The sequence below is a fragment of the Xenopus tropicalis genome, chromosome 2 (assembly GCF_000004195.4).
Source record: "Xenopus tropicalis strain Nigerian chromosome 2, UCB_Xtro_10.0, whole genome shotgun sequence".
In the NCBI taxonomy this organism is placed as follows: domain Eukaryota; kingdom Metazoa; phylum Chordata; class Amphibia; order Anura; family Pipidae; genus Xenopus; species Xenopus tropicalis.
Window position 1 is genome coordinate 111528265 of NC_030678.2, and position 121896 is coordinate 111650160.

Below are 121896 nucleotides of genomic sequence, written 5' to 3' on the forward strand. Positions count from 1 at the left end.
GATGAATCAGAGAAAAGGAACTCTAATTATTGTTATATACAAAATTTAGATTTAGATCTTAGATTTTTTATACCTGTTATAAAAGGAATTAAGTTTGCAATAGTGCAGCAACCCATAGCAACTAATATGATGTTTGTGACCATTACATGCTCTCTGCTGGTTGGTTGCATTAAATGTTCCCTGCTTGTTGATTGTTATGGGATATCCTAAAGGTAAACTTCCCCTTTGGATCTGATTTACCATCATGGGCGCAAAACTGCACAAGTGCCAGTAGAGATTTGTTGCTATTCATGAAAAAGGATAGACAGACAGACAGACAGACAGACAGATAGATAGATAGATAGATAGTTCGATAGATAGATAGATAAGAAAAAATATACAAAATCCATGAATACCCTCTATATCCTTTTAAACGGTGGCCTCGTACTTTTATATTGAATTGGAACACCTTGCTTACTTCTAATAATATTTTGCAGTAGGGGGAACACTATTCACTATATTATACACAAGAGCCATGAATATCCTGTAAATGATGTCCTTATAAACAGTGCTTAGTGATGTCATCAGTTATAATTGGTACTTAGTGATGTCATTTCTGTCACATGACTCACTGAAACTTGTTTTATTATAAAAAATAATGAAATACCTTTTTGCCTGGCAGCAGAGTGTCTGTATAATATCTGCTCATAAACAATTCTGAGTGTGCTGCTTTCACTACCGGCCAACGTGTATTTAAATGAGTGAAAAAATAAAATTATGACAACCTCATATAAACTTGTTTATTCCAAAAACCTTTGTTCTCTTCCCATTAAGCTTGAGTTATAATTTCACAGCAATAAAATGTTGTGGCAGCATAATGCTTGATGAACCCCATTAGTGATGTGTTTTGCTTGATGACACGTACGCCATCAGTGGGGGCCAAGTTTTATTTGTTTTGGCACTGCTTGCGTGGTTCTGGGAAAGGCACATGCAATAAATTGCCAAGTGGCCTGCCATGGCTCCTCCCCAGTTTAGGGACCTACATAAGTTCTATACTAAATTAAATATGCGACAAACCAGAAATTTTACAGTCAATGCCAAAAAAAGTGTACTGTGTGATACCTTTCTTTCAAAAATGGAACAAATTATAAATGCTCTATTTGGCATTGAATTGCAGTTATGTTCATTGGAAAAACAGTATATTTAGCAATGTGCAGAATGTCTAACACTGGTCATTTGCTGTAATTGCTAGGCATGGAACAATACCTAGTTTGGAACACATTTTTTTCAATGCAGTGGCATCAGTTCTAAAAAAAGAAGTGCCATTTAACATAAAAGCTCAATTTATCAAACAACTTTTTATTCACAAATGCTCCACTGGCCTTATGTTCAGAAAATTCAAGATTATCTAACCTGTGGCTACCCAGCTATTCATACACTCCCCCCATCCCTGCAGCCAGCCAGTGGTTTACTTTGGGTAATATTAATAAAAAAAAAAAAGATGTAATTTATGCTAGACCACTGCAGTCCTTTGTTAATGTTATTAAAGTGGTTACATTTAAAAACAACCAAAATGAATATAATTGTGCATGGCTAGAAGCTCTACACTTGCTCTTCTGCCAACCCACAGTGTCCCCACACCAAAGCCAGCATACAGCCCAGCCAATAGGATGTGTTTAGATCACCCCTAACACTGTGAGTTGCATGCACAGAAGCTATGTCTTCTCCTAATGAGATGCAGAGGAGCATTTTATTCACACCACATAAGAAAGAAAGCAAACAATGTAGGGTGGTGTTGGTTTATTTTATGATTTAGTAGTGACAGGAAATTAAAAAAGTATATATAGTATTACAGGAGGCCATTAGCTATGTTAGAGTTTTAAGTAGTGATCCCTATGTTTACATATTTCCAGACCCCACTGTTGATACATGGTGTCAGCGTAAGACCCCAGAACTGTCTGCTTAACCCACTCACTTGCTAGAGGGAAAAGAAGTCGAAAGGCTCCAGCAAAGTTTAGTTTACTAAGCCTGAACTAACTAATGTCAAGTGGTAAGGGGGGGGGGGCTCTACTATGTACTAACTAAACAGATATATAGTCTAAATAAGTACTAAATTAAATGGGTTGAAATCCATTTTGAAGTTCAAAGATCTGCACACATGGGCACTAAGAAAGGGAAAATTGCAAAGTGCAAATAACATGGCAAAATCTTCTACACATACCAGATTTTGCAGCTCTATACTGTCAGATCCAGTGCTGAGTGTATGATTTGTTGTATAATCATTTAAAAAAAAAATGTCAGAGCTCTTCACATTTCCAACAAATCACAGGCAAAGCAAATGGTTATCTTAGCATTCAAGCTATTGCAGAAATGCACCACGAATGTTGTGTGCGGCAGTTCTGTAGAAGCTGGAGATCTGTAGCTTAACCATTTTGTAAATATCATAATATATGTATAACAGTTTCACTTTAAATTTAACCATTCCAGCTTGCGCAAAGATAAATGCATCTTTTTTTATCTACATTATAGCACTTTATAGCAATAAAGGTTAAAAAGCTACTCCCAGCTTCGCATCAAAGTAAATACTAACCTGCTTGGCTCACCTGCAACACTCTGGAGCGATACTTCAAAAAAACTGCCATAACCAGGGGAGAACATGCTATGAACCTTGGGTGCTAATTAGATGCGCTTGAAACTGGGATGCACCCTATGGTATGGCTGTGATACTGTTAGCACATGACAGATAATACTAGGAAGTGCTAATAGCAGTTTAAGCAAATCTGCAAATCCCAAATTAATTTTATTTTATTAACAGTAAGGATATATATCTGTAAGCAGTCCTGACTGCCTTAAACAAATTACACATATACATTCACCATCATATATATAAGTTACCCAGAGCTTTACAATAAAACATAGGCTACAGCATTAAAACAAGAACAGAGGGTTCTGATCACAAGAGCTTACAGTTGGATTCATATAACAAAAATCCTGGCACATTGCAGGAATAAATATAGACTTCTTTTCTCTCTCTCTCTCAATAATAGTTATTGCCAGAACTGGGTAGCACAGGTCCACAATATATGTAATAGATGGAAACAACAGCAACAGGTTACATGGGATAGAAATACTGAATATATCTTATATTCTATGTAACATACCACAGCATCAAAGGGTGCAGGGCAACCCAGCCCTTACCAATTGCCATAGGAAAGATGATAAGGACAGGGCATGATTGTGGCCTACATCCTCTGTCTGTACATAACTTACATATAAAAACAGCATGTAAGGGTATGGTTAGGGGGCAGTAGGGATGCACTACATGCCACCCCCCTTCCAAACCTCATGTATGTTACTGAAAACCCCGGACTGGCAATCTGTGGGTTTCGGAAAATGCCAGAGGGGCTGCTGTAAGATACCATATACAGTCACTCTTTAGTGGGTCTGAGGGGGGCTGTTGGGCCTCTGTGAACTTAAAATGTCAGCACCTATTTTGAATCCCAGACCAGGCCTGGTTAGCACAATATTTATCAGGGCAGATGCAGGTCTTTGCATTCTGAAAGAGTGCAGAGACCTGTGGCAGTTCAGCGATAAAAGAATACAGTGTTTGTATTTGCACACTGTCTCATGGGTCAAAAATGGCCACTATCCTAAGGTCTAGTTCGATAAAGTAATTGGTCAGGGTCACCCTTAACTGATAACAAAGTTTCAGATATATAGTTCCAAGAGTATCAAAGGCAAATAAGCATTTACCCCAAATGTAACCCAACTGAACCTCCATTTGGGCTTCCAGAAGTATGTATTGGAGGACCAGGGCAGTTGTCCATAGCAATTAGTGGAATGACCTCTGATTTGTAATTTAACATAATAAACTGTAAAATGTATCCTAACTGGTCTTTAGGCAAAGCCCTCCCCAGCCACAAATCCAGCCCAATGGAGGACATTCCAATAGTTTTTGCATAGATCCTGTTGCACTTTTACATCACTTTCAAGGATTGTCCTGAGGCCCAATCCAATTACTATGGATCATAATTTAAATGAACACATTATGAATTAGCAAATTATCTAATTGTTACTAACACGCCAGCTACACCTTTCACCCAACCAGATATATGTCTAACTTGACTGCAAAACTCACCTCCAACAACTTTTACATGTGTACATCAATCCATCTGTGTAATGTTTGGGAATCGTGTACTATTTCTTGAGTTCCTTGCCAAATATTAGGCATCGGAGTACTTGCTGGAACTTCTTTTACACCTCCCCCAAGGCACCCTCCCCTCTTACTACAAAGGTTTCAGTACCATAATATAGAATGTTTGCCATTAGACCTGTCAGACACTATACTTTACCGCTGTTAGATGCCATTATATATAAGCATTTCGCTGAATTTAGCTGAAAATGCCTTTGACAATTTATTGCCAAATGACGAATTAGCCATAGTGAAATTTTCTTATTCCACGACGCATCATAAAGTCTATTTACTATGACTTCTTCTGCTGATTTTGTGAAAGAGATTGTCAGAACATTAAGCTATGGCCAAAAGGGAAGATGACAGAAAGCCAATCAAAAGAAGGGCAGATGTTTAAAATGCTTTTTGCTACTCGAGATTGTGATCCAACAAAAGCAATTATGTTTCTGCGTTCTCAATTTGAAAGCATTAGCGAAGAGCTTTGAGGTTTTCAGTGCTCGTGTCCTATCTGCATTCAGTTAACTGAACAGAAGGTACCATAAAAGTAAACATAGCCAAAGGCAAATGATTTCCAAAGTAAGTACATCATTTGGAAAAGCTGAAGAGTTAAAGGGAATCATAACCATACAGGTGAAATGCAAACAATTGAAGATTTCGTAAGGAAGATGAAATGCAACACTACTTCAATTTTTGATGTAAGAATAATAATCATAAAATCTAAAACCTTTGGAACATCAACGTGAAAATAATGATTTCAAAGCTTTTTAAGCATGCTAGGTAATTGGAACCATGATTATAAGTGGCTTATTTTAATGGTAATCAAAGCCTTTGTTTTTAGTTTGCACATTGTATTTCATCTACTGTTTTTTAATTTCCATCTGAGATGATATGATCTGTCAGGTCCAAAATCAAATAAATCAAAATGTTCCAAATCAATTTTTTGTAAATACATTTTTCCAGCACTAATAGAACCATCCCCCATCCCTCAGTGTGTTAGGATTTCAGCTCTTTACTGAACAGGTTTATGAAAGCGATAATGTCATGGGCTGAAAATAATTTCTAAGCAACTTCATAGTGAAGCAGAGCCATTGATTAGAATGGGGTTCCCTTTGCAGCCCCACAGTGTCTCCCAGACACCTGCAGCTATGGGGGACAAAATAACTCATGCAATGAGCACCTTAAACACTCCTATAGGGCTGAAGTACTAGCTGGCCAGCTCAATTCCAGTCCCCTACATTCACAAAATATTCTTATATGATATACAGGTATGAGGCATTTTATCCAGAATACATCAGGCCTGGGGTTTTCCAGATAAAGGATCTTTCCGTAATCTGGATCTCCATTTAAGTCTACTGCAACTAAACATTAAATAAAACCAACAGGATTGTTTTGCCACCAATAAAGATTAATTATATCTTAGTTAGGATCAAGTACAAGGTACTGTTTTACTATTACAGAGAAAAAAAATATTTTTATAAAAAATGAGAATTATTTATTTATTTATATACGATAAATAAGTACCGATTCATCAAAGTCATTCGTTGATCCGCATATCGCCTGTGCAGAAAAAGCATCATCGCAAAGCATTATTTCTAACGCATTGCGTTAATTACGAATAGAAATAGTACTAACGCATGATTCACAAAAGCATATGAAGTGGTAAACGCACAAAATATTGCGTTAATCTGTGCGAATATTAACACCTACTTGGGGCAGTGGGATTTTTTCAAGTATGTGTTGGCGCTAGAGTGATGCATCCTCCAGTTTTCAGGGAAATGGTGATTTTCTTAACAGTAGTTTTCTGAAAGTAATGGTTATGTGCGTAATATCTTGTGCTAAATATTGCACGTGCCGAAATATATTGCGCACAGCGCGAAATAACACACGCGGCGGGAAATAGCTACAAAATCGCTCATCGCGAGTTAATTAACGCAAAGAATATCGCTTCTTAATTATGACACGTGTCCTTTTAGTGAACTGAGAGTTAAGTCACAAAAATAAGAAGTGATAACATTTTTAACACATGCTATAAATAGCGCTTGTTTTATCGACCTTGAATCGGCCCCAAAAAGTTAGCTTCAATCTAAACTACTCTTTAAAATAAAAAAACACGCAAATTACAATTTAGTAAGTATTAATATATTTTCCATTGGATAACCCCAATTCATAAATCAAATTTTAGAATTTTGATAGACAGCAAAAAGAATACAAGTGAGGAAGATAAAAATATTTTCTTATTAAATTGGGTGTAGTAAACACTGTATCAGTATGCCACAAATACAAACAGTGAATAATCAGTGTGTACCAATACAGCAACAGTTTCAATATGACTTCATGTTCGATTACCACATATTGCATGTAATTGTCTGTGAAAAGTAACATCATTTTGCTACATTTATCTTGAGACAGGCGTCTGATAATCAGGAAGGAGAACATTAAAAACAATATTTAACGCATTGATTCTGTTGTGTAAATAGGCATGCACAAAGATATATTAAAGATAAAGCTTTCCATACAGATACATACACAGCCGCAAGTGAGGTTCCAATAAATTAATGCGCATGCTGAGCGTATTGATGCCAATTATTAAGGCTAATGCCAGACGAGGCACAGGGCGGATATTTTCAGCAAGCGGAAAAGCGCTTGCCGAAAATACCGCCCTACACCTCCTGCACCCGAATTAATGGAATACGCTCGGGCGCAGGCACATGTAGCCGAAATACGCATAAAAATGCAAGACTTTCAAACTCTCGCGTTTTTATGCATATTTCCGCTACATGTGCCTGCACCCGAGCTTATTCTTTTCATTTGGGTGCAGGCACAAGTAGGAGGCGTAGCGTGGAATTTTTGGCAAGCATTTTTCCGTTTGCCGAAAATATCTGCCCTACGCCTCGTCTGACATCAGCCTAAAGGAATATGCTCCTTGCACTTCAGTATAGTTGTGCTATTGTGTCACTCCTGTCTGCTCTAATGAATTGTGTGCAAGTGAATTATTGACACTGGGGACCCCTGGAACTATTGGCAGGCCCAGATTGACAATCTGTAGATTCTGGCAATTGCCAGAGTGGCTGCTGTAAGATACCATTGTCGGTCACTATTTAGTAGCATATGAAGGGCTGTTTATGACATTTACGCTAGAGAGATGGGATAAATATATATATCTATATTGTATCCCCCCATTGTAAAATATAAGCATATTAGAAGCTACCAAGAAGTTCCATGAACATCTAAAGTCACAAGAGCTTTGCTCAGACATACACACAGAGCCTATCATATTCTAATTATATATGTTTGTGTTCTATATATGTATTTGTTTTATATTTATATATATTTATATATATTTATATATAACAGCCCACATTATGAGATCTATGAAGAAAGCTGCACACAGTAGGAAACACACCATCAATCTGGGCTAAATGTTTTCCCATTTTTCATTTTGCTCTGCCCATCACTTAGGAACATGCTAAGCATCAGCCCATACTATTTACCTGTTTATGATTAAATTGCAAAATGATCTCCCAGAAACTGGTCTAAATTAAATGTCATAGCATTTATCTCTCATAAAATGGGACAGCAAGGACACTAATTTCCTAGGTGTTCAATCACTGCCCTGCGCTGCCTGAGAGGCATCTTGGGAATGAGCCTGTCCACAGTTCACAAGCGCGCAGACAACAGAGAGATGAAATCATAAAAGTCAATTAATCATTAAAGGCTGTTACAAGCACATATCGAGCCGGTCTGGTGCGAAATGTTAATCAGTCTTAAATCAATATATAAATTCCCGCAAATTGGAGGGATCAATAGCTTTAAAGCCTAATGAATCAATGGGAGGGCACAAGGCTTTTCCTTTGGGTCTCGGTGATATGCCTGCACAACCACTGCTACCTTTCTGGGCATCCTGCCAATAGAGGTCACCTATCCCAGCAGGCTGCTCACTTCAACGCCAGTTACCACGGTGACAGCATGTCACCATTGCCCCGGTGTCCTTCCTGGGAAGGTGGTAGCCAATGCATCACTGCCTTTGATGGATTTGTCAATAACAGTTAGCAGGGGAGGGAAACTGCTCACATAATGCTGGCTGCTCGGCTGTCCCTCGGCACGCTGGGGTGATTGAATTGCTAGGAAGGATGTGTGAGGCTGCATATATGAAAGGGCTAAGCAGGGGGACCACAGAAAGCATGGGAAGGAAGGTGGCTAAAAGGAAGTTGGATTGAAGACAGAGAAAATGAATGGTTTATTTCTGGTGTTGCATTAACCAAAGAGCTGTGAAAAAGGAAACAACTTTGGATCCTACATTTAGGAATCATTTACCCTGCAATCCTAATATGTTACTTATAAATGGATTTTTTTTCCTTTCCCATTAGTTCTTAAGGCTAACCTCAGCTGATCTAAACAGAAACACCTTACTCTCCTGTCAGCCACAAATCAGTTCAACATTGCTTTTTATTGTTTTTCCCCCAAAATATCAATACAAGTAGGTAATAAAGTGCCCAATTAATCCATGTAGCCAAGAGATGAAATGCCTAATTACATACAGACATGTAGCATGGACAGAGACAGGTTTATTTACTTTTATATTTATTTAGTCAGGAAATAGTCTAAATTGTAATTACAAGGCCATTGTATCAGCCTGGAACTCCTTTGCTATTGGCAAAAATAAGAACAATTATATATTTATAAAGCAATACCACCTTTATTACACTTGTGTAGATATATATAGTGGTGCCATTTGCTTAACTCAGAAGGCTCATTTCTTGTAGTTTGCTATGCAGCCATGGACACTGAATAGTCATTCTGCATTTACCATAAGCTTTGCTCCCCATTGCCTGTCAGACACTTACACTACTTTTTTAAAAATTACACCAATAAACAGCACTGTGGGATATGTGTATGGTGCTGTAACAGGGATTATTTGCAGGTGGCAGCATCAATCTGTGTCCAAATTGGATGTCACCGCTTATGCCCCTGTACCACCAAAGAAATATACCTGCTCCATTTCTAACAGGGAAGCCATTAAAATAGATTATACTGTTGTATCCGTGGGGGACCCTGATGTTTAGCTGGCTGTTTGCTATTTTATAAATAAGGAAAATGTAGGGAACATTTAGGAAATAAGGATGTCATACACAAAAGCAATGAGAACCCTGTAAAAAGATCCCATGATGCTAAATGATGTCATCAGTTATATACAGTGCACAGTGATGTCACACAACTCAAAAAAATGTGTCTCATAAAAAAAAAAAATGTGCATCCAGTTACATAGAAAGTAATTTAGTAGTCTGGTTAAAGTTATATGACCTGTATAAAAGCACTCAGTATGAGGTGGTTGGGAGGTGGTTGGTGGGTGGCTGTCCCCTGGAGGTGCAGAGTGCAACCACTGGACTAGACAAAAGTGATCTATGGGTACTAATGGGCACTATGGTGTGCCATTTTTATTCTTTTGCACAGGCACCCGGGGCAATAATATATCAGACCCTCATTCAAAAATGCTCTATATTTGTACCTAAATCACCTATGACTTTTCAGGAAGCAAATAAGATATTTTCACAGGCAACATTGGCCTTTTTTAATTGCTATATTCCCTGATCGGCATGCCATTTTCTACTGCACAAAGCAACTGTCTGAGAAAAGTGATTAATGAGCAATAGTATACAGACTAGAACACAGAGAAGTGACCTTAGGTGCACCAACTGTTGCAGAACTATACCTTGTCAGGGAGTTGATCTTAGAGAACCGCAATAGCTTGGGGAGTTGAAAGTAGCCTACTAGTTGCCGATAGAGGTTAAGCTCCAAAACTTTGAGTATATCATATACATTACAGCAGATTCAGTGCTATTGGATGGAAGTGAATAACTAAATTAATCAGTGTTTAGAAATCAAAGGTTTAAAACGGTATTTTCCTTTATTAAACTGAATTGTTTTTTAACTTATCTTTTATTAACCAATTTTACCAGTAATGCCACAGATTAACACTAAGGGGCACATTTACTAACCCACGAATGGGCCGAATGCGTCCGATTGCGTTTTTTTCATAATGATCGGTATTTTGCGATTTTTTCGGATAAATGTCGCGACTTTTTCGTTACTAATACGATTTGTGCGAAAAAACGCGAGTTTTTCGTAGCCATTCCGAAAGTTGCGCAAAATCTGGCGATTTTTCGTAGCGTTAAAACTTGCGCGAAACGTCGCACCTTTTAAGTTTTAACGCTACGAAAAAGGCGCAACTTTTCGTGCAAGTTTTAACGCTACGAAAAAATCGGCAGATTTTGCGCAACTTTCGGAATGGCTACGAAAAACTCGCGTTTTTTTGCGCAAATCGTATTGGTAACGAAAAAGTCGTAAAGACGCCGAAAAAAACGCAAAAAATACGAAAAAGTCGCAAAATGTTCGTTTTCAAATCGGAATTTTTCCAATTCGGTTCAGATTCGTGTCTTAGTAAATGTGCCCCTAAAAGTATATTTATGTTTTTTTAAGCAAAGGGCTAATTCTTTGGAAAATGGGAGGAATTGGCCAGAAAAGACCACCTCCTATCCCCCAAATGTACTTTGCTGTCAGTTTAGTAATAGCCCTCCATTTCAAGAACAAAAACAACCGGCAAAACAGATTTTCAGTGTTATAATTGTGCCCTGGATTGAATGACAAGTCAAGCAGCAGAATTCTAGTTTTGATCAATATATATATATATACAGAAGGAGGTCTTGTATAAGTCAGGGCAGTGGTAGGAGAAAGAGATAGCCAGACCTGTGGCAGAACAAAATACAAGGAAATACACATGAATAGTAAGTCATGGTGAGCACAATACAGTGAAAGTTTGCCAGCACTAAAAGGCAAAACAAATATGCAGCAATTGACTGTCTGTTTACTGCACAAAACTGTAGTGATAACTGAAAATTAAGAAAATTAAACCCATAATATTTTCATTATAAGGGGATGGCACATGTGGCAGTTTAATCACTGCAATAGTGGATTGTATCCAAGTGTCAACTTAGGAACCCTCAGGGAACAAAGCAATACCAATATAGCTCCTAAATTCCAATCTCCAGGGCCGTTTTGGCACTGGGTGCCACCCTGGGGTGGCTTAGGTGGTTGCCCCCTCTCACCCAGTTTATTTGTGTCATTGCTAACGCTAGAAGATCTGAAATTTGGATTTAAAAATTTTAATTTCAGCTCTTAAAGTTTTTTCCACCCTGGTAACTTTAGGGGCATGGTCACCTGAGGCGCGCTCATGGAAGCCGCACCCCCGGTTAAGCTCACCCATCCGGGCTTTCAGAACACCCATTTAAAGTACAGCCAGAGGAGTCATTGATCATATATTAACTATAGACTGGTTTCACACAAACATGCCCCTATGACTTTAAATGCTACAACTTCCTAGTCTATGCTGTTACTGGGCAAAGACCCATGTATCAGTTTATAGTTTGCATATGTGCCTTATTGGTTAACAGGCAGACCACTCCCTGGGCACTCTGAAATAGTGTTTAGCAGGAGGGTGGGTCTTCCTCTTTGGCTGCATCTGCTGACCCAGGTGGAAGTTACACTGAGCCTGGGATCAACAGGGCCCCAGTAAAGTGAGTACCCTAGAGACTAACTCTAGTGAAGTCAGGGAAACAGGAACCCGTGAATGAGGAATAGTAAGTGTCAGGATAATTTATAAGAGCAATTTCTAGGAAAGTGAGATAATGAGAAAGAGCAGTTTCAGCTCCAACCAGGAGAAATTAGCTGGAAGTATTCTTCCCTACAGGCATTGTTGCCTTAGAGCAGGACACGGTTAAGACGCAGGTATCAGGTCAGTTTCTATCCCTGATCCATAGTCGGCTGTGAGGGACACCCCGAAAATAGAGATACTTGGCCAGGCTACTCTCCACAGGGAGGCCGTGCTGGTTGGTGGTCCTTACCTTCCCCACCCTCGGCTGAGGTGGGCTATACGGGTGGACACCATATTTTTCTACCTTCTGTGCAATTACCTGATATCTCCCCTGTGTGAGTATGTTGCAATAACCCTGCACATTGATTGTCTCTGACAGTAAACCAATTCTATTGTTCAACTGCAAGAACCTTCTGGCGCCCATTTGTTATTCTGCACTGCACACAGCTATAGTGCACTACACCATTTCCTTATAGCGAAGGCCCATCCTTCCATATAGTGAAGGCCCATCCTGAAGGATTTAGAGCATGTACCCCATACAGAAATACATAATTTTACATACTCTTACAAATACCACCAAGTACTTAACTTTATGCTAGCCCTGCAGTATTAATGGCAGCTTTGAAAATATGTCTCCTTCCACAATTTGTCAAAAATATACACAGAACATACGTTGTAAATAATGGTAAAACAAATATTCTTAAGTCAACGTTACAGAAAAATATGGCACTGGGAATGGATTTTCTTCACAGCTATTCTCCATAATATTGAATTTACAGTACAGTATAGCATACAAGCACAACATGGTGTAAAGGGTAACTATATTAAGGAAATACATATCATTTCTTTATCCAAAGGCCTTTCAACAGTCATGTAATTTCTGCCGGCTGTGCTAATAGCATAGCAAGTAATTACTCATATAAAGGCTTTGCGGCTATACATTCTCAAGCACTTTTTCTGGAAATATACTATTTCTCTGAAGCGGGACATTCACCCTATATTTAAAATGAAACCCTGGCTGTTTATGTTTTGAATGCGATTTGACAGCTATATCTCCCCTCCTATATAAAGGCATTAAGGAATTAAACACCACATGGGAAATCTTAGGATAAAGAATATCACAGAACAGAAATCACAAAGTACATTTTGTGCAGTTGCAATGAAGCTGACAGCGTGACAGATGGACAACCTGTTGAGTGTTATAAATGAATTCACGCTACGTGGGATTCGTTTACATTTACATTATTGCCATCAATATGGTTTTTGCGGTTTAAAAAACTGAACAAAATATATTTTTCTTAATCAATTAAAGTAGTAGAAAGAGATTTTTTTCTACCCTATTTGATTCAATGGATCCTGAGTTAATGGGTCTTTAACATGCATAGAGCACTTGTGGTAAAATTCTTGTACAAACTGTGGATTAAAACATGAAGGATTTAATGCAAAAGTTGTACCAACCCTGTAGTTTTGTATTTTGGGTGTTCTTGGCCACTCCCCTTTCCACCCTGACCGTGACCTGTTCCATCCTTAGTCTGATCAAGACCAATGTCTGTCTGTTTCTGAGGTATATTGGGATATATTTGGGTGCATTTTTTTTTGTGGAGAATGTTAACAACAATTTGAGTGCAAATCAGTGGGATGGGAGCAGAAGGGTGGATTGTTACTGCACGTGGCTGGGTGAGGGGGAATAGGGTGATTCTGGAAGAGCCTGTGTGATTTAACATGTCTGAAATAAGCCCTTGTATAGATGGAGTAGAAGTATGTAGCCTGACTAGTTTTGGGGAAAGTAAAAATAATATGGAACCTGTGCTGTTGATTTGTATTACAGGTCACACATACAATGAGAACTTATATTTCATTCATTTCTAGATTTTTCCATGCACTTCAGTTGAGTTTTCAATAGTGAAATACTTTTTGCTCGTGGAATTTAATCTTGTTATTACAGAAAGCATGCAAAAAAACACTAATAGATGTAGACAGAGTTTCACAATACATACAATGTCAAATACTTCTGTGTCCATGGCAGCCAACCAGGAAAACCCCTCTACACAATGCCTTTTAGTAGGTTTTTATCTAGGACTAGGCTAGAACCTAGACACTAGTTGTCTACTTGTTGGCTGCAACATTCCATTCTCTGTCTGGCACTACGTTACATAGCTCTTTAAAATACTTGAGCTTTAATTCCAAAATAAATATTATGGGCTTGTTAGCAGTAGACATTGATACAGATACTTTCTGCAGCTACCCCACTGTCCTTCCTTCAGCTAGGCCTGTAGTATAACTGGCCAAGGAATAGCCTCCTGGTTTCCTATTGATTGTGCTTATTTGTTATTTGGTACATAATCACTCAGGGACCCAGTCTTGTGTATGGCTGAGCCAATAGTATAATAATAGCACTATTTAAAGGAAAATAAAAGAAACACAGTATAGTCTTTAATGTGTGTGTTTTTTTAAAAAAAAATCTGTTTTATAATTTGTTACTGAAAGTGTGGAAAAAAGAACAAATACGGCAAGCCATAAATTATTAAGAACTGAAGCTCAGTTGTGTTGCCTGTAGCCACACAATACCCTATTGCTAAAGAGTTACATAGAGCCTTAGGAGCTGACAGCTTACTGGCTAATTAGAAACAGCCCTCCTGCTACTAAAAATGTACAGAAACACTTCTTTGTAGCACTATTCTTTTCAACGTTGAAAGGAGATCATATGCACAAATAAAATTTGGAGGGTTTTTTGTTTTGTTTTTTTAAATATACTGCCAAAGCAAAAATATCCTGTACATCTGGGCAGCACCTGTCATACTCTGTGAATATGTCCTAACCCCAATGTCATGTGTAGAGTCTCTGAAATGTGTCTATGTCTGGTATGAGGAATAAAATCCATTGGAGGGTACGTCACTTATCCACTGGAGAGTATGTCACCCCTATTAGCCCTGATATATCAAAGGCATGGGCCTTCACCCAAAATGTTCTTGTATGTTTGGATCTGTCAAAGGCCACATGTGAGTAAATACACAATAAATTATACCACAAAATATGATTTGCAGAAAATGTGCAAAACATCTGCTGTGTTAAAAAGTAAAAGAAAACTATAGGTCATGTTTAATTTATCCTGAAGCAATTACCTGATGGAGACTAATAAAATGTATTTATTTTCCATCGGTATTATTCTATAACTAAAGGAATTCCCAAATATGATTGTAGTAGTATTATGTGCTCTAAAATATATTTGACCATAATTATGTGTTTCTTTTGTTTACTATTGGATGGATTTGCACAGAAGTAAACAAATCTGGGCTCCCTGGCTGTGGCAGAACTACAACTTCCAGCATGCTCTGCCAGCCCTGTTTCCTGCTGATGTCTATGTCTGGAGCAGATTGAGAGCATATCCCAGAAACAGCTTGCTGATCAAGTTCAGAGACAAGCATGGTCACAGTTTATTTTCTTTCCTTATTGTTTAGAATGACTCCAGTGAAAGAGTATGCATGATTAAAAACTCCATTTTAGATGAATCAGTCCTTCCTTTTGCTGTTGCAGCACTTTTTTTCATTGAAACGGTTAACGCATATAAAAATAATGGGTAGACAAATGCAGATTGTTTCAGAGCTGCCATTTGCTGACGATGACGCTCCTTTTCATTAATGCTTTTTGTAGCATTTTGTGCCACCATTATATGTATGTAGGGTAAAGGATTTCTTATTGAATTTGAGCCCACAGCCTACACGTTCCATTGATTTGGTTTCTTCTCTCCATAAAACTGGTTTAAAACCAGCTGATATGCCATACCCAAGTTAATGGTTGTGTCAGGACAGTTTTTAGGGTAGGATAGTGTGGATATTTATTCTTTAACCCCCAACCTGAGAGGGCACCTTTGAACAGAATATCATCCTCATCATATATTTATATTGAACCAGCTAGTTACACAGTGCATTAAATGAGTTTATAATAATGTATAGTATATAACAATAAAAAAGTCCTTCTCATAAAAGCTCACAATATAAAGAGATAGAGAACATTTGAAACCTAAGGATGATGAAAACAACTGATGATTCTTTGTGATTTTCTAATTTACTTCTCAATTAGGATGCATTTAATTTCTCTCTCTAAATAGGTGGGACTTTAGGGAGTGGTTGAAGTTTGAATGGAAGGGGAGAGTATGATAGGTCATGGCAGTGAGTCCCAGAGACAGAATTAAATAAATTGATAAGAAGGGAAGCGTGGTGAAAGTCAGATGCAGGGTTTAGGTAGCATAAAGGAGTGTATTTTAAAATGAGAGCGAGAGAAATAGAAAGGGGTAAGGGTTTCACGGTTAAGGGCCTTAAATATTATATATTATTATTATATATATTATAAATAATTTGAACTTGATTCAAGAGGAAATTGGGAGCCTGTGAAGGGATTTGCATAGGGGCACAGCTTGCATAGTCTAGCAGCAGTGTTTAGAACAGATTGAACTCATGAAAGAAAAAATATTGGAACAGGAGTAAATTGCAGTAGTCGGGTTTTACTAGCTGAGTGTGATGAATGGTGGAAGGAGTGTGACATTAAAGAGCACCTGTATGTAGGAACAGCAAACATATCATTGTTTGGTGGGTTGTAAAGGATTTAGTGAGAGAGGGTAAGAGAGCAATGAAGATTAGGTTTGTATATCAGGCTAGTGTGATGGAACATTGAGGCCCAAACTAATTTTGGCAAGACCTTTTTTACCATGGTCAATAAAAGCTACCACCTTGGCCCCTACAGACGGAGACAGAAGCTTATTGGTCTGAGTATGGGGCCCTCCTAATGACCTACCCAACCAATATCTGTCTGGAAAACAACCAGATATCTATTGGACGGGTTAGAAAATCCCAAAGGTCGATGATCATATTAGCATGTTGATGCATTTCTCTCTTGATAGGTCTCCCTAGGTCCCTATTATTATTGAATTTCTTACCCTGGTGCCAGTCAATCAGATCATCCTAATTAGGCCCAGCACATCAATGGTCAAATCTGCCTAAAATCTGATTATTTAGTGACCTCACCAGATGAGCAGAATTTACAATGTACAGCCACCTTAAGACAGTAGCTAAAGGAACTGGTTGGAAGAGTTTTAAACTACGTTGTTTAGCCATTAGTTCATGTGTATGTGTTAGTAAACTTTCCAGGCAACAGTGAATTCTAATCACAAGCAAAATGATGAATCTCACACTTATGCTACACTGTTTATGTGACATTTAAAGTAGATCTACGATTATGTATTTAATCTGCTGCTCTGCAAATTGCCCTCATGATAGAGATATAAAATCATTGTAGCACAAGAATAAAGTGTACCATGATCATCTGGAAACATCGTCTTGATTGCAAAGGCAAACTAGAACATTTAACAGTAATCACCTCAGCACTTCTAATTCAGCACAAGAAAACACTACAGGGTGTTCAACTTCAATCCTCAAACAGCTCAGCGGAGCACTGAAAGGAAAAAAGAATAAGCTCTTAATAGGTTTACAATGGGTGCTATTCAAGTTTAATTATAGTGTAAATAACTTTTGTAAAAAAAAAAAAAAATGAAAAAAGGGAAGGAATAAACATGACCATAACTATATAGATATCAAAGCATGTAAGTCTATAGTTTATATCTCTGTAACTAATTATTAAAAAAGGAAAATACTTTAAATAATATCTTTTTATATATCTGTTAACAAACAGCGATGTATGAGGCCATAGCTTACTGTAGAAGGAAAAAACACAATGTGTATTTCTGTTAATTAGGTTTTAAGGAGCGGCCATATTGCTAACCTCAACTGAGGTATCATTATATAGAATAACCCCATTAAAATGCCTTAATGGTACCCTTCATCAGCTGTGAATGCTTAAAACTGTGGCAGGAAATACAGAAGCTGCTATTTATATTCTTTGCTCTTATACTTCACAATATATAGAATATGAATAATTTCTATGCAAATCCTGGAACACATTATCCTTGGATGCAACATCTGTGGAGTGCGACTGTGTATTGGTTCTTGTGCACTGCCAATCAAAACAGTATTCATTTAACATGGACTGCATTTTCACTTTAAGTGATAGGAATGGTAGAGACATAAATTAACATACTTTAGTGAAGCCTATCTGAAACGTTTAAGCAAGGGTTTATTCCTCTTCATGACTGATGGTTTAGGAAACACTGATTAAAAAAATAACCAACAAGATCTTCTACTTTAGCATAATATCCCAGTGTGGATAAAAACATGGTTAATTTGTTAATTAATTGGGTATGTTTTAAAAATCTTGCAAGTTAAGGTGGCCACACATGTTCAAATTTTAGTCTTATTCCGAAGAATGTTTGGGTATCGGTCGTACATTTAAATACAACCATCTGAAACTGACATTCAGACTGAAATTGTAGTACAGGTATAGGACCTGTTATCCAGAATCCTCAGGACCAAGGGTATTCCAGATAAGGGGTCTTTCCATAATTTGGATCTCTTAAGTCTACTAAAAAATGAATAAAACATTAATTAAACCAAAAAGGATTGTTTTGCATCCAATAAGGATTTATTATATCTTAGTTGGCATCAAGTACAAGGTCCTGTTTTATTACTACAGAGAAAAAGGTTTTAAAATTCTGAATTATTTGATTAAAATGGAGTCTATGGGAGACAGGCTTTCCGTAAGTAGGAGCTTTCTGGATAACGGGTTTCCGTTAAAGCCCTTAGTGTACAAATTGGAGCATGTTCTGAACATAAAATAGTTGGCAGACACCAATCGTACAAAAGTGACTTCCATTGTAGGTCCCCCAAATATATAGTCCGATACACAATCCATGCACAGATTTATCGTCATCCACCCAAAATGTTCTAATCTGGCCAATCGACTGAATGACCGATTATCGGGATGACAATTCAGAGCCCACACAGGGTTCGAAAAATCATATGAAAATAGGTTTTATACAATTTTATTGGTACGTGTATGCTTTAGTTTCAGTAGGTAAAGACTATGGGACTTTCTCTTAGGTCATTTTATGATGCACCAGCAGCCATGTTATTTGGTTGCTAAGCATGCCACTAGCAGGGGTCTGTAGGAGCTCACAACACTTCCCTCTGTATCATACATGCAACATTTGTGCTGTAAACACACAGGCAAGTTAGCTGGCTTCTGATAACACTGACCCTAGTGTGTGCATGTGATCGTGACCCACATATGCAACTTTTAAAATCCACATTCATGCTTGCCAATTTATTGTGTCAGCCAAAGAATTCAGGGTCCCATTTGGACTGGTATAATAACTGCTATAACTGGCAAATGGGTGTAGAACATAGGCCTGTGGGCGACCCAAATAATTCTGTAAGATTACAGGTATCTACATGGATATGTTAGGCTACACATGCTGGGTAGTGCAAATTACAACTACAGGATGTGAATGCACGGGTCTGGCAACTTAGCTCTATATTTTTATTTCTGAGGCAGGAAATTTAATTATTAAATAAGCTGGCAGTAAACTGTAGCTAATAAAGTAAACAATTTAATTAAGCAAGAAAGGAGCCCCAATGAGCCTCTCATGTTTTATTACTGCTACTAGTAAAGCACATTTGGCTACAGATGTTACAGAATTATGTCTAGCATATTTCGTTAGTTTCCCTTTACTTGGGAATACTTGGCAGAGTATTATCTGTTAATGAATCTTGCACATTCCTTGACAAATCTGTTTTACAGTAGCAATAGACAACTTCTCACAACATTAATTGTATGTTTTTCCTGACCTCGCTGGACCTTCATTTATAGTAACAACAAACAAGAAAAGCCTTCCCACAGAAGAGACATTATTTGTTTCTGATGTGTGAAGGGGTGAAAGGGCATAATGACTGGGACACAGGGGTCAGCCTCGGTAATTATGGCTAGGAGTTAGGAAATGTTGTTGCATTGCTGCTGTGTTTTTGCAGGAAAAATTTAATTATTTTGAGACAGATGATTGGAACAGCTTCTCTTTGGCAATAATGTTATATTTTATATTATAAATGCAAAATTCCCTGACTAACCAGCTCACTGTTTCCAATCAAAGTCCTTTATTTATGTTTTTTATGCTGATGGCAACTCGAGGCGGCTATACCCAGGCTAAACCCATATGGTATCTGATAGCTATACATGGGAAAAGACCAGCAGGCCGAGTGATTTAGCGGGAAATGAAGAGGAGCTGAAGTTTCTCTTCACTCCCTCATCTGACAATGCACCAGTACCAAGCAATACCAGCATACACCAACAACCAACAATATAAAACATACAGTAGGTTTCACCAGTGATATAACTATGCACCCATAATGCCAATTACATTACTAAGCACCTTTTATATGGACAGATATTTGAAAAGGCTCTTGTGTATTATATGGATATAAAAGGTCCCTAGATGTCCCAAGACTGTAAAGGCATGAGGTTACGTTTAGGTTCACAAAACTCCAAGGATACTTCTAATACTTTATCTTTCACTTCTAAGTGTTTACTATCTCTCATAATTTATAGGTGGTAGAAAGGCATATTTACATTGTCTTTTCTCCTCATTTAACGCCACCATTTAACTTCACCAAAGTAAACATGTCAGGTGCATTTTCAGGGCAACATTGCACATTTACTTAAAGAAGAAAAGGTAAAATCATTGTGGGGTGTCAAATTTTAGACACCCCCAATAATTATAATCATTTACCTGATACCCTGAGCTGGTGCTCCTGTTAGCAGAAAACTGCAACAGCCCTGGGAACATTTGTATAAGCACCATGAAACACTCTTCTTCTTCTTTATTCTTCTTAAAAAATCCTGCTTTTTGCTTAAAGTCCAGCATTCCACTCTACTGCGCATGTAAACCCGACACGAAGAAGGTAAAAGCAGGGAAAAGATTGCTCCAGGCCAGTGCAGTTTACTGCTAACAAGGTATCAGGTAATTGATTATAACCACCATGGGGTTCCTAATAAATAAAAATATGATATAGTGGCTACTGTATCTTTATAAATGTAATTTGCCAGCCTGGACCTGGAGCTTGTATAGATAGGCATATTTTCAAAATTTTACAATGGCGAAATAATCCCTGGCAAAAGAACGCAAATGTTTGTCAATGCAGAGTTAATATTCCAATATTTGTTGTACGTTTTAATAAATTGTGGATGTTTGTGTTATGATTTTTTGTTTTTGCAAAAACATTTTCAAACTTGACAGTTCGCACTTTGGTAATGCGCTTAAAAGTGTCTATTAATGTCTAGTCCATCAATGGTGTGTATGGCAGTAGTAGCCATATCATGCACATTAGTCATTGGCTGGCGTGTGATAAAGAACAGACTTAAAGCATTTTCCATCAATTGATAGTAAATAAGAGGGACCCAACCTACAGGCTTTTAATGCTTTGGGAGATCACGTAGAATTTTAACCTTTATGTGGAAGGCTATTATAATCAATTACCACTCCCGAATGCAGGTTAGGCACCAGGAAAAAGAAAAATTATTGTGAAAGGCTCAGTCCATGCTGAATAATGCACAGCACTATCATAAACATTTTACCTTCTCTATCAAACCACCTTAGCACACATTCATTGGTATTTCTGGAACAGAAAACATCATTCTTGGTTGACACCAATATGCCATAAAAGCTTCTGTTCAAATATATAAAATTGTGTTTTGCCCTTTATATCCAAATCATCTCATGCTCCTATCAATGTAACCCCTTGCTATATGACCCCCTGCTTTGGTGGCAGCCAGAAATATGGTATTTCATGAAGCTCTGGTAGTAAATTTGCTATATCCCAAGATGAAACAAGTGAACATCACTTTACAAGGTGACAGATTTCCCACCCAGTCCTCTTATGAAGTATTGAATTACAGGCTGACCTAGAGCACTTTAGTGTGACCCTCAAGGTGTCCCAAGGAGCAGTAGGAACAAGAGTGATTTTCTTTTCAATGTTCATTTCCACTGTTTCCTCTGTGGTTTGATGTGCTATGAGAGAAAGAGTTAAAAAGACACATGTAACCCTGCAGCCTGGATTAATCATCTTCTTCAGTTTGCTTAACTCCTTAACTGCCAACAGTAGCAGCAGTGCCACATAAACGCACTTAAAGGGGAAATTACGTTTCCACTGCAGTGCTGAACCACCTAACTGTTGCTCACCTACAATTCCTAAAATATGGCAACATATTTATATGATAGGGTTTATATAGCTGGTAGCTGAGAGCTGGTCCAGTAAAACCAGAGACAGTTTTTTCATGTAGTAATATCACTTGCAAGTACCTGGTCCCTGTAATCACCAGTGGTCTACTTCATATTGTAGCCTGACATGGGGTAGAATTAAGCTGCTTTCCATTATTTATTTCTGAAATGTGGGATATAAACTCTGCCTTTAGCAACAACTATTTTATCCATGTATATTGTTTTACAGTGATACCCAAAAATAAAAATATTGAAAGCGGTATACAAATATTCTGTCAAACGAAACACCTATACACTACAGAAATGTTAGAAATATTTAATTCTTTTTTTTTTTATGGCGTTTTATCTCAAAATAAGTGATTGACGACATTAAGGTACCATAAAACGAAATATATGGTGACTTTAAACAGATTCAAAAGTGAATAATTAGGTAATGTCTTTTTAAACTGCTAATCATAAAATTGCAGTTACCATATGATGAGCCCACATCATGTGCAAAGGATTTCACTGGGGAATAAGCCTTGAATGTTTATCAGGAGCTGGTCAGGAAGCTCGCCCTCAGCAGCTGAGCACCCACGTTCTTGAATTTCTAGGGATCAAAGACCATGGTTTGTTTGGTGTGCTCCATGCATATCATTACTGGTAATTTCAAGAAGGGCATATTCCTTCAGGCAAATTCTGGCACATTTAATTGCGTCTTTCTCAGAAAAGCCAGCAATTGTTAAAATACCTCCAGGGCAAAGAAAAATAAAGTGGTATTTTATTTTGTATGAATTCATTTCTAGGTCTCAAATAAATACACGGGAAATCAGATTTGCTACAAAATTAAAGGGGAAATATTGTAAATGTGGAAGGTCAGAAGAAAACTAGAAAGGTCAAGGGGAAGCTGCCGTCTCTGCCACTTACAAGGTGTTATGTTTTGCAAACTTGAAATTGTCCCCTGTAGACAGATAAAGGATTGCAAATGTTTTAGTTACCAGCATGAATAGAATTCCCATTTTTAGACTTACATAGCCCAACATGGGCACAGAGTGGTAAAACCTTTAAAAATTAAAAAATATACACAATATTCTCACTATAAATTTTGGCACAACTGCAGTCTGACTGTCTTTAAATTAAATTGGATGAGAGTGTATGGGTCAGTACAGTTCCACTTGCTCCAACTGACTTCTTATACAGGTATGATTTCCTTTTTCTTTGTACTAACAGTACCTTGCACTTGATCCTAAGATATATTTTATTCTTATTGGAGGCAAACCAATCCTATTGGGTTTATTCAATTTTTAAATAATTTTTTGTAGACTTAAGATATGGTGATCCAAATTACAGAAAGACCCCTTATCCGGAAAACCTCAGGTCCCAAGCACTCTGGATAACAAGTCCCATACCTGTAGTTGAGTGTAAGCCCAGAGTATGCAATGAAGAGCAAAGTGATAGTATGGCAAATTATTTCTTGCAACCATTGCTTTCTTTGGAGATTTAAAAGGGCTTCAAAAGTGTGTAATTCAAGAGTCCTAAGTTTACAACTCAACACAATTTCTAGGACTAAAGTTGTAGCAACCATAAGTGGTTCTGAAACTAAGTAGTGTTTATAAATTAGAATTCTAAGCAAGCTTCCCCCTTCCTGGACTTGGACTTGGATTTGGTTTGGCATTCAGACAAATCCTTTGTAACCAATTCCATATTTGAAATCCCAAAAAAGTGAATTTGGTACATCCCTATATGTAATATTTGGGAAGAGATTCTAGAAGGTATACTAGCCCATAGGGGATTAAAGGAAGGATATGCAAAGAAGATAAATTAAGAATCCTTTTGCGTCTACCAGGGCATTTCTCAAGATCTCTGTGCTTTCCTAAATACCATTCCCATTCCCTATGATATCTCTTTACTGGAAATCATTCCAATTTTCCCTTTTAGGTGATATGTTTATTATAATGTTATATTGTTGCATTATAAAGAAAAATAGGTACATGGACTTATTCAGAGAAAATTGTTAAACAGCTTATAAGCAGCTAATTATCTGGGTTTCTAAGTGGATTGGTAATTACTTTCATCAGCAGTCTTAGTCCTCCCCCCCACACATGCACAAACCCCCTCCCACAATGCTTTGCTTTTATTTTATTAGGAGCAAGTTTAAGGCAGCAGGGGGCAGACCTGGGCCAGCGGGCCAGGTAAGTGTAGGCTGATAATACGCCTCTAGACCCGGAAGCAATAATTATGCCTGGGTGCAGGCACACTCAGCCAATATCTCCAACAAATGTGAGGCTTGGCATTTGTTGGAAGATATCGGCTGCATGTGCCTGAACTTGGGCTGATTCAATGTTTCCGGGTTCAGGCACAACTTTAGGTGTAGGGGCAGATCGCCAGCCTGCACTTATCCAAAGAAACATTAGATATTTGTTGAATAAACAATAGGCAAAAAGTATGTTTAGCACATACCTTATTCATTCAGCTGTTAAAAATGGGTGTATGCTGTATGTCACTGTTTAAATCAATACTGATCTTATTTATATCTGCTATAAATAGGGGCTTCTTTGCATTAAGCTTTAGTGTAAACCCGTCTGCACACCCTGTAGTCTTTTCAGCACAAAGCTGTTTATGTTAGCTTTCAGTTATCTTATATCCACAATGCAAAAGGCATCCACATTAACAGGTTCACTTTATTATTCAACATTATTATGCTGCAATATCTGCTCCCATGATTTGAGCACAGAGAATAATGACAGTAGGATAAATGGGAATAAAATGATTCTGTGTACAACTGAAAGAATGTCTAATCATGTTAATAATTGTTTTATCATTAAATGACTACAAAATCTGAGCCTGGAAACCGAACGTAACATTTTAATAACGTACTAAATCACATTCCTTTCTGCTTTTATTTTTCACAAAATCATACATTTCCACTGCACAAAAATGATGAGGCAAAAAGAAATGGAGGCTGAGAATAATCATTTAGGGAAAAAAATATCTGAACAAAGAGTGTGCTAAAAATGTATTTTAATATATTTATATTTTTGCAAATATTTTCTATTTCAAATACCCATTATCCACAAAGCTCCCAATTACAGAAGGGCCATCTCCCATAGACTCCATTTTAAGAAAATATTTCAGATTTTTAAATACTATTTCCTTTTCTCTGTATAATAATACGGTAACCTGTACTTGATCCCAACTAAGGTATAATTACATTAATCCTTACTGAAGGCAAAACAATGCTATTGTGTGTAATTAATATTTAAATAATTTTTTAGTAGACTTAAAGCACGGAGATCCAAATTACGACAAGATTCCTTGTCCGGCAAACCCCAGGTCCCAAGCATTCTGGATCACAGGTCCTATATCTGTAGTTAAAGAATAGTCTTTTACTAATCCTCTGCACAGCTCCAAATATTGAATAATAATTGCTTTATATCCTCACCCGCTAAACACCATTATTTTGTATATTAGTCCTGCACACCTTAATATATGATTGACCTCTCACAGCCTGTGTGGAATGTAATTAGAACCCTGTCATGGCACTACATTTCTAGTTATATTGTACTACTTGACAACTGTACATACAGATATTAAATGTATTTCCATCTGTAGATTCCAAGTTTAAAAGAAAATATTGCAGTGAAGTGTTCTGGCACTTCTAAGATATAAACATTAGCCCAGATATAAATTCTTCCTATATAAAGAGAGAGGCTCACATCATATCCAAATAAGCTCATCCAGACTAATTATGAAATCCAATATTTCCCACTGGTAAAGCTTCCCCTAAAGAAAATGCTATGAAAACAGCCGACTGATTGCTGTGCGGTTGGAGCAGGGCATCTGGAGTAATGCTGGAAAGGATTATGTAATAAGGAAGTGAAAATTTGCATCCAATTTTAAATTCAAATTTCTGTTTGATAAAAAGCTAGAAGAAAAAAATGATACATTAAAATATCGGAGGCCAGGGACTCCCTGCAGATGCTGATACTCAAATCAGGGATTCTCCTGAACAAACTGCTTGGACAGATACTAATATTCCAGAGCTGTCAACCTGACAGCTATGTTATGCTGGGGGTAGGTGCCGCATCAGCACCTTGCCGAAATTTTTCGCCGAATACCGGAAAGTGACATCCCATGTGCCACACAACTTCCGAAGTGACATCACATGCATGCAATTTGTGAAATTTTAGAAATCGTGAGAATGCTGCTGAGGGACAGGAGAGAGCCACTGAATTTGGGTAACTTAATGGGGGGGAGCCAGGAACTCTAAAGATGTTGATACCTAGGTCATGGGCAGCTGTTTCATGAGCCACTATATCTTTGTAGATATTAATATGTATTAGTGGTCTAGGGACTTTGTGTGTTGATTAGCAACTATCTGCTAAAGTTGCTATCGGTTACTGGTAGCATGGGTATCCAGGACATGTGATGAAGTAGGCCTTTAGTGTTGGAAGCAGACATCTTGCACAAGGATGCAATGAACCAAGGCAAACTTGTATTCAGCAACCTCAAAACATGGGGTATGGCAAGTACAGTATAGTAATACAGGTATGGGATCCCTTATCCGGAAACCCGTTATCCAGAAAGCTCCGAATTACGGAAAGCCTGTCTCCCATAGACTCCATTTTAATCAAATAATTCTGAATTTTAAAACTGATTTCCTTTTTCTCTGTAGAAAAAAAACAGTACCTTGTAATTGATCCCAACTAAGATATAAATAATCCTTAATGGATGCAAAACAATCCTCTTGGTTTTAATTAATGTTTTATTGATTTTTGAATAGACTTAAGGTGTGGAAATCCAAATTACGGAAAGACCCCTTATACGGAATACCCTTGGTCCCGAGCATTTTGGATAAGGGGTCCTATACCTGTATCACAAAAGATCACAACACTTCTCAATTTACTGTCACACAATTTACAGTGTTCTCTCTTATCCTTCTCCTTTACTGTTCCCTTCTCCTTTTGTCTGTCGTATCCACATACAGTGTACAAGCTTCAACCAGCTGTCTCACTACAGCCTGTAGGTCCTCCATTAACTTCCCCCCTAAATGCTGGCGCACTATTGCCCAGAGTCCTAACCCTAATCTCCACCTCCTTGTTGGGGTCATAGTCTGCCCTTGCTACCTAAGCAGCCACCTAATCACCCCTGGGATGATTCTAGTCCTAGCTAAGCACAGCCCCCTTTCCTTTGCCGTACTGCCATCAGATTTTTTTAAGACTAAAAGTGCCAGGTTGGTTGGTATCACTAAACAAGTTATAGCCTAACTAGTTACACATAAAAAAATCTTTATTTAACCTCATTACATGCAGATGTTGATAACTGAAGGAAATCTGTGTCAATATTGATACCTGCACTATAGAATTTGTAGATAAGCAGGTGAGGGACTCTGCATTTGTTTTATGAGTTAGAATCTCTTAGAAGAGTCTAATATTCAGACCAAGGACTCTCTATATGTCTTGATGAGTCTCTGCAGATACTAATACCTGATCCAGGAACTAATTGCATTTGTGGATACATAGGCAAAGGATCCTTTACTGATGTCAATACCTGGGCTTTATGGACATGTAGAAATCGAAATCTAATTTCAGTGACTTCTTTCCTTGGGCAAATAACACTTTTTTTTATGCATTACAAAATAGCCTTGGACACACTGGTCTTGCACAAAAGTATTTACTGTAACCATTAATGAAGTGAGTTATGCCATGATGGCACTGAACCATCATAAAAAATGTTCACTTGCAAGACAAGTGTTTCTTTAGTGAATTTTGTGCTTAATGACAACCACCACCTTGGAATCACCTGCAAGATAGATAGTGCAGTACAGACTAATCTAATAGCTTGAATAACTAACTATTATCTAATAGTTGTATTGCAGATCAGTTTGCTAGTTAATCTTTTAACCAATGTCATACTTTTACAATCTGTGAAAATAATCCAAAGGGATGTTCTGCTATGTAAATCCTAAATTACCAAGAGACTGCATTTTTCTTATGAATTGTGCACCTACTGCCAGCTCCAGTAGAGCTAATGAAGCATTTGTAGATTATTTGTAAGGTTTATTTTATTATTTTTATGTACAACAGAAGCCTCTCGCAAATGGTTGTAGAGAGACATTGCTGGAAAGCTGTTTCATAACCGTCATAAAGAATCCATCAAGTGATTACACAAGTATTAAAATGCCTGGAAGGGATAAATGATATAATGTGATTTCAATTCTGCTACAGCACTTCAAGAAGTAATATTATTATTGCCTCCCATTTGTGTTAATGTTAGACCCAGATTAGAAACTAAGACTACTTGTACAGAATGCCACTTCATAAAAATACATTCTTGCCTGACAGAGCGGGTGTGGGCATGAATAGCCGGCAGATCTTTTTTACACCTATGCCTGCAGTAGCCTACATTAGAAAAAGATATATTGAAGTAGCTGTATGGTGTCATGCTTCCAATCCATGTAAGGTCGTAATAGGAACGTACATTAAGCTTCTGTAATTCATCTTGCCACTTCCATATAGTGTGAAACAAGCAGGGAACTTCCTACATCAAAATGTACGGGAGGGCAATATTTACTATATTTCTTTCTTTATCTTATTGCTAACTATCGCTGATTCTGCATTGTACGTTTTCTTTTTCTTTAGTTTATTTAAACATTTTAGAAATCTATTTATTCTCCATTACAAGTAGCAAAGTATGTATTGCAGATTTTTCCCCCCCAGAATTCCAGTGTTGTAGCCGTTGCAAAACAATGTCTGACGCAATTGCAGATGATGCATCAGAATTGGTGTAATTGTGCTTGCACTTTGCTGAATATTTTTGAAAGCTGGTTGATGTAATGGGTTTGCAAGTGATGGATGTGTCCTATTCTTTAGGCTCAAGTGCGCTGCACCCATTGATACTGGGTGTTGGGCGAACCCTGGGACCACCTCCTGGGTTCCTCTTTGTCGGTAGGTAAAACTGCACTCAATTTAGGACGGGAAGCAGGAAGGACTGAGTTGCACTGAGCACAACCATTCAGAAGGGCAAGGAGCACATTTTGAAACAAACATGGGACTGCAGCTTGACCCCTTTTGTATTACGGTAATAGGTTTTTATTAGTATAGTAATCTATAGTCTCAATATTATTAATATGTATTATTATCATTATTTTCAAATGCCAACATATTCCACAGCACAGTACAATAAATGGGTGCATACATCAAACATACAGATTTACATATGTAGCAACCAATATGTACATAGACAAAGCAACCAATAACTGATACAAGAGGTACAGAGGTTTCTGCCTAAAAGAGCTTGCAAAGTATTATATTATTATACTTGTTCAAAAATAATAACCGTTAAAAAAACACTAGTGGTATTCAAAGATTTAGAATGCTGCTTTTATTTAAGCATTTCTGTTATATAAACAATTTTCCTACTAATGTCACACACGGCAACCAATGGAACTAAAGTGTAACTCCTTCCTATGGAGTATAGCACATGAGTGTGCATCAGCCATGACATTTGCCTGTTAAAGCAACTGATCTTTATAATTCTTGTGTCAGCTGTGAGCTTCATCCATTACATTGTGCCTTGTAGGCTTGAGCTCACAAACCACATTGGCCAACAAATTAGTTACTTGTTCACTTACTGCCTCAGAACTGATGCGCTGTAGTGTTTCATCGGCAGACTTTTGGCCCTCTGGCACTAGACAAAAACTCAATGAAAATATTGCTCTTGTCTTAAATGAATGTTTTAGATAATTAAAACATGCTTCCTCTGTGAGGTCTCTACATATTACAGTTAGATACATAAACAGCTAAGTAGAGATGGCAACAGTTTTCAAATTGTTCAGGTGGGGTTACTGCATTGAAATTATCATTGTTACCCATGTAATTTTACCATAAATTCTGTATGAATCCATAAATATTTATTAATACTGATATTAACAAAAAAAAAAGGCTAGTAAGAAATGTATATATTTTTTATCAGGAGAACACTCAGGGCCCACAACGTAGCAGGTTCATTCCCTATGCAGAAGGCTCTTCAGTCAGAAGCCCCCTACACAGTGAGCCCTCCCTGCCAGCACTACCAGTTCACTGATCTGGATTTTGGAATGATTAGGAAGTGTGCCCAACCGCTGTGCTGTTTTTTTTTTTTACACTAATGTGACAGATACACAGCTCAGCTGGCCATGCACATGTCTATATTGTTTTGTATAATTTTCGGACTGTGTGTGGGCTCCGAATTATTGTCCTGACAATTTACCATGTACCATGGCAATTACTCGTTTAGTCGATCAGGCAGGTTAGAAAATTCTGGTCGGATAACGATAACATCTGTGCTTGTGTTGTGTATCTGATGATATCCCTGGGTGACTTTCAACATTACTTTCATACAATTGTTGTCTGGCAATTAATGGTCAGAACTTCATCCAATTTGTTATGTTTAGGACTTTATCCTACAATTTAAATCGGAATGTTAAGTTTAGATTGCATTAAAAAGTACAATTGATATCCAAACATTCACCGTAAGACAACTAAACTCTAAACATGTATGGCTAGCATTTCTGATAGGACTACTGTACAGGAATTTGGTAAAATTAGAAGTTTAAGCATATTTTAGTTTTACCAGCCTTTACATCTCCTTTAATTTTTTCTTCTGTCCTTAAAAGCTTACATAAAGAGTGCCTGTAAGTATCATTTAGTGTATAAATGGAGATAGACTGAGCAACAGAGGGGACAGATAGATGAATGATAGATGGTGCCTAAAGGATATACTATACAAAGGAGACAGTAAGAAGGCAGTTACATTCTTGTGGCAGAGCTGCTGGATGAAATGAAGAGGTAAATGGACACAAAGCTGTCATTGATTACTACAGTCGTATAGCTATTGGCCTGGTTCCTAAAAGATGTGGTTATTTTTAACTGTACATATTATTTATTGTCTGAAAGCTTACATAGCAAAAGTCTGAATATAAAAACAAAGCAACATTGAAATTAGCTCTAAATGTTTTCATTGCTTGTCAAGCGCATCCTACATAACATTAGTTACCCTGGATCCTGGATGGCTCAGCATTATGTGATATATCTTCATTGTTTACAGAAATGACAGCTCTTAATGGACCATATTAGCTTTAACACAAACTATTAAATCTCCTTCATTAAATTGTTCTGTGTTCCATTACAGGACCTTGTTAGCTGTGGGAAGAAGGTGCAAACTCCTCAGGAAACGTGAACACACATTGAGACTATTACAGATAATGCTTATTAAACAAGCCTCTGAGGAAGTTTTTCTTGGGCTGCTCTCAAACATTTTGAAGGAATCATGTTCCATATTTGAGGTCCCATGTTTCTTCCTCTTAAACTATGAGCAGCTGTAGCACATGACCTACTTCTGTAGAGTCCTATAATGATTTCCTTCCTTCAATGGCTTCAAGAGCCCCTCCTCTGCCCTGTGAAAAGAGGGACAAATATGTTTAATACGAGCTCAAAGGTAAAGTGGATTTTGTTGGTTTCAGGGTAGAAACTCAATACAGCCTCACTTCTGAGTGTTGGCCTCAAATTGGAACCATCTGTTTTAAGAGGCTCTGTAAGATCTTTGGGGAAGGTATGGATATTCTTGCCTGAGGCATCAACATATACACCTGCAGAATGGGACAGACATATTGGCAGACAAGCTGGGTCAATGAAGGAAAGCAGGCTCTCTCACTCTGGCCAAGTGCATGCCTACCATGGAGAGTCATGCATCACATCTAACTAGGAGAGACATGCTAAGGGCAAACATAGACTGAAAAATGTAAAGCGCTTATACATTCTTTGATTTACATTTAATAAAAACATGAATTATTCTTTTAAATGCTAATCATGGCTGCATGTCAAGTGCAAAATATGTTGACCCAATCGTCAGTTCTGTTTATTTAGGAATGTTTAAATGTGAACGTGTCTTTTTTTCCTTCTTTTCCCTACATCTCTCTTTAATAAATACCTGATGAGATAATGTGAGTTCAATGGCAATGCTCTGAGAGGAAGAGAATGACGCGGCTGAGATTCCTTACACAGAGGCTGCTGCAAATAGCAATTCTCGAGATAGATCTGCCTGCTGAGGCTCCTAACACTTATCTCAGCCTTGTACTAATGAGGCTGGAAACTCTAAAATAGAAGAAGTGCAAATTGCCTGTAGTGTAAAATTCTGTCTCGGAACACTGAAGTCAAAAGTATGTGCTGCAAATTTAAAACAAGGATAATTAAAGTAGAAATGCAGGTTTAATTGATTTAGTTGTCCAACTACTAGGAAGAAAGGCAGGGTTTTTATTGGGGAAATCCCTATCCACTTTTCATCAAACACCATCACGGTGTAGCCTCAGTATCTTATATGCTTATATACTGAGAGTGTAAGCTCTATGGGACAGGGACCTTCATCTTCATGTCTCTTTAACACTCAGTACTATTGTTCTGTATAATGTCTGTACAGTGCTGCATATATAAGTAGCACTATATATAAATAACTTTATACATACGTAAGCACAGTGAACAACTTTAAAATCAACTTTAAAATCATATAAAGGCACAAAGATACAGCGCCTTTTTTGTGCAACATATGTACTGCACTTTCATCAAAACACACACATGTTTTGTTTAAAGAATATCCAGCCTGGGACTCTGCAGCTGTGGCTGAACGGAACTTCCCAGTGTATCTCGCTCTCACCTTCCTTGCCCCATGGATCAGGAGCACACACAAGCTTTTGGCAGCATTAATTTAAATATGTATGTGCAGAATTCTATCGTTAGTCTCATCAATTTCAATGGTTTTTTGGGGGGCGCTTTTCCCAAATTGTACACCTTGTTTTCCCATGAATTATTATATAGAAAAATAGCTTAAATATGCTAAAAAATTACTATTGCCATCCTCAAAAGGCCTCCTGCTTTTATAGTTTATGTAAACTATGTTATAGTTTACACAATATTGCTTAAGCTTTATCAGCAATACATTTAAGATTATCCATTTCCTTTTTAAGTTCCACTGAAAATAACATGGGGGTTCTACTGCAAATGAATATTATCTTTAATAGCCACAGAACAACCAGCAAAGAATTCCCCTATTTAGTATTGCAAATGAAACAGCTACCCGCGCCATCTACTGATTGAGGGTGATATTGCAAAAGGTGTGATCTCACGGCTGCTGGGCTGTAAAAGGAGATTCCGGGTGAAGGGATTTAGCCACTAAACCACTATTTCAGTTGGTTGTTTGATAAAACAAAGAACATTTTACATTATTGTATGTTGGTTTTAAACACAGTATCCAGAAGCATACACAGTAATTATGAAAGTTATTTATTTGTGAAGAAATAGAAAATGTCGTACCATCTTCAAAGGGCTCTTCTTCCACAAGAGTAAAAATCTTTTATAGACAGGAAAAACATTTTACAATTCCTGACAGGTTCTCTTTAAAAAAAGGGTATAATTTTATGTGAAACCCTAAATATAGGTATTTCCTAAATTATATAGGCAAAGCAGTATATAACCACCACAATACATTCTAAGAATATGAGAAGTCACAGAGGAGTCTGAGGCTGTATCGAAGTATGAGACTGCTGGCTGCCTTTATACAGGTCACAGAATTCCAAGGTTAAAGCTAATGTGTCAATTTTACAAAAAACAATGAAATCCAAAACTGGAAACGATAGCCTTCCCAACTGAACTTCAGTAGTGAGACTATTAGAAAAATACACTGGCAATAAAATCACAGGCCAGAGTCAACACAGTATGGGGGAAACAGATTGGGCGACATACATTTAGTAGAATTGTGGATATTATGTAAGTGGATGAAGACATTTTTTAAACTAAAATTGGAAATAGGCAGAAAAATAGATGAGGCATGGATATCAGAGGATATTTTATTATAAAAGGTACACAACATGCCCAGGTTGTCAGTTGGATCTTTAACGGAATTGAAACATATGGATACCGATTAAAAGTCAATTATACCACCAATTCATTTTTAAGTTAATCATAAATGTAATTTCAACAGGAAGCAGTACTTGTTTTTCCCCTTTCTGCACTTCTTTATCTAAATCCCAAGCCTACTCACTTCCAGCCAGACTACAGTTCCCACAGTGCATAGCATGCCGTTTTACAGATCTGGTCATCAGCTGGATTCTATTACATTGAGACAGAACAGTCAGTACAGAGAATAGAACAAGACAAAAAATTAATAGTAATTACATTTGCAAATAACTTTGTCATTGAAATTTGTGGGTTAATATATTCTGAAAGGTTGCTTAGAGTTTGTTTTCTTACAAATTTTTGTAATAGTTCCCTATTAAGATTTCTCTTAGTCCAGTTAGAGCATGGTTATTCAGCACCTTCAATCCTTGCTTCAGCCCATATACAGTGGAGGAAATAATTATTTGACCCCTCACTGATTTTGTAAGTTTGTCCAATGACAAAGAAATGAAAAGTCTCAGAACAGTATCATTTCAACGGTAGGTTTATTTTAACAGTGATAGATAGCACATCAAAAGGAAAATCGAAAAAATAACTTTAAATAAAAGATAGCAACTGATTTGCATTTCATTGAGTGAAATAAGTTTTTGAACCCCTACCAACCATTAAGAGTTCTGGCTCCCACAGAGTGGTTAGACACTTCTACTCAATTAGTCAACCTCATTAAGGACACTTGTCTTAACTAGTCACCTGTATAAAAGACACCTGTCCACAGAATCAATCAATCAAGCAGACTCCAAACTCTCCAACATGGGAAAGACCAAGGAGCTGTCCAAGGATGTCAGAGACAAAATTGTAGACCTGCACAAGGCTGGAATGGGCTACAAAACCATTAGCAAGAAGCTGGGAGAGAAGGTGACAACTGTTGGTGCGATTGTTCGAAAATGGAAGGAGCACAAAATGACCATCAATCGACCTCGCTCTGGGGCTCCACGCAAGATCTCACCTCGTGGGGTGTCAATGATTCTGAGAAAGGTGAAAAAGCATCCTAGAACTACACGGGAGGAGTTAGTTAATGACCTCAAATTAGCAGGGACCACAGTCACCAAGAAAACCATTGGAAACACATTACACCGCAATGGATTAAAATCCTGCAGGGCTCGCAAGGTCCCCCTGCTCAAGAAGGCACATGTGCAGGCCCGTCTGAAGTTTGCCAATGAACACCTGAATGATTCTGTGAGTGACTGGGAGAAGGTGCTGTGGTCTGATGAGACCAAAATAGAGCTCTTTGGCATTAACTCAACTCGCTGTGTTTGGAGGAAGAAAAATGCTGCCTATGACCCCCAAAACACCGTCCCCACCGTCAAGCATGGGGGTGGAAACATTTTGCTTTGGGGGTGTTTTTCTGCTAAGGGCACAGGACAACTTATTCGCATTAACGGGAAAATGGACGGAGCCATGTATCATGAAATCTGTAACGACAACCTCCTTCCCTCTGCCAGGAAACTGAAAATGGGTCGTGGATGGGTGTTCCAGCACGACAATGACCCAAAACATACAGCAAAGGCAACAAAGGAGTGGCTCAAGAAGAAGCACATTAAGGTCATGGAGTGGCCTAGTCAGTCTCCGGACCTTAATCCAATAGAAAACCTATGGAGGGAGCTCAAGCTCAGAGTTGCACAGAGACAGCCTCGAAACCTTAGGGATTTAGAGATGATCTGCAAAGAGGAGTGGACCAATATTCCTCCTAAAATGTGCGCAAACTTGGTCATCAATTACAAGAAACGTTTGACCTCTGTGCTTGCAAACAAGGGTTTTTCCACTAAGTATTAAGTCTTTTTTTGTTAGAGGGTTCAAAAACTTATTTCACTCAATGAAATGCAAATCAGTTGCTATCTTTTATTTAAAGTTATTTTTTCGATTTTCCTTTTGATGTGCTATCTGCCACTGTTAAAATAAACCTACCATTGAAATGATACTGTTCTGAGACTTTTCATTTCTTTGTCATTGGACAAACTTACAAAATCAGTGAGGGGTCAAATAATTATTTCCTCCACTGTATATCTTGCCTAAAATGGGCTCAGAGTAGGATCATGCAGAGAATAACCCTACTATGGGGCCCTGGATGGTAAATCCTCATGTACATATTTTATTTCCAGATTTTTATGGACACAAATAGCCCTTAACAAAACAGGATTCTACAGTAAGTGACACAAAGGCATAATATTAATGTTTGGGCCCAACCCAAGTGGCAAAAGTGGTAAAGTTAAGCGAAATACCATTGACCCCTTAGATGAGGCAAGTACAAGGAAGGTAAAATTGTTCTCATAGCTTCAAGGAGACCTTACCTTGTCTCTTAGTCTGCTAGAATAGCCACCTAACCAGGCTGCATTATATAGAGTTCAGCAGGTTTTACTTAATAGAAGGAATAGTTTCCAATATTACTTGGAATATTAATGGGGGATAAATGGGTAGTAGTTTGATGGGGTTGTGTGTAGATATTGGGGAAGGGATTGCACTCTTGACCCTGCACCCATAATGGTACTCCTGGGTGACTTCTAATATCCTTATATTTTTCAATTGCGGGTACATTATTCCCTGTTAATTACTACTTTGCCCTCTAAAGGTTTTTTTATACAGATATAGGATCTATTACCTGGAATGCTTATAACCTAATCGCATAAACATTAAATAAACCCAATAGGATTGTATTGCCATCAATAAGGACTTATTCATCCCAAGTTACAAGTACATGCTACTACTGTTTTATTACTACAGAAAAAAAAAATAATTTTTTAAAATTCAGAATTATTTGCTTAAAATGGGTGATGGCCTTCCTGTAATTTGGTGTTTTCTGGATAATGGGTTTTTGGATAGGGTACCCCATACCTGTACTTCCAAAGTGGATGCTATGCTTTGCAAGTTCAGTTTAACTTATTAAAAAGTGAATCTCCAGTCTTTGCTGAGGGGACTCCGTATCCTTGCTATAATTGCCGGAATTATGTTGTTTTAAAGCTGTTATTCATGGTTTATATACCATTTTAATGCACTCTGCCTTGTGGCCTAGGTTTATATACTATTTTAATGTTGTCTGGCTTATTAAGCACTGTATTTGGCAAAGCAGAATTAAGTACTGGAAATTTAGAGACATTTTACAATAAATGTAATTATGTTTCAAAGCTTTTTTCTCTTTATTATTCTGAATATGCTGACTGGTTTTACAGCCTTGTGTAGGGGTTGTGGAATTCTCATTCCTAATGTGCTTTTTAATCCACTCCACTATGACAAAGTTTTAAGCAAGGTTTAGGCACTGAAACACCAACTCAGTCACATGTCAAGCAAAGAAGCAACATCTTACCAATAAGTATGTTATCATGTTAGTTATCAGTCAATTAACATATATTTGGCTCTATAATGATGCTCTGTGCGACAGTACTGATGTGATGGTGCATTACAGCATTTGAAGCTGCTTGCTGTAACAAATGCTAGCTGATATCCTACTCTAACCTCAAAAAGGCTGCACTAGCCTTTTGGAAACAGTCTTCAGAATTAACAGACATTGGCAGCAACAGGCACACTCTCTATAGTGGGCACACAGAGGTACCAGAAAGACTAGGAGAGCTGTAGTTTCTACATCAGAGGAACAGACTGGCAGTATGATTTTGGGCTGCTAATGCAACTGTCCGTGAGCCCTCCACTGACACCTAGGAACCCAATTCATCCTGCAAACTGCACACTGCATGCTAAGTGCATTTCACTAACAGATCCCTGTACCTAAAGACAGTTCTCACTTGCTGTAAAGAAGGCCTGTGTGGATGCCATGTAATCAGCATCTACACCCACTTATAATGAAGTGGCCTTCAGTATTTTTATAAACAACAATTTTAATTTGAGTTTTTCCATGATCTGTTCCAGTTAACTTAATTCCATTACATAACATTCAGAAATACTTTTTGGCTGATTCATGCTTGTTATTTGCAGTGGGTCTATTTTTCTATTTATGTTTTGAAGCAGAGTTGACGATGCAGCAGATGGTGCCACTATGGCATAGTTGTTGAGTAGAACACAGGGCTTAAATCTGGGTGGGTAACAACTGCTTCTGTCTGTATGCAAGCTGCGGCAAACAGATAGGTAAATGCACCAGAGCCTGCTATAATGGATTAGCTTGTGATGGAGAATGATCTTGATGTGCAATAAGGAATTTCCTATTTGATACAGATAATGAAGCACCAACCCTGTATTTATTTTATTCTATATTTTTGGGAAAGTAAATACATTTTTCATAGACAGCAGTGTTTGAAGCAAGTTCCGGTTGAATGAGAAGGCCAGTGAGACAATGCAAGAGAATGTTTGTTTTTACATGTGTGTTGCGCCTGACCAATAATTACTTAAATATAAACAGGACAGTGTTTTGAAAAAAAATAGATTTGTTTTGACAAAGAGGCTGTCTGATATTTAAAGAATAATTTATTATGAATAAATTCCAAATCATCTATTGACTTTGTCAACTATGAACATGAAACATATGTGGGTTTAACCATCTAATCATGTGAATTAATTCCTCTGGCTCTTACAAATCATCATTTTTAGTATTTCTTACGTGGTTGGGACTGTTATAGTTACCAGTTTCAGCTGAATTGAGTCCATTTTGAAGGAAAGAAGGTATAGCCCTAAACATTTAGTTTACTAAATCAAAGTTGCATCTATTTGGCCATTTGTTGGGGTTGTCCAGATGGTGCTCTATTATAGTTTATTTATTATTACAATGAGTTAGGGACAACACATTCAGAAACATAATAATGATAAAATTAGTTGGTATCATTCAGACGCACAAGATAGGGAGAGACAGGAGGCACAGCCTGCATCAGGGCCCTCTCCTATGGACAGTGCAGGCAGCACTTCCCAACACGGATTTGATCTGGCACTAGTTGCAGAGAGCAGCAGACGCTGGGGTACTGGTGTTCCTTAAATGAGCATGAAGCTGTTGCCCTGGGGTGTTGACACCTAAAATCTACTCAATACCTCCCTGTTAGTCTCTTAACAGTGACAGGGTATGCAGTGACAGGTAGATGCCACTGCTGTCACAGATAAGAAACAACAGAAATTAAACCATTTTTAAACAAATATCACAACATTGTTTTTTTGCATTTTCTTTATAATATCCTGTAAAAGCTCTATGACAGGGTCCTTATATTTATGCTGCAGTAGGCCATTGGTATTAGAAATTCACAGGATAAGATGTAACAGTCAGGTTGGCAAAACTGTCAGGTTTAGAAACTTCATATAACCCATTCTTTACTATACTAGTTCAAAGTTGACATTGTAATGCCAGTTACTACTGCACATGCCCAATGCTTCCTCAGTCATTTGCATTGTATTTATAGCCAATATATTATGCAAATGAATGAGGATGGGACAGGGCACACATAGTAGCACATGAAGCCTTGCTGCCCCATCTGAGGATTCAAATATAATAAAAAATAGTAATTTATTCGGAAAAAATATTTATTTAGGCACATATTAGTCAGTTATTTTATTCACATTCACAATTGCTTTATTACTTTGCAATCCTCAAACATATGGATTTTTAGTTCCATATTGATATATTAACTCCACTGCTTTCCACTGCCTCTATCATCCCCGATGCTAACACTGAAGACAATGGACCACAATTCCCATCCACCAGGAAATACAACACTTTGCTATGTCTCTGCTCTTTATTTTTAATAAGTAAAATATTGCTTTTTTTAACTACCCATTCCCCACACACACCTCACCATCTGGAAGTATTGGAGTTCACATTTAAGGTGTATGGGTGTATGTATGTATATATAAATATATAATATCACTTTCAGGTAGCACACCACTTTAATGCTTGACCCAGGTGCAAAAATAGTAAAAAAGTAAGCAGTGTTGTACTTTTATAAAAAAAATGCATCAGTTCAGCCAGAGAAGTGTTGAAAATAACAATGAAACAATATTCACACATATACACATTATTAGCACAGAGAATGGCTAAAATGAATGACACATTTTAGCAGTTATAACAAATATTTGGATTTCAAGCAGGTGATTCTCCTTAAAGTTCTCCTGTGACAAGCAAAGAAGCAGCACACCTTCAGTCTGAAAAGTCTGTGTGCACCATATTGAACAAAAAGAAAGAAAACTGAACTATTTGACTAGAAGAAACCATTCACCAATCTCAGTACAGGTATAGGACCCGTTATCCAGAATGCTCGGGACCAAGGGTATTCCGGATATGGGGTCTTTTTGTAATTTGGATCTTCATACCTTAAGTCTACTAAAAATCAATAAAACATGAATTAAACCCAATAGGATTATTTTGCATCCAATAAGGATTAATTATTTCTTAGTTGGGATCAAGTACAAGGTACTGTTTTATTTTTACAGAGAAAAAGGAAATCAATTTTAAAAATCTGAATTATTTGATTAAAATGGAGTCTATGGGAGACAGGCTTTCCGTAATTCAGAGCTTTCTGGATATCGGGTTTCCGGATGACGGATCCCATACCTGTACTACCAGTACATCATACACATTGTTGAAGTCTGATGGTCATGGTACTGTAGCCAATCTCCCTGGATGCAGACACGAAAGAAAAATTGCCCAAAGTCTGCAAAAAAGGAATGTTTGAATAGTGGTGAAAGAAGTTTGATAAACTGCTAGATAGATTTAAGGTGACCTGCATACACAATATACAATAGTTACAACTGACACCATCTGTCACCAATTCAATGAAAGATGGCACTATGGTAGAAGACCCAGGAAGACCTCACTGCTGACCAAGAAACCTATGCCTGACTGAAGTTTGCCAATATACTTCTTAGAGAATGTCCTGTGGAAAAATGAGAGAAAATTAAAGGTTTTTGGTAAAGCACTACATCTCCTTGATATTCCTACAAACATGGAGGAGGTTTGCTCTTGTTGCCCTTGGCCCCTGGAACTGGGTATTTAACAAGCTCTTTAGAAAATCTATTAGGAAAGCCCCTGGTCCCAATTATTATGGTTAATGAATCCATTTCAAGTACTGTGCTTTAGTTACAGTAGTATCCAGAAAAGCAAAGCAGCATGAACCACAAATCTTGGCCTCAAACACACTAAAGCTCTTCCCCAGGGAAAAACTCTGCAAGGTGAGAACATTTAGCCTAACCATAGCATGTGAAGGAATACTTATTTAAACATTTGCAATATTACTTGTACAATTTGCAGCATCCTCTTTCTTCTTTTTCCCTTCTTACTGAACCAAAGATAGCTAGCATATCACTGCTATGATGCAATAACCTCTGTTCTGCATAAATAGCACCTATAACTGCTTTTCAGCCAAGTCACAGCAATAACATCTCTGGCACACAAAATACATGCAAAAGTTTTTATTAGAATATCATTAAAGGAAAACTTATTATAAAGCACATTAAAACGCAAATTTTGGTGATTCTCTGTTGTTTTTCCTCTCTTTACACACAACGTCACAAGCCCTAGGTTTTTTTTTTAACATGTTTTTATGCCATTTTTTATTGTAACAGTTTCAAAAATGGGCAGAGGGGCAGTGGGCAAGAAAAAATAGACACATCTACTACCTATGATCGCTATAAATCATTTCAATAGTGATGCTAAAAGAGGTAAATTCATGTGTATGAGAGGAGTTCCAAGAATACAGCATCAATACTTTATTTAGCATCATTACTTATGTGCTTATTTACCAATTTTCGAATTTGTGAATTTGAGGGTTGTTTTCGAAATCGCTTAAACTCGGGTATCAAATGCTCACTTATTTATTAATGTGGCAAACTGCGAATAAAAAAAAAACTGAATGCTCAAATTTTTGAGTTTTAAACTTGTATAAAACTCGTAAAGTTGAATTCAACATATGGCTTGACTTTGCTAAGACAACTTCAAATGACTTTTATAGAAACTCACAAGTTTTTAGATATTTGAGGTTTCAATCCATAACTTGAACTCAAGTTTTTTAAGCACAAAAGACTCGAATCAGGAGCAAAAATCAAACTCAACCATTGATAAATCACCCCCTTAAAAATGAGGGTAAAATAACTGGAGACAAGGAAATGCACCGCAGAAGGCTGTGTATTACTCCTAAATCACTGAATTGTGTTGTGTCAGATTAAACCTAGTTTCTAAAAAGTGGTGTTTCTTTGTATCATAATGTAAAATTACCACTAGGTTAATGATGGTCTAGGAGTGATACACTAGACCCTGTTTCCTTCTGATCTTATTGCAAAGTGTGTTTAATTTAGAACAATCAAACCACAAACATTCATAACAGCGGTTTTTTTTTGGTTACAACAGAAATCATTTGTCTATTTGTGAATCTGTCTTCATGTACAAGGCTATAGAACCAACTAGAGACTAGTTTGCACTTAATCTGTTGGATTCTTGTAAACATATGTCTTAAAGATTTTTTTCCAGTCGTGCGGAACTATATTTGTACTTCCACTTTTGAGAGAAACAGTTTTTCTCCATGTTAATGGATATTTATTTGTTTTAGATAAAAAGTGTCTTTGAAGGGATGTTTTTTTTAATGTATTGCTTACTAATAAATCTTAACAAGGGAAGAACATTCCCCAGGCTGTTTAGGTGTTATTGCGATGTTATAATAGCATTATGGCACATCTAAGGGCTCTGGCACACGGGGAGATTAGTCGCCCGCGAACAGGGAGTTTTGCCGCAGGCGACTAATCTCCCCGTGTGCCAGAGCCCTAAGGAGCTCACAAAATCCCCCTAAAATCATTCACATGCAGAGGACCACTTGACATCACTTCATGGGCCTGTTAAGGAGCAAGGTTTGTGGCTCAATGTAAAACAGCTTAAACCTTATTCAACATATGCCAGATAGACTCCTAGGGACACATTTACTAATCCACGAATCCGAATGGGAAAAAATCGGATTGGAAATGAAAATTTTGCGACTTTTTCGTCGCCGTTGCGTTTTTTTTCGTATTTTGCGCGATGTTTTCATCGCCGTCACGACTTTATTGTATTTTGCGCAACTTTTTCGTCGTTGGCGCAATTTTTTCATATTGAGCAATTGTAAACGGCAGAAAAACCAATCCGATTTTTTCACGACGGCATCGAAAAAGTCGTGATGGCGACGAAAAAGTCGCGACAATTCGCGAAAAAGTCGCGATGGCGACGAAAAAATCGCGAAAATACCAATTACGGAAATCCATTACGGAAAAAAAAGGCATTCTGGCGCTTTTCGGATGTTCGTGGATTAGTAAATGTGCCCCCTAGTCATAAAGGTTAATGCAGGCAAGGAATCTATGTACCTGAAATCCATTAACCAGAAAACTCGGCAACACAGGAATGTCATTTTTCCTTTTTTTTTTTGGCAAAACAATCACATTAGATTGGATTTTATAAAGGTTAAATTGATACTGACACATTTCTATAACAGACAGGTACATGTCAGTATTACTAGGTCTTTTCTATGAAAGGGCCCTTAACCCACCCTCAGCTCAGACCACATGACTTTTGCATTTTATCTCTTAATACACAGTCACTGATGTATTTACTTATAAATACAAATACCTCTGCAGTCTATTGTCTCTACTGAGTACATGAGCAGCTTTCAGCAACATTTTTACTTTATTTTCAGTCATATGTGGCATACCATCTTCTTTTCTCCATCTACATTTTAAAGGCAAGTGAAGAGAAGGAGATCCGCTCCTGTGTGGAGCTCCACTAACAGGCACAGTGTTGGCCTGAGTGCAACTACAAGAAGCAGAGATTGGCTTTAAAATACAGGCTTTCCTGTTTTTTCCTTTTTTCCCTGTGTGACTGCAATGTGCCTGTCTGTGCAGCTACATGGAGCTATGAATGAGAGCGGATTTTCTTCTTTCCACCTGCTTGCAAAGTGTCTATCAGTTCATTCTAATGTCGGGCCATGGAGCAGTAGATTTCATTTTTACATTGTACAAGTATATATTCTGGATAAATGGGTTTCCAGATAACAGATCCCATACCTGTACTTCAAGAGCTGTGATATTCTGGTGGACTGCACTCTCCTGAATTTGTTTTTATACACCCCATAAATCCATTTGTATCTCCCACACTGATTTCACATTTGCTCCTCATTCTCATTCTAATATACAACAAGGCTTTATCCTTCAAACTGTTTTATCTTCCATCTCTACAAATGGCCTGGTATCCAAGTCATTTGTGGTAACGTGTCATTAGTATGCTGCCTTAACTCTGTCTAGCAATTCTCTCTTCTATATTGTTGCTCTGTACTGACTCACTCAACTATCTTTATGAATTTTTCCAACATAGTGCTCAGGGGCTGATTTATTATTCTTTGTGCATCAGGACAGGGTAGTAAGATGTAAAAAAGTGAGTTTTTTAGTTTACATTTTAGTTTGCATTTAGTTTAATTCGCTTGCATTTTTTAAATTGATTTTTATTTTCTCATTGGGATTTTTCCCACAATCATGTTTTTAAAATAGTTTGCCACTGAAAACCTGTTCTGTACTTGATGAGCAATTTCCGTATGACATGCACTGAGAAAAAACTGCAGATTCTTTTAGGTATACCAAGGACTGGTCTATATGTGGGCCAAATAATAATATTTACAAATAGAGACAGAATGGTGTTTGAATGTAATAGGCACCTTAGCATGTCAGCTTCATTGTGCAAGAAACTGCCTGTTAATAATGAACATCCTTTATTAAAGTGCTGTGTATAAATTAATTAAAGGGTCATATTAATTGTTATAAATGTCATGGCATGGTCTGGATTTTGAATTGAGCTTTCACCTGAGTTTGAAGAACAGTTTGTCTAAGCATATTTTAGCCTGCTTGAAAGAGTGTGCAGCGTTCAGTTTTACCTTTACTTTTTAACTCTTTCTTGTAATTATTAGCTGTGTATGTTCCCTGTATGCAAAACCATACACTGTGCTTTCTGTTGCCCCAGCTGTTGTTCCAGAGCTGGGTCAATGACGCCTGAAGTTATCCTTCACCCCCAGTCTGCTAATTTGCTGCCACCTGCTACCAGACCTGCGCCCCCCCCCCCCCCCCCCTGTAGTTTACCAATGCTCCTTGTGCTCAGTACTCCGCACAGAGAGGACACGGAGGGTGTGGTGGGAACTATTTACATTTTTCCCACAGTGAATCCTACCCCCTCATGTTGTGCCCTAGGCACCTGCCTACCCTTAGTTCTGTTCAATGAATGTTTCTGCTACAAACTGTACCTTCCTGCTCACCAATCCTGACCATTAAGTGTATGCCTGTCTTATCTGCCAAATCTACTAGCAGCACAGGGCTCCTCTTACTGACTGTTACACTAAATGAAGTTATATTATTTATAAATCTCTGTCTTGTAAAAAGTTAGAAGTGTGGTATTTCTGCCTTCGTGCTGTGCGAGGATACATCCATTTAAGTTCTCATCTCATAGTACTTACATGGCTTGTGATTGCTGTAATCTATCAAAACTGGTTGACCTTTCCAGCATCAGCCTTTTTTTTTTTTTTTTTTTTTGAATGGGGGAACATTCAATATAACACTTTATTTGACTTGATTCAAAAGTCTTTTTGTAAAACAAACCTTTGGCTGAAATTTAAAAATACAGAAACCTTTAAAATACATTTATAACAAGGGTAAGGGAAGTGCAGAGATATAACTGTAGCAGTGGAATCCCTGCTGAATACTGCCCTCTTCATAGCCCCCTCCTTATGAAACAGGTAAGGTAGATCACCACAGCACTGCCTAATCTTTTAATCAGAAAGGTGCCTTTTACTTTGGCCCTCCTAATCACAGGTCTGTAATGCAGTTCTGTTGTTTACACACCATGGATACGCAAGCTACAGTCCCTCCCTGCAAACTGCATGCCATACAGATAATTACTTAGAATTCCTTCACCCATTTTTATTTTTGTAACTTGTCATTAGTGCACAAGTTGATAAAAGTGGCTGCAATACAGAACCTTGCAGAACCCCACTAAGAACCCTACTCCAAGCAAAGAACATACCATTGACAACCACCCATTGTAAACGATCCTGGATCACGTATGCAGTTTCCTATCCATGTACAAAAAATATTAACAAGGCCAAGAGACCTTAGTTCATGAAGCAGTCATTTACATGGCACTGTACCAAACGTTTTGGCAAAATCCAAACATATCAAATCTAAAGCTACCCCACTGTCCACTCTATCAACAAGGCAATTACTGTAAAGCTTACCTGCCCACAGCATTAACATAATTATTACCTTTGTATATAAATACTTTGCTAAAATGTCTCTCTTGATTGTGGGTTTCGGAGGAAAAATGTATATCATCCCTGTCTTTTTTTGGTCATGCTTTGTCTGTTGATGATCCCTAAGAAATCAGTAAAACAAAATGTGCCAAACTGGGCATGTGCATGATGCTTGTGGGTGAAAGATAAGCAAAAGCAGCCCTGTAGGGTATGTAATGGCACAAGCTGTTATACAGTGCCCTATCTAAAGGGTCATGAAAAAATCCCTGCTTTCTTAACTAAATAAAAGATTAGATTATGTCTACTTCTACCAATTTCTGTTGGCCAATTCATTGTATTCCCTACATAATTTATGTTATTTCTAGTCAATTCAAAATGAATCAGCTTCAAAAGGACAGATATTTATTTATTTGGATGATCCTTTCATCAGTTGTATGGTTACCCCAGCTTTTTGTGCAAATCACACAAAGGAGTCTCTTAATGTGAGTTGTAGTTCAAGGATCTTGGAATGTATTTGTCAGCAGATCCTACCAATAACTCAGCAAAAGACATATATTATGAAAATGCAGCAGCACTGAAGCAGCAGAGAGCACCTAGCATTCAGCATTTATGTTGTCCCTCAGTTTATTAAAAACGGATGGGAGCACTTGACAGAAAAATCAAACTTCTGGTCATGGCTCATTAATCTCTGTTGTATCTGTCAGATGTGTGTGTCTGGAGTTTTAACAAGGCTGTAGGATTTAGATCACTGGTGTGCCCTGAAATAGTATCCAATTTGTGTGTTTGATGGAAAAAGAGCAATGTATGTAGAAAAGAGCTGGTTTAGGCTGCTTCTTTGTCTTTCAATAGTATTGTTCTATAAAAATACAAATAAAACTCACTTTATTTCTAATTAGTTTCCAATCTGCTATTCCACGTAAGAATGAACAAGGATAATTATGTTTCTACCTTTTAAATTAAGAAAGAATGTGCACCTTTAGCTATTAATACCATTTCTAAAAATAGGCTCCAAAGTTCTTCTTCAAAAATAAATAATTGCGCAGATATTCAAGTTATTCTGCCATGAACACAGATACCAATTTATAAACCATTTTAGTAGATCTTCTCTAAACCGTATTACTGCACACACCGATCTTTAGTGTCCAGAAAACACATGAAGAACCTGAAGCACCTATGCTACCAGTCACTGACATGAACATCAACCATGTACAGTAGGTTTTCTACAACAGTAGTATTTTCAATTTTACTTTTTTTTGTTTTTGAATTGTTTAGTTTTTTTTTTTTGTTATCTAGTTGCTTGGACTTAACAATAACAGTGTTTCTGTATGAATAAACTTGTAACATTTGAAATGCACTTCAGCTATCAGTCTGCTTTAAGGTATAACTGGCACGAAATGGCTACGATACCAAAAAAAGCAACATTTTAAAGAATAGGAATACCTTTGTCTGCTCTCAATATTAGACTCAACAGAAACCAAAGGCATGTTGAAAATATTTTCCATGTTTGCTATTAAAAGTTCTCATTTCTGGGCAATCGTTTATATTATTGCCCAGAAAGTGTATTTCATGAATGTCACTATTTTTTATTTAACAAATGTCTGGGTAAGGAACTGGAAAATAGATACCAAAAGTCATCATGAAAATGTCAATGTTCATCACCACAATTACATAGCATCTCAGTGACATCATCATGTAGCACCCTAGTAATACTGTCAAAGCACCATCACTGCAGCAAACATTGTAGTGTGCTGCAATGACCTTAAAGGGTACCTGTTCCCCTAAAATTGTTTCCCTTCCAGAGGTGCAGGCTAATACAGCCCACACACTAGTTGGGGGAAACAATAGGTTTTTTTTCTCTGTAAAAGCTAGGCTGGCAGTACGGGAAGGGAGCTCTCAATGTGGGCAGTCATATTTAATCGTGCACATAATAAACACTTCCCGCCAGGGCACTTGTTATGCACATGCACGTGACATCACAAGCAAAAGCTCCCTCCCTGTGTGGGAGGGGGCAATTTACAGAAAAAAAAATGTTTTTCCCAACCAGAATGCAGGTTCCATTAGCCTGCGGAGGAAACAATTCTAGGGTGACAGTGACAGTGACATCATCAGTCGGGACAGTTACATCATATTCCAGATTAGTTTGTCATCTGCATTATACATTACAAAGATAAAATATTTTTAAGAACAATGCCATTGTTAACAATAGGGGAAGATTTATCAACAGTCAAATTAAGGGGCACATTTACTAATCCACGAACGGACTGAATGCGTCCGAATGCGTTTTTTTCGTAATGATCGGTATTTTCGTAAATTGTTGCGACTTTTTCGTAGCCGTTACGACTTTTTTGTAAATTGTTGCAACTTTTTCGTAGCCATTACGATTTGCGCGAATTGTCGCAACTTTTTCGTAGCCGTCGCGCGGCTTCCAAAATCATGCAAAGTCTGAAAGGTTTGCCCACCGTTTACGAGCGCTCAATACGAAAAAGTCGCGACAATATACGAGCAAATCGTAACAGCTACGAAAAAGTCGCGACAATTTACAAAAAAGTCGTAACGGCGACGAAAAAGTCGCAAAATGTTCGTTTCCAATCCGAATTTTTCCCATTCGGATTCGTGGATTAGTAAATGTGCCCCTATATGTTTTGACTTTTTATTGGCAAATTTTGCAGATTCAAAGTTACACAAATTAAATTTTCAAGATTTATTAAGTGCAAAAAATTAAAAACTGGAATTAAAAAACTGATATTTTTAATTTCAGTTTTTAAGATTAAGACAAAATATTTGCTCCATTAAAAATGAAGCTTAGACTATGATTTCACTGTATTCACATTGCTTTTTTATGTTTTTACATGAGTAAGCTATAAAGATTTTTTTCTTTTAATAAAAAAGCGCACATTCAATCTTTTCCACTTAGTTTTGAGTATTTTCGAATTCAAATTTCCTATTTACATTTGGGGGAAAGATTCGAAAAACTCGAATAAACTCATTTTCACAAATGTCTGACATTTACTAAAAAGTCTGAACTGAAAAAGTCAGTGTGGGAGAAAGTCACAGAAAAGTTGCGTCACAAATCTGAAAACCTCTTAGGTTTTGAAGCAAAGAAGGATCTGCCAGGGAAGCGAAAAACTCTGAATCGGGAAAGAAAAAAGATTTGAGCATTAGTAAATGGCCCCCTATGAGTCTTTTTTTTTTTTTTTAAATACTACTTTGTGTGGTAACATGGTCTTTCTGGCTAACACACACATTTCATTTGAGTAGTACTTGTTGAATAATTAATTTGTTCAGACCTGTTAGAATTAATAGCCAGTGCTGAATAATCTTGTCTTTTTTAATTGTCTGGAATCACAAATCCTTCAAACTAAAAACTGATTGTTAGGCATACTCTGAAAGCCAGAAATTGTAATTTCATTTAAAAAATTAAACTTTTATTATACAATCAATTTACAGAACAAAATAGAATTATTTATTATTTATCAATAAGAAAGGAATTGTCATTTAAACAGTGTATTACAGAAGTCACCTGTGGTAAGGTCAGGTACTGATTTCAGTTTATGCAGAAATGTTTTATTGAGGGTTTTTCATGTTTCAAGTTCTCCATACATCGACTCACTACATGGGGCATATTTCTTGAGAGGTGAAAATAGAACTCACCAACGAGAACTTTCACAGCTCTCTATTCACATGTATAGGATATTTATGGGCATATTTATCAAAGAGTAAAAATAGACTAAATTGATAGCTGTGAAATTTCCCTGTGGCAAATTCATGAAATCTATTTTCACAATTTGATAAATATGCCCCATAGTATGTAGCTTTGAGCACAAGCTTACCTTACAAAATAAGTTGTACAAATGGGTTAGTTACTTTAGTTTGGAAAAAAAGATGAGTTGGCTTTTGAAATGATCTGCTATAGAAAGTAATGGGGTAAATAACACTTTCATTAAGGTCATTTGCACAAATATTTCCTAAGATGTTGATCTAAGTATATGTTCAGCAACATGGTCTGTCACAAAACTCCTCTAGAGGAGATCTAATGGTGGCCATAAACGTAGCGATTTTCGATCTTTCATGAGACCATTGGTCGCACAAAAGTTCGTTCCCACCCCCCACTGACATTTAGGGCTGAATTGTCAGATATGGAGGTAGAAACAACAGAATTTCTACCGCCACCTGGCGATTCAGCCCTGAACGTAGATTTTGCTTGGGCACCTTCAATGGCGCCCAAGCATAATCTTTTAGCGTGGCCGATTGACGAGTCGACCGATATCGGTCGCCTCGTCGAGCCGCCATACACGCAACGAATATCGTACAAAACAAGGTTTTGTACAATATCATCGGTGTGTGTATGGCCAGCTTTAGTAAGCAATCTACCACAATACAATTTATTATTTAGCTTCTTTTCCCCCTTTAAAAAGGGGTCAGTAGTATTGAAATATTAAATTAAGAGGTATTCCACAGAAACACCTTAATATCTCTGATACCTTTATTACTTCCTAACTCACTTACCAAAAAAACTTCTGAGGACCTCCTATTAAAAATAAATTTAATGTCACCTTTCAAAGCCAGAATTTTCCCTGCTGTCTCCTCATGGAGAGTACTGTTATGTAAAGAATGGTACACAGAAATGTATTTTAAATGAATTAACTGTTACCACTAAATATTATTAATTATACTAAATCATTCATTTAATAATACTTTGATAAACTGGTAATAACTACTTTAATAATACAACTGATTGATAATTCTTAATAACATGTGTGTTGTCATTTGCATTTGTTTAATCTGTTTGGACTTGCCAAAATGAACACTTCCATTAAATATTATGTTTACCTAAAGGAGAAGGAAAGGCATTTTGGCATTTTATTGCCAATAGAATAGACACAATAGCGCAAGCTAGAATGTTATATTTATTCTGCAGAAAGCTTTACCCTACCTGAGTAACCACCATCAACTCCCTCTGTTTGTTTAAGATAGCAGCTGCCATTTTAGCTTGGCGTGACTTCACTTCTGTGCCTGCACACTGCTCCTGTAACACCTCTAAACTCAGATTACACAGCAGAGATAGGAGGGGGAGACTCATGTGGTGCCCTAAAGGATTTTTCTGAGAGCAGGAAATTTGACAAAAAAAGATTTAAAGATATGCATATGTGTTTCTTTTCACTGAGGACTCAGAGCAGAAGTTCTGTAAGTGCTTATGGCTGTATTTACATAGACCTATCTGATAAAGCTTACTTTTCCTTCTACATCTTTGAAACACAATTTCAGTTCAGTTGTTTTCAAATAGTACACCAGCAAATTTTGTCACTTTATTTTTCTAATATCGAGGTTTCATTTGTCACCCATCCATGTCTCCCTGGAGCAGTTGTGGAAGGGGCTCTTTAAACTGTTCTAATTTGATACATTAGTTGATACATTTCTTATCTTGGCCCTGAGGAGCATAAGGCAAGGGCATACATTGGGTATAAAACCCTTCTCTCCGCCTGTGGTTTTTAATAAGGCAAAGAGAAGTGAATCTGATGGAATCAGCAGTGTCCTGTAGCTGCAAACACAGGCACAGCTTCAGCCTGAGTGCAGCTACATGTAGCGGAGATTGGCCTTCCGTTTTTCAGGGTGATCTCGGCTTTGTGCAGTTGCACTCAGGCCAAAGCTGTGTCTGTCATTGCAGTGACAGGAAGCTGCTAACATCTGATCTCCTCTCTGTCTGATTTAAAAATGCAGGTGTAGAGAAGCGTTTGATGTGCAATGTATGTCCTAATGTTATGTATGTTATAATTCATAGAATAGTTACTAACATTCCACAGATGCTGCTGAGAAATGTATCAACTAATGAAGCAAATTGTAACAGTTTAGAATCTGTGCCTGGATTACTTAACTTACCAAAGAAACAGGACATAAAAGTTTCACGTTTAGAAGAACAGTAAAAAAAAAACCCAGAAACAAATTGGTGTACTAGCCGAAAGCAATTGAAGTGAGAACGTTTTTGAGAAAGCAAACAACCTATTTAACACCATTATTACAAATAAATTATGGTCATCACACTTCAGTAAACTTAGGTGCCATGATAATTTTGGCACTAGAAAATCTTAGAACATTTTAAATGAGCCCCACAGTCAAGGTCACATGGGGGCTAATTTACTATAGCAAGTTATTTAACTCGCTTGTGTTTTTTTTTTTTTTACATTGTATCACCCAAACCTGATCTACAAATGCCCCAATAATAAGCGTTATTTCTGATTCCAATTTCCTATCACCTTAAAATACAGAAATGTATCTTTATTTGTAAAAGGTGCCAAAATACATATTAGAAGCATGACACTTTCTGTTGTCAACAAACTGTGGTGGTGTTAAAGACAGGCCTGCATGAATACACAGAAATTTCATGACTAGAGAGGCCCCTAGTGGTAAGAAAGTTGTGATGCTGCTCTAAATCACTAAAAAAAAATCCCTTTTTTCTCTATTAACCCATTGCTAAATTTCTAAATCGTGTTTTCTGAGGGTTATGTTTATGTTTGCTGCCAATGTCTTCTTTGTCTTTTTTCTTTTTTCACTCTATATAAATAATAAGAGATGTCTTAAGGAGCTTAGTACAAACTGTGTTTCCATTTCCCTATTTACAAAAATACTGGAGACATAATGGGTAGGAGATGTTACTTTTTCAGTATCTCAGGAATGTCTCAAAATAATAAGGAGAACTGTAAGCAAAAAAATCAAGTTTATTGAGTATAAAATTCTCTTTCATAACACCCACAGGTCTATATGAATATCCTTGGAGGCTTTGTAACTATGTGTGTAAAAAGCCCATGAATTCAAATATCTGAGCAGTGGGTCATTGTGAAGAATCAGAATTTTCGCAGAATATAAAAAGCAGCATAGGAGTTCTTAAGCGTCTTTAAACATAATAACCACTTGTTAACTCTTCTACATTAAGCATAAAAAATGCAAATTAGAGTTAGTTGCTCCTGTGATCAGACAGGGGAAGAGATATCAACATGTAAGATTAGAGCTCACAACAGAAAACTTCCCCCACTTTCTATTCATTACTATATCAGATTTTTAGAAGTTTATCAATTGGTAAAAGTTTTGCTATATGATAAATATATATGCTATATGCTTCTTAAAATCGCATAGGAATGAATAGAAAGTGGGTAAATTTTTCTGTGGTGTGACACTTTACCACCCATATTTTTATGGTATATAGATAACTGATTTACCTTGGAGACCAATGATGACACAACATTACTTTAACATCATCCTGCACTAGTTTGGCTTAGATATAAGATGCAATAAAATGTCTCTTTTGGTTCACTTACTGTTACTGTAGAATAGACTACAAATATGTTTAGTAATTTAGGCCAGGAGCCAGTCATACAGTTTAAAGCTAATGAAGCATATCTGGAATAAAAATGTCCAAAACAGTTTAGACCTGTGAAATAAATATTTTTAGAAGATATTGGGTCAAATAATAAAAAGACCCTTTATTATTTTTAACTATGCAAAACACACAATGGAAATTAATCTGGCCCATTGTGTGTGGAAATCATGTAGGGTGCAATCATAAGTAGATTTATTACAGAGCTAAGCCTAGTGCTACATAATATACAGCAGTGATTATGTAAGACTTCAGTCATTCTGCTCTCAAGCCTGTTTTAGTCCTTCTAAAGAATATGACCATTTGGCCATTTGGGAGCCTGTTGTCACATAATGATGCAAGGTTTATTATTGTACAGCGCTGCAGAATATGTTGGCGCTTTATAAATACAGTAGAACCCCCATTTTACGTTTTTCAGGGGACCATGAAAAAAAGATGTAAAAATGTAAAATCAGGGAAATGTGTTAAGGACACATAAATGTCAATGATTTAAAAGAAATAAGTACAGGAATAATTTTTTATTTGCAACACAGTTCCTTTACTGAGTTATTTCACAGGTTTTAGCAGAAGTACTGAAACAACTTTTTACAGTACTGTAAAACATTTTGCATTTAATGCATGTGTTTGCTAAAAGTTTGAATATCACTATAAATTAATAAGATGCAGAAAAGAATACTGTACAGCACTGAAACAAATATCTGTATTCTTTTAAAAATCTGCACCTTGTACAGCTGTTCCCCATACTTGTGCAACTCTCGCGGTATTTTGTACGCTCCGGGATAGGTACGCATACGCAGTATGAAATACTGGCGATAGTGGTGACGCTGACCTTCCTAAGATGGCGTCTGTGATCGCAAGACATGGGGGAAACTTTAATTCCTAAAGTAAGCTGTATTTTTACCTTAAAACTAAGCGATTTGCTAGGGAGAGGCATGATAAAAACAGTGTAAAATGCGGGAAATTCATATGTAAAATCCGGGAATAGAGCCCATAGGATTGCATTAAAATTGGTGGGACCACAAAAAAACGGTGAAAAAAGCAGGAAAACTTAAAATCCGGGGATGTAAATTGGGGGTTCTACTGTAAATGTTAATAATAAAGGTTCAAAATCACGTTATCTACGACAAATCAGAAGCCATAAAGTTAAAACAGACCCATACCTCTGACTGGACACACAACTTTCCCTTCAAAAAAGCTCAACATCATATCACATATTAAATTCACGAACCACCACACCGACACTTACAAACTGAATATAACTCAAGCCATCCTAGATTTCCAGCGCAAACTAAATAAATGGAAGACAACAAACTTAACCTTTCTAGGCAGAGCCTATCTTATAAAAATTATATATTTCCCTGCATTACTATACAAGATCCAGATGTTACCCTACTACCTTAAGCAAAAAGACCTCAAACTAGCAAACAAAATATTTCGAGAATTCATATGGACAGGCAAAAGACCTAGAATTGCTATGCACAAACTCCAACAAAAAAAAACCAACGGAGGCATTAACTTCCCAAATCTACATAGTTACAATGCAGCCGCCCTTTAACGTCACGTCGGAGACTGGATATACAACACCAACACATATAGTAACCTAGAAATTGAAAATAGCCTGATGGAAACAACAAACCTCAATTCTCTCCTTCATTTACCCCTAAACGAAATAACAACCAATCAAAAAAACAACCCGCTATTTATTCATACATACAAAGCCTGGCATACAACCCGACATAAACATAAAACTACCCAAAATCTCTCTCTATATCTACCCTGGACAGGAAACAAGAATTTCCCCAGTGGCCTAATGACTAACATTTTTGCAAAATGGAAACAAGAGGGACTTCACTGCATCAGAGACACACTCAACAGAAAACTCACCCCTATGACATTCTCAGAAGCAACCGCTAAATTCCCTTTTCTCCGAACCCAACACTTCTATTTTACACAAGCTACTCACTATGCGAGAGAAACTTTGCAGCAACTAACAGAGCAAGACCTCTCCTGCCCCTAAACCATATATGGAAAGGAGTCAACACCCATCACTCCACAGCATCTATTCATAGACTCATCAGACTAGATCTAGACCATACGCACAAAGACATGTTTTTGAGGAAATGGACAGACATTATTCCAAACACTGACGGATAATATATCCTCAAACTTTACTCATATGCTATGAGACTCACTCCCTCCAGCCAATACCAAATCATGGCTTTACAATTACTACACCAATCCTACCTCACCCCCTCACGGAGATTCAAAATGGGGCTACTTGATGACCCTAAATGCCTAAGGTGCAAAAAAGACGAAGGCACCCTATCCCACTGCATTTGGCCAATCATCCAACCCCTATGGACACAGGTGTATGACTATTGGCATCAACTGACAAAACAAAACTTTACACCAGACATCGAATGGGCCCTCTTTAGCAAAATAAAAGGGGGACAACAGATAACCAAAAATAATAGAACATTAGCAGGAAAACTAGCGGCAGCAACCAGAAAAGCCATACTCCAAGAATGGCTATCAACCACACCGCCATCCATGAACCTTATCAAAAGTAAAATACACTTTCTTTTCCACATGGATTGGCTTGAGGCCTCAATCAACAAAACTGGCCAAACGCATAGATTCTTTGACACATGGTGAACCTATATCCTGAATCTCCCCCCAGACATCAGACAACTGACAGTAGACACATTCAAACACACAATTTGGTACGACCAAGAGAGTCTAAGGGCTCTGGCACACGGGGAGATTAGTCGCCCGCGGCAAAACTCCCTGTTCGCGGGCGACTAATCTAAGTTGCCTTCCCCTGCCATCCCATCGGCAACAATGTAAGTCGCCGGTGGGATGGCAGGGGAAGGCAACTCGGGGAGATTAGTCGCCCGCGAACAGGGAGTTTCGCCGCGGGCGACTAATCTCCCCTTGTGCCAGAGCCCTTAGACTCTTTTTTTGCCTTGAAAAGCCCAAATCCGGAATGGAACTACAAGGTGTGTGTACATTTTCTTTGCATGCCCTGGCAATAGCTCATCAAGACACATAACCAGTAGGTCATATATATACTCACGTATACTGTCAGGGGACAACAACTTGCCACCGACTGGTTCTGAATATTTAAATACAGTTATCGAATTCCTGGCTTTCTAAGATTCATACCCTCTGCCCAACTTCACACATCATACTTAAATGTAAGCTCTGCCCCACTGGGACTCACTGTGCTCCTAACTATGTATGTGTACACCACTGGTTATATTGGGGATGCACCAGGGTCCAACTTATCCTAGCAGTGGTTTGAATGAGAGGCTAGAAGATGAATAGTAGTGGGCCTGAACAGTGAAAGCAACACTAACAATAAAACTGCAGCCTCAGAGAGCAATTGTTTTTTTATTTGGTCTCCATGCTTAGTGACGCTCAACAGCCACATAACCTTTTAGTGTGTAAGCTGGAAAGAGGCAGAAGATGAAGATATATAATTCAAAAACTGTAAGAAATAAAAAAAAAAGACCGGAAGGCCCTTTTATCATTCTGGTTTTAGTCATCTTTGAAACCACAACAAACTCATTTTCACTAAAACCATAAATGCCAATGAATGTATTAAAACAGCCTATTATAAAAACAGAAAAAAACAAAAAAAAGAATCCGAACCCAAAAACCTAGAAATCCTCTTTTTCATAAGACTTTTCATGCAGTTACAAATGAAAAAAATCACAAAAACGTTAAAAACTACTAGCTGAATAAATATTGTTACAATTTGCCTAAGATAGCTCCTAGGATAACTTCTACATGATCTCACCAGCTTTTAGATAGCATAGTTTTGTATCAGTGTTCTTCTTGGTTTTTACACTTGATAAATACCAGAAAATTTTGGTTTTGAGTATTTAGTATAATATACGATTTTTAGCACTAAACAGTATGATTCCGGAAACTAAAAAAAAAAAAAGAACACAAACATTATTAAATCTGGCCCTAAATTCAAGGATTCAGCAGAATAATAAACCAAAGCTGAGATTCAGTGAATTACGACTAGCAGTGCTGTATAAAAATTCACTAAACTGTAGTCAATATTTAGTGACTCACTGTGATTTTCTTTTTTGATGCAGGAATGAGACAGTTATTTGTAATGCACTAGTATCAAACAGCATGAATAAGTTGTTCGCTGTAAGAAAAAAGCATTGAGGAAGCAACTAAAAAATGCTTTATATCTCAAAAACTACATGAATAAAAAAAACTTACAAAACAAAAATCAATTATTAAGCATTCATTACAGCTTAGTGACAGTTCTCCTTTATTCGTTTTTGTATCACAACATTAAAATGCTATATAACCCCAGTATTTCTAATACACATTAACTAATCGCATCAATAATCAAATGCAAAACCTAACAATTTGAGTCTCAAATTCTGTGTGATACACTACAAGAAAAAAAAACATACTTTAAAAATAAGTGTTGATAAGCAGGTCTGTTTTTGTTTGTATACAGTCTTGATTTTATTTCTGCAGCAGCCCCAAGATGTAACTGTATGAATACTTTGATCACAATTAACCATTTTGTTAGACATTTGATCTTCTGGGTGTGTTGTGCACAAACCCATATGGAAATGTTGTTGTAAAGGGAGGTCTTTTTTCAATGCACACTACAAGAAATAATCTGTAATTTTCTTCTTCTTTATCATTGATTAAAAAATACATAAATATATACATTAATGATAAATACTAGTAATAATATTATTGGGTTGGTCTGTTATACAGGAACCAACCATGGAAAGCATTATGTTACCATACAGTAAAATGGCTTAAAAGGAAATGCCACCCAAACACAACTTAAACTTTTTGAAAAGTAAACAATTTTAAGCAACTTTGCAATATACATCTATTAAATATTATGCAGCCTTTTCATGACTTTTAATATAATAATATGGACTGGAACAGTTCCGTAAGCCTAGCCCCCTGTTCTCCTGCTGATTAGGCTGACTACTTTAAGACTCAAATAAAATATAAGATTAGTCCACTGTCCTCAGCCCGCATCCTCCAAATCCCACAATCCCCTGCACACATAATGTCAATAAGGAAAGGAACATCACAGTGCAATGCATTATGGGTTACGCTCCTGCATGCTGTCTGTAAGCTGTGGAGAAGTTGTTATAATTTGTACCAACAATGTTTTAGCCCCTCCTCCCCTGCTAGGATTTCAAATGATGCAGAAAGAGAAGAACTGTTTGGCAACTGGATTTCAGCATATAAAATTATATTTATTCATCCTTTTTGATGGAACAGATTACGGTGATAGGTATATTAGGGGTTTCTGTGTTGCGTGGGTCTCTTGAACAAATGTTGGTTCGGAAGCTTGAGTTCCTCTTTAATGTGGTGGTTAAAGTTTCAGCTGTTTCAGTAAACAATATTTGTTCTAAACACTGTATGTATTTAATTACTAGTCAGTTGGCCAATTGTAGGATTAGGGTTCTTTTCCCTATTCCTAACATTAGTACTAGATATACTGTAATTTCTAATCCCAAGTGGACCTGTCACCCAGACATAAAAAGCTGTATAATAAAAGTCCTTTTCAAATAAAACACGAAACCCAAATTCATTTTTATATTAACACATCCAACCCCATTATAAAGGCATTTAAAAATCCCAGCTGTCAATCATATATTGCTTGCCCCACCTCTTTGCCTTAGGCATAGAGGCAGGGCAGACAATAACTTTAGCTTTCCATTCAGCACTACCTAGATGTCACTGCACATCTCCCTTTTCCCCTCCCTCCTCATCAACTAATTGTGTAGCCAGTGCATGGACATGGGTATCAGGTCCCCCATTCTGGCACATACACAAGATTTTGGCATGATACAAAGTTTGCCTTAATAACAGTGCCCACAAAATGGTGCCTGCCTGCTTGCTTTGATTGAGTAATTCCACGACGGAATGAAACAAGATTTATATTATTTATATAAGTGAACTTTATTTTGCTCAACTAACAATATAGAAAATAATTTGGAGTTATTTCTTAGGGTGACAGGTCCCATTTAATTTGTAAAATAAGGAACATATGATCATTATAGCAGTTTCCAAACTTAAGGTGCCCATACACGCCAAGTGAGCAGAATAAAGATCCACCTACGGGTGGGCGATATCGGGAAGCATGTAGGCTTTTCAGGCCAGATATCGGTCGGGCAGGCCTGTCGGTAGTCCCCATACGCGGGCCGATTAGCTGCCGAATCAGTCTAAGGAACCTACTTAACTACTAACTTAACTGCTTAACACAAATTTTCCATTTTCAAGTAAACGCTTTACATACACAATTGTATTCTTCAGGAAACAGTATTCAGGAATCAGCTGGGTTTATAAAAAGTGGGCAAATGAGCAAAAAAGTGGGCAAATATGCACTTTGACAGTAACCTATAGCAAGCTATCAGTAAGTCATCTTTTTTTATCCAGCTGCAGGTTCAGCAATGAAAGCAAATATCCAATTGTTTGCAATGATTTACAGCCAAGGGGCAAATTTGCGCAGTCTTTATAAATGACTTGGACACGGAGATAAACGCAACCCAAGCGCTACGCATGACATGGGAGCAAGAAAGTGGCTGCACTGCAGCTTTACCAATAGCTTTCCACGTTTTACAACAAACTAGTAAATACCCTACTTCTTTGTCTCTCTCTCTTGCAGACAAGCTCATACTGGTCACCGCAATGTGAACAATAATAACGCGACGTTGTTATCAGCAGCCCTAAGCAATAGGTAAAGGTTTTTTCCCGCACGCAACAACAATATAGACGGGTTTCGTATTCTAACACGACTTCCGCCGCGGAACTGTGATTTAACCGGAAGTCGCCTTACTCTAAAGCTCTGAATATTCTATGCCGGGCTCTGAAACTCCGCCCCTTCGTTTCCTATGTCCGGTTTGTTACCCTTCCCCTGTCACCCTTCAGCATGGCTGTAGTGTGCCGTGGTCTAGGGTTTGCAGCTGTATTACGGGCAGCCGGTACCTGTAGTAGGAAATCGACATTGACTGCTGGAGCCTGTGGCGAGGTGAGGACTTAGCGTGGTGCACTGCTCACATGAATATATACAAAACTAATGTGGGACGAACAGTAGTTACCTGGAAAACTGGAAAAACTGTTTAATGTCACCTGGATGTTTCAGATCTTCTGAATTAATTTGCCATCAGTATGCAAGTTAGAAATCATAAACAGGGATGTCAGCTAACATGATATCATGTGAGTGATAAAGATATTGTATTTTTTTTTTTTTTATAAATGACTCCTTTTTTTTTTTATAAATGCCACCCTTATAACATGCTCTTAGTTGACATCTCTTTACTGACTATCAAAGGGGGCATAGAGTGTCAAGAACAGTTGTTTGCCATTGTTTTATATCCTTCTAAAAATTAAAGTATTGTGACTTTACATGTTACACTTTGTGCTGCTTTAAATAAAATTCACCCAAAAACCTTACAGGCACCACATAGCCTTTCTACTTATTATAGCCGCTTGCCCAGAGCTGGGAGCGCTCAGCAATGTGCATTGGGTAAGGTCAGACAGACTTTATAGTGTTGGTGGGGAACCAACAGCTTGGGGGACATAGCATAACAGGGAGCAGCAGCTTCTTTAAAGCTTCAGTAGAAGTGTGTACATTAAACTGTAGCAATGGTTTTTGGTCCATCAGGTCCCGGTTTAAAAAAAAAATTCATATATTTATATACTGTTTATAATAACATAGCGGTGAAAGACCCTGTACTGCTACTTCTGGTATAGGCACATTAAGGGTTAGAGATTAATTTAGTTAACTTAAAAAATACTTATTTTTCTGAAGGACTACAAAAACAAGTTTAAATTAGGTATTTTAATTAATTAGTTAGATATTGTAAACAACAGATCATCTATGCATTATGCTTCTAATTATGGAATTGCTCATTTAATTTCCAGTATGTTTGTATACATTTTGGATCCCTTGGCAAAATAAATAAGCTAGGTATGAGGTGGCAGCCCAGACTTGTGCTATTTGTAATGTATGTTGAGAGAGTCATTCATCCTGATCCTACCTGTTGGGCCTTCAAATAAGGTTTGCATCTTCTTCCCTATTTTTTTTTAATTTAAAGGTCAACAGAAGCCCAGTAGAAATGGTAAATTGCTGTGTGCAGCAGCCTAAAATCTTGTTACATAATGGTTGCCTGAATTGGTTGGCCTGACTGCTTAAAGGAGAAGGAAAGCCATGTTGGCATTTTACTGCCAATAGATTCGCCACATTAGTGCCACCTAGAACACTATTTATTATGCAGAAAATGTTATCATACCTGAGAAAAGAGCCCTAGAAGCTGATCGCAGCTGCCATTTTAGCTTGGTCTTCATAGCTTCCTGTTTGCAGTCCAGCCATAATAGCTCATAACACACATTCCTAAGGGTGGGGAGTGAGTTTTATAAATTACAAAAGGAGGGGGAGAGCAGGAAATGGGAGAGAGGAGAGAACTCTAGCCCCGGGAATGAAGGATTCTTCTGAGAGAGAAGTCCAATACCCTAAGAACATGTTTACAAAAAAGGAAACAAGAAATCCTGTGTTTCTTTTCTGTGAGTGCTTATGGCTCTATTTACATAGACCTTTCTGATAAAGCTTACTTAGTTTTTACCTTTCCTTCTCCTTTAATAGGCACATTACTTTTTGGCTGCACAAACTAGTAGCCAACAAGTCAATACATTGCTGTAGCCCAAAAATGATATCAGATGATTTTCCCAGTACAGGTAGGGGATCCCTTATCCGGAAAGCCATTTTCCAGAATGTTCCAAATTACGGGAATGGCATCTCCCATAGACTTCATTATAAGCAAATAATTCTTTTAAAAATGTTTCCCTTTTTCTCTGTAATAATAAAACAGTAGCTTGTACTTGATCACAACTAAGGTATAATTATTCCCTATTGGAGGCTAAACAATCTTATTGGGATTATTTAATGTTTAAATGATTTTTCAGTAGACTTCATGTATAGAGTTCTAAATTACAGAAAGACTCCTTATCCGGAAAACCCCAGGTCCCGAGCATTCTGGATAGCAGGTCATATATGGTTACTGGCTGAATTATTGAAATTATTGGAATCTGTTCATGTGAGCTGGTTTAAGGGCAATGTCAAATTCTATTTTGGGTACTGGAAACAGTTTAGAGTAGAGAGGTGGAGCAGATTCATGTATAAAGTGTCCCCAGACAGATTTGTTATATAGAAAAATTGCTTTCTTCAATTGAGATGTGTTTTAGTATTTGAAAGCTGCAAAACTGAGACTAAGCTGGCTTGATAGGGTTTTGTTAGCTGCAACAGTTCCTTGAGAAGTTCCAGCTGCTTTTTTAAGTGCTTAAGAAGAGAAAATCTTTGAATGGAGAGCTTTTTCAGTATTTCAAAAAAGCATTTTTAAGGGACATTTTTATCTCATTTTGAAACAGTAAAAACGAAATATACTGGGAGGACTCACCAGCGATAATGAGATACCTTTTCTGATGTCTCTTTCCTTGGAAACCTAGTATCCTGCTGATTTTGTGTCATTTCCTTACTGTACTACTTGCTGAACATACGTTTATGTCTTGAGAAACAATGTATTGTGTTCAGTATTAAAAAGGGAAGGGTTTCATGCATTTATATCATGTAAAGTGATATTTTCTTTCAATATTTTGCCTTTATTGCCTGTTTCTCCTCTTGGTTGAAAAGCCTCCTGATCATCCTTATTGCATTTTGATACTCTCTATTGTCTGTTGGTATACTTGTTTTGTTGGAGAACTTGGATGTTCCTACCATATACTGTATGTTGTATTTTTGGGGGTAATATGATTGCTTTGGTTGCTTTATATGGTCTTTGTGGCTTATCTAGGGAGAGGCAGCTAAATACCTACTAACCCCCAGCTTTTAAGCAAATCAGGAAACAGATGTGTAAATTGCATACATGGTCTCTTCCTAACCTTTGTGTGGGGGAGGAAAAAATCATATTTTATGTAAAAAAAAAAAAAAATAACCCCTAAATTTTTAATTCACCTAAACCAAGATAAAATAATCACACACACACATTTGAAAGTACATAAAAAAATAACTTGTCACTCTTCAAAAAATGGACCAGCGCTCTGGTGCATTTTGTTTGAGGCTCCAAGGTATCTTCTGTGCAGCCTCATGGTTGATGATTAAAATCACTGGTGTAGGGATGTGTCAAAGAAATCTGCATTCTACTGAATGGCATCATTACCAACAAATAAATAACAATCTATTTGTATCTGCTTTTTTCGTAGCACTATATATATGAGGAAGCTTATTAGCAGTTTAATATTTAGTGAACTCCACATTAACTCATAATAATGTGTGCATCCCTTTATAAATTGATCAGAATGTTTTGCATCAGTGAACAAGGGCTGAACCTGATAGTGCAGTTATTATATTCAGTATGGAAAAATATCATCACAAGGTCACATTTATTTTTTCTTCTTGTTCTCCGTAAATTACTTGAAATAAGATGAGCAATAGCTTTAAAAGCAGACCTTTGCTGGACTGGTTATTGACAATTTGATCTGAAGTAGGACTTTGATATTCTGCATTATCCCAGGCAAGGCTTTCCATAATAATGTTTATCAGCTATGGATATAGAAAAAAAAAACATTCACAATTTGCAATAGAAAAACAGCAATAAATTATCTGTACATACATGTTTTTCCTAGTTTTTTCTATTCCATTTCTGCTTTCCTAAGAAAGCTTTTTATGTAAAGTGTGTTTATGTTTAACATTTTAGATTTATTGTTTTGCCTTTTGCTGCTCTTTTTACATGTTAAATTGGCTATATATGTCCAATATTTATTGCTGCCTTTCTTCCTTTAGATCAGTGCTGTCCAACTGGCCGCCAGCGCCCTCCCACCTGTCTGGCTACTCTGACTGCTTACCTTTGTGTAAGCTTTAAATGGTATCAATACTGAGATTAACTGGCCCTGCATTGTTCACACCTTAGATTCAGGCTGTAAGCCCCTGTATTGTTTACACCATTTAGTCCCCTCTGTTCTCCTCCTGCTTTGTTCACAATAGTGAACTGTAAGTGCCCACATTGTTCAGCTGTTCACACCTCAAACAAACTGTAGGAGCAATGCCAACATTGTGTCATTATGTGTATTGCCTGTCCAATGCTGCCTGTGTGTGCCATACTCTGCCTGCCCTATGCTGCCTGTGGGAGGTGAACCTGGCAGGGGTTTGTTTGCATTTAGAAATAGTCATTATATGATCCCTAAGGTGTGTAATTATGTGCTGGGGGATGCTGTGCTATCCACATGGGAGGCATGTGGATTTAAGGGTATGTTAATATGACATAATAAACTTCTTTCACATATGAATAAAGGGTGATATCCTTACAATGAGGACCAACCATTTGGGTTTTTGATGTGCTACCACTATTAATGTGGGTATGGTCTTAAAATCGCTTGTGGTAACACAAGTGTTGTTAAAAGTGGGTGCGATTTAAAAAAGGGGAGTGGTCAAAACTGGCTTCCATTTATTGACCCTCCACCAGGTAGCCCTTGGAAATACAGAAGTTGGACAGCTTTGCTCTCGACCAAGTCTGTTGTTTATTGGCCCATATATGGGGCTGAACCAGTGGTCTGGCCGACTGATATTTAGCCAGGGTTCGGTAAGATATCAAGTAAGTTTAAAAGTTCATGTCTGGTCAGGCCTATTTATATCTTGTCTCATCCAATAGCATTTTAAATGTTTTTCTTAAATAATACAATTTGTATAAGTAATTTTTAATTTTTGCATTAAAGGAGAATTAAACCCTTTTAGCACTCACCGAGGATGTAGCTACGAGATCTGTTAACCGGAAAACTGTTTTCCATATAGCTCCAGAAGTACATCTCCTACAGACTCCAAAGATTTAAAACATATTTCCTTTTTCTCTGTAATAATAAAACTGTATATTGTTCTTGCTACCAACTAAGATATATGTTATTCTTATTGGATGTATGAAGTATGGAGATCCAAATTACAGAAAGACACATTATCTGAAAAAAACAGGTCCTGAGCATTCTGAAAAAAAGGTCCCATACCTGTATTTTTTTTTTTTTGTTTGTTTTTTTTGTTTTAGAAACGAAGAGTTTTCTAACAGGGCAGACTGAAAGCAGTGGGCACATTGCTATCAGTGGATTTGTGCTCCTTTCCATGTGTTAAAACCTAACCACCCACATGTAATGAAAGGCACTAAGTTTGCTCACTAGCGGCAGCCCATAGCAACCAATAAAATGTTTGCTTTTAAACAGGTGACCAGAAAGTTCCTCCTTCTGATTGTTTGCTATGGGTTACTGCTCCTGGGCAAACTAAAGGGCCTATTTATTATGCTGTGTAAAATATAATTAGACAAAAAAATGGTAAAAAAAAAACTAAAATAAAGCAAATTCAAGGTGTGTCTTATTTTATGCCATCCGAACACTAGATTTAGCCACTTTTTTTAATGCAGCGAAGCCTGGCGATGTTTTTTTCTCACTGCAGTTCAAGAAACAGATAAGGGTATGGATACCAGGGGCCACACCACCAGTCCCCCAGTAATGCAAGGGTACATTATTACCAACAAACCTTGCAACCCAGGGCTGCGCTGCAACAGAGAGGAAGTGGGAAATACTTTTATAAGTGAAACATTGTTAAAATATATTTGACTTTGATGAAAAGTCATTACAATTTTTTTCATAATTGTAGGGAAACAATAGGACAGTTTAACATGAAAAGCAGTTCTAACTTTCATAAACCTGCCTCAGTGTGGTTCTATAAAACTGAAGTCATTGTATGTTCATGTCACCAAAACCAAGCAGCTGCAGTTGAAACATTGCAACTCATGTAAAACCAGATTTTTCTGATCCGTTTTTTAATACATAAACATTTGGCAGCCTCTATTTCATGTTTGTGGCAGAATTGGACGTGCTGTTAAATAATGAAATACAGATTGTCATTGTAACAATTCACAATGATATGGTCTCTGGGATAAATACTTTCTAACCAACAGGAAAAATAAATACTGAAAATCATTGAAGAAATTAATTTAGGCAGTGCTAAATGCTATCCTAAATGGGTATCCAAGGGATTTATGGCAAAGGTTTATTGAAAAATTAGAATTAAAATCCGCACAAAAGGAGGAAAAAAAATCTTGTACTGATTATTAGCAAATATTTTATTGAATGCCTCTGCCCTAGTGATTTTTCATTCCTTGCTTAAAATCCCCACAACAAAGTTGCTTGTCCCTCCTGTGCATGAATAGTTACTGTACACTTACTCTTTTAATAGCAAAACCCTATTTTTTTTAAGGAAAGACAAAAGAGCCATGTTTCTAAATAATAGTAGTCACTTTAAGCAAGTATATTTTGAGTTAATTCCTTATCTGGAAACCCATTATCCAGAAAGATCTGAATCAGTGTATTTGTGGGGTTTTTAAATTACATTATTTGTTCTACAGGTCTTAAATGGGTTGTTCACCTTCAAATTAGCTTTTAGCATGTTGTAGAAAATCCTATTGGTCTTCATTTTTTATTTGTTGTTTTTAAGTTATTTTGCTTTATTCTGCATCTCTCAAGTTTGGATTTCTATCAGCTATATGGTTGCTAGGGTCAAAATTACCCTAGCATCCAGGCAATTGTTTAAATGAGAAAACTGAAAGATGACTAGAAGTGGGTCTGAATAGAAGGATAAACTATAACCAGGAGCTTGTAGCTTTAAAAAAAAAATTAGTATTTGGCTGCTGGGGTCAGTTACTCCCTTACAAAAGCTGGAAGTAGTAGAAGAGGGAAGCAAATAATTAAACAAAAAAAAAACAATAAAAAATGAAGACCAACTGAAAAGTTGCTAAGAACTGCCAATTCCGTAACATACTGAAAGCTAGTTTTAAGGTGAACAACGCCTTTACGTTTGGAAGCCAAAGTGATTGCTAGGGGTTGATTACCCTAGCAATTGAAGCAGTTGTGAAACCACAATGAAAGATAAATAATAGGGTGAAAATAAAAGTAAGCAATGCTGGAAAGCACCAGAAGAAGATGGACAATAATTGAAATAAAGATACAAAATAAAATAAAAAAAATGAAGGCCATCTAAAAAGTGGCTTAGAATAGGTCCATCCATTATCTGAAGGAAAGATGCTGGAAGTTGAGGCCTAGGGAAAATAAGAGAATCAAAGAGAACATTTTTACATTATATGTCATGGAGATATTTAGGACTGGATCCATCTTTTAATATACTTTCATAAGGAGATAGACATAGAAATCATTTTTGTGAGGCTACATTTCTGGTCTCCTATTAGCAGCATTAGTGGTACAGGTCCTCATTGTTGATGTAATCAGTTTGGACAAAGAAGCAAAAAGGGAAAATTATATGTTCTGAAATTGTAACTAGCAGATCATGTTTCAGCAATACATATACATTTTGCTGATTTACATTATTCACTGAACACCTGACAAGAAAAAATGAAGTGTGAGCGTAAAACTCTCAGCTCTGTCCATGCATTGGCAGATGTAAGCTAGCAAGTATGCTTTGTCTTGGGTGTGTGTAAGCTCCGTGCCTCATGCGTGTCACAGGGACTTAAAGGAAAATTATACCTTTAGAATGAATACTTAATAACCAACAGTTAAGATTATATTAAGTGACCTATTAAATAATCTTGCCAAACTAAATATAAATATAGAATCTGTAAAATGATGATCAGGAATTGTGAAGGGCAGCAGTAGATTTAGAGAGGCTGAGGGAGAAGTACGGGGTAGGAGAGGTTAAGGGGAGTGTTCCAGGGGTGGGCAGATAATGCTGGGGGCTTGCCTTGGGTGCCTTCATTCCTTGGCCTAGTTCTGGTTTTATGGGACCTGCTATGTTTAGAAGTATAGATTCTACTTTAAAAGTTATACTAATGAATTCAAAAGTGATGCTGGATCTTAAAGAGTTGGGGTAGTCCAGTTGTCCAGATATGGCTAAAGGATAAGGCAAATTACCCTGTCTCCCAGATGCGTTGGCACAAGACATGTTTTTATATTTGTGCCTGGCAGCAGTCAAATATATTAGTTTTTTCAGTAAGGGACACAGATTGGGCGAACCTCAATTAAGAACCTTGATCTGTTTTTTTTTTGTATATAAGTTTGATTGTTTGCAATTTACCTTATGTGTCATGGCATAACCTTATGTGAAGATGGTGTGTATCTTTAAAAGAATTTCCAACGGCATAACATAATGTTTCAATTTCTTGGGGAGTCAATATTTTCCTTCTGTGTGATGGTCCTGTCTACTTGTTTAATTGGTGTTGTGTAACAGGGTTCAGTTAGAATTTCTAATAAAAAGATTTATTAGAAAGAAAGCCAGAATTATATTATTAGATTTAGTCCACACCAAAAGCAGCCTTCTGCCATGTGGAACTAACCAACTCTTTAGGAACTCCAGAGGAAATAAATTTAAAGCACATGCTTTTAGGCTCCCAGTAAAATTGATCCCAGTTTTTTGGAAACGTGCACATGGCCAGCCTGCAGTCGCGGGATGCTGTGCTCCCAGGGAATACATGTATAATGAGAAAAGGGTGTGCTGAACTATCAGCCTGTAATGCTGTAGAAATGACTTGCTGAATTCTCTAGGGTACATGGAATCAATGGGCTATCATGAAAATAATCATATAACACCGAGGGGCTCATTTACTAACTATCGATTTTTAATTTTAAACTCTATTCAAATTTATTTTCAAAAAGTTGCAGAGAAAAAACGCTGCAACTTTTCAGAGATTTACTGTGCATTTCAAAGGCTAAAAATCCAAATTTGACAATTCACCAGATTAAACTTGCTGAGAATTGCAAAGGCCTGTTTCTTCTCCTTGAAGTTATTTCTTTTGTCTCAAGACTTTAGAGGTTTTGCTGGGTTTTGTCCTAAAATCACGACTTTTCTTAATTGTTCCGTGCGCCTTTTTTTTTTTTTTTTTTACTACACATTAGACATTCGGCGAAACTAATTTAGTCGCATTTGAAAATAAAGAAAATGAGAAATTATGGAGTTATAGGAAATCTGCCCCTTAGAGCTTACAATCTGATTTTCTTTGCCCTTGTCCACATGTAGCTAACAAAAGAAATAACCTTCCTTTTGGATGGTTTCCAGTTTTTTGGGGTTAACATAAATGATATAGCCACCCGTTACTCAGTTTTGCTAATATATTGAGCTTGCCAGGAAAATCAGGAGAGCTGGGGTTTATTGCATGTGCTGAAAATTATAATATCATTGGTATCACTGAGACCTGGTGGGATGAAACATGTGACTGGGCTGTAAATGGTTACACCCTTTTTAGAAGGGATAGAGGGATTATGAAGAGTGGAGGAGTTTGTCTTTAAGTAAAGCCAGAATTAAAGCCATGTGCAATGGGGAGGGTGTGGAATCCCTTTGGGTAGAGATTTCAGCAGAGCTAAAGGTTAAAATAAAAATTCTCATTGGTGTATGCTACAAACCAAGAGAATGAAGCCCAGCTACTATTACACATGGAGGAGGCATCACAACTAAGTCAAGTTGTTATTATGGGGGACTTCAGTTATCCAGACATTGATTGGAGTAATGGCTTGGCTAAGTCAGAAAAAGCTACTAGGTTTGTAAATATGCTAAATAACTTGACTGCTAATGACTTGCAGACTTTGCCAGTATAAGGACATCTCTGCAATATATCAACTGGAAAAGGCTTTTCATAGCGTTAAACACAGAAGGAAAATGGAATATCTCTAAAATGTTGCTTAACAAGTATACATCAGTATATATCTCTTGTAAGTAGGGATGCACCAAATGCAGGATTTGATATGGCCTTTTTATGGCAGGATTCAGATTCGTCTAAATCCAAGTGCCTGGCCAAACTGAATATTAAAATCATGTGACTTTCAGTCATGTAAACATGAAAGTAAAAAATTTTTTAAGCATATGCAAATTAGGATATGGTTCAGTATTCAGCCCAATCTTATACAAAGGATTTAAAGGAACCAAAAATAGTGGATTCGGTGAATCCCTTCTTGTTAGCAAGGAAGGACAATGTTGAAAAGTGCAAAGTTATGCACTTTGGTAGAAATAATATAAATGTGAGCTACACATTAAATGGATATTAATGAGCTGCAGAGAGTGCAGAGACATGCAACTAAACTGGTAAAGGGGATGGAAGATTTAAACTACTGTCAAGGTTGGGGTTGTTTTCTCTGGAAAAAAGGCACTTACAGGGGACAAGATTACTCTGTGCAAGTACATTAGAAGTGTTCTAGACAGGCAATGAAACGTGCACCAGAGTCCACCCCTTTCGATTAGAGGAACGGAGCTTCCATTTGAAGCAGTGTAGGTGGTTTTTCACGGTGAGGGCAGTGAGGTTGGGGAATGCCCTTCCTAGTGATGTTGTGATGGCAGATTCTGTTAATGCCTTTAAGAGAGGCCTGGATAAGTTCTTGAACAAGCATAATATCCAAGGCTATTGTGATACTTAAATCTACGGTTAGTATTGATGTTGGTATATATAGTTTATGTATTTGAGTGTATAGATAGGTCAGTATAGGTTTATGTGTGCTTGGGGTTCATTTGGAAGGGTTGAACTTGATGGACTTCGGTCTTTTTTCCACCCAACTTAACTATGTAACTAAGTATTCATGAATTAAAATTTGTCAAAGTTATTTGTAAATGTAATTGTTTTTAAAAGTAATATCTGTCTGCTTATAGCCTCATGACTTTTACTTTTGAAACAATGTTTTAATCAGCTGATTTAAAGCCCTGGAAGGGAGCAGACTCTTGTTACTTTCTTTTAAGAGTTCAAACCAGAGAAGAGAATAGAGACCATTTTCACCTGCAATTACAAATAACTTTACATTTCTTTTGAAAAAATGCAAAAAAAAAATAAAATCAATTTGGGGACTATAACAAGTCAACAGCACAAAGAACCAGCAAGGTATTGTCCTGTATTGAAATGGGTATAGTTTCCAGGGAGGATAGTGACACTGTTCCAGCTTACAAAACTGTGGCACTCAACTGCCCAAGAAGGGTTATAATTGAAATAGGGAAAGAAGAGCGAATTAGCAGGCTGAAGCTGCAACGGGTGGGATTCATTGTACATGACTAGTAATGTACCTCACAGCAAGAAATAGCCCTGAGTATGATGAAAGATAATAACAAATGATCATAATAATTAATTGCCTCTGAGCCAAATTGTTTTGCAAATTTAAACTATATTGGACCCTTTAAATCATTGATAAGACACTGCCTAGTCAGGTAATGGGTCTGGATATATTGTGATGACAATAATACTAATAAGAAAAAGAGCTCCATTATAGGAATCAATTATTAAATGAATTGCCTATAATGTGTCATGTTTAGGTAAATGGTTGCATTCAGTGCATGATCAGCAGTTCTAATTATAGGCAATCTATCATCCCTAAGGGCAAATAAAACACCTCCGTTTCTTTGGAAGAAAAACCAAATCATTTGTCACTAGGTCAAGCCCTCCCTAAATTGCTGTCTTGAGGGTTAGAAAGCAACCACTTGTCTCTACTGTTTAGTTGTATTTGCACTTTGTATTTGTGACAAACAAACCTGCTGTGTGTGCATCTTTACTGGGGGTGCAAATAACCCACCCACCCCATTTGGGCAAGTTGGGCATATATATAGTATATATACTGCTTTTCTAAGCTAATGTGGAAGTTCATGATATTGCTTTGCTCCTTCTGTCTCATGATACTGCAGTTATCTAGATTTTAATCAAATCAGGTCATAAGCACAAGTACTTTTTGAAACTTAGAACTTGATAGAAACTTCATTTAGACATAATCTCTTGAGCTAAGTGCACATGTTATCACGCTGAGGTGTAATGCTCTACTCATATTGATTTTCCTACCTAGCTGAATAGCAACCTTAGTGGTTCTTTACAAAATACAGTTAAACAATTACATTTGCTTAAATATTTTTTCTGAGAACATTGCTTTGGTAAATGCGAGTGCCGGAAGTTATTCGGAGGGGATCGATGTGCACATTGATTGAGCAATATTTACTTCTGTTTTAGCTCATGCAGCTTTGTGGCTTAAAACTCCTTGTACTTCACCTACTGTATGTATTCCTATAATACTACAGATGAAGTTGAGGGCTCACTAACCTATATATTGTTAAAATTCCTTGTTTGTGCAGAAAACACTGATAAATTAATTAAAATGCGCTTTTCCCCTTTCTCATTTTGGCACAGGCTTCTCGACTAATACATAACAGTGCTACAGTACACAGGAAAAATGTTGCAGCCCCAGGATGCGAAAAGTACACAGAGGCCTTTATTAAAAAACAGATTGAAGAGTACAACATTGGAAAGAGACATTTAGCCAACATGATGGGAGAAGATCCAGAGACATTTACCCAAGAGGATATTGATGTAAGTATAACTGCTTGGTTGGAGAAGTAATTTAGTGTGGAGCTTCATATTGAAAGCCCTTAACTCTGCTTTGACTCTCTCTCTGCTTCCTGTGAATTTTAATCAAACTGTCGAAACAAGGCAGAATACATTGCTTTGCGGTGCGAGCGTATTTGTTCGCCCAGCTTTCTGCCTGATATAGGAGAGGCAGGATCAAATAGTTTATCACTGTGTTGTCATATCGTTGTAAAGTGGTTTTCTCTGAACTGAGAAATTTCCTTTCTATCATGGGGTCATGCCGTGGCTGCAGGAGAGATTTTAATGGTACATGAAATGAATTGCACTTCAGTTCCTTTTCGTATTTTCACTTGAACATTTGAGGATAGCCAATAGCAAATCCTCAAAACAAACTAAACATTGTTTTGACTGAAACCTAGAAATTCTATTTTAAAATTAGGTAGACATTATTTACTTAAATAGTAGGATAATATAATTCAGACATTTACAAACATGGAACTTATTGCCGAAAGCCTTATACCCTGATTGGTCCAAACTGCCCATTCCAAATGTCATTCCTCAATATGTATGGTTTAAATAAACAAATCTTGTTCTGTTATTTCCTGATTTATTGTTCCTGTGTTACAATACATGTTTGTGGCCGTCTTCTGCCTCTTTCCAGTTTTCAAATGGGGGTCAATGACCCCGGCAGCCAAAAATGATGGCTCTGTGAGGCTACAATTTTATTGTTACTTTTTATTAGTTACCTTTCTATTTAGTCCCTCTCCTATTCATAATCTAGTCTCTCGTTCAAATCAGTGCCTGGTTGCTAGGGTAATTTGTACCCTTACAACTAGATATCTAGTATAAATAAATTTAAAGCAACTGGACTTGTTTGGTAATCATTGAAGACGTTTCACTACTCATCCGAGCAGCTTCTTCAGTTCAACTGACTGGTATGGGAAGTCCTCAGCATATATACTCTTCCACTAATCCAATCACAATGGCACTATGTAACTCTTCAGAAAGGTGACATCTGAAACTCACAGAGGTGTGAATGCTGTGGAGTTACTTTGAAAGGATTACCAAAGTATCATGCAACTCTTCAAACAGGTTAGAGTTGCATGAATGGAAATGTCGGAGAAACTCAGGAGAATTTTCAACAAACACCACATCCCTGTGTTTTTCAAACCTAGCAACACACTGAGACAAAAACTTTCAGGATGAGTAGTGAAACGTCTTCAATGATTACCAAACAAGTCCAGTTGCTTTAAATTTATTTATACTAGATATACCATGACCTGGATGAATGAAAATCTTCATAGACTTACAACTAGATAGCTGCTGAAATTCCAAACTGGAGAGCTGCTCAACAAAAATCTAAATCATTTTAAAACAACAAATGATAAAAAATGAAGACCAGCTGCAAATTGTCTCAAAGTTACAACCACTGGGATGTGCCAAAATGTTAGGTACCCTCCAGTGATTGTTATCGCTTACCTGAAACCCCCAACCGGTGCTCCTGTTAGGAGAACAGCCTGCATTAACCCCACCCGGTGCTGTTTTCTCCTGTTAACAGGAGCACTGGCCGGGGGTCTCAGGTAAGCAATTACAATCACTGGGGGGGTGGCGGGGTCTAACATTTAGCACCCCCTAGTGACTTAGCTTATCCTTCTCCTTTAAGTTAAAGATGAGCAACCGCTTTAATGTATACACTTATATTTGCACCCCTGTCCAACTTGGCACAGTCTGTACTGTAGCTATTACATGTTGGGCTAAGCGGCAATGGTTGTTAAAGAGGATGTTAAATTTTATATTCACTTTTAGGATGGGCCTATTGTAAGCATCTTTGAGTTAGTCTTCATTTGGAGCCATTGGAATTCTTATTTTGATGTTTTTCAACCTGCAGCAGAGAATTCGTTTTTGTGATAATGGGGTCACTGACCCTGGCAACTGTAAACAAATTGTTTTTCTAAATGTATTGTAATTTGATTTCAAATTGCCCATCTTTATTATCTGGACTACTCTGATACACATTAATTTCTGACCTGCAGAGTTGTAGTTTTGATGTTTACTACCCCTTTATTTTAGAAAAGACAATAATTTCCTGCCTTTGGTTATCATTGAGATTGTACACTCATTTTCCACATATTTAATGTTTCTGTAATTCATGACATATCACCCTACAGATATGGCTCACTTACCTGCAAGGTGAGCAAAAACAATGTCCCTTTATTTCTCTGCCCTTGCGTTCTAGTATTCATCATTGATTATATAAATGGGTTTTCCAAGCCTAGTGCCTGTTTAGTGGGAAAAAAGTTCATAACAACTTGTGCCACAGTAGGGGTCTCCTGAATGCTAGCAATGAAAGCTTTTAGCACTGGGAGGGGATTAATCCTCTCTCTTAACCTGCCGATACTTCCTTTCACCACCGCAATGTGAGCAGATTGATAAATAATACTGCCAAGTTCTCTTCAATTGCTTTTTAATTGTTATCACAGCTCTTGTTCAGAAACCTGCATGTTCTCCTCCTGCTAGGTGTGAATGTTCTGCAGGAATATTTCTCTTAATTGATTTGCTGTGTCCATTTTATCTGCTGTATCATTTTTCACAATATTTCATAATTTGTGCTCATTTCTAATGAACAGAGTCATTAGAAGAGGCATGACTAAGTACAACTGACAGCTAACATTAGGTGCCAGATGCAGTTTCTAATGCTATGTAAAAGTGCAGAGAACAGTTTAAATAAATTAGCACCTGTACATTAGTCTCACTTGCTGGTAATTTATAAGCGAATCAGTCGAGATGGCATTTAGGTAAGTCATTGATCACTTTAACAGCTGCCTACCCACTGCCCAGCTGGGATAGCTAATTAATAGAGATAGCAGTCCTGACCTAATGCTTTTCTAAGACCACAGATTGCAGTGCACTCTTTAGCTGTCATTTAGAGAACTGATGCAACCCTTTCCTCTCCACATGAATTTTTTAAACCACAAATCTAGATTAAAGGTAATATCATTCCATTAATGCAAACAAAACACCAAACCCTTTCTTTTAAGGGATCTACATATATATTGTGTAATGATTAATGTCCTGGAAACTTGGGGATTTTCATAAATATTTTATAGTGGAAAAGATTCCAGTCTTATTAGAACAATCATAATATCCTTTGTTTGTTGGATGTAACGGTGAAACCTAAAGCTGACCATACACGCACCAAGAATAACGGACGAAACCTCGTTTCGCACGATACTCGGTCAGGCCCAGATTTGTCCCAGGCCTAGAACAGCACAAATTTAGAGGCGGCATGCCACCCGCTGCAACAAAATTTTTAAATTTGGCTCCCATACAGAGCAATGGGGACCTCTCCCCACTGCTCTGCATGGGGGTTTAAATGTTTGCGCATGTGCGTTCACGGGCGCATGGGGGGGGGGTGTTCACACATGTGCATCTAGGGGTGTGGATATCAGTCGACTTGTCAATCGGCCAGGTTAAAACATTTTGATCGGGTGCCATTGAAGGCGCCCGAGCAAAATCTATGTTATGGGCTGAATCGGCAGAAGGAGGAGAATTTCTGTTGTTTCTACCTCCACATCTGACGATTCAGCTCTGAACATAGGTGGAGGGTGGGAATTAACTTTTGTGCGACCAATGGTCGCACAAACAATTGAAATTGCTATGCGTATAGCCACCTTTAGAGGAAACCCTATGAACAACCCTATAAACAGACCCAGAAACGGAGAGTTTACAAAAAAACAAGGTCAAACAGATGCCTTTATAGTTACTAACCAACCAAAAAGGAAGGGAATAGAAATAATTAGCAGTTTATCAAGTCACACACTGAGCAAAGATCATTGCATATGTTACTATTAACACAGTAATATTCCTACTGGAGAAATATTATTATAGAACAGAGTTATTATGACCACTCGCATATAGCCAAACACATACAAATGTAAAATGTAATTTAATAAGACTTTGACATACTTATCAAATAAAGCTAATATCAGACAAGTCATTTTGTCCACTGGCTGATTTCTGTCAACATATGGAAGGTGCAAAAACACCTGTGGTGCCCCCATTAGTGTAATGAGAAACTGTCTGTCACTTCTGGTACGGGTGGTTTTACGCCCAAATGTACAATTTTTGAGATGAAATGGGGTGATAGGAGAAATTTTGCTGGTGTTGATCTCTTAAGTAGGCTGAATTATTCATAAATGAGGGACTTTTATTTCCTTCTATCCAAAAGATTTGTTTTATCATTACCTTGCTAAAAATACACAAATTTCAACAGCTGATTCAATTTTTTTTTTGTTTTTCCAAAAGCATAGCTGCATAAGTTGTGTTTGATTGAAGTATCTTTTTAAGAATACATTTAGTACTTTTGTGTTTCACGATCTAGTTTTATTTAAATCAGAGTAGAGGCAAAACCTTCTGGAGGAACAACAATTTTGGGTCCTGAAAATGAACTTAAAAGAATGAGTGAGATTTGCCTGTGAGAAGTAATGAGGGAAAGGAACGCTTGGACAAAGGTGCATTTGCAATACCAACAGATCTATTAAGACTGGGGAATTTTACAGGACTATCCACCTGAATATTATAAAAGTACAGTATAAAGAGCACGTTTCTAAGCTTTGTGGTAAACTATATGTTCCAGTTGTCTAGTTCTAGAACTTGCCATGCAGCTTAGAAGCCCGCAAAAAGGTTTTTTAAGGTGGCATAAACCCAATAATAAAAAAACAGGAACTTTGGTACTTTATATCAAGTCATGGCAGCAATCTGAACCCAATTGTCTTTATCTTTGTGAAAAGTTTTCAGTCAAGGCCATATAGCCAACATGACTCAATACAAAGTGGCTGGGTAGGTTACAGAGCTGCATTGGGCAGGTCTGTCCCTCCAGCTTAAGCACATAACTAAAAAGATAGGAGGCAGAGAAATGGACATGCATCATAGCTTCCCTATGGAGAATCCTCCTACATAGTCAATTACCAACAAAAAAATTGCATATAGCGCACATGTATTTCCTGCAATTCTTTTATTACTTGGAAACCTCAGAAGGTGCTTTATTTTTTACTATGGAGGTGTCCAGCCTATAAGGTAGAACTGAAGGTTTGTCAACATGCAACACAGGCCTCCCAGCCATCTTTTTTTATGGACATGACATTGTCTCATAAATACTTTTTTTTTTGTTGGATCTATTGTTGTCCCAGCAAAAAGTAACTTTATGTTGACAAATATGGTGCTTCTCATAATTATCCATAAATATACATTTACTTAAGCTTATCAGTAATTTCATTTTCAATTTTATTACTCATTACCCACCCATGACCACTATACAGTTTTCAAAAAGGGGTAGTGAAATGTTCCTGTACAGGAACCAGATTATTTTCATAGTTCATAAATATGATTAGAAATAACAATAATTAGAAATATTTCAGAGAAGAAATTAACTGATAAAATATTGAACCGGGCAGGGCAGATTCAGCCTTAAGGCTAACTACATGAGATTTGGGGAGAATGCTGGTTTGCCCTCCTAGATACACCTGATAGCCCAGCATTAAGGTCATTTAGAAAGAAAGAGATTTTAAATGTTTCTGCCTTAGATAATTTTGAGACTGTTGTGACTGACTACTGATACACCAATTCTTTTCTATATCTGTAACCTTTTTATGGGCAAAGAGAGCCTTTCCAAAGGTTGGACCTCAAAGGTCCACTGGCAGCTGCTAACTAATAACTTCAAACAGAGGAGATATACTGAGAAAGGGTTTATGGTGAGTTCTGTTGTACAAGGAATTCCCAGAGAAGGGACAAGTTGTGGTTCTCATCTTTGTAAATGCATGCTTAAAGGAAAACTATACCCCAAGAATAAATGCTTAACCAACAAATCGTTTATAACATATTAAGTGACCTATAAATAGAATCTTGCCAAACTGGAATAATAATAATATATTAAAGTAAATATTGCCTTTGCTACAGTTTTTCCCTTGAGCCACCATTTTGTGATGTTCTGTGTGGTCCCTCAGAGAAAATCTGACCGGAAATAATGCAGCTCTAACTGTAACAGGAAAAATGTATGTGTGCCCTTGGTTTGCTTATGTGCACTGTGAATTGTATGGTCCCACAGGGTGGCCTTTTGTATTTAAAATGTCAATTTTCTAGTTAGGATTACCCTGTGCCACAAATAACTAAAAAAGTATATTTTTATGAAAATGGTTTATTTAGATGAAGCAGGGGTCATGCCTGCATAAGCTGCCTGCTCAGCATATGAGCTGTTTATGCAATATATTTTTATAGAGCCCTACATTGTTTGAGGGCACAGTTTTCCTTTAAGGGGATCTTTAAAAGTCAGTCACTTTGCTCCAGCTGGGAAATTAGGCTGAATACCAAAGAAACCAAACCCTAATGAATATTAAACCAAAATACAAAAATATTTTCATCTGGAAAAGAAAGTCACATGATTTAAGAGTTCAGATTAGGTTAGGCAGAGTGCTAAGGATTTAGCTGGTTTTGAATCCTGCAAGAATTGTGAATTGTGAATCAGGTGATCCTAAATTGGACTGTAAGTAGGGATTGCAGGCATCCCTTCCTACTACATAGATGGGATGAAATTGGCTAAATAAATGGATATTATAAGTGTGCTGGGATGTGACACAAGACTCTTCTGTTAACCATTCCCCTTTAGGACAGAAATTTAAAATCAACTGATTTGTGAGGATTAGTCTTAAACTAGTGCGTTACTTTTAGTCTGTGGCAATCAATAATAGATTGTTTTACACAGTGGTGGTGGTACCATTGATGTTTGACCAGCCTTACCATGTACATGTTGGTTGACAAGTCCTTAAATTGTTCCCGACAATGAGTCATTTGCAGGAATGGGCACATCAATGCTATTTAGCCATCAAGTGGGCTCATTTACAAAAAGTTCCAGATAAAATAAGTGTAGTCGTACATAGCAACCCATCAAAATGTAATTTTGTCTGCCTGCTATAAGCAACTACACTAGAGCAATTTAACATTAATAAATCAGCCACAATATTAGGTTTGCACCAAATCTTGGATTTGGAATCGGGCAAATGAAATTTCTTTTTTGACCAGATTGGCTGAATCTAAGTTCTTGGTAGAACTGAAATCAAACCCTTAAACCAAGTGACTTTAGAACTTGTGGCAATGAAAGGTGTCTTTTTTTTATTTGCACATGCTAATTGGGGTTTGCTTTAGTATTTGGACAATCCTTTGTAGAAGATTCAGAATTTGGCTGAATCTGCGGGGGAAAAGTGAGTTTGGTATAATTAGCACACCAAATAGCCCAGTACTTTTGGTAATCAGGAATCTATGATTTTACTGTTTCTGTGATTTCTCCCACAGTTTGTGAAATTCTATGTTTAAACCAACTTAAACACAGGTTTCTATCCTAGTTTAGAAACTAGTAGGTTTTTTTTGTTTACAATACATGCAGTTATTTTCTTTAGTTTTTTTTTTTGACAGATCATAAAGTAAACAAGACTTTAATGATTTCTTTTGTTCTTCCAGCCACTTGCGTTTTTGATTTTTATTACTTGCTGCTTTTCTCTCTCCTGCTGCTTTCCTGAGGCTGATCTCTCTTGATGTTGGGATGTTGTGTCCAAACCCTCAACTTCCCCTGCTGCTGCTGTGCTGTTGGGTAGGCAGCAATGAATGGTCCTTCAGACACGAAACATCCTTTGTTAATCTGTTCTGGGTAGCAACCTTGATACAATATGTTCTGTGTGTCTTACAGAGGAACCTTTTCCACAAAATTCCCTTCGTCTTTTAAAGTTCCATTGCTTTAGGGGTGAAGTGTAAATTATATGTGGCATCATTATTATAATTTTCTAAGAGGCCAGCATTTTCCAGAAGGCTATAAAAATATAAAAGGGAAACAATAAATAGTGCCACAAACAGAAACTGACACATATGACCAGGGGACCTTGCTTTGAGATGTCAAACTTGCACGCTCCCAACAACATCCCTAACCAAGCTTATGGACCCCAGGTCACATCCCTCAGGAAGCTTGCTCTTGATGGTTTTATACCTATATGTGGTCTACAGACCTTCATATGAGGCTTGTGCCCTGCAATTGAATCCTATGAGTTAAATGAAACTGGAACCATTTGTATGCCGTATCTGATATAGATATATATATAATATATATAATATATATTATATAAATATATATATATATATATATATATATAACATATATTATATATATATCTATATCAGATACGGCATACAAATGGTTCCAGTTTCATTTAACTCATAGGATTCAATTGCAGGGCACAAGCCTCATATGAAGGAATGTATAGATAGATGGTGATAGACAGAAATATAAAGTAACTTTATAATTCTTGGATTTTCACAAGATCCCGCAGAATGTGATAATTCAGCCATTTACCTTTTACCATTTAGGTCAGCACTCACGGCCTGGGCACAGGCCATTTTGTATACAAACAAACTGCACTGTATTAATCCTCACTCATGGGACTTATAATTCCAAAAGGTAAATTATTTAAAAGCAGGTTTGTTCTTTTTATGTGCACTAGAGGGACATAGGTCAGTCTGTGCATCTCCCAGTCTTATGTAACAAATATGTGTAAGCTGTGGCATTTGCTCATATGAGCATGCACATCCCCAACAGCCATTTGCACAATGGGCTGAATGCTCGATAAGGGGGCATTTCTTGGAAAAATATTTGTTTCCCCCATCCGGAGTGAGTTGTGTTAGTCTGCATCTCCCATGGAAAGAAGATGGTACAACAACAAACCTGCCCAAGAGAGGGCCGCCCACTAAAACTCACAGACCGGGCAAGGAGGGCATTAATCAGAGAGGCAGCACAGAGACCAAAGGTAACCCTGAAGGAGTTGCAGAGATGAGCATCTGTCCATAGGACCACAATAAGCCGTACACTCCATAGAGCTGGGCTCTATGGAAGAGTGGCCAGAAAAAAGCCATTACTTAATGGTAAAAATAAGAAGGCATGGTTTGAGACTAAAATTAAACTTTTCGGCCATCAAGGAAGATGCTATGTCTGGCACAAACACATCCCATCACCCCAAGAACACCATCGCCACAGTGAAACATGGTGGTGGCAGCATAATACTGTGGGGATGTTTTTCAGCAACATGGACTGGGAAAATGCTCTTGAGTCGAGGGAAAGATGGATGGTGCTAAATACAGGGATATTCTTGAGCAAAACCCGTGTCAGTCTGCCTGTGATTTGAGACTGGGATGAAGGTTCACCTTCCAGCATGACAATGACCCAAAGCATACTGCTAAAGCAACACTTGAGTGGTTTAAGGGGAAATATTTAAATGTGTTGGAATGGCCTAGTCACAGTCCAGACCTCAATCCAATTGAGAATCTGTGGTCAGACTTGAAGGTTGCTGTTCAAAAACAAAAAACCATCTAACATCAAGGAGCTGGAGCAGTTTTGCCTTGAGAAATGAAAAATCCCAGTTGCAAGCTCCTAGAGACTTATCCAAGGCAACTTGCAGCTGTAATTGCCGCAAAAGGTGGCTCTACAAAGTACTGACTTTAGGGGGGTGAATAGTTATGCACGCTGAACTTCTCTGGTATTTTGTCCTATTTGTTGTTTGCTTCACAATAAAAAAAAAAATACATCTTCAAAGTTATAGGCATGTTCTGTAAATTAAATGGTGCAAACAACTCTCAATCCATTTTAATTCCAGGTTGTGAGGCAACAAAACATGAAAATTGCCAAGGGGGGGGTAAATACTTTAGCAAAGCAATATATATATATATATATAACAGATCAGAGTTATACAGGGACAACTGTTCCCTACACGTTTTTGTTTTTTGTTTACTTTCGTTACCATGGTCACCTGCACTAGTTTTTGGCGCCCTTTTTCTCGGAGGGGTAATTCTAGGGGGGTGGATGTGTTTGGTCTTTTGGTTTGTCCCTGAGGAAGAGTACAGTCAGTACTCGAAACGTTGGATTTTTTTTTTTGAATAAACTTTTTCACTTTACTGCTAAGTCCCTGTGTGTGCGGCTCTCTGTCCATATATTCCCTCATTTTAGCCAGCACCCAGGGCGTTTGTACCCTTATAGGGTGTGCTCCACTCTTCCTTGTGTATATATATATATATATATATATATAATTATTTTTTTTTTATACTGTTTCCCCACACTGGAGTGTGGGCTCTATTAGCCAGCACATCCGGGGAAAGCAATTTTAGGGTGATAGGGGTCCTTTAAGCACTTTTGAGAAAGAAAAAAAAAACATTCTTGAAATTTCGGGAAATCGCGCCGCCGCGTGTGCCATCCCGCCGGCGACTTACATTTTCGCCGGTGGGATGGCAGGGGAAGGCAACTTGGGGAGATTAGTCGCCCGCGAACAGGGAGTTTTGCCACGGACGACTAATCTCCCCGTGTGCCAGAGCCCTTACTCTAAATGGGTTATGTTGGGACATGGAATAAACAGCTGCTTTTTAATTAGGGATAAAAGTATCTGTTTCTATACCTCCTTTTTTCTTTTTAAATCCTACAGCACTAAGTTATTTATTGCTCATTTTTCTAATGATGAGGGCATGGAAAAACACATGCGCTACAGACATTGATGTATTTGTGCACTCAGACTTGCTAAGTTCCATAAGAGAAGATAATCACAAATTTGTAATTGTCAACTTTTACTGCTGTGTAATTAATCCATAATTTCCTTTTGGGTATGATTGAATTATGCTTGCCACATATCTGTCAATGCCAAATTCTTTATTCTAAAAGTCATTATCATAAATCAGCATATTATATATCAATGCATTGGGACCACATCCAATTAGAAAAACAAATTTTTGTGACCATAGGGAATTCAACCGGTATTATGGTGTTTGCTAAAATAAGATACAAATTGTTTAATGTTAATACACTTTACATCTTTATGTGGTTTACGCACACATTTATTTTTATACATGTGTTTAGTATTCTGTGTTCCAGCTAGACTTACAGAAAAAAAATTAACCATTTTGTAGACAAAGCTGTTTCTACATATCGACATTTTTTATTGTTCTATTTAATTTGTCATGCAGTGTCCCCTATTTTCTTCCTGGATTTAAAAGGCAACCAAAATATTATTTTGAGGTTTTATTTCCAATATTTCTTTTCAGGCCCTCTCATATAATATACTCTTTTGCATTTTATTATGAGCTCCACCTATCAAAGCAAGTGAAGTCCTTGTATGCAATATGTGCCAGTCATTTCCTTTAGTTGTGCATGTGTTCAGTTGGGTAGAGATCAGAGCTCTGTGCTGGCTAACCTATTCTGTATAGACCTCACCTTGTGCATGGCGCCGTTATTGTGCTGAAACAAAAAAGATCCTTCTCTGAACTATTGCCATTTAATTAAGAAACACAGAATTGTCAAGAATGTCATTGCATGCTGTAGCCCTTAAGATTTGATTTCAAACCTGGAAACAGCCTCAGAGTCTATTATTCCTTCTCCTGGAAACTTTATCTGTATTATGTATACAGATAGATGCGTTCTGGTATCTGCTGGACCCAGATTTCTCCATCAGCCAAAATTCTATTGCAATGCTTGGCATTTTACATAGTGATGCTTGGTTTGTATCTCTCTGATCACCCATCAAACGCCCACTCTGTCTACACATAGTTGTTGTTCTGAGAGTGCTTCCAACAGTGAACTAAACAGTGAGTGTACTGTTCCATTTAAAGGCATGTCATTAGACAGAGTGCCTCCATATATTTTGCTAAATATGTAGCTGCATTCTTTTGGCCATAGTGACTGTTTGTGCAATTAATAGCTCCCTAAAATGTTTCTTTACAACTGCAATTTTAGTCCATCTGTTAACAAGGGGGCTTGTATCATAGATATGGTAGTAACTGTAAAGCAAAGACAGAATTCCAGCAGTTTTCAGTGCAGCTTTGGTCGAACAGGACAAACTTCACTGAAGACAGTAAAAAAGGCTTAGCCAGTTGTCCTAGTTAAACTCTTCTACTTTTACCCCTTAAAGGGGGACATATCATGTCAAAATTAAGAATATACCAGTGCATTATACTCTTCTAAATATAAAAGGATTGTGCTTCGGACTGATTTATTGAGAAATTCCCCCAAAATCCTTCTAATCCCACCCACCTGTTCCACTTCCTGCTGGCTGAATTCTCTGGCTGTGCAGGGAAGCCGGTGGCACTCAGTACACTGCACTGTAGCATAAGAACCAATCAACAGCTAGGCTGACCTGATAGGGAACTGAAGCCTGTCCCTTGCTTGTGTGATTGGCTATCCCCCCCTACTGTGCTTCTGGCAGGGACCTTAGGACATGCCCACCCCTCATTTGATACACGGAGACCTGATAGGATCTATGGGGAACTCCAATAAAACAGGCCATTTTTACAGATAATATTAATTTTTAGAGTAAAGTAAAACCAGCACCATATATTACTTTTACAAATATAAATAAGTGCAATTTTCAGTGTATGCTCCTCACTTCAGATACCTCGTGTCCCAGGTCAAATAAAGTTCAATAAATTACTCCAAAGTGCCCTCTTCTGCTTCAGACTTAGCGATGAGGTCTTATGAGGGAAAAAAAAAATAATATAGTGTAATACTGTTATTGCTTCACAATGTGCACTCTCATGTGTTTTTTAACACCAGTGATGACTTTTACTTATATCACCCTTTTGTGCCCAGTTGTGATATCCCTTTCCGATTGCCAATCTACTTACAGACCCCCTTGGGTTTATATGGCAGCCAATTGGTTCGCTTGTAGCTCACAACTCTCTGCTTTCCCACCTCTTACTTTCAGGCAGTATTAGGAACCACTTCACATAGGTAAATTTCCAACTTTAGCAACTTAGGTTAATTCCACGACCTTTCTGTTTCCCTTCCCCTTCTGTGCACTTACTGTGGGATTAATGCATACGCCATATGTGTAAAAACTTAAATACTTTAATATAAATAAAACTTCCCAATACACTCACAAACAGAGTATAGGATGCGCATGTCAGGAGTCACTGGTATGGATCAGGTGGCTGCTCCTGCGGTGAGAGAGGACGCAGAGGAGAAGCACTATACAGGGCAGGACTGCTGAACTCAGGAACGACACTGCAGGTTGGGAACAGGGAAAGAAAAAGGAGCAGCCACCTGATCCATACCAGTGACTCCTGACATGCGCATCCTATACTCTGTTTGTGAGTGTATTGGGAAGTTTTATTTAAGAGGTGGGAAAGCAGAGAGTTGTGAGCTACAAGCGAACCAATTGGCTGCCATATAAACCCAAGGGGGTCTGTAAGTAGATTGGCAATCGGAAAGGGATATCACAACTGGGCACAAAAGGGTGATATAAGTAAAAGTCATCACTGGTGTTAAAAAGAACATGAAAGTGCACATTGGGAAGCAATAACAGCATTACACTATATGTTTGTTTTTTTTCCTCATAAGACCTCATCGCTAAGTCTGAAGCAGAAGAGGGCACTTTGGAGTAATTTATTGAACCATATATTACTCATAATTGTCTACAAGATTAGAGTTTTTCATTTATCCAGTATGTCTCCTTTAAAATTATGCCCTAAAAATCTTTACAAGTGTATAGTGTATAGAGTGATGCAAAATCACCATCTGGTGGGCTGTCCCAGCTTTTTTCTTACCAACCTCGATACTAACACTTTTATCAAACCATAAAGGTTTTGCTCTGTGATGTCTTTCCTTGCTTACAAGGGGAATATACTGACCTGTATTTTAAACATTTTAAAGATATTTCTTTAATATATTAATACTTTTTGTTAGTTTTTTTTTATTGGGATGAATCATTTGTTTAATAGTAAACTGAACATTATCGGGAAATGAACAGTACACCAGACAGGATAGTTCAAACAGTCAGATTTTATTTTTGTCCAAATGAGTATTTTATTTATATATAAATTGGGATATAACTTATATTAAAGGGATTCTGCCATGATTTTTATGGTATACTTTTTATTTCTAAATTATAATTCACTCTAATGTATATTAACCAAATGTATTTTTTTAGTTGTAAGATTGCTGCGTAGGCAGCCATCTCAGTGCATTGTGCCTGAGCCGAGTCTGAGCTTTCAGAAGGAGCCAGCGCTACACATTAGTACTGCTTTCCCATAACCTATTGTTTCTCCTACTACCATGTAACTGGAGGAGTCCCAAGCCAGACTTGGATTTAATACTATTGAGTGCAAACTGTACAAAAGTATAGAAATACACAAAAGGGGGGTTGTGAGAGCACCCCAGGTCTAAAGCTGGCCATACACGCACCGATAATATCGTATGAAACCTCATTTCGTACGATATTCGGTGTGTGTATGGCATGTCGGAGAGTCGACCGATATCGCAGGAAGCTGCTGATATCGGTCGACTCGCCGATCGGCCAGGTTAGAAAATTTTGATCAGGCGCCATAGAAGGCGCCTGACCAAAATCTGCCGTCAGGGCTGAATCGGCAGAAGGAGGTAGAAATCCTATTGTTTCTGCCTCCTTATCTGCTGTTTCAGCCCTGAACGGTGTGTGGCGGATCTGACGATGTTTCGTGCGACCGATGGTCGCGCGAAACATTGTCAGATCGCCACGTGTGTGGCCACCTTAAATAGCAGTACTCTTGGTCACTGGAAGAGATGGCCACTGTTTGGCCTGTAAGACCAATTGGTGAGATAAATATATATGACCACCTTTGTGATAGATAACACAGGTATCACAGAATGGCACATAGATATATAAAGAAAATTTTTATAGGATTATTTTAGATGTACATTTTTTCTTTTACCAGATTTATTTATTTATTATAGGTTTTAACATTTGTATTGTATGATAAGTGTGAGTCTGAGTAGGATAATGTAGACAAACAAGTAGTAAACAATTACAAAATGACATAATTTGTATTTCTAGTGCAGCAACAGAGAAATTAAAGTTAATATATAGTTATTATTCTATACAGGTTGTCTTGTTACATAGTTACATAGGGTTGAAAAAAGACCATCAAAGTCCATCAAGTTCAACCATCAAGTTGAACTTAGTTACAATATTGTTTTGATAATCAAACACTGAGACAGTGTTATAGATAAATAAGAACAATAAGCAGCACAAAATATAAATGAAATTTACTGAATGTTAAACTATGTTGTACTGAGTTTTTTTTAAAGATAGATCTTGACATAGTTCCAGAGCAAGTGTTCCTTTAAGGTATGCAGCAAATCATGTTTGATTGTATTAATAGACAAGTGAGTATATTAATTTTTTTCAGGCATTGCCATGATATTAATGATGGTGTAATTATGTTCTTTTTCAGAGAGCCATTGCATATCTTTTCCCTTCTGGCTTATTTGATAAGAAGGCACGACCAATTATGAAGGTAATTTTGCAGTGAATGAGTAATCATTTTTCCCTTAGCGGCAGTAGTACTGCTGTGTGCAAGTCACTAGCAAGGAAGTACTTTCTCTGGCCCTATTAATAGTTACTCTTTGGGTAGAAAATAAAATAGTTTTCTAATTCAAGTGCGTTTGTTATTTCTAACAAAAGTAATAATTAGAGTCCTTGCATACCCTGATAGTTGTTAGTAGATGATGGCCTGGGTTGCCAGAACACTTTGATAACCAAAGCTTAAAGATGCATCATATTGCCTGTCAGAGCATGAAAGTATTCTTCATATATCTACAAATCTGTAGAAGTTCCCAAACTATGTTATTGGCGCTTAAAGCAGTGGCTGGTGTAGGCCAGTTAGGTTCAGATTTAGAGAGAAGAATTATTTTCCTGTGTACTATTTAAAGCCACTTGTCTGCAGTTGGATGACTGATTTTTTTTTCCAATTATCTATAACTTTGTTATAAAACAAAAGGGGCCATACATTGCCCATTAAGGGGCACTCAAAGCCAAAAAAGAAATTCCTAGATCTATTTAAAACAAAAAACAAATCTATCCAGAGCAAGAGAATAGCTGATATCCTTGTTTATTATTATTATAATAAGAAAACTGTATAATCCAGTTCCAGTTTTTCCCATTTTCAAATCAGATCATATTATGCATTTAGCACTGTTCTAAAAGTGCAGTGTTTATTCCATATAGTGGCAGTGATATTCTTGCTCTAAGCTGTTCTGTAGCCATGCTGTTGCTTTTGGAAAGTAAAATGAGATTCACTGAAGTAGCTTTATGGTAACATTAACTTGACTGCCGTGTCCAACTGTCAACTAACCAAAGCTTCATCCTCAAAAATTATTTAGCAGATACGTGTTTTCTGCAAATTTAAATTAAGCTCACTTGCTAATTACATAATATATTCAGAAACCTCTAGCAGGCAAGCATGTCGGAGTTCTCTGCATGAAAATCTTTTTATACTTTCATGCAGAAAAGTGACAAACTGGCAGAATACATTTTATACCGGTTTTAGAATATATTGTGTATATTGCAAATTCTGTTTATTATTGCTTAATGTAATGTAATGCTTTCTGTTTTATAGCATCCAGAGGACATTTTTCCAAAACAGAGAGGTAAGAAGTTTACTCCTGGAGTACTTTTTGTTTGTAAAGTACTTGTTAGCTTCTTAAATGGAAAAATACCACCTTTCTTGACATAAATGATGCACATTTCAAAATAGAATTCTAGGTGATTAACAGTTGCTTGAGAGAGGCATTTAGCAAATTACAGTAAACATGAAGACTGCAGTATACAACATGCATATTTTGCCCTGTAAATAGTGACATTTCACTTAGTTTACAACTCTTAAGGCCATTTATTTAAAAAAATAGTGTTAAGGTCCCCATACACTATAAGATCGGCTCGCTTGGCGATGTCGCCACCTACGGGTGGGCGATATCGGGTAGGAAGTTGCTTTAAAAAAAAATAATCCGATCGTTTGGCCCTGAGGCCAAATGATCGGATTACATTTGCGGCCATGGGCAGTCGGTTCGGGGACCGCATCAACGAGCCGATGCGGTCCCCAATCCGACCGGATTTTCTAACCTGGCCGATCGATATCTGGCCAATTTCAGGCCAGATATCGGTCGGCCAGGCCGCTCTTTTCTGCCCATACACGGGCCGATCAGCTGCCGAATCGGTCCAAGGGACCGATATCGACAGCTTCTATCGTCCCGTGTATGGGGGGCCTTTAGGTTAGGTTGGGCATCAGACTTGAGCAATTTTTGCATATGCTGCCTCATTAACAGCATACAACATTTTTGCCTGGTCCGCTAAAAAAAATGTAAAATGGGGGTTTAACTGTATATATACAAGTCAGAGGCAGCAACCATGGCAGTTTCAAAAAGGAACTGTTATCCACAGAGTGCTGTCAAATAATCACATTTTCAATAATCCTTCTTTGGCCATGTCAAAGTGCCTGGAATCCCCCTAGAGCCTTCCATTGTATTCAATAAGAGTCACCTTTAAAGGAGAACTAAAGATGAATATGGCTAGAAATGCAATAATTTATATATGAAACTGACTGCACCAGCTTAAAGTTTTAGCATCTCTGTGGTAGTAATGATATAGGTCTTTACAGTTGTCACAGGAGCTTCCCATCTTGGATTCTGTTAGAACTGTCCCTGACAGTGCACATGCTCAGTGCACTCTGAGCAGCTATTGAGAAGTTGAGCTTAGGGGTCGTTGCAAGTTATCAAGCAGAAAATTAGGTTGGTCATATAAACTGATGCTACAGGGATCATTATTAAATTCTTATGCAAATTGCACTGGTTTCTGACATGACGTAGTAATTATCTGTATTGATTTCTAATCAGCCTTATACTGTAACATTTATATTCTATATATACAGTATATTGTCAGTGGGACTCTAAGCTAGCAGCAGAGCATGTGCAGGGAATCAGCAGAAAAGAAGATGGGGAGCTACCGGGCATCTTTGGGGGCACAGATCTTCCCTGCTAAAGGGCTGTGATTGCCTGGTACAGAAACTCAAAACATAATGTACAACATTTCTAATCTATTTCTTTAGTTAGCCTTTAGATCTCCTTTATGTGTCTACAAAGAAGACTCCCCAAAAAGCGCTAGTACTAGAGCACACTGAACACAAAGGGTGGTGAAAGTCCTGTGATGTTGAATGTTCTGACACTATGTTTTTAGGAATATTAAATTATTGCAGAACAATAGTGTTTGAATGAAGCACCCCCATGGGACATGGTAGTACCATTGTTTTACTTTGCAAGAAATGCTAAGCAAAGCATTTATTGCTTTCTCAAACCAAAATTGGGTTTTTTTAATCCCCCCTTTTTAAAAAAAAAAAAAAAAAGCTTTCAGGTTGCTCCTCTCTAAAGGATTCTGTGTTGTGTGGGCAGCAAGACTATTGTCTTATTTGAATTTACAGCCCTGGCCCAATAGTTTGATGCATGGTTTGTACAAGTGACAACATGCTGCTTCCTCAGAGTGCAGGGTTTGCCATCTTTTTTCCTGTGGATATTGCCTAAAGAGAAATGAAACAGTTTTCTACATACGGAGCGAAACTTAGACTTTGGTACTGTGCTGGCAACAAAATAAAGAAAATCCATTTTATCTGGTTTTTACTTGTCATTGTTTTTTAAGCATGTGTTCCCCACTTAAAGGCCGGGATCTATTACTGAGCACATGATGTGTGCACATTTATGTGCCAGACTGTTGGCTTTGCAAGGGAGTCTAGCCTGGTGCCAGTTAAAGTGTTAGCCAAACCTTTAGGGTACTTCTTATAAAAGGAAGCATGAAGAAAGGATTTTAGAGCTAAATAAAATAAATGTGTCGCCACCACAAGATGTTTTCCTTGATGTTTTAAAAAAAAAAAAAAAAAAAAAAAAAAACACAACTCAGAAATCCATCGATGCACCTGTATGTTAAAACAACACATCACATGCATAATATTCCATTGGACATCCACAGAAAACTCTACGATCCAGGTATTAAAGAAACTGTATACAGAAGCTTGCCACTGCAAAGATATAGCCTAAGGACAAGATAAGTATACATGGCAGTGCCACAAATAAAGTGCTGAGGAAAAAAAGGGTCTGGCCTGCCACTGTTATCAGTATAAAAATACATTAACTCCTAAATGGCTAGCAAAACCTGCAATACCTAAATAATGTGTGGGTAAGCTGAATTACTCAGCCAACACTGAATCCACCTTTGCTGCATTTTGATTATAATTGTGTAAGTGTAGTGCCAGTGAATCACAGTGTTTTTTGACTGTGTTCCCCTGCACTGGATGTTTTATGTGTTCAAGTATAGGGGAACGCAGGAAGAAACGCTGTATTAGGCTGTAATCATTGTGGCGCAGGCAAGCGCCAAACGCAAGTGAGATGCAACTTGATACCTGTGCCATGTGCCTGCGCCACAATGAGTACATTGTGATTGAAAAGAAGGGGCAGCATTTACCCCTACAATCCCTTGTAGTAAAACACATGGAAGCAAGGGAATGCAGGAGTAATATAATAAGCAATATAATAGGCTTGTTGCCTTGCAGAGATGGGGTTTGGAATTGAAAACCACCAAGTATACATTTATGGAAATTACATGCCTTTGTGTATAGAGTTTCCTCTTGGTGCTTCACTTTGTACCCAGAGTTTGAAAATATACCAGCAGGTTAATTGGTTCCTGAGAAAACCTCTTGGTATATATATGTGTGTGTCTGTGGCACCACTGGGGAAAGGACAGATGTGCAGCTGTAAAGTGCTGGTGCTAAGTAAGTAAAGTCTAATAATACATTTCAATATCACTACAGGTATAGGACCTGTTTTACAGAATGATAGACCTGGGGGCTTACGGATAATAGATCTTAATATGGATCCCCATATTTTAATACTACTACAAATCATTTACACATTAAATGCACCCAATGGGACTGTTTTGCCTTCAGTAAGGATTAATTATATTTTAGTTGGGATCAAGTACAAACTACTGTTTTATTGTTACAGGGAAAAATAATTTCTAAAAATTTGAATTATTTATTTAAAATGGAGTCTATGGGAGATGGCCTTTCTATAATTCAGAACTTTCTGGATAATGGTTTTCCAGATAACGGGTCCTATATTAGTATGTAAAAACAGGTTCTGGCCACTTTACAAGCATTTTGTTCCCGGTTTTTATAGATAGCTGTTTTTTTGCCAAACAGTGTATTTTAATAGGTTAAAATGCAAAATGTGTAATGCTTATTTTTGATAGACTTGGATGTCAGTCTGGTGGTGGCAGGTGCTAGCACATAGTTTAAGTAATCATATTGTTAAAGCTACTGGTCAAGCATGAAGGTTAGATACCGTGAATAGTGAAAGTAAAAAAAGACACATGTCCATCATACTGAATCATTCAAGCACAGAAACTGGGGATCCGCTCTGTTACATTTACATATGGGTGCCTAGAAATATCAGTTGTTTTTCACTCTGAGCTGTAGTAGTCGTTTAGGCTAATTTAATCTTAAACATATAATCATTCCATTGCTAAATATTAATTCATTTATTTAAAACCATTGCTAAATATTCAGAAACATTGATGAAGACTCATTTGAGGTTATAAGAATTGAATTAACCCTTAAATGTTTTCATACCCGTTCATTGTACTGAAATGTTCTGTTATTGATCTGAATGTAAAATAAGGGGCAGATTTATCAAAACACGAGTTCGAATCCCGAATGGGAAAAATTTGGATTGGAAACGAAAATTTGTGAAGGTCGCAAATTTCACGAAAATGCTTACGAAAAATCGTATTAGTCACGATAATATCGTATTGACGATCCGAAAGTCACGGAATTTTCGTACCGAACCATTGTAAACAGCGGAAGAGCCTTTCCGAATTTTTCCCGTGGGCGTGCGAAAAAAACGGCGAGAATACACTCGGAGCGTTCAGGTCTTGGTAAATCTCCCCCTTAGTGTGTAACATTAGTAGTACTTCTTATAGGTCTTAAACACAGACACAATATCATTATATAATAAAGGCAAAAAGTTTGCCCAGGTGCACTAACTAGCCCATAGCAACCAATAAGATGTTTTCTTAAACAGGTGACCATTAAATGCTTTCTGTTGATTTGTTACCATAGGTGACTAGAATTTGTCACCTTTTATTGCATAATCTAAATGGGGCTTATTTACAAAACATAATGACTGTCATATCAGTGGTTGTGGATATTGTACTATGCACTACTAACCATCATAGGTGGTAATGTTGTATGTGTCTGCACAGCAAAAGTGGCCATTACTTACACCTGCATAGACTATAATACATGTCTGTGCTGACATGAGTGCTTCTGTCTTTAATTGTACCAAAAATGTGTTAAGGAAACATTTAGCAAACATCTCTCTTCATGGTAACTGCTTAAAAATAGATATTTGGAATCCTCCTGGAACTCTCATCATCTTATAATTCTGTTCTCATGGTGGTTGTGAACATGATTGCCAACTTCTTGGAGGGGGTGGCTTTTGGTTTTAGAATATATGCCCCTAACTTTGTGAGCTTGTCATCATGTGCTTTTGACTTTTTTGTTCTATATTTTTATGGAGTTTTTATAGAGTTTTTAGTTTTAGACCTTATCTAAGACATACTGTAGACTGAGCATACATTTTTCTGCATTGAGACTCATTATTTTCAAAATTATATTGCAAAACTATGTATATGTATGTTAAGAAAATATCTCATGTTGCTTTGTCTTTTTCATCAGCAATTCAGTGGGGAGAAGATGGCCGTCCATTCCATTTCCTGTTCTATACTGGCAAACCATCATATTACTCATTAATGCATGTAAGTAGTTTAAGCCTTATGGTTAAAAGAGGAAGATGTGACAAAACAATAAGTAATTATTTTATAAGCCACCATGAGTCTGCTGGAACACTAAGGTGTAATTTGAATGTAGTAGCACCTCATTCTTTAAAAATGATTCTGTGCCTTATATTTGTCTGTGTTTGCTATCTAAAATGCTCCTTGTTTGTTTTGCCTAATACCAAATGTCCTGGCTGTAGACCTTAATCTGCCAAGGCATGCTGGGGTTTAACAGCTGTAAGATGGGGACTGAGATTCAAAATAGGCCCTGACTTTTTAAGTACACATGCCCAGACAGCCTCCCAGGAGCCCAATAAATAGTGACTGTCACCTTACAGCAGTCCCTCAGGCATCAGCTAAAATCCACAGATCCAGTGGATCTGCCTGGCTGATTTGTGGTAATCCATGACCTATGATCTGCCTGGCTGCATTGTTAGAAAAAAATTATTTATATTGGCATAACAAATGTTTGCACAAACTGTATTTAAGATAATATAAAACATTTATTAGCACAGAAAAGTAATGTATTAAAATCTGATATATATATTTTCTTAGATGCATTTTGATAGAGTATGAAATTCTGTGCAAGTAGCAGAACATTGAAACAATATAAATACATCATAGCCGTGTGTGTGTTTGTATGATGCTTTCTATGTAAGTTGTTCGATGTTATCATTGACCTTGAGCAAATGAGTTTCCCTGCCCTGGCAGAAATGAAACGGGTGATAAATGCAGAGAGTGCCTTTGCTGAGTAATGGAGCTGCAGTACACTTTCCACCGAGGTTTTTCTCTCTCTTGCTCAGCCTCCGGCAGCCGCAGGACCCCTGCTGTTCATTTAAATAGGTATGTCAAATCTGCCTGGAGACGCCGCCGGTTTGATCTGTGGTAATATTTGTGAAGGTTCCATATGGACTTAAGCCCCCCGCAGTGCTAAGAAATAATGTACAACGCTTCATGGTGCAGACGCAAATTTCCTCTGAAAAAGAATGCAGTGCTGCGTTTTAGCTGTCGGAGTGGATGATGGAGAGGACGCGCTAGGCCTGTCAACTCGTTACACGGATGGGTTGCACGCAGCGAGGCTGTGGAAAATCTGTGCCTTTTAACTTTTCTACTTAATCACGGTTGTAGCATTGCCTTTAGACTGTATGCTACATTAATTCTCTTCCTGCCTTCTGCCTTTCATCCCAAGTTTCACGGGGAAAGAAATAGAAAAAGTCTAGCATGCAGGTCTTGTAGAGGCCTTATCAAACAGCTGTCATCCCATGAGCCATTTGCAATTGTTTTGGCTGAAACAGAGCAACCCAAGGGCAAGATGTGTTTGTTGCATTCCATCATAATAAAGAAATTACACATTTTCAAGTGAATAAAGCTTTTATTTCTAGTGGCTGTGCTTCAATACCATTTAACCCCAGCACCTCTGGAAATGGTGTGTAGCACACAATTTGTGAAGGAGTACTCAGTGCACAGGTATATCACTGCCTGTCATGAATTCACCTGTACAACGCAACAAACTCAAGATGTATAGTTAAATATTTCATATTAAGTCTTTCTCATATATGTTTGCCTAATATCAGGATGGTTATCAAAAAAATTGTTATTCAACTTTAAAAACCTTACTTTCTTCAGTAACCAGGATGTACTTGCAGTGTACCCACTGTAAGACTTTTCAGAGTTTAGTTTTTCATGCTTCCAAAACAGGGACTATTAATGCTAGTAATTCCTCCACATTTACAGTGAATCTTCCCAAGGAAATATGAAGCAGTTATAACTTACCTCCATTTTAGACTAAGTGCGAGTTGCAAGAAAACAGAAGAAATTTCAAGTTACTCTCAAGTGTAGACTAATTTGGGAGGAAAAAATGTTAGTTAACTTTATGCGGGTACATCTTTTGTGGCAGGACCTAATGAAACCATAATGAAAACAATCATTTTGCTTTTTAAATCATTTTGTGAGCACATCAGAAGTAGAGCATTTTATGCTGGGTCACTGTACATTGATTTTTGCACATGCAATGCTCCAATACATTTTCCATTATAATTCTTTGCATGCATTCATTTGTACAAGTTAAATGAAATTAAAAGATGCTTGGGGAAATGTGTAGCACAGTGCTGTCATAATTCAAATTTAAACCTCTTCTTTCATAATAATATACCTGGGCAAGGTAAGAGCACCACTCTTCTCTTTTCCTCTGGGCAGTGCAATTTTTTTCACTTTTTTCCGAAACAAAACTTGAATTTATTAAACCTAAGATATTGGCATGCCCCTCCCTGTAAATTTGCCTTTCCTTGTCCTTTAACTATACATAATACACTTGCTTCTCGATACAGCAGGATCAATTAAACAGCATATTGACAAAGATTATTCCGATTCTAGTGCGTGATTCACCCACATACCAGTTTTTAATCATATAAATCACACACTAATGGAATATGTGTAAGAAAATACCTAAGCTTCACCTGTGTGACTGCCATAATGACATGGATGCCAGTGGCATAATATTTATCAAATGGTAGCACTTAGCGCCTTGCTAGTTTTAGATGAGGCCCACTGAAGTAACATTGCACTTTGCAGCCCTAAACAAAAAAAACCTCATAAAAAAGCACATTTTCTGTGCAATATGAAAGCATCACATCCAATAATAAAGACAAATATTATGTGTTCAACAGCACTTATTATAGTATATGATATGTTATCAATTTATGGCAGATACTTCTTTGGCTTCTCAGTTGTTGTAACTTTGAAATATGGGTTTAGAATTGATCAGAACATGTAATTCCAAGGATATATATATATACGCACAATCACCATGTTCATGTCTGTCAGAAGTAAAGAGTTTGGGTACATATTGATAATGCTAAAATTCTAGTTATTATCCAGAATATTAGCCTATGTATATTGTCTGATTAGGCCATCTACAGAGCGTTAATATCTGTTTGTTTTGTTCGTTTTTTTTCACACTGTAGATCAGGGATCCCCAACCTTTTTTTACCTGTGAGCAACATTTCAATGAAAAAAGGGTGGGGAGCAACACAAGCACAAAATCTTTCCAAGTAGGTGACCAATAAGGACTTAGATTGGTCAAATAGTAGCCCAATGTGGACTGGCAGACTACTAGAGGTACTGTTTAGCAGTACAGATGGCCTTTATGCCTCCGAAACATGCCTCCAAATAAGAAATTCAAAAATGGGCACCAACTTTGAGGCCACTGGGAGCAACATCAAAGGGGTTGGGGAGCAACATGTTACTCAGGAGCCACTGGTTGGGGATCACTGCTGTAGATTAATGGGGTCTGTAGAAGTCAGATTTACATTCATCATAGTATTTAATTCCCATTTCAGGCTGTGCTTGTCCAACAATTTTCAACCCTCAATTCCTTTCTCCCTCCCACAGTACCTTTACTTCACTGATGTAATGGATTGTTCGTTATAATGATAATTTTACTAACCTCTACTCCAGAAACGAAGCTGAATTATTGTTGGGGTCTGGATTACCCATTTAAGTGATCAATTTGGCCAGTCATCCTCCATTTGATTTTTAAGCCCATGCACCAGAAACCTGGGCTTGGTTATGACATAATATGTTGTATGTATGGAGTCACTGGTTAAACACAAGTTATTAAGGCTACTTTATCTGCCAAGCGATTCAACCATTAAGTTCAGCTCGGTGTTTATAGCCAGCAAGTACAAATATACAGGCAATTGTCCTATAGGACAAACTATTTCTCCCTTTTAATATGTGTGCATATCTTTAGGGCAGTGATCCCCAACCAGTGGCTCATGAGAAACATGTTGTCCCCAGTGGCCTCAAAGCAGGGACTTATTTTTGAATTCCTAGATTGGAAGCAAGTTTTGGTTGCATAAAAAACAGTTGTCCTGCCAAACAAAGCTTCATTTAGGCTGCCAGTCCACATTCATTTAGGCTACCAAATAGCCAATCACAGCCGTTATTTGGCACCTCCATGAACATTTTTCATGCTTGTGTTGCTCCCCAACTCTTTTTACGCTTGAGTGTGGCTCACGGGTAACAAAGGTTGGGTACCACTGCATTAGGAAAAGCTTCCCAATCACACAACTTTTTGTGTGCGTTTATTTTCCACTGTATAAAGAAAATCTAAACTAATGTTTTTTCTATTTAATATCCCTGTTACTTTTAACCTTTCCCCACATATAATAATTTAACAATTATGCTTAAAAATACAAATACATAGTGAAAATAAGTGTGAACCCTTTTAGAATGTGCACAGGAGATTCCCTTTTAATCTACAGTCATATGTTTAAACACAGACTATGATCTATTTAATAAATGAGTAGTTGCAGCCATTCCTGAATCACTCTCAGGTAAAATAAATCATAATGCCTGCGATGCAGTAATGTATCTTATAGCAATATTGGGGAAGCTAGATTATGCTAACTTGGAAATGGAAAATGTGGACAAATATCTTTGTTTAATATTGAATTAGTCTTAGTTCTGGAAATATTTTATCCTCTCATCCATTTATTTTGTTAAATTCTGCAACTGGTGGCAGGAATTTAGTGGAGTGTAATATCCTTTATTGGGCACCAGGTTCAGGTTGCCCCATTCATATCTCAGCACTGATAGATCCCCCATTAGTTCTTTGTTGGCTCCAGGCCATCACCAATATTATTGTAAGGAATCTACATGTATGTACAAATAGATATATGTTTAAGTCAATGAAACGCACAGCATTTTTGCTTGGTACTGCCAGAGATAAATCCATCTGTTATTGCTGTTTTTAAAGCCACATGACTTTGGATTTGGTTCTGCCAGAGATCCAGGATTCAGCCAAACCTGAATCCTGCATTCTTGCTGGAATTTGGGCAAATTTTGAAATGAATACTTTGCATCCCTAGTTAGTAGAAAATAAGTTTTTATTTAGTAAATATGAATTAGAATTGCATAAAAGTGCATAACTGGTTATAAAGCAATACACTGACCAAAAGTGTATTGCTTTCTACAAATCTGTGTGATTTAAGTGGCATGATGAAGTACTGGCACGTATGCAGCTCAATTCTCTGTGTTCTTCTAGGTGTTTAGATGATATAATGGCAGCCATTTTTAAATTTTGGTTAAACTATATTATTAGAATACAGTGCTGTAGGCTTCAAATCTGATGCCTAAAATAAGTTGTAAGGTTGGTCTCTTTCTTAGGGCTGTGACAAATCTCCCTTGTTGCGGGCAACTAATCTCCCCGATATGCCATCCCACCGGCTAAAATGTAAATTGCTGGTGGGATACCATGCGCAGCACAGAATTTCCTCTCAAGGCAACTTCGGCATTTTCGGCAAATCGCCACACCGCGTATGCCATCCCACCGGCTAGAATGTAAGTCGCCAGTGGGATGGCATACGCGGTGCTGTGATTTTGGGGAGAGCATATCAGGGAGATTAGTCGCCTGCGACAAGGGAGATTTGTCGCGCAGCGACTAATCACCCTGTCTGTCCCAGCCCTTAAAGGCCCAGTAACAATTAAATAATATAAGGCAGCACCCTTTTGATTCTATATTCTGGTTATTTATGTATTTGCAGCTACCACTACTATAAAGCTATGAAAATATTTGTATACACAACTTGCCAGAAAAATGACATGCTTCCATTACATGGTATTGTTGTATTTCCATTGCATGCATGGATTATGCATGAAATAGAAAAGAGCGCAGCAGTCACAGAGAGAACAATATGTATGAAGGCCTGCCTTTTTCTGTAAAACTACTGGCTGTATAATCTATATTGCCTTTTCACTGGTAATGGTTCTCTTTTCTTCTCCATACTTACTCAGTATAACTGTGTGAAGACTTTTTAGCAGACCATAACAAAGACATGGCAATAAATTATTCTACATGACACTCAGTGGCCGTTTTAGCAATTACATGTTCTGCCGGGCAAAGGCTAAAGCATTTATTATTTACTTATGTCCATTTGCAAAGACCCCTTTTTCACCCTTGACTCTTTAAATAAATGTTGTCATTTATTTAGTTATGTTTTACAGTATGTCTTCCATGCCTCGCTGGCTTGTGCTAGTTAGTTAGTCTGAAGCCAATGGGAGCACAGCTGTAAAATCCTAGTGTTTATAAATTACCCTTTCCACACATACTGTCATGGGTAATACGGTACTCTTTGCTATCTGACTTCCTGGCCTCTGCCGGCTTCTGTTCTTGTGACAGAATCATTGTTCTTGTTTTTCTTCTGTTCAATGGAGGGTTTCAGAGCTTAAAAGATAGCTCACTCCAGTGATTCTTTTGCAGAGCTATGTTGAACTCTGGCAACAAATCCACCAAGAGAGTAAAACATTTAATCTACAAGTATGGGACCTGTTATCTAAAATGCTCAGGACCTGGGGTGTTCCAGATAAGGGGTCTTTCAATAATTTGGATCACTATACCATACACATAATAGGTTTGTTTTTCCTCCAATAAGGATTAATTATATCTTAGTTGGGATCAAGTACAAGGTACTGTTTTATTATTACAGAGAAAAAATAAATCATTTTAAAAAGATTTAATTGTTTGCTTATAATGGAGTCTATTGGTAGTAGCCTTTCTGCAATTTGGAACTTTCTGCATAATGGGTTTCCGAGTTCAATTATTTTGGCCACTGGAACATATTTTTTCTGCATGTATGTAGTATTATGCTGTTGTGTTATCTAGGGGCCTTTGTGTCTGTATTTGCACATCAATTTACTTTTGTGTTTTAGTAGTGAGATGAGGAGCACAAAGAGCTTGGTGGATCATATTTGTACATTTGTGCAGCATATGAATGTCCAGATATAAACACATATGAGTGCAGTTCACTGCTTTTGTGTTGTATATACATCTGCATTTTATAGTTATTCTATTTTTATATACAGAGCAGCATCTATACTATTTATTGTCTCTTTGGTTGTGGTCGGAAATCTTTTTATGAAGTAATTAGCCTGTCTTCCATTAAATATTATTTGCAGTGGTTAAAAACTTCCTTGTTGATTGGCAGTTAGATTTGCTGTTAAGATGTCCTGCTGTTCTTTGCATCTGTTCCTATGTTGACTCTTAAAGACTACCAGTGGCTTTAAGGAAAGAGATTGGTGGATTATTGTGGATCAGTGTCAGACTAGGGTGCCAGGAGCCCACTAGAAAAATGTAGAGAATAGGCTCACGTTCCAAAATATTTGCCTCCTCGGCAGAATTCGGACAAATCCAAGTGCCTGGATAAACCGAATCCTTACAATCATGTGACTTCTGGTCAAAGTAATTTTTTTTTTAACTTTACTACTATTTAACCCTTCCATAGCTTCATTTACATATGCAAAAATTTGGCTGGATCTTTTACAAAGGATTCAGGGTTTGGCCTGAACTCAAATAGTGGATTCTGTGCATCCCTAATAATAGTAAATAGTAAATAGTAACATAGTAAAGAATCTTGTCACATTGGCATGTACATATAAGTAAAGATTGCCTTTTAAAATCTTTTACCTTGAGCCACCATTTAGTAACAGTCATTGTGCCCCTATAGAGATTACCTTTCTAATAATGCAGCTCTAACTGTAACAGGAAGAAGTGTGGGAGTAAAAGACAGACAGAGCTCTGTCCATTAATTGGATGATGTAACTTAACATGTATGTGTGCCCTTGGTTTGTGTGTGAGCAAAGTAAATGATCCCCGTGGGCAACATTTAGTTGTTAAAATGGAATTTTTTCTATTAAGGATTACCCAAATTGTATTTTTATGAAAATGATTTCATAGCAGAGTTTTAATTTTTTTTTCTTTAATATGTGACTCTTTCTCATAGGACTTAGCAACACACATGGACCCATGATGTTTATTGTATCCCCAGTATGTATGGTTAAGTGGCAGATTCTGCCATTGCTCTATTAAGGAGAGAGGAGGATACCATGACTACTGTAGTCTGAGATATCTACATGTTAAAAGTGCACTGGTCAAATAGCTGTACAAATGGAAGCATTCTTAAGATAGAAGCGCCCAAGGGTACTGGGAAAACACTAGACCCAGAGGTTCATATTACTTTTTTCAGCCTGGCATTTGGAAATAAATGTCTAAAGGCCCCTGGTACATCCTATACAATAGAATAAATGTGGCCCTAGTCAGGTTAGTTGCTGCTAGACCTAATAGAAGTACTTTTTTCTTTTTAGGAACTCTATGGCAAGCTTCTATCAATACAAAAATATGAAGAACAAATGAGAAGCAAAGGTTTATACACAGAAAATACAAAACAGATGTAAGTGCAGCTTGTAATGTATTGTTTTTCACCCAAAAGCAATTTGAGTAAATGTGTACAAGCACTTCAGTGTTTTTTTTACATGGAGCACACAGTCATTGTTATGATCTAATGCTCCTGATATCAGTGGAGGAGAAAAAACCCCATACACAGATGCTATTTATAGTACAAAGCTGAAATTGTGATTTTCTGCAGTATTTTGGTATATTATCAAACGCCTGATGCTAATATTAGTAATATCAGGTGATGCCTCTCTAATTGCCTGGATAATTAGAGAATGCATTATGTTGTGTGTTTGTTTTGAACAGGGACCTGATTGGCAGTCGCTGGTTGATTAAAGAAGAATTGGAAGAAATGTTAGTTGAAAAATTGTCAGACCAAGATGTAAGTATCGAAGCTTCTACTGCATTCATTTTTATGCCGTTAGACAACTGCATACCCTTACAGGTCTTTTATACTAAGGAGAAATATACCTTCTAGTTTCACAGTATCAAAATGACATCTCTTCATCAGGCATTTTCATGATGTTACCATCATTCTTACTTATATTAGTTAGCCAATAAACATTAATAACCAGAGAAGATCTTTTTTTTTTTTTCTATATCTGTGGACAAATACAGAAAGATGACCATGGTTTTGGATGCGAAATAAAGCTGAATCTTTTAGCCACCTGAGCTCAACACAATAACATTCCTCACTTTTCAATTTGTCGCCCACATTGGATTTAATACTGCTGAGCACATAATTATCAAAATGCTGTTCCTCCTAAGAAGATCAGTTAATTACATATAGCTCTGCTGTCACAGTAAAGAAATAATGGAACATTTTGATACATGGTTTTATTGCATAGCATAGTTACAAAACACGATTTTGAAAACAGACACATTTTTATCAACTCGGTTCAAGAAAAGGCATCCAAATTTCTGGTTGATCCAGAGGAGGATGAAAGAACCATTCTGAAGCTGTCTCCATTTTTTTCTAGAATGGGGACAAGATTTTTTTCCTGACTGCAAAAGGGCAACCAGACAAGTTCATGGATCAACATTGTACCAGGATTATAAATTATAATTAATTGCTTTTATTTATTAAGTACTTATATATTCAGCAGCGTTGTACACTTCTACAACCAGCAACTGAAGAGGTCCTTCTCTAAGGGGATATCAGTAAACCCTTATTTTCTCACTTGCATTAAACACTTGCTTCAAACCAGCGCTGTCTAGAATTTCTCTAGAATACATAGTGGAGGGCCTCTAATTGAAGCCAGTTTTGACCACTCCCCTTTTTTAAACTGCACCCACTTCAAATCACACCCACACAAGCTTTTAAGACCATGCCAACATTAATGGTGCAGCAAAAACCCAAATGCTTGGTGTTTACTGCAGGGATTATGTCAATTAAGACACACCCTTAAATCTATATGCCTCCTCCTCCTCTCCCTCCTGTTGATAGCACAGCAACCCCCAGCACATAATAACACGCCTTAGGGACCATTTAATGGCTATTTCCAACTGCTAACAAACTTCCAGAACAAACAAACCCCTGCCAGGTTGACCTCCCACAGGCAGCATAGGGCACGCAGAGTATGGCACACACAGGTATCATAGGGCAGGCAGAGTATTGCACACAGGCTGTACTCTGCCTGCCCTATGCTGCCTGTGTGTGCCATACTCTGCCTGTCCTACCTTGCCTATGTGTGCCATACTCTGCCTGCCTTACGTAGCCTGTGTGTGCCATACTCTGCCTGCCCCACCCTGCCTGTGTTTGCAGGGTGGGGCTTCTGTGCTTTCACATGGAGAGGTTGGTTGGGTGATGGAGAATGACAGTGAACTGATGAGCCATTTCCCATTTACATACAAAAGCACAACTGATACAAGAGGCAAATAGGGACATGGTCAGTCTGCAATAACGATTTATCCCAAAAGCTATGCTTTGTATAATGTTAAAATACAGAACCACTATATAAATGTTCAAGTAATGATAAGATGATGCAGAAGCTGTGGCTGTTTAGGTTGCATGGTTTGGGCATTTGTCAATATAAAGATGCTGGATGGCCTCATTGTCTGTTCCAGCCCCCTTATAAAGGGGTTAATATTGGCATGACCTAGTCGGCATAAGTTTTAACGGAGCCTTTGCTCAAATAATGCAGACATGCTGCCACCCTGCTTCACATTGAGATGTTTACTTACCAATTAGTTGTTCAGGCACATGTAGAGCAAAAACATGAAGTGGGGAAAGATCATTTATTTGAAGTGGCTGCCCTTTGCGCCAAGTGGCTCTTAGCTTTTTAAAAAGCTTGATTGTCTCTTTGTAAGGAGATAATAAATATTAACGTAACTTCGATTTAAGGCTCATCTTGTGTCCTTCTCTTGATTACGATAAGCATTTACAGAATCATTTGAATTTTCACAACAATCATTTCTACATTTGCCAGTGTGGTCTGGAGAGATTTTAGTGTCAGGTGGAAATCTAGAGCCATATTCATTGGTACAGACTACTGCAAGAAAATGTATTTCTTTGATGCCTGGTTTTGTGTAGGTAGTGCTAGGACTGAGGTGAATAAAACAAAGAAAATTATCACATTAGACCAACTTAGTTACTAACACTAATCAACTGTGATCAATCTGTCAAGAGTTTTTATTGCCAACAGGCTACTGCTGCACAAATATGGTAGCCCCCTCATAGAGGTACATGGGATATAGATAGATAAAGTAAAAAGTAAAAGCATCAGGCAACTACTTTTTAAGGCAAAATTATTTGCTAGTCCTAAATAAATATCTGATTCCCCCCTAGCTGGGGGGGTTGCTTTGACCCACAGCTTGCAACAGTAGACCCTGCCGACAGGATGACAAAGTTTGTTTGGGATCTAGTGCTGCTGCGCATGCCCCTTTAATTTGTATGTCAGTGCTCTTATTGGCTGAAGTGTGCAAGAAGATATGCAAATTAACCAGAAGGCAGGTGCATGTGCAATGGACCTTTGGGTTTTCTGCACTCTGCAGGGGGCAGAAATAGAAAACCAAGCTGGACAGGGAATCAGAGGTTCAATACTGATTCTGTGACCCAGATAAGAGTTGAATGGCATGGCTTGACTTGATCAAGTGCTATAAACTATACATTTCACTACTATATTCTACTGATATAAATGGCTTTATAGGCTTAGTACATGTTGAATATTGATGACGTACATTGTTTTAGTGTTTTTACTTAACCTTACTATGCTCATGCCATTTAGTTTCCTTTCATTCTCTTTGGGTGCAGTTACATATGGCAAAATTATGAACCCTTATTCCCAACGAACCTAATATTCTTTCTAAAGGGCATAAAAGTATAATACAGTCTTGAGAGTTGGGTTTTATTATAAAAAATAAAAAAATGTGTAGAACAAGTCAGAAAGAGAATGCAAATGTAATTATCTGGCTACTGAAGATACATTTGAAGGGCTTATATCATTTGCACTGGTTTGTAGCAAGATCCACTAAATTTCTCAGGAGTAGCTTAACTGCCTCTGATTCATTGTTGTCTTCCAAGCAGGTCTGGGAAATTTGGTGGAGCATAGCAGTGTACTGTCTTGCAGTGTTTGAAAAGGAACATCTGTATGCCAATGTGTCAGTCTGACTGGGAATGTCAATGAGAGACATGCACTGCCTGGCTCCCGCTTATGACTGTTGCAAAGGCAATTACACTGACACTTCCTAATGAGTTTTCCTTTTTTCCCCTGCAGTACCTGCATTTTCTACAGATGCTGGAACGCTTATTGATTCTGCCATACTGCAGCATCGAGGAAGAATATGTGCTTAAATTCCGTAAGAACCTTGAGGTTCAGTCCAAAAAGCAGGTGGTTAACCCTTTGCAGTATGATGAACATGGAAGGGCATTCAGTACTGGAGAAGGTAAACCTGTCAGCACACCCTAGGTTTCAAATACAGCTGATTGAGGCACTCTGCTGTACAGAATTCCATTATTTGGGATTCAGTGTTGTTACTGCGGCTTTTTACTAAAATATTTACTTTTATAACCATATTATAACCATTATATTTAGGTTACATTAGAGATCTTGCTCCTAGGGCCAGCACTTGCAGTTTAAGGTACCTATTTATTATGCTGTGCAAAATTCACCACACATCATCCGCCTTCTCTGCGTAAAAAGCGGCGTCATTTTTTTAATGCATCTTTTCTTCTGCTGGAAATAACAGCGTGAAATCTGGCTTTCGGACTGTGAAATCTGCCATTTATTTTACATAGCTTTTTATGCCATTTTTCAGAAAATTTTGTTTTACACACATAATAAATAGGCCCCTAAGAGTGACAGGCCTACTTTCCCTCTTCTTACTAAAGCACTGCACATTGAGTTGAGGCAGGCTTACTTTGACGACACTACAAATGTCATCCTTGGCATTGTTATAATTGGTGTCACTCGGAAGCACCCAAAGTGGATAGACCATTTTTCATGCACAATTTGTGCATTAAAAACTCGCATGACTATCAGAGCTGGGGGGCTACCATAAAGTTGCACCCCAAACAATAGGATTTTCCATATAAGCCACATATTCATGCACTCCCTCAACCCAATTTATTTTCCCTGCTGCAAGAAACAGCTGCTGATATGTGCTGGAATCATCTTGTAGATGAGGGAAACTAATTTGACTTCCAGCAGGACTGAGGTATTTGCAGAAAGCAAACAAATTGTAGGCTGAGAATCTTCCAAATAAAAAAAGATCCCCTAAAACCTGCTTAGGAAAAAAAAAAGTATTTGTGAAATTGATTGTACAGTTCATATGGTACAAGTCAGAAAACCAGATTTTGACATTCAGAACTATTTCTGGGGTGCAAAGCTGAATCCCAGATACCCTAAAAAAAAACCATCAGGAAGAACTGAGCATATTTTGTACGAGGTAATATAAAATCTGTATCTAATGAGTCGCACAAGTGAAACCCATGAAACTGCAGACGATAAACAGCAATTTGCATCCTCTGTTACATGGTGGCCTTTCTTAAAATTAAAGTTTTTTTGAATCTTCTAAAAACTGCTTTATTTAAACCCTAAATCCACTTTTTGTTTTTTTTTCTCCTGAAGGTAAGAGGAAAACTGCACTGGCAACAGTGGTGCTTCATGAAAGTGGAAATGGAACAATGGTCGTGAATGGAGTAAATTATATAGAATATTTCACTGTACTGCAGGACAGGTAAATACCACGTTGCTTACTGTCTAATAAACTATGGCTTCCCTTAATTATGCCTTGTAACATTAGCTACCAACACCTACTACTGTTTTGGTATAAGTAATCTAAATCTCAGCTGCAGTAGCTATAAAATAAAAGTCAATTAAAAACTCTGTATTGCTGCTTGTATGTGTGTCTGCAGCATCCCCTACTGGGAATTGAAGTAAGGAATTCTTTGTGTATTGCCTGTCATCATATGGCTGCACTCTAAAGCAACTGATTGCATATGATGTGTAGTGCCAACACAGGCCCAGAATGGCAATCTGTATTCTGATAAAATGCATGGGGGCTGCTGTAAGATATGCCATAGGCACACACCCTGTGCTGTTTGGGCTTCAGTATATTTGAAACTAGTGATGAGCAAATCTTTCCTGTTTTAATACCCCAAAAAGCTGCATAATAATACTATGCAAAAAGCTGCATAATACATTGTATTTCAAAGGGCATTTATTTGTCCAACGTTTTTTTTTTACTGTGCAACAATTTTTTTTTTTTTTACTGCACAACTTTTGTTTTCACCCACTGGAGTCTATGGGCATTTTTTACACTGAAAAACCTGGTGAAAAATTTCACTCATCACTATTTGAAATGCCATGTCTCAGTCCGGACCTGTGCCTTTATAGTTATGTGCCATTCACTTACAGGCCCTATTGTCTGTATCAGAAATATCACATGCAGCCTTTCTCCACACAAAAAAAACTTTTCTGAGGGAGATTGAGGTGAAAAAGAAGGGATCAATTAGGGTAAATAGGAATATAAATAACACATTGTTATAGCAAATAGTAAGATTGTAGTGGAAGCACTTGTCCATTACCCATCAGCCTTCTGGACAGATACTGGTATCATGTTTTTTTTTGGCTTGTTATTAAGAGGACCCCTCCAACAGCTTTAAGTAAAACTGAAAAATACTTGTAGTTACAGAAGTACCTTTCTGCTTTCACTTTCCAGAGAGCAGCTAATGTTCCCATTCCAATTCCTTGACCGGCTTGGAAAGCATGACTTAGAATGCACTGTGGCTGGAGGAGGGAAGTCATCACAGGCTGGTGCCATCCGCCTGGCCACCTCTAGGGCCTTGCTGAGCTTTGTATCTGAAAATGAAATTGAAGCCATGAGGCAAGGTAAGTTAGGGAGTACAGTGCAAACCCATTACAAGTTTATCTTCTGAAATGGTTTGTAGGTTGTCTCTGAATGTGAATGGAATTCCACGCAATGAAATTAGATATTGGAGAATTTGTCAATAATGGTCAATGAATATGTTGCCTATAAAATTTAGAGCTTTGGATCAAGCTCCCTTTTATTGCCACCAAGGAGTAAATGCAAACTTACTACTGGTTGCACCACCAATGCCCACCAGCTTACTTATATTTTTTTAATTTAAAAATGTTTAATGTAGCACAAGAGAAAGTATAGGGGCTGACTAAATCAAATGAATTAACTATTTATTTGATTATGGTCTCGATCACAAGAGATTTTTGTGCCAAAGTATGCAGTGGCATAAATATTTTTCGATGTATCACATTTATCCGCAAAGAAAGATGATAACAGTGACTGTAATGTAAAATATATAATATATATGCTTTACAAAATACCAGCATTTTTAGAAGTTAAAAAGAAAACCCAGAACTTTTTAATAGCAGAGCAGTGTCTTGGTCAAAAATGCTGATCTACAAATAAAAACATTTGGCTTTTCTATTTAAATCCTGAGAGTTGCTGGTATTTTAAAAGTGGATGTTGAGAGCACCCTTATTGGTGTGTGCCCTCTAAACTATGGTGTGTATATAGTGCAACAACAACTGTACAAGAAATACCAGCAGTTTGAGGATTTAAAATGTAAAAGTCAAAGTATTTATTAATGGATCAATGTTTCAGTCCCCCTTGTGGACCTTTGTCAAGAGAGTAGAAATGCTGCACATTCTGTTTTGTGCTTCTGTACCAGCCCAAGGCAACCACAGACCTATAGCAGGGAAGATCTGTGCCCCCAAAGATGCCCCGGTAGCCTCCCCATCTTCTTTTCTGCTTATTTCCTGCACATGCTCTGTGCTGCTGTCAGTTACCTGAGCTTAGGGACCCACTCACAATATACTGTATACAATAAAAGGCTGATTAGTAAATAATACAGGTTATTAGTAAATGGCAGCTTAATCAGTGCAATTTGCATTAGTAATAATAATCAACCCTGTAGCACTAGCTTGTATGACAGGCAAATCCAATTTTCTGCACTGCAAGAGGCCATAATGAAAGGAACTTATATTCCAAATTATTTGTGCTGAAAACAAACTAATATAATGCAGTAATGAGCAACAAGTACATCTGTATTAATCATTCTTAAAGAGCACCTCATGGTATCTGAAAAGGGTGCATTAAAGAGACTTTGCAATAAAGTGTCTGTTACACATGCTGCTGATTTGCCTTTTCTTGAAGGCACAGGCAGACCACAAAAGAATTTTCCAACTGCAATCTTACTTGTTTTGTTGTAAGTTGTAGAAAATCTGCCCCTGTGTATGTTATCTGCATCTCACAAAGGCCTTTTTCTACTACACCTGTTCAAATACAGCCAACTTTAAATACGCTTATGTTGCCACTATGTATTGTATCTTCCAGCTGGGCTGCTTACTACAGATCCACGTGTGAAGGAAAGGAAAAAACCTGGCCAGGAAGGAGCTCGCAGGAAGTTTACATGGAAGAAACGTTAAGCCTCAACTGTATTGCAGTGGAAATGTGCCTGCTTTCCCGAGCAAGCTGCTTCCTCTGTTGTTTCCAAAGCTGTTTTTTTATAATAAAATTATTAATTAAATAAGAGAGAGCTGTATTTGTCTTTTCTGTAAGTTTTCTTTGAGGTTAAAAAAAAAAAAACCTCGAACTTGGGGAAAATACACAAATTATTTGTATTGAATAAAATGGCAGCACATTTCCATGCAAAATCTAAACATGCAGCTAGGAAAAATACAATTACATCTACAGAAAAATACAGACACAGTGTTGTATACATTTCACAGTAGTTATAACAAGCTAATTTATTGTTCTGGTACTTTAGATTAAGCTTAGTCTAGGGGCGAAACTCCATGGGAGATTTTGTAGGATGGTGTCAGATTGACAAAACACATTCTACAAGTTGGATGTAGTCACATGGGTCAAAAAATAATGGGACTGATAAAGAAGTCTGATGTGTAAAGTACATAAAAGATTTGCCATCCAACATGACATGCCTGTTAGAATGGAATGCTGCATGCTGCATCTTCATTCAACAAGATAAAATCAGATGATGTCTGATGATTTTCTTCATTGGAATACATTGACTTGAATGTAGGTACACAAACAAAATTTACCATCCGACTATCTGATCCAACATTACATTACAGCCTATGGAGATCAGATTTTGTAGGATACTACAAAATCTAAAGCTGTTGCATGGTGTTGTGTGCTGCTGCATGATAAGATCAGATAAAAGCTGACCCACAAAATCTCCTGCAGAGTTTAGCTTTATTCTTTATATATTGCAACATATAGCACAGAGATTATACAGTAGTTGTTGTCCCAGCGAAGTTTCCAAGCTAAGGTCCCTATCACATCCACTAAGGTCTTTTTTTTTTCTGTAACCAATGAATTTGCTGTATGTTTTTGTAGTGTGGAAGGAAACCAAAGCAAGCACAGGAAGAACTGTCCAGGTTGGAATCTAACCTAGGACCTTAGGACTGCAAAGAAACAGCGCTAACCCCCTGCACCACCATGCCACAGCAGATACTGCCATTTAAGTTGATTCTGCCTTTGTTTGAAAATTTAACACCCTTCCAGATGAGTTTCCTGTTGCACAAATATTTTGTATTAAACAGGAGAATTGTTCTTATTGCTCTTGAAATATTGTTCTTATGATAATGGTTTTTCTGACATAACGTTATTGTTAGTCCATACACTAAAATGAAATTCAATTCACTAAGGATGGTTTAGAGCAATACATTTCGTTTGTCCCCTCACTCCATCCAGTTTTATCTCAGAGTTGCCAGAACCCTACTTGCCTCACAGCATTATTTGTTGCTGATGAAGCAAAGGTGACATAAAAAAAAAATAAAAAAATTCCCTTTTCATGAGTTTGCTGGGGAGATGGACTGTGGTGGCAAAAAAGCACCTCACCTCTGTATTGGATTCGTTTGAATGCAGTTGCAGTAAATGGTCACTAGATGGAAACCTTGTACTGTACTAGTCATTACAGAGGAGCTGTAATGTTTATAAATGCCTTCGGAACCTGTTGACCATTCAATTAAAAGCATCTTTTATTCATACTTTTTTTTAGACAATATTGCATCTCTGGATGGTATAAAAAATACAATATACACACAAGCATCTCAACTGCAGAAATATTATAAATTAAATATTGAATCTGTATTTGCCCATCACCCAAGCAACCAGAAACAGATTATGAGGCATACGATTATAACTACATACCTGTTCTTGCTCTTTTCTAGATTTGACCATAGCAGGCAACTTTTTGCTCTGAATAACAAATGTTAATTTAAAAAAAGAAAAATTGACACCATAAATGGCATACTGCCTCATTGTTACAGTGCAGATTTGTTTCTGCACTGAAACCAATAAAGACTAGGAAATTTGTGCTGAAATTTGTTATTAATGACTGTAGGGCTCATTTATTAAAGGTAGAGGCAAAAGTGCAGGACAGTGCACTACTCTACCTTTGGAAAGTGCAGCCTAAGCCTTGTGTCAGATTAAAAGGACCAATAAATATTCATCTGTGGATTCTGATAGTAGCCCCTCTGGCATTTGCCAGAATACACATATTGCCAGTCAGGGGCTGTGTCTGGCTCAAAAGGCCCTGAACTTATGGTAAAGGACTCCCTAGAGCCTTGCATATCCCACGTCCCATCAGTTTGTGCAACAAAATACCCAAGAGCCGCTCACCTCTTGCATTGGTGAACACAGTAAGAGCAGGGTTACCACCTTTGCTGGTGGCTTAATCCGAACAAAGGAAATGGGGCTGATGGCATTGGGGGTGGGGCAGTGCATGGGCAATGGGCATGACAATGCCAGTTGGGGTTATTGCTTCACTTAGACACAGTTGGCTGGATTTCAGTCTTCTCAATGTTTGAACTTGAACAAAGGCAGCTCTTTAAAAAACTTGAATGATTTGTTTAAGGGAACAGTAACACCAAAAATGAAAGTGTTTTAACGTAGTTAAAATGTAATATACTGTTGCCCTGCACTGGTAGAAGTTGTGTGTTTACTTGAGAAAGACTACTATATTTTATACAAACAAAGCTGCTGTGTAGCCACAGGGGCAGCCATTTAAGCTTAAAAAAAGGAAAAAAGGCACAGGTTACATAGCAGATAACAGATAATCCTTATAGAATACAATTGTGTTTTACCAGGCTTATTTTACAGCCTGAACGGCAGCCCCATGGCTACACAGCAGCTTATTTATATAAACAAGAGCAGTCTATCTGAAGCAAACACACAGCTTTTACCAGTGCAGGGTTAATAGTACATTATATTTTAATCACTTTGATACATTTTCCTTTTTTGTTGTTACTGTTTTGTTTAAAACAAGACAGTTGGCAATCCTAGCTATCTATATTTTTCGTAATGAATAAGTCAAATCCTTTAATTCAGTGCTGTCCAACTACTGTGGTACCGACATGGCGGAGGGAAAGTTTTGACCACTCCCCCTTTTTTAAACCACTCCAACTTCAAACCACACCCATGTTATCACAAGAGCTTTTAAGAACATACCCACATAAATGGTAATAGCGCAGCAAAAACCCAAATGGTTGGTGCTCTCTGCAGGAATATCACCCTTCATTCATATGTGAAAGAAGTTTATTATGTCATATTAAGACACACCCTTAAATCCATATGCCTCCCCTGTGGATAGCACAGCAACCCCTAGCTTATAATTACACATCTTAGGGACCATATAATGACTATTTCCAAATGCTAACAAACTCCCAGAACAAATCCCCTGCCAGGTTCACCTTTCACAGGCAGCATAGGGCAGGCAGAGTATGGCACACAGGCAGCATAGGGCAGGCAGAGTATGGCACACACAGGCAGCATAGGGCAGGCAGAGTATGGCACACACAGGCAGCATAGGGCAGGCAGAGTATGGCACACACAGGCAGCATAGGGCAGGTAGAGTATGGCACACACAGGCAGCATAGGTCAGGCAGTTCATACAGTGACACCACGCCAGCACTGCTCCTACAGTGAGGCAGGGTAGGGCAGGGAGAGTATGGCACACCAGCAGCGTAGGGAAAGCTGAGTATGGCACACACAGGCAGCGTAGGGCAGGCAGTACATAAAGTGACACCATGCCAGCACTGCTCCTACAGTCTGTCTGAGGTGTGAACAATGTGGGCACTTACAGGCTGAGCATGAGTTCTGCTGGGGCTAAAAGGCGGGAACGATAGAGGGGATTAAAGCCTGAATCTGAGGTGTGAGCAATGCAGGGGGGCCAGTTAATCTCACTACTGATAACATTTAAAGCTTACACAAAGGTATGCAGTCACAGCAGCCTCACGAGGGTGCCGCCAGTTGGACAGCACTGCTTTAATTAAAGGTATGGGATCTATTATCACATTAATCTATTAATATCAGTTATCCAGAAAGATTTGAAATGCAGTTCTAATTTAGAAAAACAATTCCTCTTACGACTGATTTGTTTTTTCTTTCTGTAATAATAAGAAATTAACTGTACTTGATGATTACTAAGCCATGTTAATAGAAATAAAAAATCACAGTGAGTATCTTAAAGGGGACTCCGCCAAAACACAATTTAATCTTTCTGAATAATAAACATAATTTCAAGCAACTTTGCAATATACATTTATGAAAAAATATCAAGCCTTTTCATTATTTTTAATGTTATAATATGGCTTGAAACAGTTACCTAAGTCTGTCCCCGTTCTCCTGCTGATCTGGCTGACTACTTTCAGACTGCACAATTCCCAGCACGCGTGATGTTAGTAAAGAAAGGAACATCCCAGTGCAATGCATTGTGGGTTAAGCAGTTCCTGCATGCTACCTGTAAAGTTGGCCATACATTTAGCAATCTCAATCTTTCGTGCTACCAATGGTTGCACGAAAAATTGTTCCCACCCTCCACTGACGTTCAAGGCTGAATCGTCAGATATCACAATAGCCTTGGATATTCTGATTGTTCAAGAACTCATCCAGGCCCCTCTTAAAGGCATTAACAGAATCTGCCATTACCACATCACTAGGAAGGGCATTCCACAACCTCACTGCCCTCACCGTGAAAAAACACCTACGCTGCTTCAAATGGAAGCTCCGTTCCTCTAATCTAAAGGGGTGACCTCTGGTGCATTGATAGTTTTTATGGGAAAAAAAAACATCCCCCAACTGCCTATAATCCCCTCTAATGTACTTGTACAGAGTAATCATGTCCCCTCGCAAGCGCCTCTTTTCCAGAGAAAACAACCCCAACCTCGACAGTCTCACCTCATAGTTTAACTCTTCCATCCCCTTTACCAGTTTAGTTGCACGTCTCTGCACTCTCTCCAGCTCATTAATATCCCTCTTAAGGACTGGAGCCCAAAACTGCACTGCATACTCAAGGTGAGGCCTTACCAGGGACCTATAAAGAGGTAAAATTATGTTTTCATCCCTTGAGTCAATGCCCTTTTTTATACAAGACAGATATGGAGGTAGAAACAATAGAAATTCTACCTCCACCTTCTGCTATATTGGTCACCTCTTCGAGCCACCATACATGCACCGAATATCGTATGAAATGGGGTTTTGTATGATAATATCGGAGCCGGATAATTTGTAACATTAGTGTTTTAGTTCCTCCTCCCCTGCCAGGATTTCAAATAATGAAGAAAGAGAAGAACTGTTTTGCAGCTGGATTTCAACATATAAAATGGTATTTACTTATACTGTTTAAAAGAACAGCGATAGGTTTTGTGTGGGGCTCTTTTAACAAATTTTGATTTGGAAGCCGGAGTTTCCATTTAATATGTGCATATTTTTCTTATTTTGCCCAGATTATTGTTCGGATTTCACAAGGCTGAAACCCAAACAGACAGTTGAGAACAGAACAACCCTAAATAAAAACAAACTGTTCGGATTAAGCGGAACAGGTGGCAACCCTAAGTAAGAGCGAGGCAATGCCCTTTGTGGACAATTCTAGGAGAATAAAGTTGTGCCTGACGGTGCATTCAAGTAATGTCCCTAGACCTGACGCTCTCCTCCCAAATACTTACCTTGGGTGCATAATAGTGTGTGTCAGGGTTGGGCATGGTTGGTGCCAAGAGTAGATTTGCACACTGTGAGCTAGCCTCAAGCTATACCGACCCAGCTTGGACCTCCTCATGTCTGCATATTTCTTTACTTCCTGCCCTATTATATTGAAGCTGCTTGCTGTTATCTCTATGACTTGGGGTGCCCATTGGTACCTGGGACATACACTAGCAGCAGCTGCTCTAGACCCTACTGAAATCTTTATCCCGCCTTCAGGGGACTGGGGGGATGGGTAGGCCTACCTAGCACTGACTAAAATCAACCTATTCGTTCAGCTCCCGCCTGGGGTGCACCTCTGGGTGTTCTAGCAAGGCGGCGTAAGGGTTAAACAGTGACTAGTGAGTCTGGGCCCTCCCCTAGAGAGCTGTGGCCGACGTGGGTACATGGCAGTGGGAAACGGGGTCCGGCTGCTGTACGTGGGTCTGGAGGCGATGTAAGGTGACCATGTCTGTGCGTCTGGCACTTAACTCCGGCCACTGTACGAGCCGGGCCCTAGCCATTCTCCCCCTATGGGCGGCTTCACATCTGTGGGTGGCGGGGGGGTCCCATCCGCATCCTTCATCGGCAGGGACTGCTGCATCCGGCTGGAAGGTAATGTAGCAGCGTATGGCTTGTTCGCAGCCATGGAGAGAGCAGGCAGCCCTCATAGCTAGCTCCCAAGCCCTGTGCGTCCTGCCTCATTCATCCCCACAGAAACCATTTCCCTGCGCTATGCCATGGTCTCACTTTCCTACAGATGTGTCCCCAGGGGGAGGTGTCTAGCTATATCTGGAAAGCAGGCTCTACCCATTCTCTGTACATGCACCATATAGTTGTTCCTTGTGTGTGTTTGCTCTCTGCTAGATACATACATAGGGAGAGTGAATCTACATCAGTTTATTTACTACGCTGCTAGATTGCAGGCCTTCTCTATACCTTACAGATATAGAATATATGGATACACACTACACTAGGATCTTATATATAAAGGGCAAAGCAAAAACAATAGAGATAAAATTCTTATATATGCTTTGGATATTATAATACATTTCTGAATGGAAGGAATTTTTTCCCCTCTGTGGCAAATTAGAGAGGCTTCAGATGGGGTTTTTTTGCCTTCCTCTGGATCAACTAGTAGTTAGGCAGGTTATATATAGGCATTATGGTTGAACTTGATGGACGTATGTCTTTTTTCAACCCAACTTACTATGTTACTATAAGCGCATGAACAATTTAGGTATAGCTGACTGAAAACATATCTTAATAATAGTCACTATACATGTGATGTGAATGATAAACTTTGTAAATGGCTGTGGAATTTATCCCTGTTATATAAATAATACCATAATGGCTGTGGAATATATCCCTGGTATATAAATAATTCAATAATGGCTGTGGAATATATCCCTGGTATATAAATAATACCATAATGGCTGTGGAATATATCTGTGGTATATAATTAATACCATAAAGGATTACTTCCTGATGTTCCAGTCATTCAGGCTGTCTGACCAAAGAATTGGAACATTATGGGGGTTATGTAGGAAAACGTAAAAATAACAAAATATTAGTGGTTTTTGTGTTCTTTTTGTTTTCATTCCGCATTTTAATTTGTTCCTGCTTTTTCAATTCAGATATTTTAATAAATGACTAGACATTCGTGGTTTATGTTGAAATTAGTTTATTTATGGTTTAAAAAAAAACTCTAAAACCACTAAAATCTGAATGATGCTAAATCTGGCTCCATGTGTCCAGGTATCTGTCCATTTGGCCTGTGGGCTGCTTGATCAGATACCGCAAGGGGTCGGTTGCTTTTGATGACTTTTTGCTGACTTGCTTTTAATGATCAAGTTATTATTTTTATCAAAAAGGGCAATTCATTTTAAGACCTGGGGCCCCTGATACTGCAAACCACTCACATTACAATGGAAGTTTGTGTAATCTTTCATTTTCTGATTTAACTGCTTTGTTCTACATAATGTTTTCAAACCTAAAAACTAAAAGTTTTGCATTTGACCTGCTTGAGGTTTGTGAAGGTAAATATATTACAATCAGTCTATGACAAATTTTGTAGTGATTCCATACTTATATTTATGTTTTCACACACTCTTTTTCTAGATCTTTCAGAATGTAGGGACATCTGGACCTCCTGATAAGAAGAAAGAAGCATCAACAACAATGAATGTAGCACAGTGAAGACTTAGAGAGAAGAACAATGCTAAGAGGCTTCTAACAATGGGCTGCAATAATACTGCCCTAGACAGTTGCATGCTTCCCAATCTCAGCATTGCTACTGCTCCTCCAGACTCTAGGTTTGCATTTTCCACCCCACTCAGGATATTGTTGGCAATAATAATGATAGTGATGATTGCTATTGCTTTTTTGGGCAATGCCATTGTTTGCCTTATTGTCTATCAGAAGCCAGCCATGCGTTCAGCAATCAATCTTCTCCTGGCAACACTAGCATTCTCTGACATCATGTTGTCCCTTTTCTGTATGCCCTTTACCGCAGTAACAATTATAACTGGGAGCTGGCTATTTGGAACTCAGTTTTGCCAGATATCAGCCATGCTGTACTGGTTTTTTGTGTTAGAAGGTGTAGCCATTCTACTTATCATCAGTGTGGATCGTTTCCTTATTATTGTACAGAGGCAGGACAAACTAAACCCACACCGTGCCAAGATCATGATTGCTACTTCTTGGGTGCTGTCTTTTTGTATCTCCTTTCCATCTGTGGTTGGGTGGACATTAGTAGAGGTCCCTACACGCGCTCCACAATGTGTCCTTGGTTATACAGAATTTTCTGCTGACAGAGTTTATGCAGTCATGCTCATAGTAGCAGTTTTCTTCATTCCATTCAGTGTAATGCTGTACTCGTATCTGTGTATCCTGAACACCGTTAGAAGAAATGCTGTCAGAATTCACACTCATGCAGACAGCTTATGTCTCAGCCAAGTAAGCAAGTTAGGACTTATGGGACTTCAGAGGCCTCACCAAATGAATGTGGACATGAGCTTCAAAACCAGGGCCTTCACTACTATTTTGATTCTCTTTGTTGGATTTTCTCTCTGCTGGCTTCCTCACTCAGTATTCAGCTTACTCTCAGTATTCAGCAGGACATTTTACTACAGCCCATCATTTTACGTCATCAGCACGTTTATCTTATGGCTCAGTTACCTAAAGTCTGTCTTCAACCCTGTTATATATTGTTGGAGGATCAAGAAATTCCGTGAGGCCTGTTTGGAGTTCATGCCCAAAACATTTAAGATCCTTCCAAAAGTACGAGGAAGGACAAGGCGACGGATTCGTCCAAGCACAATTTATGTGTGTGGGGAACATCAGTCAGCTGTTTAAGGAAACTCTTCAGGGATATTTGTGAAACAAGCACAAACCGTGTAGTTTATCATTCTAAAATGGGTTACATGTTCATGTATTTTGGTTTTAAAATAACTGATTATAAAGCACAGGTCTTGTTAGGCCATATTCTTGTATTTCATAACAATGCACAGTTATTGGGATGATAATGATAAAGTCTCTAGCAGACGGCATTGCCATCACTATTACTGAATAACACCAGCAAGATGTGGTACAAGTAGCTCTCATCCTCAACTGTTACCTGAAATCATACAGCAATCAATCCTTTTGTTTTAATGCTTTCTGTAATGGTAAACAAAATGTGTCCATGGAGGGGGGGAAGCAGGGGTTGCTGGTTTTGCTTCAGTGTGGATGAAAGAGGTTGAATTAACTTGTGTCTATTTTTGAGAGAAATTGAGTGTGTGACTATCTGTGTGCAACACTCTGTGCGGCATTGTGTGGGTGTAAGCGGGAGCTTGACCACCTGTGGCTGCCACACCAAATCACAGTTTCAGCTCCTTTGTATTTATTGGGTTAGAAGGTAAGTTTCATTGCTTTAAGTTTGGTCAGTCAACCTATTGATTGCTGGATCTGCCCATTTATCTCAATAAGTCTACCATATCTCAATAAGTCTCTACAAAATCTTAATATATATTTCATATCTCATATACAAAAAAGTGGTGGTTAGCCTTTTGCATGCAATTTTTCATATAACTCATATAGAACACTTGTATTAATTCCAGCTGGGACAACCACATAAATGCTCCTGAGATTGTATATTTTTTTACTAAAATATTATTGTATTCATTTGGAGTTATTTTAATTATATAATGGCATGTCCCTGCATTTAATATGTGTTGTTGCTGGTCAGCCACTATTGTTTACATATTAGCATTAATGAATGTTATTTTGTTTACATTGTAGACTTATTAAGGTATATTTTTATGGTTAGGTATAGTTTTTTCTTTTATGGGGCCATACCTTTAATTTAACATTGTTGTTAAGTCTGCAGCCCCAGTCAATGGGAATGTATTTGGTTGTGAAAACCTGTGAAAAACACCCACACGGGGAAGATTCTTAGCCTGCGGGTAGAAACAAGCTAAAAACAAGCTCTACTGTACACTATGAACAACCTTTCCTATGTTTGCACTTGGGCCAACACAGTGCAGAGAATTAGTCCCATTTGGCTTAAGCCTTAACAATGGTAAATATGCTTTACTTTAAAGGGCACCCAATAAATGATGAAACTATAGTGCATTACCTCTATACCTAGTTAAATGCAAAGGTTCAGGACACCCCTTGCCAAATGACATATTGAGTTTATTTTGTAAGTGCAAAGTATGTGCAATTATTAATGCACACGGTCTGCTTGGAAGAGTGATCAGGTGAAAGGTGCAGCCTTGTCACAGAATTTAGCGTCTGAGCTATGCAAAACAGCATTTTGACCAGTCACAAGCATTTTAAAAAAAAGTGCTGTTGACTGATGAAATAGAAATGTATGTATTTGGGCACAATCCCCAAAGGTTTGTTTGGAGAAAAAAGGAGCAGCATTTCATGAATAAAACACTTTGCCTACTTAGGGCCTCTCCTACCATGAGCCTCAGGCAGCAGTAAGCTGCAAGTTACCAGGGGCAGCAAAATGCAGCCAGTGGCACAGTAAACATTGTACATGCAGAGAGAAGAATGGATTCCACTGAATATCAGTAAATTCTGGATTTCAGTGTGACACATTTGCAAATATGTAGTTTATAAACACACTAATTGCTGCGGTAGTTGTTTTCTACTTTTTCACCTATAGAATTAACCAAATGTGTCATTTGGCATGAGGTGCCCAAACTTGCAGTCAACTGTATATACAGTATTAGTCAAACAAGACAACAGGCTGACACTGGCATAATACTATTAGTTAGTGATTTTGCCACCCTTATGAAAAACATCCTTGGGACAACCATGGCCATACAAATAGGTTAAATTTATTGTAAAATCAAAGCAATACCTTACAAATAACTATGATTTCCAGTATATACCACTGGTAATATGAAATAAAAACAAACTAAACAGCTATTTTTGTCTACTTGGCCCTTATATGTGCCAACTTTTATCATATGCTGTCAAAGTAATATATATGCACATGTGATGGAAAAGGTAAATCAGTGATGTTTCATACTTCATTTTATAGTTTAATTTTTAATTGCCAGTATTTACCATAAAACCTTTATTATTGTGTGCACGGGACACTACTTCTCTGAACATTTGCATCGGTTTACATTGCCATATTGCACACATCAAGCAAAGGCTATTCC

At 37.8% G+C, this 121896-nt stretch overlaps 2 protein-coding genes across 2 annotated transcripts; both read left to right on the plus strand.

Moving 5' to 3' along the window:
- Positions 1-60325: 60325 nt before the first annotated feature.
- Positions 60326-110788, plus strand: mrps9 (mitochondrial ribosomal protein S9). The gene is made up of 11 exons (XM_002941154.5): positions 60326-60513; positions 72671-72850; positions 88124-88186; positions 89288-89318; positions 94448-94527; positions 102688-102773; positions 103082-103157; positions 106492-106660; positions 107845-107953; positions 108938-109107; positions 110591-110788. Exons 1-11 carry the CDS (start codon positions 60415-60417, stop codon positions 110680-110682), a joined length of 1155 nt encoding a protein of 384 aa, XP_002941200.2. The 5' UTR covers positions 60326-60414; the 3' UTR covers positions 110683-110788.
- Positions 110789-116685: 5897 nt separating this feature from the next.
- Positions 116686-121657, plus strand: gpr45 (G protein-coupled receptor 45). The gene is made up of 2 exons (NM_001015846.1): positions 116686-116851; positions 118358-121657. Exon 2 carries the CDS (start codon positions 118475-118477, stop codon positions 119591-119593), a length of 1119 nt encoding a protein of 372 aa, NP_001015846.1. The 5' UTR covers positions 116686-116851; positions 118358-118474; the 3' UTR covers positions 119594-121657.
- Positions 121658-121896: the final 239 nt, after the last annotated feature.

Excerpts from the sequence above, each read along its gene's own strand:
- mrps9 (XM_002941154.5), top strand. The coding sequence starts at position 60,415 with ATGGCTGTAGTGTGCCGTGGTCTAGGGTTTGCAGCTGTATTACGGGCA. Across the intron at positions 88,187-89,287 it reads AGGCACGACCAATTATGAAG|CATCCAGAGGACATTTTTCC; the intron begins GTAATTTTGCAG and ends TCTGTTTTATAG. Across the intron at positions 94,528-102,687 it reads CATATTACTCATTAATGCAT|GAACTCTATGGCAAGCTTCT; the intron begins GTAAGTAGTTTA and ends TTTTCTTTTTAG.
- gpr45 (NM_001015846.1), top strand. The coding sequence starts at position 118,475 with ATGGGCTGCAATAATACTGCCCTAGACAGTTGCATGCTTCCCAATCTC.